This window comes from Adiantum capillus-veneris, chromosome 19 (assembly GCF_014529385.1).
Source record: "Adiantum capillus-veneris isolate H3 chromosome 19, ASM1452938v2, whole genome shotgun sequence".
Lineage (NCBI taxonomy): Eukaryota > Viridiplantae > Streptophyta > Polypodiopsida > Polypodiales > Pteridaceae > Adiantum > Adiantum capillus-veneris.
Window position 1 is genome coordinate 22394790 of NC_140949.1, and position 144179 is coordinate 22538968.

The 144179-nt window shown below is 42.9% G+C and overlaps 1 protein-coding gene and 1 pseudogene across 5 annotated transcripts; both read right to left on the reverse strand.

Annotated features, from left to right (window-relative positions):
• Window positions 1-48515: 48515 nt before the first annotated feature.
• Window positions 48516-115031, reverse strand: LOC147433687 (cytochrome P450 704C1-like). Of its 5 annotated transcripts, XM_086490324.1 has the most exons (8): window positions 114589-115031; window positions 50935-51150; window positions 50510-50800; window positions 50058-50423; window positions 49783-49983; window positions 49631-49713; window positions 49479-49517; window positions 48516-48883 (listed from the first exon to the last, which is right to left on the reverse strand). In XM_086490324.1, the coding sequence occupies exons 1-8, from the start codon at window positions 114901-114903 to the stop codon at window positions 48856-48858; spliced, it is 1539 nt and encodes a 512-aa protein (XP_086346450.1). In that variant the 5' UTR covers window positions 114904-115031; the 3' UTR covers window positions 48516-48855. The 5 variants fall into 5 exon arrangements, 1 of the variants encoding a protein (XP_086346450.1); XR_015185291.1 differs by having other exon boundaries at window positions 49479-49713; window positions 50058-50420; window positions 114589-115030; XR_015185288.1 differs by having other exon boundaries at window positions 49479-49713; window positions 114589-115029.
• On the reverse strand, window positions 62952-72366 carry LOC147433688 (uncharacterized; annotated as a pseudogene).
• Window positions 115032-144179: the final 29148 nt, after the last annotated feature.

Sequence of the window (144179 nt, forward strand, 5' to 3'; positions counted from 1 at the left end):
TTCTATCCTGTACCAAGAGTAAGGACCTGGATAGCACATGAGGCACTACTAAAGAAGCGAACAACTTGGCTGAATTATCTCAGATTGCTTGATCTAGAAAAGGGACCAGCAACTGAAGAATACATGGTGAAAACCCTAAAGGGTGCCATGTCATTCTTTAAAAGTCTACCAGATTTGTCATGTGCTATGTTATACAAAATCTTCCAAATGCTTCTCACATGCATCGAAGTGTTCAATGAGCCAGAGCAAGCAGGTGCCCCTTGGATGTCATTCCTCGAGGGTAATAAAGGTTTGGGCTATGATCTCAGTGGCCAACCTTCCGAAGAAGTCCTTTATGGCTTCTACGACAGGTGTATGTTTCTACCATCTCACAATATGCTGGCTTTTGAGGAATCGTTCTACACGGGATTCTTCACTTGGAAAATGAAGATATTTGCGCCAATGATCAGCAACCTCACATCAAGGTTTGTAGACTACTCAGCAGTGGAGCTGAAAAATAGAGTAACTATGCAGTCCTTGCAAGTGCTAGATAAGGAACGGAAAATCAGATATCAAAAGGCTCTAATAGCGCTTAAAGACCGCCTCGCCAGTCGCCAACCCAAAGACTACTTCAGCCCATAAAACTATGTCAAGGGACAACACAAGCGAGGAGGGGGGGGATGTTAACAGCAAGCTAACACGGATACCATTTTTTAGAATGCTCATTGTAAAACACTTATTATTTTGATAAATTGGGAATATTGTAACTCCTATTTTCTCGGATAAACTTTGTAATTGATGATCCGGGGCTACAAGCTTCCAGATTGTATCAACCTGTCATTACCCATCTTTGGTAGAACTCCCAGATATTAGTTTTGACCACCAAAAACCTTGGCTAAGGTATAAAAGCCAATTTTTGTAAGTTATTATTAAGTTTTTGGATAATAGAAACGCAGTGTGAGCTAACTCACTTCTCTCCTTCTCGTGCTTCCTACTCCCTCTCCGGTTGTCACATTGCAGTCGCGTTTGTTGCATTGCAACCGCAGGTAAGAGCTCCACGCATTAACGTAAGCACGTCACAATAATTCATAGCTTTTGGCATCGCTGACCCGCGGACTAATTTCATCATAACTAGGAATTTACACTTTCAAATCAAAAACTAAGCATAGGTGGGGTATTGGGGCATCATTGCTAAGCATTTTTGGGTCGAACACGAGTAGGTCAAAAATCCACTGCTGTTAATAATTGCGATTTTGGTACTTAACCTAAAGTGGGGTTTGAGACCATAAACATGTGCTTAGGTCTTATAAACATTTCCTAGAAGTTTCATTATGTTTGGATGTCATTTGATATTGTAACGGATGTGATTTGTTTGTTGATGAGCAATTGGCTTTTGGTGATTTCTGTCACTTGAGTGTAGCTTGAGTTAGATGCGAGTTTGTAGGGAGGCATTGTAGCACTTAGCTGTTTTCCAAGAGATTGACACACTCTTGTAGCCTCTATGCACTAGTCGAATCAGCTTCATCCCATGGATTGACAATTTAATCGTGGTTCTTGCTAATACTGCAATAAAATAGGATAGTGAGGTTAGACACGTGTCCCACAATTGGGTTGCTTGTAGTATTCATAGGGGGGGGATAGTGGAAATTTTGGAGCTCCTTGTAGTATGCTTCTTCTTCTTTACCTCACGAGAAGGTCATTCCTTAGCTTTCTCCCATGCATCTCCATGAAGTGCCACATGAGAGAGGGGGAGTGCTCATGCCATTCTTTCTATTCCGTTGTATCTTCCTCAAGAATAGTGTTGATGTTAGCTATCAATTCATGTAGTCTAGAAACAACACCAAGTGGATTTTCTTTTGCTATGGCATATAATCTAAGCCAAGCAGGTATGTCCAAGATGGCTACTAACATCAGCCTCACAGTGCTCATCATCTCTCTCTCTCTCTCTCTCTCTCTCTCTCTCTCTCTCTCTCTCTCTCTCTCTCTCTCTCTCTCTCTCTCTCTCTCTCTCTCTCTCTCTCTCTCTGGTGCAGTGAAGACAACACTTGCTCGTTATCCTCAACCTCATCATCATCATCATTTGAGGCCACACTTTCTCGAGAGGATCCGCTGCTCCTCATCTTCGACCAGCAGCATGGTTCGACATGACAACCACCTCCCACGAATCCCTCTCAGCTACCCGGCGGATGCTATGGTAGCCAAAAGTTTAAAAAAAATTTGTGTACAAAAATCCTTCATTCGCACACTGGATCCAACACAAATCCAAGACACTCAAGCGCAATCAAGTTATGGCATGCTTTCAAAAATACAACGTGTAGAGTTTGATTTATAGGTTCATCGTGATTCAATACAAAAAAGATCCCTATGGTACATGACAAATCTCTCAGAGTACAATAACAATGGAAGTCAATTCAGCATTTCAACAAGTCCCCATAGGGTCCTACTGTGATAACCCTACCTACCTTATCATATACTGAGACAGCAACCTTCAACCAGCTTACACCGGTCTCAGACAATATATGTTATGGTCCTTGTGTACTGTACAAATCCATTCACTCAAGCCTCACAACCACCAACACCAAAGATCACAATAAGAGGGCAGGGTGTCAACATGATGACACCTATTTGCACACAAGATTCTAGTCAAAGCAACCATCATACAAAATCCTTTAAATTGCACTTACATACTCTCTACTGCTCTCTAGATCGAGGTCTCGAGGATATACTTCAAGTTGTGGTACTCAAGCCGGGGATATACTTCAGGTGATTGATGTTGAAGTGGATAACGTGTAATGTTGGAATTTGTGGTACGTTAAGCGTCTTAACAAGATTGTAATTCAATAAACTGTGAGTGGCACCATTATCAATTAGTATACGCATGTGTGTGCCCTAAATAGTGCCATGCATGTGCACAAGCTCATGAGGTCCAATAGAAGGCTGCCACAAAATAGTAGTCAATCAACACACATGGAGATCATTCATGTGAGAAACCTCCACATGAGAGTAATTGGAAGAGGAATTTAAGGGCAGATTGCACCATGTTCAAGGCCTTGTCTTTCCCCTTCTCCTTAGCTTTGCCATTTTGGGATTTCCCTTATGGACAATCTTTCTTTTCATGCTTGCCAAGACAATTGTAGCAAAGCTTTTCTTACTTGGATCTCTCAAAGTCTTTATCGAAGAGTGCTAATTGGAAGAGGAATTTAAGGGCAACAACTACACCATGTTCAAGGCCTTGTCTTTTCCCTTCTCCTTAGCTTTGCCATCTTGGGATTTCCCTTATGGAAAGTCTTTCTTTTCATGCTTACCAAGACAATTGAAGCAAATATTTTCTTACTTGGCTCTCTCAAAGTCTTTGTCTAAGAGTAGTCCTTGAGGCTCCTTGGCTTTTGGAGGAATCTTTCATAGGAGAATGATTTTCTTTCTTCCTAGATGTAGGTGAATGTGAAAATGTTTGTGCAAATGTCTTATTCTTATCTTTTGCTAGTTTTTGTATACACAATATCATCATGGATTTTTGCATGTTGAATAGCTTACCTCAAAAGTTTAGGGTGATTAACCTTATCTTGATACTCAAGATCAAGACCATAGATAAATCTTTGTACCTTATGAAACTCATTAAGATCTTCCAGCTTCAGGATGATCCCTTGATAATTGACTATGCACTGAGTAAGTGTGAGATTATCCATCACATACTTATCCTGAACATTCCTCTTGTTAGTTATAAGAAAGGAATCCCTTGTTGAATGTAGTCTCAAAAGATTCCCAACTGGTTGGATTTTGAGGCTCCTTGAGACTCATCCACCACTTGTAAGCCTTTCCCTTTAAAGAGAGACTTGTCCCTACCCCTTTCTCCTCTTTGGGTGCATGCATGAGCCTATGAATATGTCTCCACGTATGGAGAAAGGTATTCACAGAATCCTCATTTTAATCACACTTGTCTCCCTTGTAAACTAGCGGTGTTATGTTCTTAAGCTTATTGCCAATATCTATGGAAGAAGAGAAAGGCACACCGTCAAGTGGTGTATCAACAATAGGTGCAAACGAGTACTCCTGAGGCCCAAACCTGGCGCAAAATCCTTGAACCCCCTTGTGTGGTGTACGTGATTTGCAAAAGCATTTTAGAAGCCTTTTTGCATGGATATTTACATCCACTACTATAGTCGGATGCCTTGCATGCACCACCAAAAAATACAACAACATGAAATTGACCTCCTAGATATAAGTTGCAAAGTTGTTTGCAACAACAATATTTAGATGTGCATCCAATCTTTGTTGAAAGCTTGACTTGATCACAAACATTTAAAAAGTGCCCGCTTTGATTGAATTGGTTGCTTGCTTGCAACCACACAATCCAATTGCCTTGAGTTGAGCTCTAAATTTAGAACTTGTCGAGTTATGTTGATATAATCAATCTTTTATCTTGGTTGTTCTTGATAATGTAAAAGAATTACTATTGAATTCTAGGTCTTCCATAAATCCATCTTGTAAGCAAATCCATTTAAGGTCTTTGTTTTTCTTGTCGATCAAACCGTAATGGCTCGCTAGTTCTTCGCTCTTCAAATCTTTTCAACCCTTGAGTAATTACATGGTGGTACTAGGCCCCTAAAGTGTTCTTAAGCACTTTAGGGCACCCCACTTATGTTGGGTTCAAGCCCATGAGGGAAACTACCCTTGTAGGACACATAGTCTAGATCTTCACCATTTCAATTCTACCTAATTTTGGTATTAGAGCTTTGTGATTTTTCCCTAATCCACCAATCTTTGAAAAAACAAAATTCTCTAGTTTTTTGGTGTGAGTTTCACTTAGGGAACTGCAGGACTTGCCATTGCATATAGAACCATGCACCTTGAGCATAGGAAATGCAAACATTGTATACCGAGGGTTACAGTTGTAGTGCACCTATGAGAGGGTAGTTGACTTTGTGTGCACGCTTGACCATCTCAACATAAAGAAATCCTAGCATGGATATTTGCAATCATAAGTTCTTCAATGTGATAGATTACTAGAAAGTGGAAACAAGAGTTTGAATATACATAAGTTGCATTTTTGGGTGTTCACTTCTCATTAGACAAGAGGTGAGCATTCCTTTTAAAGTTTATTAGCAAGTTTTGCATAAATTAAAAGCAAGGGGTCATTGGGAATTTTGTTCTTCTCTTCACACTCATTTGGACACTCTCAAGTGCTAAGTGTGTCCAAGCAAACTCTCCCTCTCCCTCTCTCTCCCCACTCTCATGGGAGCTCTATAAACAGACTCTATGCTTGAGAACTTGTCTATGGATGCAAATCCAAGTAAGTGAAAGATCTCCTTCTTGTTCATCATATCTATACTATTCTATTATGCTAAGCTATGCTAAGAGCTTGCTCATGGTGCAAGCAAATACAAAGTAAAAATTCTCTTGCTTGAAAACAACTTCTTTCCCCTTCATCTATCTCCTACCCCGTAGTTTTATCTCCTTGTTGGGATGTTTAAAGCTTGGAAAGGAGGGTTATACCATGGAATCATTATAATACAAAGACCTTTTGGAGGGGGGATTGGCTTCAACCAAATCCCCGATCCTCATCAAGTTGTCAAACTTAATTGTGGTATTCTCTTTGAATTTATGTGCATGGTCTTATGTTCTAATGTTTAAATGTGCAATGAAATCAACCTTTCATAACCTTTACTCTTCTGTAAAGAATTCTCTTAAGGAAAACTCTCTCCTTTCATAAGTTAAAATTTTGTTGAATCTAAAGTAATTATTAGATTCTCTGACATTGGCATCAGAGTTGAGGTTTCTCTTTTCTTGCCTAATAAGAGAGGTTTCAAGTAATCTATAGAAGGTTGGAGTTGTTCTTTTAGGTTAAGTGAGATTGGGATTTATTATCTTAGTTGGCGTGCTTGTTTACAGGGTATGGGGGACACCATCAAGAACTATGATCTTAATAATGGAGTCTTTCGGGATGTGCCTATAGTTTAAACCATTATAGCCGCTTGATAGGAACCAGTGCCAACTTAGCATTATTAAACTCACTCCACTACTCTTTGCAATTAACAATATGGGTGTAGTTACTTGAGTGCTAATTTTTTAGGGCTAAGAGGAATAGTAGCCAAAGTTTTGGAAGTGCTAAGGAAAGAGCTAGCATACACATACAATGAAATTCAATCATGGCACAATATAATCAAGATCATGTAATTATTATTGGCAACTTAGATCTGTCTCATGGTATCATTTGATGATGGTTGCAGAGTTGTCAGCTATCTTGTTTACAAGTTACAAGAAGCAATGGGAAACACTATTTTGCAAGCGGAGTTTCAAAGCCAAATTCAAGCCCTTCAAGTTCCCCCAAGTGAAAGGAGACAGTTCGTGTGAGGCCTCCTAGTGAGACCTCCAAAAGAGGAATCTCTTTAGGTAATGAAGAGGAGATATTGGCAAGGCAAACTATTTGAGAAGAATAAGTGTGTCCTAAACTTTCAAGGGAGAGGTATGAAAGCGACACCCCTCCTACCTCTGAAAGTGATGTTGTCCGGAGAAGACGACAGAAATGGAGGTCACGTAATCCTCCCAAAAAGAAGAATAAGTCATCAAGCACTCCATCCAATGCAAATTTAAATAATGGAGAAAAAAATCCAAGAAAGAGGAAGCGAAGAAAGCGGTCACCATCCTCGCCTTCTCTTCCTCTACCTCTTCATCATCATTCACCATCTTCAGACATGGAGAATAGTGACTTGCCACCCAAGAGAGAAAAGAGAAGGGGGTAATGGAGGAGTTATGCGGCATGGAAGAGGTTAATAAGTTGAAAATGTTCAAAGAAGAAAAAAAGAACATCACTTTCCTTATCTAAGAAGGAACCTTTGGAGCAACGGATAAAGTGTTGGTTTTTATCCAACAATTTGACACAGCTTTTGGAGATGAAGATTTCTCGGAATCTTCAAAGCTCCAAAATGCTTCCATGCATTTTCAAAGTCAGCCCATCAATGGTTGAAAAGCCTACATGCTCAAGGTGAAGCTCCAAAGACATGGAAAGCTTTGAGGATTGCTATTATGAAGCAATTCTTTGCAAGTGATGCCAAAGACAAAGTCCTCACAGAATGGTGAAGCTTGAAGATAGCCCTATATGAAAATTATGTGGATAAGTTTTGGGAGTTACATATCAAAGCCACAGTCTACAAGAAGATAGACTTTGTAGAACAAAAGCAGCAACTTTGTGATGGCCTATCTAAGAAGATGAGTGAGCATGTCAACTTGCAAAAACCTAAAACTATCTTGACGGTCACACATTACACTATGGTTGCCTCAGGGATCCATTTTCAACAAGGGAGTAACAAGGGCTCAAAGCCAACAGGAGCTAAGGAACTAGTTGAGCCAAAGGGAAAAAACAATGTGATGCAGACTTCCCCCATGCTATCAACAACAAGAACAACAAAGGAAAGGCAAAGGAAAGAGGTTACAAAGGTAAAAACAAACTTTCTTCTAAAGAGGTTGAGCATTATAGTAAAGATAACAAGTATTTCAAGTCTGGGGATCAAGGACATGTTTCTTGGGCATGTCCAAAGAGAAATAAACGTAATGGAAGAAGCTCTAAAAGAGGAAGGCCATTGCAAAGGATCGCCACTCTCTTATGCTTGGATAAAAGTAAGATAGCATGATGCTTTCATAATGATTGATCATGGATCTACCCACAACTTTATTTCAGTTGAGCTAGCTACTAAGGTAGGGATTTGAGATGGGGGATATAGTAAAAGCATATGGAGATTTCAAAGGGCAAGATACCTCATTTCTCCATTGATTGGGAAACTAAGGCTACATGTGTAGAGCTATGTCTACCAAGAATATTTCTTCATCTCTCCACTCAAGCATAAAGATGTTATCCTAGGGACACCATGCTTTGATCACATGGCTGCCACTATGATGTTACTTGAGAGAAAAGTCATATTTTCCTATAGAGGCAAGGATGTTGCACTTGATGTAAATAGTGTGGGAAACACTATACCACATGTACAAGCTCAAAATTTTGACAAAGTAATGAAAAGTTTGCTTTCTTGTTACATGGTTTTTGTCGAGGAATCTAAAAACTATGCATGAGTTCCTAATGAAGTTAAAAATGACACTAAAGAGGAGTTAGAATTCTCTAGTTTTTAAAATGAGTTTCAAGATGTGTTTATGGATGACATTCCCAGGGAGCTACCTCTCAAAAAGGAACAAGATTATCATTCCATACACCTTCTACCTAGTAGATCACCTCCTAATAAGCCTCCTTATCAAGTCTCATTGGCTCAACAAGAGGAGATTATGAGGCAAGTGAATGAGTCTATGGAAAAAGGGATGGACATGCCTAGTTCATCTCCATGGTGTTCACCAATTTTACTAGTATAAAAGAAAGATGATACTTATATAATATGTGTGGACTATCGGACGCTTAATAGGATAACCATAAAGAATAAATTTCATGTTCCCAGGATAGAACATATGTTCGATAAGTTACATGGGTCTACCTACTTTTATAAAATGGATCTCAAAAGTGGTTATCATCAAATATTGTGCTTGCAGATATTCATAAGACCGAGTTTTGTACAAATTTTGGCCTATATGAATTCTTGGCATTTCCTTTTGGACTTACCAATGCACCAGCTTCCTTTAATCATGGAGAGTCTCTTTAGACCTCTTGATGACATTACCATCTACTCATGAGGAATATAAGCAGAATCTTCAAGTAATATTTCAAGTTTTGAGAGACTATAAGCTTTATATTAATTAAAAGAAAAGTGAGTTTTTCTTGAAGGAGATTCAATATCTAGGTCATATTATCTCCTCACCAAGGATCCAAGCGACCCTAAAAAGTTGGAGGTAATAAAAGGATGGCCTATACCAATGAATCTACATAAATTGAGAAGCTTTATACAAATGTGTGCATACTATAGAGGCTTCATATAATTTTTTTGATTTATAGTAGAACCACTGTATGATTTGACTTTAAAAAACCTTAGAATTATGTGGACTACAAAAGAGAATGAATCTTTTGAAAATTCAAAGCGAACCTTATCTCTAAACCAATGTTAATATTACCATACCTTTAAAAGTTCAGTGGGATGCTTGTGGACAATGCCTTGGAGCTGTTTTGCTTCAAAAGGGCATGCCATAACATACAAAAGCAAGATATTGGATGACCAATAAAAGAATTCAGGTAGATATGAAAAAAAGAATAGCTAGCTATTTTACATGCTCTAGATGCGTAGAAGCATTATCTCTTGGGTACTCCATTATTTTGCGTATAGATCACCAAAGTCTTAAGTAGCTTTTGATGCAAACTAAATTAAGTGATAAACAAATGAGGTGGGAAAACTGTCATAATAACTAATGTCTAATTCTCCTAAATGATTTTCTCATGTAAAACTGATCATTCAATATGGGAAAGTACCAGGGGAGAAAAAGCTAGAATATTGGTAAGGCTAGCAGACTGGTCACAGTAGGGATCCAAAGGAGGGAAAATAGGGATCCAAAGGGGGTCCATTTGCAAAAGAGCAATGTGCATGAATGGTGCTTCAAAAACCTTCGGGTTTAGCCCATTAAGACTTCCAAAATGCTAAGGTTCCAAAATTCAAAGGTAAAGTCCAAATGGTCAAGCTTAACAGAATTGGATGCTTTTGTGAAGACCATAAAGTCTTCACATATCCCTGATGGGAGGGGGCAAACCCTAAAGGTAGGGGAAGAGAGAGAGGAGGTGAGAGAACACACACACACACACACTCAAGGCTTACCTTTACATAAAGGTGAGAGAACACACACACACACACACACACACACACACTCAAGGCTTCCCTTTACACAAAGGGCATAGTGAACACATGTCAGGTTCCTAGCCCTGTTGCCCCCAAGGTGCATTCAAACCCTATTGGATGGCCATAGAGGTGGAACAATGAGAATTAGGCTAGAGTAAATTTAGTTTAATTCATTCAAAAACACTTGACAAAAGAACCAATAGAAATTAAGCTCTCTAGAAGACTATTGGACAGTCTACCAAGGGGTCCAATGAGCATTTATCAGCCCAATGGCTTGCCTGATTCCTATTGGCCAGAAGACTAAGAGGTCCAATGAGGGGTAATTGAATTATTTAAATACCTAAATCTCTCACAAAAGGGGAAAGGGGGACACATGTCACAAGACTAGCAACTAATTTATGATTGGCTAAGCTTTACAGGGGCCAATGGGATGCCAGCATGAGCAATTAGCAAGAAGAGTCGACCAAGAGGGAGAGGGGGCTGATTTTTGCAAGGCATTATCACACACACACACACACACACACACACACACAACTCATGTGTGGAGCAAAGAACTCTCTCTCCTTCTCCAAGCCTTAATGGAAAGCTCATCATCTTCTCCAAGCTTTTGAGAAGGGAGGCCTATACCGACAACTCTTGGCTTTCTAATGCAAATCCAACCAAGAGCCAAGCTTCAATGCATGCTCATCTCCTCTACCATGCTAATTACTCAGCTATGCTAATCTATTAAGAGTGATCATGTGAGGAGAAATACTTCTTTCTTGTAAGAATACTTCTTCTTCCTCTAGATCTACTCTCATACCCTGCTAGCTCTTACCGTCTTTGAAGGTGAGTGAGGTCTTGGATCTAAGACCATGAGCGAATTGATGTTGTGCTTTTAATTGGGAAAATCTATGATACAAAGCCTTTTGGAGGGGGGACCGGCTCCATGTAAATCCGGTCCTCAACTGTTGTCAATAGCTTAATTTCTCTCTCTTCTTGAAGTATTGTTCATGCCTATCTAACTAGGTGTTATGCTATTGTTGCTCTCTCCATCCAAGCACTCTTGCTATGCTCATTAGGAATCTATTCTTAATGAAATTCTACTATGTCTATGTTATTTTCCGCTACACACAAGTTACTTGGGTGTCCATGTATCTGGGCCTTGTCACAAAATCGTCCATCATAAGCTGGAAAAGATGCTCTCTGTTGAAATCCATCTTCGTGCCCAGCTCCTGTGCTAGCTGTATCCATGTCCTCCTAGTGTCTACCTGGGTTAGGTCCTGGCCGAGAAGCCTGGTGATCTCAGACTGTGTAAGAGTCAGGGAGGGTGCATTCAGTGAGTACTTGAAGGGGGGAAATCTATCTATACTGAACCCATGTGCCTGGAACCATGATTTCATCTTTCCATACCAACATGCGGTATCTCCCTACATGGCTAACTGTCAAGAGGACTCAAGTGCAAGGCGAGTGTATCTATCTCTGGGAAGTTCCCACATGCGGTGTATGAAGGAGATAGATCTGGTGAGTGCCTCAACCACTAGTGGGGGGGGCAGCTAGCTCTACTCGGATAATGGCACGTGGTACAGAAGCCTTGGCTCTAATGGGCCGCGAGATCATAGAGACTAGGGGCTTCTCCATGTCCACCCATCCATCAGTGCGACCTGTTCTCCCGTGATGATCCAATGAAGGCCCCCAGATCTCAGCTCCATAGAGCAATGCAGAATCCACCAAAGTGTCAAAGAGCCAGAACTTTGTCTGAGGCTTTTGAAAGTGAACCTGTGAACACATCCTCTCCAATCTACCCAATACCGAATGAGCTCTGGTTAATCTAGTGTCTGCTGCTCTCCTCAATGAAAATGTTGGTCTACTAAAAACCACTCCAAGGTAAGTGTAAGCATTTGTATACTCTACCGTCTCCTAGCCGTATGTGAATGCGTGCATTGACCTCTTGATCCACTGTGGGGTGGTATTAAAGACCATGACCTTGGTTTTACCAAGGTTGACACACAAACAACTTTCATGGGCAAACGTGTGAAAAGCATCTAAGTGATGTTGCATCCCCTCCAGAGAGTCAGAGATCAACACAATATCATCATCATATAACAATAGAGGAATCCATGTCCCTACCACTGGTGCACCTCTATCCCCATATCTCTCAATGTAGTTAGAAACCTCATCCACATACATACCAAATAGAGTAGGAGAGAGCGGGCAGCCCTGCCTCTCCCCAATAGTGGAGTGAACCGGTGTAGATAGACCCTCTGAGGTGCATACATGCCCTACTATTGATCTGTATAGTGCTATGATCCCCCAAATGAGCTTTGTGGGTACTCCCATCTCTTGTAATCTTTACATCAATCTAGCTTTGGGTACTGTGTCAAATGCTTTGCGGAAGTTCACAAAGCTACAATAGACCCATCTCCTATGGGATTTTCCCTCCTTGATAATGGCCCTGAGTGCCAAGATATGGTCAAGAGTAGAAAAACCTCTCTTGAACCCTGCCTGCCTAGATGCACGCACTCCCTCTCTCTCTTTGTCCATCTACTCAGCTACTACTTCTCAAGAATGGATGCGTACAATCGTGCCAATGTGTGTCCAGTCATGATAATGCGATAATTCCCAGGGTCCATAGGGTCTCTTGACTTGAAGATAGGTACAATCATATATAGGCTCCAAGTATCAGGAAAGCCCTTACACATGGCACGGTTAAACATGATTGCTAGAAGCTCTACTAGTAGATCTCTGGCATGAAATGTTCAGCCACCAGGCCATCATGATCATATGCTCTCTGAGTCCTCATCCTGTCAATGGCCTTGTTTACCATCTCAGCGGTGGAAAAAGCACATGTGTGGGGCATGGATCGGGGGAGTGGGGAAGGGGTAGCTATCCAAAAACAGTGTACAAAGATGAAGGGGGGGGGGGGGAGACAGCTCATGAAAGAGCCACCATGCCTCATGCGAGTCCTGACTCAAAGAATAGCTGGTAGAGATCTTGCTCTAGTCAACCCAAAAATGCCCTCTTCTTCCACCGCACTAGGCATCGAAAGTCAATCTGTGACTGTATGTGAGTGATGTCCCCCAAAAGCACTTCCCTCTGAAGTCTAGCTCTAGTCTAGTGACATTCCTCATCATACTAGCTGTTCTGAGGCATGCTCCCAGAACGGCATCTATGCTCAGGCTGGGTGTCTGGGTATGCCTCTCCTGCTGCATCATGTAATTTCTATGTCAATATAGTAGTAAGCTCCTCGAGAGGTCGCCCTGGCTCCTCAGTGCATAGGAGACTGTAGATCCCATCTATGTACACAGAATATGTCTCCCATGTGTAGGTGTAGGAGTAGGGGCTGCTACCCGTGGATTGTGTGCTACACTGAACTGGAAAGAGATGGTCAACAACACAATAACATGATCCACTTCCACCCCAATAGGTCTGGCACAACTATGAGATCTTGGATACTAGAGATGAGGCTTGGTTGTGCCATGACATAATCCACTGTGCTGGCTCCATGTCTGTGTGGAAAGCATGTGAAACCTCTCGCAGCGGGAAATCTCTGTAGGGCATTCAAGATGGCCGATCCATGTGCAGTCCCCATGTCTATCAAGTGCCATCCATACTCAATATGTTATCCATCTTGTGATAGTCTAGATAGACCCGTCTCTGCAGCATCTAGCTCTCTCAACATCTCCTTTGAAGTATCATAAAGTATTATCTGATGATGGTCAATCCTAGAATTGAAGTCCCCTAGAATGATAATTTCACCATCTCTGGAGAATACCCATATGTCATCATCCAAAATAAAGAAGAAGGACTGTCCTATAGGTGGTGCATATACTAATGTACTCGGGGGAAAGTAGCAAATAGCAATGTAAAGATATCTACCAGTCTCTACTCTCAATATCACCCACATGTACCTAGCTTGCTCATCTCTGCAAGCAATATGTATCAATCGCTGCAACTCCTCCCTGAAAACACTGCTACTCCTCCTGAGCCCTGCCCTCTGTGCTCTGATCATGTCTCCTATCTACAAGCTATCTCCCATCTGTATCCACTAATGTGAGGCATAGACTACCTAGGGGCCTGATGTGTCTTAGAGTAGAAGATGATGTCTCTCCCACTAAAACTCTCTTCAAAAACACCCACATCAAGATGCATAGATCCATTACAATTCCAGGAAGCAACTTTGAGTGTGGTCCCATAGGTCTCACACCGTCATGTGGAGCGTGGTTCTAATATCACCACTCTTACATCTCGGTAAAAAGAAATCTTACCTATTCTCCTTGCCACTCTAATCTCTGGCATTACCTCTTGCATATGGGCGACTTGTGAGAGGGTAAGGTCATCCCCAAGAAAGTTACTTGTCTTCTTAAGAGTTGGTCTCTTCTTCAAAAAGTCCTTCGCTTCCATGGAGGAAAAACAAGGGATAAGTGCCCTTTCTTTCAAGGTTTCCCCCTTGCCCACTCTCCAAGCTCTTGAGTGCATCATCTCATGAACTCACATCAAAGCCATGAGTTCTTTTACCTCTTTGTCTACATTATCTTTGTCTTTAAGGCCACAAATTCTCACATGTAGAGAGCGTACAAGTCTTCTTTGCTCCTCTTCTAGTGTCAAGTTGATAATAGTGGGTGTGGATGTTGTTTCCTTACTTTTCCTTTTCTTGGCAACCTCAATCCATTTCTCAGCCTCATATGCTTTCTGTTGAGTCTTTGTGATAATGTCCGCCCAAGAGGTCGTCATTTCTTTATGTTGTTCTTCCCCCTCTTTGATAGCTTGCACTTGCTCTTTGATTGTGTTGAGTTCTTCTATTACATAGGGTTGCAATTCTCCCTCGTTAAGCATGTTTCGTGATCGTGCCTCAGCGAGCTCCTTCTTGAGTGATGCAATCTCTTCGTCTTGGGCCATTCGTCTTGGGCTATCACACGATCTCCCATTGCAGTGATCTTGCTTTCTTGGGCCAAAGAGTGATCTTTGAGAAGTTTTATTGTCCCTAATAGGTGACGGTTGATCTTGTTAATGGTCTCGACCATTTCTTCTTTGCACTTTTGGACTGCATCTTCTAAGAGGTCGGACTTGTCATTCTGCTTCCTCAAGTTTGGTCGTTGCTAACAAACGAGATGAAATTTTGCAGCGGAAGGAGACCTACACACACCCAGGCTTCCACATTATGCATAAATTTTTCCACATTAAGCATACATGGTGTACATATCTGCAATTTTTGCAAATTACAACCAAGTCCCGCTTCACTCAATTTTTGCAATTTCTCCTAGTTCAATTTTTTGAAAATTTGCAATTTTTGATTTCTGTTGTTTTTGAAATTTGCTGTTTTTTGCTATTTTTCAAAAATCTGCAATATTTGTAAATCTGCACTGAAAAAATTCTATGATTTTTTTTAAATTTTCGACTGCCTGTTGTACTTGCAGAGGGGGTAGGGACAGCACGAGGGTGGGGGCGGGATTTCAGGGCAGCGCAAGAGCGTGAGGGAGAGAGAGAGTGCAAGGGGGGGGAGTGGCGTGAGGGGAAGGCGGGATTGCAAGGGTTGTGCAAGGGGGGTGGGTTAATAAGGGGGGAGCGCGTGGGGCTGTAGGGGCGAGATTGCAGGGCAGCACGAGGGTGTGGGGCAGAGAGAGAGAGAGAGAGAGAGAGAGAGAGAGAGAGAGAGAGAGAGAGAGAGAGAGAGAGAGAGAGAGAGAGAGAGAGAGAGAGAGAGAGAGAGAGAGAGAGAGAGAGAGAGAGAGAGAGAGAGAGAGAGAGAGAGAGAGATGAAATGAAATGTAATGTTATATTAATATCTTCAAGAGGCCAAAGTGACCTATGAGACCAAAAGTTACAATCCGTGAATCTGATACGGTGTCTGAGTACAAAAAGTACAAAGAGCTGAAAAACTAAAACTGAAACAAAATAGGTGGGGAGGGGTGATAGGATGAGTGCTGATATAATGGGTTAGCTAATACAAAGCTAAAACAAAGATGGATCAAATGAGGTATAAATCATCAGATGAGATCCCTCATCGGTCATTGCCAAATCTCATAAATATCCTCCATGGTCAATACATAGACTGGTCATCTTACGTGTCGAGCTAGGATGGTCTGGACCCTCTGCTTCCCACCTCCATCGATGATGTGAGGCTCCTCGTGGTTGTGGGTAAAACAAAGATGGATCAAATGAGGTATAAATCATCAGATGAGATCCCTCATCGGTCACTGCCAAATCTCATCAATATCCTCCATGGTCAATACATAGACTGGTCATCTTACGTGTCGAGCTAGGATGGTCTGGACCCTCTGCTTCCCACCTCCATCGATGATGTGAGGCTCCTCGTGGTTGTGGGCACCTGGATCTGCCTAGCACAATGGCTCGATTGATCCGCGTACCTTTGGTGTGAGTGGGATCTAAGATCTGCCATGATGACTACTCCTCTGGCTGTCCCCTTGGTGTGAAGAAGTCCGTGATCTATCTCTGAGACTGGCTCTCCCATGATGTCCTCAATAAGATCTCTCTATGTCTATGCAACTCTAGTAGAAACAATCCAAGACATCTCTGATCATCATATATCATGACTCTAGAAAGAGGTCCAAACCCCTCTTTGAATAGACAGTCAAAGCAGCCTCGTATCTCATAGTGTAACTGACATTGACATGTGTAGTGCAACTTTGTCTCTGGCTCTAGGCAACATAAATGACATATCCTAGCCTTTGCTGGTACCCCTCAAAATTGTTTAGTCTCGATCTGAAGCTCATATGAGGATGTGCATATCTGCCCAATAACACATCGTATCCCATGAGATAAGTGTGTATCCATGTATGCAGCCTAGTCACAAAATCGTCCGTGAGTTGGAGAAGATGCTCTCTATAGAAATCCATCTTCGTGCCCAACTCATGTGCCAGCTGTATCCACGTGCTCCTGTTATCTAACTAAATTAGATCCTGGCATATGATTCTGGTGATCTCTGTCCGTGTGAAAGATAGGGAGGGTGCATCCAAGGAGTACTAGAATGGAGGCAATCTATCCATGCTGAAACCATGTGATTGAAACCATGATGGCGTCTGCCCATACTAACATGCTAGGTCACCCTGCAGTGCTAGCCGGCGGGATGACTCCAAGGCTAGCCGATCATATCTGTCTCTAGGGAGGTCCCATACAACGTGTATAAAAGATATTGATCTAGTCAATGCCTCAACCACGAGGGGTGGGGTCGCTAGCTTGGCTCAAATAATCTCATGTGGCACTGAGGCCTTAGCCCAAATCATCCAAGAAATCATAGAGACCAAAGGCCTCTCCATATATCTCCATGCATCCGTGCTTCCAAATCTACCATGTGGTTTATTGAGGGCCCCCATATCTGAACTTACACCATAACCTTGGTTTTCCCAAGGTTGACAGACAGTCCACTATCATGAGCAAATGTGTGCAAAGCATCCAAATGGGGTTTCATCCCCTATGGAGAGTCAAAAATCATCACTGTATCATCAACATATAACAAAATCATGATCCATGTCCCTGCTAATTGAGCACCTCTATCTCCCTCTTGTTCTACATAGTCTAAAAACTCATCCACATACATCCAAAAAAGTGTCGAAGATAGGGGGCATCCCTACTTGACCTCAATAGTGGAGTGGACCGTGTTAGACATACCCTCAGTAGTACGTACTGACCCTACCACTATCTTGTATAAAGCCAAGATCCCCGAAATCATCTCTGTGGGTACACCAATATCCTATAGTATGCGTATAAGTCTGGCTCTCGGCACTGTATCAAACTTTTTGTGGAAATTCACAAAGCTATAGTAGATCCTCCTACCATAGTGTCTACCCTCCTCAATTATAGCTCTGAGTGTCAAAATCTGGTCAAGAGTGGAGAAGCCTTTCCTGAATCTTGCCTGCCTTGATGCTCGTATGCCCTTTCTCTCTTCCCATTTACTCAGCTCCCTCTCAAGAATAGATGCATACAGCCTAGCCAATGTGTGACCAAACATGATAGTGCGATAATATTCAAGAGTCATAGGATCTCCTGATTTGAAAATAGGTACAAGCGTGGACATACTCCAAGTCTCAGGAAAACCCTAATACATGGCTCGATTAAACATCATAGCAAGAATCTCTACAAGCATATCTCTAGCATGGATGAAGTGCTCTGCTACTAGACCATCATGGTCATGTGCTCTCCTTGTTTTTATCCTATCACTCGCTTTCCTTACCCTCTCAACCATAAAGAAAGTACATGTCTTAGGGCATGTCTCCGGTGGGTCCAGAAAAGGTAGCTTCCTTGATGCTGTGTAGAGAGATGTGGCATATTTCCCCCATGTCTCTGTGGAGATGATGGCTAGTGATGGTGAATGCTCATGAAATAGTCTCCATGCCTTGCCTAAGTCGTGGCTCATAAAAAAATTATACAAATCCCACTCTAACTGAGATATATGAGCCCTCTTCTTTTGTCACACTAGTCGGTGAAAGACAATACATGATTGTCTATGTGTGGCGGTACCCATGATCACCTCTCTCCGCAATCTAATCCTCAGCTCTCTACAATAGCCGGTGAAAGACAATACATGATTGTCTATGTGTGGTAGTACCCATGATCACCTCTCTCCACAATCTAATCCTTGTCTCTTTACACTCCTCATCATAATAGTTGTTCTGGGGTATGCTCCCCAATCGTCTCCATGTAGGCTAACTGTCGGGATATGTCTTTGATTCCACATCATGGCGCATCTCTGTCAGTATCTAAGTGAGCTCATCCAGGGTTGCATGATTCATTATTTGACATTCGTTTTATTCGTGAATAATGGTCGATTAATATGTTTCAAAGATTTATTCGCGCGTATTATTCACTACCACATCAGCCTTATTCAAAATAACATTTTACTGCTGACATATCAATTGACATACTATCGATTGATATTGTATCGATCAAAATAGTATCGATCAATAGATATCGATCGAAACAGTATCAATCGATTCTAACATAGTATAAAAAGCCTAAATTTGTGTATTTTAGGCACAATTCCCTTCACCAAAGTGTCAGGTTACCCCCGACATAGAAAGGTTGAATTGTCAACTTAAAAAATCCTTTGATTTTTTAAGAAACTAGATTATTTTTAATGTTAAAAAAATAAAAATGGATAGATTTGAATCATCTATAATTTTAAGCAATAGAAGTCATTCTTTAACTCTATTTGTTTCAGAATACATAATAAATAATTCTAAGCATTAGAGGCTATTTTTTTAGCTATAGTGTCTTAGTGCGAATGTATAACTCTAAACATTAGAGGCTATACTCTTAGCTCTATTTGTTTTAGAATAGTACTAAAAGTGATATTTGATGGCTGAAATCTATCATAGCTATAATATGTGCATAGATGTAGTGTTAATTCATACATTTTGAAACATATCATTCACTAGGTAGATAAGACATTGATTCAAAAGATTAAAATAAACATTTCTATGTGCAATTAAAAGGTAAACAAAAGTTATTTAAATTGTAATACTTCTATACTTGGTTGTTTGAGCAGGGTCTCCTACTTCTAAGTATGGATAAGATATACACATACATGTAGGGTCTTTTGGTTGTCATGAACAAATGTTCTTACCTCCATATAGACATAGAATAGGTGCACTCAGTGCCTCTTGGTTGTTATGAGATGATTCTCTTAATTCCAAGTGAGGTTTAAGGTATGAAGTAGGATTCACTTGGTTATTATCGAGCTTATGCTCTTACCTCTAAGTGAAGATGGTGGATCACCTATAGAACTCACTAGGTTGTGATCGAGCGAAAGTTCTTACCTCCTAGTGAATATTAGTCATGCATAGTCTTAGGAGTCACATGGATGTCATCGAGCTCATGCTCTTAACTCTATGTTGATATAGAAATTAGAGACCTCAGTTATTTTAGGTCGATAACATACACCCACATATACTCCAGTGATACCAAAATGTAGCAAGATATTACTTCCATGAATCATTGTGAGTGATGTTATTCGCGTGCAAAAAGATGAAGGTTCAAAGCAATCCATTAATGATAGGCCATATATTCTGTTTGACAGCTTCAACAGTCCCCTTGACTTCTTTCAAACCCTTGCTCATGGCCACATTCTTCCCCTCCTTTTGGAGTCTCTCTAGCCAATGGTCAAGCTTTCCACCAATCCACATATTGAAGATGAGGGTCGGAGCTCATGTGGCGTGTCTTGCCAATCCCAGAGCGGCAATGATTCCACTATTAGTGATATGCATAATTGTGTCCTCATGCAACGCTATGTCATTGGCCCTCTTCTGGCCATCACCCTTGACTAGCTTGCCGGCATAAGTTTCATTTGTGAAGGTCTCATGATTGACTTTCACCTTCGGACCATGTCGTATCTACCTTCTCCAATGCTTGCAATGCCAATGCAATCCATGCGCATGATAACGAGGTTGCATGGGTCTAAACTTCCCATGTTGGGTGGCATTGGGACATTGCTAAAGATTGGTACTTCTGAAGTGGCAGGCACTTCGGATACATCCTTGGGATCTTCTACATGCGGTCTCTTTCCAGTTGCTTCATGCTTCTATAGAGGACCTCTACTTCCTTCATGTGGTCCATGAAGCCAAACTTCCCTTTGATTTGCTTGCCAAGGGTTTTTGCAACTCTACAAACTTTCCCTATGATTCGGCTCACGTCGTGGGCCAACTCACCACCTGTAAGGACTTCAATCCCACCTGAAACACTATGAAATTTTGCAACTAGTGCTACATATGTAGCACTACATAACTCGTCCAAAAATGATTTGTACAAGGACTCTTGCAAGACTTCTTGAAATGATCAGTTCGTAATCCATAAAGATGAGTGCATACAAATTCTCCGACATATTTGCGCTCAACTTTTGTTATCTTGCCTATAGTACCCATGATGTGCATAGAAGCTAAAACTAAGAAACAAAAAACCATAAATTCTCATCAGTATAAGTGACATGTAATGCAACACATTCTAGTCATTATTTGCAACCTATATATGCAACACAACCATGAAGCAATCACCCTAAACCCTAAACCACAGGTCCACATGAATGTAATTTATGATTAACATACACAAGAACGTCCACACAATTATGCACGATGTTAATTATGATTTTTCATATCATAGAAAAATATGTTATGATTTTTTTTATCAAAAACCTTGCATGTATGAGATGCTATCAATAGGAATGTGACAAAGTCATACAAATACACATTATTTTACAAATGACAAAGAACAACGTAAAGCGTGTTGTCATGTGTGTTTCCCTCTCATTGTAAGGATCTAAGCAAATCCTAAGCACTAGACGGAGGGGTTTTATTCCCATTGTAAGAGCAAAGGATAGACGTTCGATCCAGACGCCGAGAACGATCACACTTTAAAAATCAGTAGCTCATCAGATAATTGTTTTTTACCACAAATCATGTCTGAGAGAAACTCCTTCCATTGTAAGAGCCGAAGATCGTGGCGGGGGGAGTAGTTTAAAGATTACACTTTCTCATTATATAGATCTACAATGTAGATCTACGGATCATGTGGTCCATGAATACGTATATTGAAAAGTGTATAGCTTAATGACTCACTTGATAAAAAATTTATTCGCACAGATCGTGTCTAGGAGTAACTTCTTTTGTTGTAAGAACCAAAGCTCAGACGCAGGAAGAAGTATGATTTTTTGTAAGCTCACATTTCATTGGAGCTTATTTTACCTAAAGCATCGTACAAAGTAAGAGTTTCGTGAGACATATAAAACAAATGCACGTGCTATCTAATGGTCTCCTAAAACACCGTACAAAGTATGAGTGCCGACAAGCATATCAAAACAATGTACGGTGTTATCTAAATTCCTAGAACATTGACTCTAGTAAGAGTGCTGCAGAGCATATCAGAACAAGAGTCGATGTTTTCTAATTTCTTTCTAGATTACTATGGGAGTAAGATATAAAATCAAACAACCCATAGTAATTTCTATACCCTAAATTTTAAACTGTTATGTGACTAAGAGGGCTCGAAGGGGTATCAGAGACACATGCAATTATTTAATCACGTGAAAATACAATTTAAATTATTTTTTATAAAAACGCAAACGTGAAGAGAAAAGATGCTCACCAATACGTGAGGCTGACCTGCTCAAAAAACAGTTGCAACCTTTGTGAACTAAGGAGAGAGCTAGAGAGAGAGAGAGAGAGAGAGAGAGAGTGAGCTAGAGAGAGATCTCGATCAAAAACGTATCAAAGAATGGTGTATTTTTTTTGTAATGGACTATTGTATTGATCGATAGTCTTTTGATCGATAACGGTATCAACCGATATAGTGTCGATCAATATTGTTTCGATCGAAAGACTATCGATCAATACGATATCGATCAAAAGAATAGAAATTATTCAAAAATACCATGTATTATACGAGAATACATGAATAATGACATTTTATACGGTTTAAATTGCATTATTTGATCGAATAAATGCAACCCTGAGCTCATCTAGTGGCCATCCTGGCTCTTGAGTGCATAGCTGCTTGTATATCCCATCCATGTACATGAAATCCGTCTCCCTTGTGAAGGTTAACCGACTTTGTGTGGAGACCTCTCCTAGTGGAGTTGTGCTAAACTGAAACATGAGAGTGAAAGCAAGATAGCACAACCAACTGCTAGTCCAACTGGCCTAGTGCCCACCAAGAAATCTTGAAAGATGGAATGAGACATGGCTGGCCATAACATAATCTATTATGCTAGCCCCATGTCGGTGTGGAAAACATGTGAAACCTCCCAATGTCAAAAATCTCTTTAGGCCATTCAAATGACCAATCCATGTGCAATCCCCATATCTATCAAGTATCTGCCATACTCACTGTTCTGCTTATCCTGCGATAGTCTGGATAACCCCATCTCTGTAACATTAAGCTCCCTAAGCATCTCCTCTTAAGTATCATAAAATATTGTTTGATGATGGGTAGTCCTAGCATTGAAATCCCCTAGTATGATAATGTCACCATCCCTAGAAAACTCCCATATGTCATCATTCAAAATAAAAAAGGGGGATTGTCCTCTAGGTGGTGCATATGCTGATATACTAGGAGGAAAATAACAAATAGCAATGTAGAGATATCTAATGTCTCTACCTTTAGTCTCACCCACATGTACCTAGCGTGCTCATACTTGCATGTTATATGTATCAATGGTTGCAACTCCTCCATGAACAAAATTACCATGCCCCCTCAGCCCCGTCCTCGATACTCTAATCAAGTCTCCAGTCTGCAAGCTATCTCCCATCTATATCTGCTCACCTGTGGCATGGACTACCTAGAAGCCTAATGTGTCTCGGAATAGAAAATGATGTCCCTCCCAGTGAAACTATCCTCAATGGTGTTGTTGGGATTAAAGCCCAAGTGGCCTCTTATGCGGATATGGCCGGCCGCCCGCCTAACTCACTTACCTCTAACTCTTTGTATATACTAACATATTCTTTGTGAATACTAAGGATTTGGGAGATAACCCTTCTAACAGATCTCTGCGTACTGTGTACTGTGTAAGCTCACTGTGTGTGTGTGTGAGAGAGAGAGTCGACCCACGCTCCGCTCCGCGACTTCAATTGGTATCAGAGCCTTGGTTCAGTGCGGATTTGCGCAATCGCGCGCGCGCGCACTTTTCCGGCAGATTCTGGATCCGGAGTTCGAAAATTCACACTCGGCGTTCCGGGAGCGTTTCCACCAGGCGACCTGGCGTTTTACCCCCCTTTCGAAGCCGTTTATGCCCTCAGAATTTCGTTCTGAGCACTACAGCAGAAGATAGATTTCAGCCGCAAAGAAATCCGTCTTGTGTAGATTGGCAAGCAGGAGGTGGTCGACATCAATATCGACATCGACATACATCACTTATTCGTCTTCAGAGCATCATCTATAGACCAGGTACACATATATATCATCAGATATATATATTGCAGTCTGCATTGCTACTTCTTGTGCTTGCCAGGTTCCAGGGGAGGTGTGGCCATACGACGGCTTGACACCACTGGCATGTATTGCAGATTGATGTATTGTGATTGTGGTTCTGCTAGTTGTGAGTCACGCTAGCAGACAGACCGCCGCAGCGGTCATAGGACAGTGATTGGTCTATTATAGGATGTATGCTAGTTCTGGGCAGTTTGCTGAGCCATCTGAGAGGGTCGTGTGTGAGGTTTTTTGAAGCCAAGCACTGGGGGCTGGGTTACCCAGTGTGAGGTGGATTAGGTTGCTGGAGTTCCCCTCTACACGCATCCTCTTCGGTGACTTTTATCCCTTAGGATGTATGATTTTGTGTAGACACTGGATTGCATCTTATGCGTCAGGCCGTTGAGGCATTGTTCAGGGTTCAGTCTTGAGACAGATACAGGTTCTGTCATCGCCCAGAGAGGAGACAGTGTATGCTTACAGGATTTGTCACTGGTCAGCTATTTATGATTGTTTTTTGAGCTATCTTTTGGTTCCCAGAGCTCAGTTTACAAGGGAGACTCTGTCAAAAATTTTCAAAAATACTGACAGTTCCTGAGGAGAGGTGTTCAGCTTGTTGATTATAGCTTGTTTACTGTGTACAGAGGCCAGTTTACAGGGGAAACTCTGCCGGATTTTTCTCAGGAGTAAACAGTTTGGCAGATATGGCATCTTCTCACAGTGAGACTCTTTACAACATAAAGAAGCTGGATGGCACAAACTTTCCATTCTGGAAGAAGCAGATTTGGCAGGTTTTGGTGCAGAAAAAACAAGTGAAGCCATTGAAGCTCAAAGGGGAGAGACCAGAATTTATGGCTGAAGATGAGTGGGAAGAGCTTGACGAGTTAGCTTGTTCCACAATCATGCTGACACTGGCAGAAAATGTTTACTTCAACGTAGCAGAAGAGACTACAGCGTATGGCGTATGGCAAAAGCTATGTGATATGTACGAGAAACAAAGTGCTGCTTCTCAGATTTACTGGCTCAAGAAATTGGTGGATTTGAAGATGAAGGAAGGGACAGCCATGTCAAATCATCTGAATGAATTTCACTCAATTTTCAGCCAGTTAACAGCACAGGAGATAGTCTTTCCAGATTCAGTGAAGGCTATGTTTCTCTTAATCACTTTGCCAGACAGTTGGGATACTTTTCGTACAGCGTTAAGTAATTCTGTCGTGCCAGAAGGTCTTACAAGTGCCAATGTAGAAGGCAGCTTGCTCACAGAGGAAGTGAACAGGAAGAACATTGACAAAGGCAAAGGCAATAGCGCTTTGGTCGTTCGAGGGAGACAACAGTTTAAAGAGAAGAAGGGTAAGAAGGCACAAAACCGAAGTAAGTCTCGTGATTCGAAGTCAAAGGATGACATAGAATGCTACCATTGTGGCAAGAAGGGTCACATGAAGCGAGACTGTACGAAGTGGAAACAAGAAAAAGGAAAAACAAAGAGTTCTGAGCAAGATGAAAAGAAGAGTTCAGTGAAGATTGAAGAGGTGAATGTCACAGGATCTGGTTCAGACAGTGATTCTGGTATAGCAGCTGGTGACATCTTCCTTACAAGCAATCTTGATTCTGTTTTCTTGACTGCAGAGGATGGACATGCTATGAGTGATTGGATTATCGACTCAGGGGCATCTTTACATGTTTCTCCGCACAAAGAGTGGTTTACATCATATGTGGCTACTAAAGATTATGTCAGACTTGGCAATGAGCAGGTTTGTGACATACTTGGAGTGGGAGATGTGCAGTTGAAGTTTCAGAATGGCTCTTCTTTATGGCTCAAGAATGTCAGACATGTTCCAGCAATCCGAAAGAGCTTGATTAGTACAGGGAAGTTGGATGATGCGGGTTAGGTGACAACGCTTGGAAGATCTCCAAAGGTTCGATGACTGTAGCACATGGCAGCAAGTCAGGAACTCTGTACACTTTACATGTTTCAGAGGTTAAAAACCATGTAATTAATGTGATTGAGCAGCCAAGTGTGTCACTGTGGCATCGTAGGTTGGGACATATGTCAAAAAGAGGAATGGAAATACTTTCTCATTATGGCTATTTGCCTGGCTTTTCATTTCAAGATTTCGAGTTTTGTGAGCATTGTGTTTATGGTAAGCAAACACAGGAACCGCACAGATCAAAGAGGAATCGTAGGGACGAACGGTTAGCTCTTGTACACAGTGACCTATGCGGACCAATGCCTAGTTTGTCACTAGGGGGAGCAGCGTACTTTTGTACATTCATAGATGACTATTCTCGCAAAGTATGGGTTTACTTCTTGAAGCACAAGGATGAGGTGCTCAAGGTCTTTAAGACATTCTTGCAGCTGGTGGAGAATCAGAGTGGTCAGAAGCTGAAGTGCTTGAGAACTGACAATGGTGGAGAGTACGTTTCCAAAGCTTTTCAAGACTTTTGTGAAGCAAAAGGGATTAAGCGGGAACTTACTGCACCATATAATCCTTCACAGAATGGGGTTGCAGAACGTATGAATAGGACCATACAAGAGAAAGTCAGAAGCATGTTGTCAAATGCTGAGTTGCCTGATGGATTTTGGGCGGAAGCAGTGGCTACAGCAGTCCATTTGATCAACAGGTCTCCTAGTAGGGTTCTGGATAAGAGTGCAGTGGCCGAGATGCTATGGACAGGCAAGGCACCTTCGTATAAGCATCTCAGAGTCTTTGGTTGTGAAGCTTATAGCCATATTCCTAAAGAGTTCAGAAATAAGTTAGAACCAAAGAGCAAGAAGTGTATATTTCTTGGCTACGGAGAATCGGGCGAGATGGGTTACCGGCTTTGGGATCCTGAGTCCAGAAAGCTTATTCGTAGCAATGATGTGCATTTCAATGAAGCCAAGTTTCATGCTCAGCCAGAGAAGACAGAGGAGATCAGAAGAGTTGTCTTCAGGGAAGATGGACCTAGTGCTAGCACATCAAGACAGCATAGTCAAGCTCAGGAACAGCCTATAGTGGCTAGAGAGGCAGAATCAGTTGTGGTGAGACGTTCTGAGCGTGTCTCCAAACCACCTGATCGTTATGTGCCATCTCTAAATTATGTCATGCTCACAGATTGCGGAGAACCATCTTGTTACAAGGAAGCATTACAAGTGGTTGACTCGAAAAAATGGCAGTTGGCCATGCAGTCAGAGATGACAGCTCTGCATAAAAACCAGACATGGAAGTTGGTTAAATTACCACAGGGCAAAAAGGCTCTACCTTGTAAATGGGTTTACAGGTATAAGATCACCGCTCATGATAGTCAGCCAAAGTACAAAGCAAGGCTTGTTGCCAAGGGCTTTAAGCAAGAACAAGGCATTGACTTTGATGAAGTCTTCTCTCCAGTGGTTAAGATGACTACATTGAGATGCTTTCTTGCATTCGTTGCTATATTGGATTTAGTGTTGCACCAAATGGATGTCAAGACAGCGTTCTTGCATGGTGATTTAGATGTGGAAATTTACATGCAGCAGCCAGAAGGGTTTGTTGAGAAAGGCATGGAACATTTGGTATGCCAGTTGTTAAAGAGTCTTTATGGCTTAAAACAATCACCGAGGGCATGGTACCATAAGTTTCACCAGTTTATGCTTTCTCAAGGCTACAAACGTAGTGAGTTCGATCACTGTCTATATACAAAGAAGGCTAAGGATGGCAGTTGGCTGATCCTTATTTTGTATGTGGATGACATGTTGATTGCCGGCAAACACTTGGAAGAAATTTCAGCTTTGAAGTCAAAGATGGCAAAATCGTTTGACATGAAAGACATGGGTGAGGCAAGTCATATACTTGGTATGCGCATTGAGAGAGACAGATCAAAGAAGTTGATTTGGTTATCTCAAACAGAGTATATTGACAAGGTTTTGCACCGTTTCAATATGGAGAAGGGAAAGGCATTGAGTGTTCCATTGCCACCATATGTGAAACTTAGCAAACAAGATTGTCCTGTGTCTGAGGAAGAAAAGGCTGAAATGGATAAGATTCCATATGCGTCTGCAGTGGGTAGTTTGATGTATGCAATGATTGCTACACGTCCGGATATTGCATTTGCAGTGGGAGTGGTTAGCAGATATATGTCAAATCCCGGCAAGAAACATTGGGAGGCAGTGAAAGGTATCATGAGATACTTAAAACATACAAAGAGTATGCGCATATGCTATGGTAGTCAGGATTTGAGTGTCAGAGGATACACTGACTCAGATTATGCAGGAGACTTGGATAAAAGGAGATCTACATCAGGCTATGTCTTTACATTGGCTGGAGGTGCCATATCATGGCGATCTCGATTACAAGATTGTGTTACGCAGTCTACTACAGAAGCTGAGTATGTTGCAGCAAATGAGGCATGCAAAGAAGCTATTTGGCTTGGTAGATTGGTTGCAGACTTGGGAATCAATGCAGATATGCCAGAGTTATATTGTGATAGTCAAAGTGCTATACAATTGGCAAAGAATCCAGTGTTCCATTCGAAGACTAAGCATATTGATGTGAAGTATCACTTCATTAGGGAAGTACTTGAAGACAAGCAGATACAACTGCTGAAGATCCACACCAAGGACAATCCTGCTGATCTACTCACAAAGGGACTTCCAGGAGAGGGCTTTGTGCATTGTCGTGAGTTATTGGGCATTGGATAGATGGCAGCCATGTAAATCTTTGTACATTTATGTTCATAGATTTACAGTTACTTAAAGTGCCACATTGGACTTTAAGTGGGAGGTTGTTGGGATTAAAGCCCAAGTGGCCTCTTATGCGGATATGGCCGGCCGCCCGCCTAACTCACTTACCTCTAACTCTTTGTATATACTAACATATTCTTTGTGAATACTAAGGATTTGGGAGATAACCCTTCTAACAGATCTCTGCGTACTGTGTACTGTGTAAGCTCACTGTGTGTGTGTGTGAGAGAGAGAGTCGACCCACGCTCCGCTCCGCGACTTCAAATGGCACCTACATCAAGGCATAGAGATCCAATACAATTCCACAAGGCCACCTTTAATTTAGTCCCATAGGTCATGCACCATCATGTGGAGCGTCACTCCATTATCACAACCCTCCCATCTCTATAAAAATCACTCTTCCCTTTTTCCCTTTCCTCCTTAATCTCTGGCATCACCTCCTTCATATGAGAAATTTGCAAGAGTGTAAGGTAGTCCCCAAGAAAAATACCCATCTTCTTAAGAGTGGGTCTTTTCTTCAAAAATTCCTTCTTTGCTTCTCAAGAGGGGAAGCGAAGGATAAGTGCTCTTTCCTTGGAAGTTCCCCCCTTGATTTCACTTTCCTATTCATACTTGCCAAGACTTTGTATGCGCTGGTGCAGTAACCGGGCCACCATAAACATGAGTTTGTTGACCTCTTCCTCACCATTATCTTGGTCTTTGAGGCTGGTAATCCTCACATGTAAGGAACACACATGCCTCCTTTGCTCCTCTTCTAGTGTCAAGTTCATGATGATGGGTGTGTGGGTGGGGGTCAATTCTTTGCCTTTTCTTTTTTTGATGACCTCAATCCATTTCTCGGTCTCATATGCTTTCTTTTGAGTTTTGGTAATTATGTCCACCCAAGAAGTTGTCATTTCTTTATTTTTCTCCTCCCCTTCTTTGATGGCCCACACTTTCTCTTTTAAGGTGTTGAGCTCTTCCAGTACCGATGGTTGGAGTTCCCCTTATTTGAATGCACTTTGTGAGCACTCCTCTTCAAGCTCCTTCTTGAGTCATGCAATCTCCTCATCCTGGGCGATCACCCGATCCTCAAGTATCTTTATTGTGCCTAGGAGGCTGGAATTGATATTGTTGATGGTCTCTTGCATTTCCTCTTTGCATTTTTGGATGGAATCTTCGAGGGGGTTGCCCTTGTCATTTTTCTTCCTCATGTCCGCTTGTTCTATTTGTGCACTTGTTTCACAATTTGTGCAATTTCTCTGAACCACTTACTAGCTATTGCTTGAGGAGTAAAATGCACCGGGAAATAACAAGCAGGCTTCTTTCCCTCTTTGCATTTGCATGCTCTAAAAGTATTGCATGTGCTAAATCGACTGTAGAGGGATTTGACAGGTAATTGAGGACAGCCTTGCAAAGTTGCAAGTTGGGTTGTTGATGAAAAAGCCAAAACGTGCAAGAATTACAGTGGTGATGACAATGCGAGCTATTCACAAAAAGAGAGAGAGAGAGAGAGAGAGAGAGAGAGAGAGAGAGAGAGAGAGAGAGAGAGAGAGAGAGAGAGAGAGAGAGAGATTAAACATGCTTGATGGAGGGGATTATGGAGTACTCTACACTCGAGGAAGTTTTCCTCATGGGAGACTTCCAACACTTTTGAGGACCCATAAATACTACATACTATAGAAGAGAAGGAACCCATCCGAGCCTTAGTAGACACAACCCCCCTCCCCCCCCCCCCCCCCCCCCAAATTCATATGGGGACCATTAAATTAGATTGGGTTCCCAACACCATCTCCTTATATATAACGGGATGACACTTTGGCCTACGTCTGGGGTCCATGCATGTTGACACATGGAGTTGCAAGAAAAGGGGGGGGGGGGGGGGGGGATATAATTAATTATATTATGGCACCTTGGGAGCCCGGGGGATTCACCATGGAAAACGTATCGCACCACGTAAGTGCAAGGGAGGGGGTTGTTTTTACAAGTTACATAAGCGTATAAGTTAGGGGCAGGCCCCCCATAATTTATCTCCTAAGCTTAAAAATAAGGGAGGGGGTACCATATTTATTGGTTTGGGGGGGGAGTGAGTAAAGGACAAAATGAGAGGAAGTTTTTGTGTTTCAAAATCATTGCTTCCGAAGAGAGTCTTCCCTTGAACTTTTGAGTCAATAGCTACAAAGACACATGCAAGAACTAACATTGCTTTGTATCATTTGATTGTTTTGTGATTATAGTTCATTTGTTGAGGGATGAAAGCTATAAAGAGTTTGTATAAATGCAAATTTACACGAAGAACCTAACACAACTATATGACCATGTTTTTTGAGTAATTTAGATAGAATTGGATGAGTAGCTAGAGTGCAAATTGAACGGGTACATAGTTTGAAAGTCAAACTAAGACACATTGAGAGTACATCTAGTTATCAACATAAGTGATTCCTTAGTATGTTGCTAGTCACTATGCTACACGCTCTTTGACTAGTTTTACTCAGTTACATCATGTGAGACCTAAATTTTATATGTAAGATAGGGGTATGATAAATTTTCTGCATTGATTGTCGTATAAGCGTAGAAAGGGGGGTCATATTTCCTAATATGAGTCGTATATAGGGGTTTTATCAAAGTTGTCCACTCGCACGTGGCGTCTCGTTTTATATATAGAGTGAATCCCCCGGGCTTGGGAGGCTATACATCTCATTAGATCTTTCACCATCCCACCCATCCCCATTAGAGTTGACCACACCTACCTCTCTCTTTCTTTTATTGGAGCCACCATCTCCCATGCATCTGCTACACCTACACACTCTATCATCCACTCCACATGAGAACTAGCCCCTATATACTCACACAGGTTTCATGCAGGCCTTTGTTGGCTCAACCCCTATGCTACATGACAACAAGGGCTGAACAGAATCTTCCACAAACACTACATCCCGTGAAACCAGAATATGCTTTGTTTGTGGATGATACAACCCGTAACCTTTGCTTTCAGCACTATAACCAACAAAAATACATTTGACAGCCTTATCATCCAATTTTTTGCGTTGTGTTTGTGGCACCAAAGCATATGCCAAATAGCCAAAAACACGCATTTGCTCAATAGACTCAGGCTTTCTATCATGTAATGCTTCATATGGAGTAATAGAATTCAAAGCTTTTGTAGGACACATGTTAAGTACATAAGTGGCACACATGATGGCCTCAATCCAAAAAGAATGCGGCAAGGCTTGACTTTTGATCATACATCATGTCATTTCAATAAGTGACTTGTTTTTCCTTTTAGCAACACCATTTTGCGAAGGTGTATAAGGCACTATACATTGGTGTTTTATCCCATGACTAGCCAGAAATGCATTAAATTCATGAGACATATACTCCCCCCCTCGATCAGAACGGAGGGTGCCCATAGTACATTTTGATACATTTTCAGCCTTAGCTAGAAATTGTTCGAAGCACATAAAAACTTCGGACTTTCCTTTAAGCGGAAATACCCATGCATGCCTGGAGTAATCATTAGTGAAGTCACAAAGTATAGGTAATTGCCCAAGGACGGAGTTTGCATGGGCCCACAAACATCACTATGCACAAGTTGCCACCTGCATGTGGCCCTAACTGAACCATCCTTTGGAAACTTAGAATGTTGCATCTTACCCAAAATACAGCCTTCACAAACATGTTTGACAGGTGCTTCAAGAGGCGGCAAAGAAGCAACCATGTCAGATTTTTGCAAACGCAGCAAACTGGCAAAATTCAAATGACCAAAACGTGCATGCCGAAGTTTTGCATCTGAAATAGCCTTTGAACCCACAACTGCATTTGCAAAATTGTGCCCACACTTGTCATACAAAGTGAGCTTATACAGCCCACAGCATAATATGCCAGATGCAACAATTTCATCACTAAAACTGAGATCACATACTGTACATCTGTCATCCACAAACTTGACTACAAGTCCAAGTCTAGCAAGTGCAGATACAAACAAGAGATTTTTCTTGATCCCCGGTACATAAAGTGCATCAACAAGTGTGATAGAATTGCCATTTGCAGCATTAAGCATAACTTTTCCAACCCCCTGAACCGAATAAGAGGCATTGTTGGCACAAGTGACTGAATTCCCATGAGGGACAAACTCGAGAGAGGTGAACAATTCATGATGTGAGGTAATGTGCTTTGTAGTACTGCTGTCGAAATACCACACATGTGAATCTACAGCAACTGACATGCATGCATTATGAACAACAAGATTGTAAGTGCACTCTGCACTAAAAGCCCATTTTGCATCAAAATCAGCATCGCAATCTCCTTTCATAGAAGACTCAACAATGGCTGCATTTGTAGTGGAACCAGCATTTGCAATGGAACCACCCTCTTTCTTCTTAGCCTCTTTGGCCTTTAACTTAGGACACTGCTTGATCAAGTGATCATTACCTTAACAATAATGGCAATGCATCTTCTTTTTGCCTTATCACCAGAATTTCCTGACGAATTGCTGCCAGCAGAAGCACTAGGAACGAAAGTTTTGCCAATCGCAGCAAAATCATAAGAAGTGGTTGCATTGTTGTTATCACCCTTTCTTTGAGAAGCAATAAAAGCCTATTCAACTGCATGATGTCTAGTCCTGTTTATTTTGGAAAGTAACTCTTACAACAGCAATGTGCATAATGCATCAAACTTGATCACTTCAGGATTTCCTTCGGTCATCAGTCTCCAAGTACTAGGAAAAGTCTGGTATGAATATGGTAAGGCATCAAGGAACAATCTGCACAAGGGACTGTCTCAAATGACTACACATGCAAAATAAGTTGCTCATTGATATCCTTCACACCATCAAGGAAAGTGTCCTATCATCTCCCTCATGCATAATCTTCGATTCGAGCTCTTTACACAGTAAAGCTGTTTTAGCCTCATTGCGGCTTGCATAAAGACCTACTAGAATATCCCAAGTCTGTTTTGCAAATTTTGTTGAACGAATGTGAGTAATGGTGTGCTTCATAGATAATGCAATCAATGCATGAGCCTGTGCATCCTTTACATCCCAACGAGCTTGTTCTGTCGTAGGCAAAACAACTCTAATAGCAGCAATTCTTGCAGCAAGACCTGCAACATTGCCTACGTCCTCAGAACCAGGACATACATCAATGCTCTGCACAATATTCCAGACACCCTTTGACACAAGAACATGTTGCATCATGTAAGCCCACGTAGGGTAATTGTCCCCCATCCAACCTGTTCTCAGCAAAGCAAACATCTTGAACACATCTTTGTTGTTGTCAGCCATGGAAATGTATGCACCTAATGTGAAAAATGCCCAAAATGAGGAGAAACTGAGTGAGACTAGCACGTGCTATATAGCACAACCCGCAATAGACTGTGTAGGACCTGTTATGCAAAAAACGGCACTAACAAAAATTCTACACAAAATGACAAAATTGCCTGTGCAGACCTGCTTATACTGGAAACGGAGGTCAAAATGAGTCCGAATCAGAAATCAGAGCAGGCTGCGAACGCTCGCCAAAGCTCACAGGAATCAAAGAAAGTGAGCAGGTGTGTGCTGGAGCTGCTGGTGACTAAGCCCGGGAGGACGCAACTTGCTCTGATACCAATTGTTTGCATTAGGGTTGCAGAGAAACGCACAGAGCTTGGAGAAGAAGAAGGAAGCTCAACGCACACAACTGAGAGTATATTTCTTAGTGTGCAATGGAAAGATAGATAGCCCTAGAGTGATGGACGTATATACAATGCATGGGGAAAAGAACCTCCTAAAGAGGGAAAAAATGCCCCGACGGTCCAAGTGTGTTCACACACATCACTACCACATGTATATGGTAACAATATCTTTGTTGACTTTCTCTCGCATGAGGTCTTTTTTATCTCTTGAGTATTCATGTAGCTCTTTTGTAGTTGCACTTGGCCTTTGGTTGAATGGTAGCCAAACTCTCTTATGTTCTGTGTAAAATCCTTGTGTAAGAAGAAGATCCTTTGGCCCACCTTTGTTTTGCATCTTCTTGGGGATAGAGGTATGCTTTAGTAGTACTAGGTGTCGTTCGCTTGTATTGCCTCCTTTTAGGTTTTCTAGAATGTTATCAATGTTGGTATGCATTTGGCCTTCTTTCTTAGGAGGGCCTTCATTTCACTTCATATGCTATGAGCTTCAATTTTGGTACCCATACCTATCTTTTACCTTTGTAGTACTTTTGTTCTTCCAAACTATACTATGAAGCTATCGATGCCAGTGCTTTCTTTTCATGGTTTATCTTTTGTCTTCAATCCATACAAGATTACTAACTTTTATTTGACTTCTCATGACAAATAATTTTTTTATTTGATTCTGGTTTAATGAGCATGTTGAAGAATACCTGGGATGGTACTCTCTTCTTTTTTTGGGTTGCTGCATTTCAACTTGGGTCATCCAATGGCTAAGACATTGGAAAACTTGAATTTCTTGAGGAAAATGATCCACCAAAGTTCTTTAATGGAGAGGCATATATTTTGTTGATCTTCCATGAATGTCATTGGAAGGTCCAATTTAGCTTTTCCTTTGTCCATAAGTGTAACATTTGTTGGCAAATCCTATGATACTTGCAATCTTGACTCTAGAATTAATGGTACTTATATAACAACTACTTACTACCACTTGGAAAGGACAATAATAGCACTATTTCTCATGTGCAACTCTTATGCTGGTCTGACCACTGACAACCAAGGATGACATTTGAATCCATTTCCTTTGAAAGCATCACTTGAAATTTTACTCGTTATTAATGCTTCTAGATGTTGAGAGTAGCAGCCAGCATTTCCAATTGACCGATTGTAAGCTTACCCATGATTGTTTTGTTGTCCTATTTACACTGACTAATCTTTAGTATTGTTTGAATGTTGTGTAAAACTATATTTTACTTTGTTTCTTTATCTTATAGAATGATGCATCAAACATTTGCTACATTTTCACTATTGAGTACTATAGCAATCCTTATTGGTGGTACTATTGAGGATACTTGCTCTCTTTTTGTTAATATTAATCATGATCTAGCTAGGTCTCTAGAGAAGGTGTGGTTCAAGAATTTGTGCTATACTTGGAGTTGGTACCTTCTGTGTATTGACAATACTTGCTTTTAATTGATATGCTTAAAGATTATCTATAGTTCTATTGGGTGGAGTTAAAACATTTACAATACTCTTTACCTTTATATTGGCTTCCACTTGTGCTTTACTCAAGGAACTTTTGTTCCCTTTTGTCAGTGACAATTGTTGGGTGCTCTTCAATCATGGTTGTTTTTGTAACCACATTTCTTTTGAGCACTGTATTACCCCTTTACACGCTTGCCAATCTTCATGTAGATATTGAATTTACGGTGCATTTAGTGGTGTTTCTAAAGGTAACGCATTAGTATTTTTTGTGCCAAAAATAGAAGGCTATCCCTATACTTACATCGATAGCCACATCTCCAATTTTCTCCTTACATTGCTCCACAATTGATGTGTTCTTGTTGTTTGGATTCTTGGGACAATCATTTGGAAAATGTTCTCTTTCCTTCCACAATATGAACAATACACTATAATAGGTGACACATCGATATGATCATCCATAGGAATCTCTCTTGAGAAGAGTGACGAGTCAAATTGTTGATGTCATCTTTAAAGATGCTCAATATCAGGCTATATACTACTACTGTCTTTGACTTGGTTCTCTAATAAGGTTTTTTGTTATTGACTAATCTGTAGGATTTTCCATTCATGGATCTTCATTGTAGATTTGACCATTGTAGTCCATTCTGCCTTCTTTCAAATTTTTAGTGAGATAATGGAAGAGTACAATGATTCAATAAGAAGGATATAACCAAGCTACCCTAATGGCCGTACGGATACCTAGGAGGATATACTAGTGCATCTATTTCAAGACGGCCTTTCTTGTATGGTGCACACAAAAAGGATCACTCTCAAAAACACTGATGTAGCCCTTGTCACATCAACTTACAAAATGAGGGTTGACTACATCAAAACTAGAATATCCATATGTAAACTCCCTCTAAGGATTTTAATATTTTCATGTAATATCAACGGCTTGATTTCTACCATTTATCATAGTTGTACAATTGGTTGTTTAGAATTGTGAATTATTTGTAATTGTACATCTCAAGTTGTTTATTTTAAGTGATGAAGTGTGTTATTTTTTATCACGCAATCTGGGTGATTAGGGGCAAAAAAAAAATTTGTTGAAATGGGGTCACAAAGGGAGACAAGTTGAAGATCCAAGAGGTTGACGGTGTGTCAGAGTGCCTAGTATGGTGGCGAAAAAAGTTCATTTGCACCATGGTGCACAAGAGGCCATTCTAACCAATTAGATGGGGCAAAAGAAGCCCCATTTTGATGATCGCCCAGTCACCAGACTATGACCTTATGGTTGGACATTTGTGAAAGTTGTTCTAGACACGTGTTGCTTTAATCAAATCTGTACAAAGAAAATGAAAAAAATAAAAAAATACACAATACAAAACGATATAAAAAGAAAATAAAAAAGACCAATTTTATTTCTATTGTTTTTGAAATCATATCATGGTGGATTTTTTGTCTTTCTGTGAATTTTATCAGTTGGTATGAATAAATGATAGGCCTCATGCCAAGGGTTTTTACAATCTCTTCAAACTTTATTACCCCTTGACTCAAGCTTAGGGAACAATTGGATAAGACTAACCCACAGTGCTAGCTTGCAAAGGCATACAAAGTGGCCTCATGATCCCCTAGTATACATTTGTTGGAATTAAGAGTGAGGGAATCTTAAATAAGGATAGTACTCAATGCCTTGCACTTGAGTAGGGTCTGCATAGCCATGCTTCAAGAACTTTGTGTGAGAATTCAAAGAAGGGATGGTCCCAAATGTCTCAGGTAGTGCCACAAGGAGATATCCCTACCAACGCCTACGTTGTACAAGCCTCTAGTTCACACCAGTATCCTCATCCCATTTCTTCCAGAGCTTTCCTTGTAAGGTCGATGTTAGAACAATCATCTCCACCCATTGTAATTAGTGGTTTGTGTGAGTGAAGGTGCCTTCAGGTACATTCTCATAAAAGGAAGCACACGATTTTATCTCCACCAAGGTGCTTGCCACCTCTTGCAACAAATTCTACTCATTTTCATTGGGTAGATAGGAGAGTCTTACTAAGAGACTTTGGCCTTCAAAGTCGATTTCAAATTGTGTTAGCTCTTCCTTTCCACTTGGATCCTTCATGCCCACATAATTTGTGAGCATGAAGATAAAATCATCTTCTCTGAGTCCAAGTATCTTTGCAATGTCATCAAGCAAAGAAAATTGACAACCCTCCACCACCATTGCATGCAAAGTGAGTAATTGGAAGTGGAAGACTTCCTCCAACACTTCACCTCCCTCTGTCATCCAATCTTTCTCCTCGGGGAGCTGTGCTCTTTTAAGAGAACAATTTCCATCAATGCTTTCATCTTCTCATTAACTTCTTTGACATCTTCATTTACCTCCTCCACAATGGTTACAACGTCCTTCTTGCCATCCTTTTCCTTTTATTTTTTGTTGTCCATGCCCCTAAGCACAAGAAAATTCAGAACCATGTCTGAAGCTATGAATTGGGTACCTATACACCCTTTGCCCAAATCTATGTTTTCATACTTATCCTTCGTCTTGTAGTCTTGTTCGATGATCCCTTTGATGAACCTTCTGTGATTGTACACTAAAGTTTGGGTCTTTTTTTCCCTTTGTGGTATCAAGAGCTCTATTCATGAGGGTTATTGATACTCTCTCAAGTTTTCTACTCTTAATAATTTCACTTTCACCTAATTTGATTACAAAAATGGCATGCCCATTCACATCAATATGCTAAAGATCATAGAATTCTATCATTGCCCTTTGCAAAGTTCTCGAGTCAAAGAACAATTTGATGAAAAAGTTAAACTTGAGGTTTTTTCTATTACCAAGATATATGTCATTAATGTGGAAAGCCTCCCCAAGCATCTCCATGAACCTAGAATTAATTATAAGCCTCCCCTGTTTAGCTTTGGTAGTAAGGAGTCCTTCACTCTTGACTACTTCGGGTTTGTATTCATGATCTTGAACAACTTTTGATAACCTTCCCTACTAATTCCAACTTTGTCCATAGTCTCTTGAACTTCATTGTTGTCCAAGGTGAAACTATGCAAAAGTCCATTGATGCATTTCTTCCTAGCCTTCTTGAATCTTTTTCCATCCAGTAAGTTGCCAGTAAGAAGTAGTGGAATCACTTCATAAAATGATTGTGATACACCTCTCATGTTTCCTTGTGAATAGTTTGTTGAATTAAAGACTATAGCACCTAAAGATACCAACTTGAAAAACAAAGACACCAACTTGAAAAAAAAAAACACTTTTACCTCACTGCTTTGATTCTTTTGCGCAACCTTCACCTCCTCGCTTGAGACTCTCAATATTTTTCAACTTTCTTTGTCTTGGTCTTAGCCCAAGCTCTATCCTCTTTCTCTTGGTTGTATTCAACAATGATTGCAAGTTCTTTACCTTCTACCCACTTTCTTGAAGTTGATGGTTATAAGAATCCTTGAACTATTGTAGCAAATGATTCCCATCTTAAGAACGTCCCTCTGCAAGGTTTTTTTGTATAGCCTAACAGCCCTTTTATGCCATCTCCTACAAATCTTATCAATGAAGGTAAGTTGAAGAATGGTGGGGTGCATTTTGGTAATGGGTTTTGTGGGATACTGTTGGAATTAGGGTTGTACTAAAACACACACAGCTTGGAGAAGACGAAGGAAGCTCAAGGCACACAACAGAGAGTGTATTACTTAGTGTGCAATGGAAAGATAGATAGCCCTAGAATGATGGACATATATACAATGCACAAGGGGGAAAACCTCCTAAAGAGGGGAAAAATGCCCCGATGGTCCTAAGTCTGTTCACACACATCACTACCACATGTAGATGGTAACAAATCCCCCCTGGAGTGATGCGGTGAATGAGAGTTGGCACATAGAGTAAAGGGTAGTGCCATGCTCTGAGGACATGATCAGTCCACAAAGGGGAGTAATCCCAAAGCTTTGCAGAAAGTTTTGAACTTCGCACAAGACAATGCCTTTGTGAAAAGATCTACAAGGTTGTCCTGTGTTGGCCCATAAGCCAAGTTGATCTCTCGTGCTGTTGAGAACCTCTCCCTGACATAGTGGTAATGCGCCTCAATGTTTTTTGTGAGAGCATGAAAAACAAGGTTCTCGCAACTGCCAACACGCTCTAACTGTGAGTGTAGATAGTCTTGGCAGTGTCCTCTCCAACACCCAAAACAGCCATAACGCGTCTGAGAACTACACACTCAACCATAGTTGGGAACATTGCCCTGTACTCAGCCTCACAATTGGAAGTGGCCACAGTAGGTTGCTTCTTGCTCAACCATGATATGCATGAGTTGCCAAGCATGAAACAAAACCACTTGTGGACACTCGTGTGTCAAAATAACCAGCCCAATCTAAGCCTGAAAAATCATGTAAGTATGGTGGCAATGACCCCCCCCCTTGGGATAAAACAAGCCAAGATGTAAAGTGCCACTCAAGCAGTAGAAAATCCTCTTGACAGCTTGCCAAAACTTTGACCCTGGGCTATGCATAAATTTGCTAACTTGTGAGATTGAAAATTAAATATCCAGCCTCATGTTACATACATAAATGAGGCATCCAATAGCAATTTGGTAAAGAGTGACATCTACAAGATCACCAGCATCATGAAGACTCAATTTCAAACCTATTTCCATGGGAGTGGCAATAGGTTTGCAATCCTCGAGTCCAAACTTACATAGCAATGTGTCTATGTAACCTTTCTGACACAAGACATTACCACCATCACATTGCTTAAATTGTATACCCAAGTAATGATGCAACAATCCCATATCTTTCATCTTGAAAGTAGCATTCAAATTAGCCTTAAATTCATCAATATGTCTCTTAGTTGGTCCAGTGATCATCAAATCATCTACATAAAGAACCACAATGAGAAGTACATCACCCTCACGCTTTACATACAATGTGCTTTCTATTGGACTGTTACGAGAGCTTCGTTTGACCAAATGAGTGTCAGCCTTCTTATACCAAGCACGAGGAGATTGATTCAACCCATACAAAGCCTTCTTACATCTGCACACTTTTGTCCTCTTGTCCTTTCTTGACAAAACCGCGAGGTTGCATTACATAAACTTTCTCAAATATGTCACCATTCAAGAAAGCAGTAACAATGCCTAATTGATGTACATCCCAACCAAAATGAGCTGCCAATGCACATAGAAAATGTACAGTATTCATACGACAAGGGGGAGAAAAAGTCTAATCATAATCTATGCCTTTTAGCTATGCATAACCCTTTGCAACAAGTCAAGCCTTATAGCAATCAATCTCACCATCCGGCTTGCGTTTCAGCTTGTAAACCCACTTTGTACCAATGGCCTTTTTGCCAGGAGGCAAATCACATAAAGTCCATGTGTCATTTTCTATAAGTGCATCATATTCTGATTGCATGGAAGCCATCCAATTTTTTAAATTCTACTCTTCATCAAAAGATAGAGGTTCCTCAACATCATGTAAGCTTGACACAGCCAAAGCATAACAATCTGATGCATAAGATGCATGGCAAGAGCCTCAGCATGAGTGCAACTAGACAAAGGTGCATCCAATTTATTGTCATGCAATGTATGCACCAACCATTTTTGCATACCTCTAGCCTGCTCAATTTCAGCCCTTTCCTCATCAAGTACATTATGTACATCTACATCAGTAATAGACTGATCTGTAACATTTTTACAAAACCCCCATAGGTTGTACATTTGCCTCATTGGAATTTACATTCGAACTTCCACCACTAAAAAGAGGCAACAAAGTGTCATAAATGTCCTATGAGCTGACATTACTGTCTCTAGTACATGACAACAAGGACTGGACAGAATTTTCCACAAACACAACATCCTGTGAGACCAAGATACGCTTTGTTTGAAGATGATACAACATATAACCTTTTCTTTTAGCACTATAACCAACAAAAATACATTTGACAGCCTTATCATTCAATTTTCTGCCTTGTGTTTGCGGCACCAGACATATGCCAAACAGTCAAAAACACGCATCTGCTCAATAGAAGGCTTTCTATCATGCCATGATTCATATGGAGTAATAGACTAGAAAGCTTTTGTAGGACACTTGTTAAGTACATAAGTGGCACACATGATGGACTCAAGCCAAAAAAAAAATGCAGCAAAGCTTGACTTTTGACCGTACATCGTGCCAGTTTTGTAAGGAACCCGTTTTTCCTCTCAGCAACACCATTTTGCTGAGGCATATAAGGCACTATACATTGGTGTTCTATCCCACAACTAGCCAGAAATGCATTAAATACATGAGACATATACTGCCCCCCTCGATCGGAACGAAAGGTATCCATAGAACATTCAAGACATTTTTAGCCATAGCAAGAAATTGTTTGAAGCACATAAAAACTTTGGACTTTGGTTTAAGCGGATACACCCATGCATGCATGGAGTAATTGTTAATGAAATTCATAAAGTAAAGGTAATTTCCCAAGGAGGGAGCTTGCATGGGCCCACAAACATCATTATGCACAAGCTGCAACCTGCATGTGGCCCTAATTGAACCATCCTTTGGAAACTTCAAACGCTGCATCTTACCCAAAATACAACCTTCACAAACATGTTTGACAGGTGCTTCAAGAGGCAGCAAAGAAGCAACCATATCAGATTTCTACAAACGTAGCAAACTGACAAAAATTCAGATAACCAAAACGTGCATGCCAAAGTTTTGTATCTGCAATAGCCTTTGAATCCACAACTGCATTTGCAAAATTTTCTCACACTTGTCATACAAAGTGATCTTTTACAGCCCACAGCATAAAATGCCAGACGCAACAATTTTATCACCGAAACTGAGATCATGTACAGTACATCTATCATCCACAAATTTGACTACAAGACCAAGTCTAGCAAGTACAAATACAGACAAAAGATTCTTCTTGATCCCATGTACATAAAGTGCATCGACAAGTGTGAAAGAACTTCCATTTGCAGCAATAAGCACAATCTTTCCCACTCCCTGAACCGGATAACAGGCATTGTGGGCACAAGTAACTGAATTCCCATGAGGGATAGACTCAAGAGAGGTGAACAAATCACGATGCGAGGTAATGTGCTTTGTAGCACCACTATCATACTACACATGTGAATCGCAACTGACATGTATGCATCATGGACAACAAGATTATAATTACACTCTGCACTAAAAGCCCATTATGCATCAACATCAGCATCACGGTCTCCTTCCACAGAAGACTCAACAATAGCTGTATTTGTAGTGGAACTAGCATTTGCAGTGGAACCACCCTCTTTCTTCTTTGCCTCTTTGGCCTTAAACTTAGGACACTGCTTGATCAAGTAATCACATTAGCTTTTCAATAATGGCAATGCATCTTCTTTTTTCCCTTATCACCATAATTTCCAAACAAATTGCTACCAGCAGAAGCATTAGGAACAGGTGATTTTCCACTCGCAGAAGAACCATGAGAGTGGTTACATTACTTTTACCACCTTTTCTTTGAGCAGCAATATAGGCGTGTTCAACTTCACGTTGCCTAGTCCTTTTTTTTTTGGAAAACGACTCTTGCAATAGCAACGTGTATAATGCATCAAACTTGACAACTTCAGGATTTCCTTGGGTTATAAGTCTCTAAGTACTAGCAAAAGTCTGGTAAGAATCTGGCAAGGCATCAAGAATAGTCTGCACAAGGGAATTTTCTGTAATGACTTCACCTGCAGAAATAAGTTTCTCATTGATATCCTTGACACCAACAAGGAAAGTGTTCTTATCATCTTCCTCATGCATAATCTTCGATTCTAGCTCTTTACGCATCAATGCAATTTTAGCCTCATTGCGACTTGCATAAAGACCAACCAGAATATCCCAAGCTGTTTGGCAGATTTCGTTGAACGAATGTGGGGAGTGATAGTATGCTTCACAGACAACACAACCAATGCATGATCATGTGCATCTTTTACATCCCAACGAGCTTGCTCAGCTTTAGGCAAAACAACTCTAATAGCAGCAATCCTTGCAGCAAGACCTGCAACATCCTCAACATCGCCCACATCCTCAGAACCAGGACGTACATCAATGCCCTGCACAATATTCCAGACGCCCTTCGACACAAGAACATGTTGCATCATATAAGCCCACATAGGGTAATTTTCCCCATCCAATTTGTCCTCAATAGCAAACATCTGAACACATATGTGTTGTTGTCAGCCATGGTAAATGTTGCACCTAATGTGAAAACTGCCCGAAAAGAGGAGAAAGGAAGCGGGAACAACACGTGCTATATAGCACAAACCGTAGAAGACTGTAAAGGACCTGTTATGTAAAAAATAGCACTGACAAAAATTTTGCACAAAATGACGAAATAGCATGAGCAGTACTTACTGCCTGTAGTGGAAACGGAGGCTGAAATGAGCCCGAATCAAAATCTGAGCAAACTGAGCTCTTTGAGTTCTCCCAAAGTTTTATTGATGAATGCTTGCCAAAGCTCATTGAAAACGGAGAAAGTGAGCAGGCGTGTGTTGGAGTTACTGGCGACCAAGCCCGGGAGGATGCAATCTGCTCTGATACCAATTGTTGGAATTAAGGTTGTAGAAAAACACACACAGCTTGGAGAAGACGAAGGAAGCTCAAGGCACACAACAGAGAGTGTATTACTTAATGTGAAATGGAAAGATAGATATCCCTAGAATGATCGGCATATATACAATGCATGGGGGGGAAAACCTCTTAAAGAGGAAAAAAATGCCCCGGTGGTCCTAAGTGTCACACACATCACTACCACATGTATATGGTAACATATACAATCTACCATCTATAAATAAGTCAATGTGCTTTTCTTCCTCTATTCTCGCTTCAATGGAAGAAGGAAGAGTTTCGCAAACCCTTTTTTCTTTTTCAAGGGGGAGGTGGGGGATATTCATCTTCCAACTCACCATGGAGATTATGGATAACTCTCTTAGCAAGATTCATGGTTGCAATACCAAGGTCAAACCTTGGATATGGGGAAGATGATGGGTTGGATATGGTGCAAAGAAAGGTGTAGAAAAAGGACAGAATGAGCAAGGGGAAATTTGACCAAAAAAGAGAAACGGTGCTTTGGAAGGGAGAATTTTTGGGAAAGGGACACATTACCAAGAGATTTGAAAATGACACTACTTGTAGGGCCCCAAAAAGTGACATTCCCTGCACCTAGTAAGAAGGTGGAGATTCATACTTTTGGGTTTTCTAATTTCTCATTCAGATTTTCAAAAATGAAAAGCTTTTTCTCTCTCTACCATTTAGGGCAAAAAAAGACCTCAAACTTCCTCTAATGCTAGCACAAACCTTAGATTGAAATTTTATTTGTGTGTCATGTGCCAAAGTTTTTCCTCTCTTTTTGTTTTTGCTCGCCTATCGAATGGCCGCAGCCACCACAAACACAACCACCAACCACCAACGCCGCCGTAGCAGCTACGACTCGCCAAAACCAATGCCAGCCCCGCCATCAAGTCCATCACCAAACACCACGACAACACCGAAAGGCAGCATACCATAGCCCAAGCTCCACTAGAGTTCTCCTTCCGCTTGTGATGTTCAATGAGTGTTCACGGTGCAGCAAGGCATACCCTCTGGCTCCCTTGACTCCTATATGGGATAATGGCCGCCCACATTGGTGCAGCCAAAGTTGATTGACCATAGAAGATGGCACCAGCAAGAGTGTATAGCCTAGCAGATGCATGACAAGGGGTTGGAGTAGCTACAAAGGTCATGTGCAGTTAGGCAGCAGCTGGTTGTTTGGAGGATGGAGCGGACAGATGCCTAAAGAGCCGGCTATACGCCACACCTCACAATGATTGTCCAGACTAGCATTAATTTTGAATTTATTTTCAAATATATTGCATCAAAGGAATATATAAATTCTTTTGAGCAATATTTCATGTACACATTATCAAATAAGACCTACACTTTAGAATGATGGGTATGTTTTTCAATACAAGCTCAAACTTTATGTTCTTCATTGAATTCAGGATGATCCATTCATATTTTGGGTCTCCTTTCAACTCGTGTGTGAAATTGCAAGAAAACATATCAAAATTTGATTTGTGTGCCTACACACACTATACTTGTGCAAGTTATGGCTCCTTGCATGCCCACTTTGTGGACCTCGGTTGACTTTTTAAGACTTATGGCCTCTATACAAAGCCGAGTAAGCAAGACCATATTTGCCTTTGGGAATTCTTTTAAAAGAGAGATCCCTTAGAAAATATCCTTCAAGGTTACAAATTGGAAAGACGAAGTGGATGTTGGAAGCAAGAATAAAATCCATAGTGTACCTCCCTCTATGGTTAACAACCTTTCTATCATAGGCTACAAAACTCCTCATCAATCATCCCCTTTCTATTCACTTTCATGGGCTTCATTATTGTGAAATGCTAATGGTCAATCATCGCCTTGACCCCAGGCATTTCATTAAACAAGTTGATGTCACCCTATGAAGAGAAGGTAGCAAGAGGATTTAAAAGAGAAAAATTTAATGTCAGAGTTATGGAATCAAGCAAGACCAATTAATAAGCTCTTTTTTCAAAACCACCTTGAGTCTTGACCAAGAATAAGGTTTTCAAGGGTTTTGCACCCCTGTTTGAGATGCATGAATTGGCTCAAAGGAGCATAAAAAGTAGCAATCAACTCTCTCGCTTAGAGTAACACAATTTTTTTGAAGTTACCTTGGTTGCCAGGCAGTCACAAACTACCTCACCGAAAACACTTATAGATGCAATTTAAAAGATCAATGCCGTTGTACACCAGTTTCACAAACGCCTAATACCCATTGTACAAAGGAGATATCTTAGGAATTGGCCAATGTCAACTTGATCAAGCAGTGATAATTTCTTAGAGGCATCTTTGAATAGCTATGTTTACCATTCATGGAAGGCTAATCTTGACATGTTTCAACAGGCCAAATTCCAAGATGGTCTTCAATTAGAAGACCTTATGTAATGCATGCTATATCATGAGAGGAGCAAAACAAGTTAAATGATTTTCTTAGGTATCAAATGAGGGTAGCAATCGATCTTCAACAGTTACCAACATATCAATTATTAGACAAGGTGCTCAAAGTGTCGAGTCAAATCCCCGAAAGGTGCACGAGATTGTTTTTCTTCTCTTATAAATAGCAAGAGACCCTTAACAAGGCTTGCATAAGACAAGAGTAGTCAATTAAGCATGCTCTTGCCATTTGGCAGTCTCCTGAGACGCCTCATGTAGAAAAATTTTGAATGATAAACCTTGCCCCTATTCAACCATTCCTGTTATAGGTTGCTTTAGCCACAAATCCAAATTCAATGACATTTCTTCACTTAAGATTGCAGTTTCACTCTTGACATCTCTTAGGATACCCAAATTTGCAGTTTACAATCTTCAAGAAGATAAGTTTTAACATAATTGATGGGCTTTTCACCTAGACCTTCTCCTATGGAAGGCCAAATTTCATGCCTATGTTTCTTTAGCAACCTAGTTTGTCTGGTGGTCTTCAGGTGCAACTTTCAAGGGAGAAGAAGGCCTCCACACTTGCAAGGAGTGTATACTCGATGAATATTGTTTCTTGAGCACTTCAAAAAAAAGTCTTAGGGAGTTTGCAATGATAAGAGCACCTCCAAAAGGGAGCATAGAAATGGGAGGGCTAGAACCAAGTGGAGTTTTTCAAGTTGACTCTAACAAAGCATGGAAGACCAAACTAGCACCATGAACCAAGTTTTCTTGCAAAAGACAAAGTATATATGGGGAACTTCAAAGCGCGGAAATATGAAGAGCCCAAAGAAGATATGAAAATTAAGATAGTACATAGCAAAGCCCATAATCATGAAGAAATGTAATGAGTAGGGCCCCCAGTCGCTATTTATGTGGTCAATGATTTACATAAATAACCAATTGATTACTAATTACTCTTTAGCAATTTATTGAAAATTACTAATTCTATAGCTAAAGACCTTAACACGAAGCTATATTTGCAACAAACCTTCTTTAGTATACCATTCTCAACCACACTTGAATGCCTACCATACACATTCTAGGTAGGCGATGTATTTAGTTAAACTTTTATTTTGAAAGCTCATATAATCTCTCTATGGCATTTTACTGTTGTTCTCTCTCTCTCTCTCTCTCTCTCTCTCTCTCTCTCTCTCTCTCTCTCTCACACACACACACACACACACACACACACACACACACACACACACACACACATGCATGCATGCATGCATGGCATCAACAAAAATTCTTTAAAAATTGGCACAAAAATTGTAAAATCTACACTACCAAAGCTTTTATGTGGATGCTCCCACATCCAACCTTCCTTTCATCAATTAGCCTAACATTGCTCAAGAATAACATGTATGTGTGCAGAAGTGCATCCTCTTCTTAACCAAGAAGTGAAGATACAATTCCTATTTTAAAAATCGTTGTCTAGTCCTTGTTCATGTGCAAAACTGTCTTTTCATGCGTTACTTATTCTGCTTTAGTGCCCTCCAAATGCTTTTCTTGATACATTCTAACATATTGAGATTTTTGTCTTTTCTTCCATGCAGTTTAACCTTGTCCTATTGAAAGAGGACCTACACTTCATTTTGTCTACGAGAAATTTACAAAAATGCTACTGAAATAGGTGGAAAATGCCGAAATACCCTCCCATCAAAATTACCCGACGCACTTAGAAGTTCCCAAAAATACCCCTTGCTAGTCTCATTAGCATCTATTCATGGGAACACTACTTCTCCCTCAATAGAAGATGATAGAACTAGGGTTTTAGATGGCATTGTGTGATCTTGAGATAGAGAGATCATTCTCTGTAGACATTGGAGAAATACTTTTGTAACGCACACAAAGATAGATCTCTATTAAAAAAATATTAACCGACAAAAAAATTGGAGTTAAATTGGAACGAAGATATTTGTAAATTCTCACAAATTTTAGGGGTACTTTCATTGTTTTCCTTCACCACTTTTTTGATTGGCACGACTTTCTTCTCTTGGGAACTTGGGTGCCCTGGCATTTTCAAGTCAATCATAGTCATGTTTAGAAGAGGGACCCAGAGTCACAGACCATGGTGATCAAACATTGACGAATGCGCCACATCATCATGCCTCTAGAAACAAGAAACTTACATTAAGGCTGAAATGTACAAGAAATTTAAAATAAATTTCACAAATTCTGTGTTCTCTTATCATTTCAGTTGCATCTCTCACCAGTTCTCTTTGTCTATGGCATAAGCAAAAAAGCTTCTTCTTTGCAATGGTGGACAAAATTCCGAACTCCAAGTAAACACGATTTTTTCGATGAAGAATTTACAGAGCGAATGCTGCTAATATGACGCACCAGTGTAGCCATCTGGAGAATGCCAATGTCAAGGAATGCACACCAATGTAGCCAATGCCGCTAATGTGGCACACCGGTAGCCTTTTCTTGAGTTCAGCAAATGCACTATTCCACACTAAAGATGTTCACTTTTCTGCAAACCCAAGAGGATCCTAAAATAAGAAGAATATACACTAAAAATTTTCAATCTATCAAGGCATTTTTACATCACAGTTACTAATCCTCACAACTTTTTTAAAAGTTCTTACAATCCATGGTTACCAAAAACAAACGAGGCCCCCCAATTTTTATTTTTTAGAATTAAAAAATAATAAAACCTACCCAACCTCCAATCCCTGGGCACACCAACTTGCCATGCTGAATCACACAGACAATACAGCCAACTTTTTTCGGGAGCGCACACTCACCACTGTCTCCAAGGGATGTTTCTCGCCGACTATGACAACTTTATAGCTTGTTATTCTGTGTGTGTGCATGTATAAGTGCAAGCACACGTGCATTATCTGGGAGCCCATACTCACCACTGTCCCTGAGGGATGTTTCTCACCGACTATGACCACTTTACAGCTTGTTATTCTCTGTGTGCATGTGCAAGCGCGAGCGCACATGCGTGTCTGCCGGTGGAATTGCGAGATCAATATTAGGAGCTTGACGGAGCTTCAGAACGCCAAAAAAAATGTGATGTACAAGTTTGCCATGTACCAAGTGTGGTGTAAAACCTTGTATACCTGTAGGTACTTTGACCATGTCTTGAAGAGATGCCATTTCTTTGATTGGACACTATCATCTTGGAAGAACATTAACTCTTAACCCGGCCTCTGACATGTGCAAGGTGAGCATGACCTTGTACTGAACATTGTGTCCATCAACAATCTCAAACCTAAAAAAACTGAGCAGAATTGCCACTGTGACTTTCATTTGTAACATTGCAAAATCCTTGCCCAAACACATGCGTGGTCCAGCCTGCTAGAAGAGGTGTACATCAATACATTTGGTGATGAAGCTGCTGTTTTTTGCTACGACAAAACTTACCCAGAATGCAGGAAACTTGAAAGGAGATTCCTGCTCACAAATCCCATTTTTGATGAAGCGTTCAGGCTTAAACTCCTCTGCATCCTCTCCCCATAAAAAAGTCATTCGCCCCATGGCATACGTAGCTACAACAACACAATCACCCTTCGTTACGATCATCCCATCAGGATATACATCTCTTCCTTGTGCCTCTCGGAGATCCTGCAAACAGCGTGTTGCCTTCAGAACTCGTAAAGCAATCACAGAGTTTTGATAGCCTTTGGCACAATTCTTACAAGGGGTACTGGAGGGTACAATCGAAGAGTTTCTTGTAAACACGCCTGCAGATATGGCATTCTACTAAGCTTCTCATATGTTAGAAGCTTCGCAAAACGGTGTATCTGACTCTCAGATGGAAAGCTACCTCTTGGCACTCCTTCGATAAAACCCTCAGGCTCAATTTGAGACAATTCCTCCACTAGCTTCTCTTGTACACGAGGATATTTACATATACAATACAGGAACCAAGAAAGCGTAAGTGCGGTTGTGTCGCGCCCTGCGATTATGAAGTTCAGGATAATATCCCTTATTTGTTGATCTGTATACCGCTCAGAATCGACTTCACCAGCAGCCAGAAACCTTGAGAGAAGGTCATGTCTCTTCTGGACATAACATCAGCTTAAATAGCATCATGAGCTGGTAAATGCTTGTAATATCTGTAAAAACAAAGAGAATTGAAGCGCCTTACAATGTCCTCGTTTTCCTTTAAAACCTCTTTTCTTCTCTGCTCAATAAAAGAATACACAATACTGTCCAAGGTTGCAACATCTTTGGCGAACTTGACTTCTTTACCCACTTTCAGCCACCTTTTGAACTTCCAAAGAGGATCAACATATCGAACAAACATCATAGCATTGCAGTCATCAAAAGCATTAACAAATGCAAGCTGTTCAGCTGGTGGAGTCTTTTGCAAGGTTGACATGTCCAAGCCAAACCCAACTTTACAATACGAATCGAAAAGAAGCCGCAGAAAAACATCCTGCAAAACCCCATATCACAAACATAATGCAAAGCAGAGTGAACGCAGAGGATATACACCCGAATAGCCAGGAAATGAGAAATGACTGACAGAAGAACCACACAGGCTAGTTGACAGAACCTTCACAATCTTACCTGCATCTCCACCAAACTTCCACCACTGCACTCAATTATTAGGAATTTTACCAGTTTTATGGCATTTTCAAGGAAAGCCAGTTCACAAAATTCTCTAAGGTGTTTCGACGCAAACTCGTAGCTCGCAATCTTGCGCTGACGTTTCCATCTCGAACCATCAACACTGAAAATTCCATCCCCAAAAACCTCTTCTTGTATATCATGAGTAAACTTTCCCTGACATGTAGCATAGAAACTCGAATCTTCAGTAACATTGCTCAAACCCTAGAAAAACATTATACAAATCCAAAAGAAAAATTAGGTACAAACATTTCATGAGTTGTGTGCATTATTCTCCTTTTTGAATGAAAGGAGCCCCCGTCAGGAATCTTTTCAAAAGAAAAACAACTACTGAAACTTGATCCCGCACAAAGAAATACACTCTTTAATTGGCTTCTAAGTTAGGAGAGGGCTTGCACTTCAATAAGACACCAAAGCCCATGTTGGTTAATCGTTTGATGTGTCTATAATACACACATCATAAACTAACAGAGGACACAGGACAGTAAATGGATGCCAACTGATTAGTACAAATGTAAGAAGTTGTTAAGCAAGAAACTGTTCAGTGAAATGCTCACTTTTTTCCTCAGGATGGATGCTAACACCTCTAATCTTCTCACATGGAATATAGAATCAAGATTGCAAGCTTCTATGAGCACCAAATAGAGGATGCCCTTTTGAGCCTTGAAGTAACTAGATATATCAAGTTAAAAGCTTGGCTGCAAATAACTCCAACTGGGGTGAAAACGTAAATCTACAAGAGTCATGATTGTGTGATAATTCCCAAGAATCATGGGATTTCCTGACTTGAAGATAGGCACAGTCGTGGACATACTCCAAGTCTCAAGAAAACCCTCATACATGGCTCGATTAAACATCATAGCAAGAAGCTCTGCAAGCATATCTCTAGCATGGATGAAATGCTCTACTACCAAACCATCATGATCATGTGCTCTCCCTGTCTTCATCTTGTCAATGGATTTCCTTACCCTTTCAGCAGTAAAGAAAGTACACGTCTCTGGGCATGTCTCTGGTGGGTCCGGCAAAGGTGGCTGCCCTGATGCTGTGTAGAGAGATGTGGCATATTTCCCCCATGTCTCTGTGGAGGTGATGGGTGGTGGTGGTGAATGCTCCTGAAATAGCCTCTATGCCTCGCCTGAGTCCTAACTCATAAATAGCTCACACACACACACACACACAGGGGGAGGGGGGGGGGGATGAAATGAAATGTTATATTAACATCTTCAAAAGGCCAAAATGACCTATGAGACCAAAAGGTTACATCCATGTGGCCGCTAGGGCAATGTCTCGGAAACATAAAAATAAAAATAATGAGCGTACCTAGGGTGGGTAGGTATGTAAGCCTACCCCACATCATCATTATCATCATCAGCAACACATAATACATCATCTCAATCGAGCTCGGTCCCCCCAAAGAGTTGACTATGGACAACATTGAGGCAGTCCATGAGAGAGTTCATGGGATGATCGCCATTGTACTCTTCATGTCGCTCAACGATGAGAGAGAGAGAGAGAGAGAGAGAGAGAGAGAGAGAGAGAGAGAGAGAGAGAGAGAGAGAGAAGAAGAAGAAGAAGAAGAAGAAGAGAGTTTTAATGTCGTAGGAAACTATCCCAAGAGACCTTAAAGATCTAGCCAACGAGGAGAGTTGAACTCAAGACTTGTCCTCCTCATGTCGTTCAACGATGAGAGAGAGAAAATGAAATGAAATGAAATGTTATATAACGTCTTCAAAAGGCCAAAGTGACCTATGAGACCAGAAAGTTACAATGTGGTGGATCTGATACAAAGTCAGAGTAACAAGATGACAAAATGACAAAATAAAATACTATGGAATCCTAAACTGCTAGGTGTGAACTAAGCAGCTAGCTGGGATAGCTAGATCACAAGAGATCCAGCATCGGTCACTGGCGGATCTCATCGATCTCCTCCATGGTCAGTAGTCTGACCGGGCGTCGTGCATGTTGGGCCAAAGTGATCCGAATCCTCTGATGCAGCCTCCGTCGATGCTTTGTAGTCCTCCGCAGTCGTGGACGTATGGATCTCCCCAACTCGGTTGCTCGGTCGATCAATGTGCCTCTGGTGTGAGGTGACGAGCTCTGCTGTGGTAGTAGCTCCTCCGGGTGTCCAGTCGCAGCTTTGAAGAAGTCTCTGATCTGTCTCTGAGACTGGCTACCTCTCCTCTCATCAAGCTCTCTCTGTGTCTGTGCAGCTCGAGCAAAAACAAGCCCAAGCATCTCTGATCCTTGTATCGCATGACTCTGGAGAGTGGTCCAAAGCCCTCTCTGAACAAGCAATGGAAGCGGCCTCGCATCATGTAGTAGACGGGGCAGTGGCATTTGTAGTGCAAGTCTCTCTCAGGCTCGATATCGCACAGGGGGCATGTCCTGGCCTCTGCTGGTACTCCGCTGTATCTCCCAGTCTCGATCCGCAACTGGTGTGAAGATGTGCGTATCTGGCCAGTAGCACATCGTATCCCATGAGACAAGTGGGTGTCCATGTATCTGGGCCTCGTCACAAAACCGTCCTCCATAAGCTGGAGAAGATGCTCTATGTAGAAAGCCATCTTCGTGCCCAGCTCCTGTGCTGGCTGTATCCATGTCCTCCTGGTGTCTAGCTGAGTTAGGTCCTGGCGGATGAGCCTGGTGATCTTGGACTGTGTAAGAGTCAGAGAGGGTGCATCCAGTGAGTACTAGAAGAGAGAGAGAGAGAGAGAGAAATGAAATGTAATATTAACGTCTTCAAAAGGCCAAAATGACCTATGAGACCAAAAGGTTACATGTGGTGAATCTAATACCAGGTCTGGGTTCAAAAAGTACAAAGAATGAAAAGAAAATAGTAAGTAGGGGTGGGGTGAAAGCTAATACAAAGGGGGAAAAAACGGTGAGCTGATACAATGGAGCTCTCTGACAGTCGAGGCATCATATACATATACATCAGCATAGTGGTCTCGTACGGTCCCATACGTTTTGTACGCGTACGATGATGTGCGTTACTAAACGAACTAAAAAAATTATGATGTACGATGACGTTATGTACGTTCAAAATTAAAAAAACAAATAATTCTCAAGTCTAAGGCTTAGGCCTTAAAGAAACTTAACATTTGTATAGATTACAAGTTACAATACTACAATGTAAAGAGTCAAGACTCAAAGACTAAAGAGAATGAGCATTACATAAACCAAAATGATCATTGATAAGTAGAGAGTCAAGACTCAAGATGATACAAAAAAGTGGGGGGACTGTCACCAGCGTGTGACTACTATCTATCCTTTTTGTTGATTTCTTTTTTATTATTTATTCATTTTCACTTTTTGGAAACACCTCTCGGGAAATCTAACTGCCCTGCATTGCATAGCTAGTGTGGAACTGTTCAGAGGGAGTCTAGGCCTGAGGGCAAGAGAGCACTAAGGTTGGACAAAGACTATGGTTAGCCAAAGTGGGGTCATTGACTAGCCAAAGTGGAATCCTTTGCTACAGAGGCTACATTTCAGTTCTGGGTGTGGCTGCAGTGTACAAGGGGGTCAGATGACCTAGAAAGATACAATGGCAACATCTCATAAAATTTAGGGAACTGCTATTTTGGGACCTGAAAATGTGTTCGCGTCATTACCTCCCGAATGACAAAGGGAACATTTTATTACTCTGCCGTGAAGTCAACTGGGCAACCGGTCGGGAGATTTTTAGGCGGCAACCCCGAAACGGGAAATGGCTTGTAAATGTGCCAAGTGGCACATTTCTGTGCAGTTTCCTCATGCAAGAGAAGGGGGCGCTGATTTTAGAGAGGAGAAGGCTCATTTTATCTCTGTCACAGGTTGAGAGCTTCAATGGAGTGCTTGCTTACCTCTTATGTACAGTGCGGTGCCAGGAGTGATGCCCTGCACACTACACACTGCCCTCTCTCTCCCCTATGGCACTATGTTATGCCCCTCTAGTGGGCTTTTCATTTGACCAATGTACAGTTGTGTGGGTTCATGCGCGATTGCCGAGGCAAGAGCCTCTTGCACAGGTACTGGATTAGCTAGCGGCTAATCCCCCGCAGGTACAGGTGATTCGGAGAGGTTTCACGTGCGAAATCTCGTCCGATTCAAAGGGCAAGTAGCCCTACAGGTGCGGGAGCTCGAGGACTTGCTACGGATGCGACCGGCACGCAAAACGGAGCCCGAAACAGTGAATTACAGCCTGCTGTGTATTTTTGCAGGTTTAGGGTTTTGGCCCTAAACGGACCCTAACACCCCCAGGAGGTTCGGGGACGCAAGGGGACCGCTGTACAAGTGATCTGGCGCATTTTCGGGGCAGAAAACAGAGAATTCAGCGTGCTGCAGATTCTCGCCAGGTTTTGTAAAGTGTCCGAATGCGTCGGGAAAGTCAATTAATGCGTGGGAATACTGATTGTAAAGGGTCCTAGTACATTTATGCTGCCGAAACCGGGCCAGAACAATTAAAATTCAGCCAAGACTGTGCGGGGCAGCTTGTAGGGAACCACAGCTTTTATTCCCTCTGTTAAAGAATAAAGAAATACCGAAAGGGACGCCTAATTTAGGGACCAGTTTGGTGTCGGTCTTCTCGTACACGTGCAATCTAGCAGCCTGTATCCCTGTCCCCTTTGTTGTGTCTTGAAAGTACAGGTAAAGTGGGCGACAAATTAAATGGGTGAAAGAAAATAAAGTTTAAGTCTAAGGTCTACCGCCCTTTTTGGATTGAACAGGCCGGTTTCATGGTTCCATTGCCGGGATTAAATCACTTTTTCCCATAGAAGTGAGCCTTGGTCAGTTTGGGCTTGAGACACAAGGGATCATAGACCAAACACAGGGAATTGCAATTATGGCTGACAGACCAGATGATGTGACTGAAGAGGTTTCCTCTTCGCAGGGTCAACAGACACATGAAGTGGGTGAGTCCTCAAGACCACCACAGACGGATGATGATATATTCAGGACCCAGTTGGCTACTGTTGTGGCTATGTTCACACAAGTAATGCAGAACCCGAGGTTTTTAGCCTTTCTGCAACCTCCTCTTCCGTCTCAGCAAGTTGGGTCACTGGATCATATTCAAAAGCCTGTTAAGGCTCAAGCACAGATGATTCATACTGCAGAGTCAATGGAAACACTTGCACACTTGACGCAGAATATGCAGTCTCCACAACCTGTGCCTAAGGTGTAAGAAGAGGTGGCTGAGATGCCAGTCTTTCAAGCTGTACCAGTTCAGCCAGCCACTTTTCAGCAGCCTATAACTGGTTCTAATGGGCAGGGAAGCAACCCACACGCTATGCAACAAGTCTTCCCACCATCTTCAGTACACCCTGGCTATTTTGGAGGTGGATCGGTATTCCAGAGCATGGCTGGTCATGCAACTGGAAATCAGTTTTACACGCCAGGAATAGTGTTCGGGGGTGCTTAAACAATGATACCTGACCCCATGTATGGTGTCACCGGCATGCTACCACGGTTTCAAAGCAATCAGGGCCAATTTGGGATGTCACAGGCAAACTTTGGTATGGCTGGAATTACAAATCAACAACCAAATATGGCATATCCAGGTCAACTTAATAGCGGCCAAGCAACACAGATGAACCCTAACAGTGTTCCCATGTTTCAGTCACTTCCATATGACGACTTAACGCCGCTGGAGAGGCCAACTCCGTACAAAGAAGGTGGCAAAGGTGTGACATTCACGACCTTTACAGGGTTTGATGACAGGAAGAAGGCTCTCATTCCTCCAGCAATTTGACAAGGCCTATGCAAGGGGAAACTTTACAGAGGCTTCAAAGGTCCGCAAGGCAACCACTTTCTTGACAGGGAATGCGGGACAATGGTGGACAACTTTATTGCTTCAAGGGCAAGCTCCGGCCACATGGATTTACTTCAAGCAGATTTTTGCAACAGCATGGTTATCTGATGACTTTGAAGCCGATGTCATGACAGAATGGCACCAGCTTAATGCTGCCACTTGCAAGAATCTGGATGACTACAATCGGAAGTTTTGAAAAGCTCTACTTCCAGTAACTTCCTATAGGTTTGTGCCATTGATAGAACAGATTGAAAAATATTGTTGTGGCCTACCCAAAGGATTGAGAAAGTACTGCACGAAGACCAAAGTCACTACTTTGACGCAGCTCATCGAGGTAGCAAACACTGGCAATGGTTTGCTCAAGGGAGAAGATTGTGAATTTAATACTCGCGTCAGGGAAGGATCAGCCAAGAAAAATTCAGCGAAGAAGTACGTTCCCAATGAGGTTCCTAAAGGGACTCAGGAGCCAGCCAACGCAGGGAAAGGCAAAGCTACGGCTGAATCAAAAAAGAGACCAACAAAGAAATGGAAAAAACGCAGTGCTTATCTTCTTTGATCCAGGTGCCAAAGCCAACTTCATTTCCCCAGAATTGGCTTCAAAGTTGGGAATCAGACCTGAAGAGATGGGGTATACAGCAAAGGCAGGTTTGGCATGTCCTGACCATAGAGGTTGTGACACCCATCATCGGAAAGTTGCGCCTACATATCCAGTCCTATGTAGATGCTGAAGAATTTTACATCATGCCACTGGACGGATGTGATGTGTTGCTAGGTATTCCTTGGTTGTTTCGTGTACAGGGAATCATGGATGCCTACAACAAAAAGATCATTGTACAGAGTAGGGGAAAGACTCACATTCTGGATATAAAGCTTAAAGGGGAGTCTATTCCCACTGTATCAGCTTTTGCTATTCCTTCTGTAATGAAAAAGCATCTTTCTGTGTACTTGGTTTTTGCACGTGAAGTGTCAGATTGTGATGAATCAAATTTATTTGTGCTAGATAAAGAAAGGTCAATGTTTTTACAACAGTATAGTGACTGTTTTTCCGATTCATTACCGTCTCAATTACCGCCAGAGAGACCCGAGGACCATGCGATAGATTTGGTGTCAGGCAATAGCCCACCAAATAAGCCTCCGTACAGGGTTAGTGCGGCTCAGCAGAAAGAGATAATGAGCCAAGTACAGGAGATGTTAGAAAAGGGGCTGATTCAGCCCAGTTCATCTCCATTCTGTTCTCCAGTGTTGTTGGTGCAGAAAAAGGATGACTCATGGCGTATGTGCATCGACTACCGTGCACTGAACAATAATACCATCAATAATAGGTTCCCTATACCTAGAATTGATGATATTCTGGACAAATTAGAAGGAGCAGCTATGTTTAGCAGGATAGATCTAAAGAGTGGGTACCATCAGATCCGCATTAGATCAGAGGATGTGCACAAGACTGCTTTTAGAACAACGTTTGGCCTTTACGAATTTTTAGTGATGCCCTTTGGTCTCACAAATGCTCCTACTACGTTCAATAGGATGATGGACAGAATTTTCCGTCCACACCAGTAGTTTGTTGGTACATTCTTTGACGACATGATAGTCTACTCAAAGAATGAAGAGGAGCATAGGCATCACTTGGCCATTGTATTCAAAGAGCTACGCAGCCATAGGTTGCTCATCAATGCAAAGAAAAGTGAATTTTTTCTGGAAGAGATTCATTTTCTGGGACACATTGTCTCAAAGGATGGTGTTAGAATGGATCCTGCTAAAGTTGAAGCGATCAAGTCATGGCCAGATTTGAAGACGGTGCACGATGTCCGAAGCTTCCTGGGACTATGCTCCTATTACAGAAGGTTTATCCGAAATTTCGCTGAAATTGCTTCACCTTTACATGCTCTTCAAAAGAAGGCAGTCACCTTTAGATGGACACAGAAAGAGATTTCAGCTTTTAATCTCTTAAAGGATAAGATGACTTCAGATCCAATCATTGTGTTGCAAAATCTTAGGAAGTCATTTGTGGTCCAGTGCGACGCCTGCGGTAGTAGCATTGGTGCAGTGCTAATGCAAGATGGCAGGGTAGTAGCCTATGAGAGTAGAATCTTGCAAGGGCCAGAAAAGACTATGCATGTCTATGAAAAAGAATTGCAGGCCATCATTCATGCGCTCTTAAGTTGGAAACACTACCTACTAGGTGCAGATTTCGTTGTCCAAACGGATCACCAGACCTTGCGATACTTCTTAACACAGGTAAAGTTATCTAAGAAGCATATGCGATGGGCAAATATCTTGTCCATGTTCCATTTTCAGATTGTGCATGTGGAAGGCAAGAAGAACGTTGTGGCTGATGCCTTGTCAAGGAAGCCACAAATTTCAGCTGTGTCAATTTATCATCATGAACTTGATGATATGAGGGAACAGTATGCAAATGATGAAGATTTTGCAAGGGTCTTCAAGCAGCTAATGGATGGACAATGTCATGAACACTATCTTCTCAAAGATGGGTTCATGATGATGCATGGCAGATTGTGTGTCACAAAGCCATTGCGACGCAAAGTTAAGGAAGAGAGTCATGTCCCACCGTATGCAAGGCATCTTGGCATCGATGCTACAGTTAAAGCGGTTGAGACATTCTTCTACTAGCCTACATTGTGAAGAGATGTGGATGCCTTTGTGCGAGAATGCCTAATATGCCAGAAGGTCAAGTTTGACAGGCAAAAGGCACCAGGGTTATTGCAACCACTACCTATTCCGGATAAACCATGGGAAAGTATTGCTATGGATTTTATCTTTGATCTTCCGAGAACGCAGACAGGAAACGATGGTATTTGGACCATCATTTGCAGATTCAGCAAGCAAGCTCATTTTATTCCTGTCAAGAAAAAGATAAAGCCAGATCAGATGGCACGCTTGTTTATGAGCAATATTTTCAAGTATCATGGCATGCCACAGTCGATTGTTAATCGTGATCCACGCATGACAAGTTTGTTCTGGAGAGGCTTGTTTGAGAATATGGGCACCACGCTCAAATTCTCTTCGTCATTTCATCCTCAAACAGATGGGTAGTCAGAAGAGGCAAATTCTACTGTCCTAGATCTGCTGAAGTGCTATGTGTTAGAGCATAAAGGAAAGTGGAAGCAGTATTTGCCATTGGTGGAGTATACATACAATAATACAGTGCACTCATCATCTGGCAAGGCACCTTTTGAGATAGTTGAAGGTGGCAAGAAAGTTCCTCCCATACTCCATACAAAGGACAAGATATTTGAAGTAGATAAGTATGTTCAGGACATGGATGAAATATACAAGAAGGTCAAAGTGGCCTTAGAAAAGACTCAGGTAAAGCAAAAGAAGGCAGCTGATCGTCACCGTCGTGAAGTGGTATTTTCACTTAGTGATTGGGTGCTACTACGCTTTGAAAAGGCAAGGTTAAAGAAGATGAAGGGCAAGGAAAGACTATTTCCAAAGCTCAGCATGTGTTACTATGGGCCTTTTCAAGTATGCGACATAATTAGTGATGTTGCATATAGGCTGAATTGCCTGAGAGTTGGAAGATTCACAATGCGTTTCATGTGAATCTTCTCAGACCCTATGTGGGTGATGTGCCAAAAGATATGCCAGCTGAAGATCACCTAGAAGTCGAGAAACTTGACGAGATCTTGGTCCCAGAACAAATTTTGGCACATAAAGAAAGAAAAGTGAAAGGCAAGGTTGCTAGACGTTACTTGGTGAAGTTCAGAAACTATCCACCAATGGATGCTAAGTGGATGGAAGAAGGTGAACTTGCAGAGTCACCAACTGTGTTATCACTTTACCTTGAAGCCTTCGATTTGCAACCTACCTTGACCCCTTGACTTTCAAAGCTACATAGATTGTCAGTGTGACAATGGCTTCTAAAAGAAATGATGTACATGGTATTTAAAGTGAGCTCAAATCAAGTACATGTTACATGAATGTTAGAGCTGTACAGATTGTCAGTTTGGCAATTGCTCTTACGGAATGTCCAAAAGTGTGGTTAGTGCTATAGAAGTAAGTATTTCTTGTCAGTTTGTCAAGGATACAGTAATTGCTTCTATTAAAGGGTACATGTGTAACTGCATTCTTAAACTGTCGGTTTGGGTATGCTTGAAAGTGTTACTGGATCCAACGTGTACTAAAAGACAGTGGCAAAATGCGTAGCTACCATTTTGTCATTGGAAAGTTAATGACTCAAAGCAATGGCAGAGAGCGAAGCTACCACTATGTCATTGGGACAGGGTTCACACGCAGGCAATACATGTGTCGACGAGGTGTTGAATACACCAGGGTTGACAATGAGCATGTATGTGTCGTACATGTGTCGACAAGTGTTGAATACACCACTGTTGACTGTCAGCATATACGACATAGATGCAAACGAGGACGTTTGAGATTTCAAGAGGGGGGTATGTCACCAACGTGTGACTACTATCTATCCTTTTTGTTGATTTCTTTCTTATTATTTATTCATTTTCACTTTTTGGAAACACCTCTCGGGAAATCTAACTGCCCTGCATTGCATAGCTAGTGTGGAACTGTTCAGAGGGAGTCTAGGCCTGAGGGCAAGAGAGCACTAAGGTTGGACAAGGACTATGGTTAGCCAAAGTGGGGTCATTGACTAGCCAAAGTGGAATCCTTTGCTACAGAGGGTACATTTCAGTTCTGGGTGTGGCTGCAGTGTACAAAGGGGGTCAGATGACCTAGAAAGATACAATGGCAGCATCTCCTAAAATTTAGGGAACTGCTATTTTGGGACCTGAAAATGTGTTCACGTCATTACCTCCCGAATGACAAAGGGAACATTTTATTACTCTGCCGTGAAGTCAACTGGGCTTAGGCGGCAACCCCGAAACGGAAATTGGCTTGTAAATGTGCCAAGTGGCACATTTCTGTGCAGTTTCCTCATGCAAGAGAAGGGGGCGCTGATTTTAGAGAGGAGAAGGCTCATTTTCTCTCTGTCACAGGTTGAGAGCTTCAATGGAGTGCTTGCTTACCTCTTATGTACAGTGCGGTGCCAGGAGTGATGCCCTGCACGCTACGCACTGCCCTCTCTCTCCCCTATGGCAGTATGTTATGCCCCTCTAGTGGGCTTTTCATTTGACCAATGTACAGTTGTGTGGGTTCATGCGCGATTGCCGAGGCAAGAGCCTCTTGCACAAGTACTGGATTAGCTAGCGGCTAATCCCCCGCAAGTACAGGTGATTCGGAGAGGTTTCACGTGCGAAATCTCGTCCGATTCAAAGGGCAAGTAGCCCTACAAGTGCGGGAGCTTGAGGACTTGCTACGGATGCGACCGGCACGCAAAACGGAGCCCGAAACAGTGAATTACAGCCTGCTGTGTATTTTTGCAGGTTTAGGGTTTTGGCCCTAAACAGACCCTTATACCCCCCGGAGGTTCGGGGACGCAAGGGGACCGCTGTACAGGTGATCTGGCGCATTTTCGGGGCAGAACACAGAGAATTCAGCGTGCTGCAGATTCTCGCCAGGTTTTGTAAAGTGTCCGAATGCGTCAGGAAAGTCAATTAATGCGTGAGAATACCGACTGTAAAGGGTCCTAGTACAGTTATGCTGCCAAAATCGGGCCAGAACAATTGAAATTCAGCCAAGACTGTGCGGGGCAGCTTGTAGGGAACCACAGCTTTTATTCCCTCTGTTAAAGAATAAAGAAATACCGAAAGGGGCGCCTAATTTAGGGGCCAGTCTGGTGTCGGTCTTCTCATACAGCTGCAATCTAGCAGCCTGTATCCCTTTCCCCTTTGTTGTGTCTTGAAAGTACAGGTAAAGTGGGCAACATTTAAATGGGTACCGCCCTTTTTGGATTGAACAGGCCGGTTTCAGGGACCAAGGGCTACAAAGTACTCAAAAAGTGGAGCACCTCTTGGAGAAATGCTCCAATGTCCTCTTCTTTTAGCACCTTAAAGAGGTAATTGTTGCGCTCCTCAATAAGCTCTTGATTTGCAAAGAGTTCCGGCTTCTTATAAGCCGGATGCAAGAGAGCCGCAAAGTAATGGATAGGTCTCTTCATCCAATCCCACCGCTTTTTGATTAGGATGAGAATGTCGTCTCTCTTGGGAGAGTCCTCGAGGTAATCACTACAAGAAGAGAGAGGAAAGGTACTAAGTAGAGAAACAAGCATGTAGAATATCGATATATAGATAATGTATTATGTAATAATAAATATGTAGTTATACCATGTTCCATCGGGCGCCCCATCTAGGATTGTAGACTTCTCAATCTCCTTGTAAGCTTCCTCCATGAAGTGCCATAGAAGCCCAATAGTTGCCCCCTCCATGTCGGTCATGCGGAGAGCCTTGTACAAGGGCAAGATCGCAATGACAAGACCCTTAATTTCTTGCCAAAACTCCTCCCGGAAGCAAAGCCGTTGGATGGCTTTTGCATCTTGTTGTGAAGCGGCGGACTCTCCATTCATCCATTCCTTGAACTCATCGGAGACCATGGTCTTTTGTATTTTGTTTTGCACATCATAGAGCCGCTCTAGAAGTAGCCACATAGCGGCACAGCGAGTGGCCAATGGCTTCTTCAACTCAAGGTCGGAGTAGGTGCAGTAAATTGTAAGCACCCTCACTTTGCCATTGATGAAATTGATGATGAAGAGTGCTTGGTTGAGGATATCTTTCACCCAACCTAGCTCCCCTATGTCTTCAAAGAGAAGGTCAAGGCAATGAGAGGCACATGGAGTCCATACTATGGATGGAAATTCCTTCTCTAGCCTCTTACTCATTGCCTTGCAATTTGAAGCATTGTCGGTAATCACTTGCACGACATGCTCCGCACCAACCTACACAAGAAGCATTTGTGACAAAGAGAGTTAAAACTTAAAAGTTAAACATAGGACTCATTGGCAATTGCTCAAGACATAAAGGTTCGATTTACGGTTTTACCTCAAGAATGGCTTAAAGGATGTGCTTCCAAATGAATGCCCCGGTCACTTTCTTCCCTCTCGAACCCGCATCCACCGCCCGCAAGAAGTACGTGCCAAGAGGACAAGAAACAAGAATGTTGATGAAGCCCCTCTTCTTGCGGTCGCTCCATCCATCGGAGAGAATAGAGCATCCATACTTTGCCCAACCAGCACGTACGGGCTCAAGTGACTTGTCAATCCTTGCCCTCTCTTCTCTAGCTTCTTTGTTCTCATATCGTGGTATGACACACCCGTCCACCCTTCGCATGGACCAACCGCCGCAATCGCTATGATCATCCTCTTCCATCGCTCCAACCGAAGAATGTTGAAGGAGAGATTGCATTCAATCACCGTGCGGGCAATCTCTATTTCCGCGATTCTTTGTCTCTCCTTGAGGAAAGACAAGGGGCCAGAGCATCCATGATGAGCGCGCGGCGGTGTGTGCAAGTGAAAGAGCACGCGAAGAAGTGCAGGGTGTGTACCTTGCAGAGGAGCGAGTGCAGAAGGGAAGGAGGGCGCTAGCAGAACGATAGGAGAGACAGAGAGAGCGCACGATATTGGAAGGGGGAATAAGTGAGTGAGTTGTAAAACTCACATTCCCTTTATTAATTTGTATAGGACCAATTTAAAGTTAGTGGCCAAGTTCAATGTGAACTTGGCCAAAGGTTAGTAACCTTTAAAATATACATTAAAGGGGGCCATTTGGGCCTTTAACCCAACAACCTCCCACTTAAAGGCATAAATGGCGCCTTTAAGCTACGTGACTCCCACCATCTCTATACATAGATGATGTTGTGCTTTGGATAAGCACTTAGTGAGAGCATCTGCTGGATTTTGTGATGTATGGACCTTAACCAATGTAATAAGGCCATCCTCAAGCACTTCTCGTATGAAGTGATACCGCACATCAATATGCTTTGTGCGTGCATGAAACATGGCATTCTTTGCCAGACATATGGCACTTTGGCTATCACAACCAAGCATAGGTGCCTTGGCAAGCAAACCAAACTCACTGCATAGGCGTGCTAACCAAATAGCTTCTTTAGAAGCCTCAGTGGGCTGAAATATATTCAGCCTCTGTAGTAGACAATGCAACGATATTTTGCAATCTAGAACACCATGAAACAGCACCTCCCGCAAGAATAAATACATAGCCACTTGTGGATTTCCGTGTATCCACATCACCAACCATGTTAGAGTCACAAAATCCCTTCAACTCCATTGGTCCTTTACCATAGCAGAGGCATTTGTTTTTAGTCCCTTTCAAGTACCTCATAATGGACTTCATTGCATCCCAATGCAACCTGCCTGGATTAGCCATAAATCAGCTCACAACTCCCACTGCATGAGCTATGTCAGGCCTAGTAGCAACCATAGCATATATAAGTGAACCACAAGCTGAAGCATAAGGCACACTATGCATGTCATTGGCTTCTTCCTTTGACTTGGGACAATCATCCTTGGAGATTTTGACATATGGCTATAATGGCACACCAAGAGGCTTTGCTTCAGCCATGTTAAATCTTTCCAACACCTTTTCAATGTACTTTTCTTGCGACAAATACAATAGGCGCTTGTCTCTTTGCCTTGTAACACACACTCCACGTATATGTTCAGCTGCCCCAAGGTCTTTCATTGAAAATGCAGATTTCAGCTGCCCTTTAAGAGCACAACAGTGCTTCTTTTCTTTGCAGCTATCAACATATCATCAACATAGAGCACAAGAATGATAGGGCTGCCATCCTCATCACGTTTGGTATACAAACAATGGTCTGCATGGCTTCTTTTGTAACCATGTTTAAGCATGAAGCGATCAAACTTCTTGTACCATTGTCTACATGATTGTTTCAGCCCATACAAGCTTCTAATGAGCATATATATACCATATGTTCTTTGCCAGGAATAACAAAACCCTCGGGTTGCTTCATGTAAAGCTCTTCTTCCACATCACCATGCAAGAAAGCGGTATGTACATCCATTTGGTCCATTTCCAAATCAAGAGCAGCCACTATAGCAAACAATACACGCAAAGTGGTCATCTTCACAACAAGAGAGAACACTTCCTGAAAGTCTATGCCCTTGGTTTGAACATATCCCTTTGCCACAAGCCTTGCCTTATACTTTGGTTTTGCATCAACAGTCTTGATTTTATACACCCATTTGTTAGGAATAGCCTTCCTTCCTTTGGGCAATTCAACCAAATCCCAAGTATGATTAGCATGCAAAGCTTTAATCTCTTCCTGCATAGCAAGCTCCCACTTGTCGCTGTGCTCACATGTCTTTGCCTCTTTATACGTAAGAGGCTCTCCCTCATCTGTCAACATAATGTAATGCAAAGAGGGATCATGTCTACTCACAGGCCGTCTTTGACGAGTAGACCGCCTCACCCAATGATCCACATTATCCGGCAATGGGTTTACATCAGGTGGCATGATAAAATCATCAACAATGGACTGATGTACATCATTTTCAGCACCATTTTCAACATTGTTTCTTGGCTGCAAATGCCCTTCAGGAGCCTCAATTTGCTGTCCAACATCATCTGGCTCAAACACCACTGGATCATCTACATTTTCAGCCATATGTGGTGCATCCTAAGGGTCAAAAATAGGCCTAACAGGTGGCTGGTCATGCTGAAATTTGACCCTTTTATGGTCATGCTTTGAGGCACAATTGTTTTGAAGCAGCTTTGCCTCATTAAAAACAACATCCCGGCTGCGTACAACCCTTTTGAGCTGAGGTAACCAAATCCTGTAACCCATTTCGCCTTCTTCACCATATCCCATAAAGAGGCCTTTAATGGACTTGGCATCTAGTTTACTCCTCAACTCAAGTCTAGCATGCACAAAAGCCTCGCAACCAAAAATGCGAAAGTGATCATATGAAGCAGACTTGCCAGACCAAACCTCTTCAGGGATGTCACCTTTCAAAGACATGTGAGGGGATCGATTGCATATATGCACTGCAGTTTTCAAAGCTTCTCCCCAAAATCCATGAGAGAGATTAGTTGTGGACAGCATGCATCTCACCCTCTCACAAAGTGTCCTATTGAATCTTTCTGCCACACCATTAGAAGAGGAGCTATATGGCACAATAAGCTCCCTCTTAATGCCAAAATTTTCACAAAATTTGTTAAATTCAGCACTTGTGAACTCCCCCCCATTGTCCGTACGCAAGCATTTTAGCTTTCTACGTGTTTGGGTAGTCACAAATGCATGATATTTCTTAAACGCAGCAAAGGCTTCATCCTTAGATTTAAGCAAATAAACCCAAATTTTCCTAGAATGATCAACAAAGGAGATAAAATAGCATGCACCTCCCATAGACTTAGTAGGCATGCTACACTACATACATCAAAATGTACAAGATCAAGCACACAAGATTTACGAGAGACACCAGAGTAATAAGAACGCTTTACTTACTCGCCATATTGACATTCATTACAAAAATCAAGCTTTGTGCCTTTAGCATCAAGCTTGTTCAAAGTACAAAGTTTAGAAAGGCCCTTTTGGCTCATATGGCCAAGCCTCTTATGCCACAACTCCATGTGAGAGTTAATTTCAGCCAATGCAATAAACTTGCCCAACAAGGCCTTTCCATGCATGCAGTAAAGTGTCCCTTTCTTTGTGCCCTTTACAATCAGCCTTGAGCCTTTAGTCATTTTCCATGATCCTCTCTCAAACAAGATGCTGTAACCATACATATCCATCTGACCAACAGAAAGCAGACTCTTCTTGATTCCCGGCACATATCTAACATCATGCAAGACAAGTTCATTTGTGCCATCTATGGAGAGATGTACAGTGCCAATACCCTCAATGGAACATGCATGATTGTTTCCAAGGTATACATGGCCACGCTTGCCTACATCAAAAGTAGAGAAACACTCCTTGATAGGAGTCGCATGAAATGAAGCACCGAAATCAACAATCCGAGTCTGGGATAATGCATCATTGACAGTCAACAAAGCATCAATAAGATCACTCTTGGTGATTTGCATGTCTTGTGAATGAACATTAAGAGAGGCATCAATGTCATAAGCATCATCATCTGACAAAGTGGCACACAAGATGTCCTCTACATCTGACAGCTCCTCAATCACAACACTAGAAGCCACATTGGCCTTCTCTTTGTCCTTTGAGCTATCTTGTGCATCTGTCTTGACTTCCTTCTTCTCTTTCTTTTTGTCTCCGCCATCCTTTTTCCGTTCTAACTCGACTTTGTAGTACCTGCAATCGGGTTTCTTGTGACCTTTCCTGTTACACTGTTAGCAAGTCACATCACCCTTGCCTTTGCTGGCATTTCCCCTTTCCTTACTCTTACTTTTACTCCTTTGTGCATAAGCATTCTTCTTTCTATCCTGCCTCTAACCATGTTGGCAGAGCTGCCTCCCTCTCCACTTGCTTTCCTCCTGATTTCCTCATTCAAGATAGAACCCCTAACACCATCAAAGGTAAAATTGGGGTTATTGGATAATGAAACCACCAATGTTTCCCATGACTCAGGTAAGGTCATAAGCAAGAAGATAGCTTTCAGCTTATCATCAAAAGGGGACAAGCCTGAATCCTGTAACTGCGACAAAGCACCTGCGAACAACGACAAGTGCTCTGCAGCACTCTTGGACTCATCTAGTTGCATGCCAACAAGTTTTCGCATCAAATGCACTTGGTTGAGAGGCGTTGTATTCTCATACATTCCCTTTAACTTCTCCCACACATCAAAAGCAGTTGTGAGACCTTTCACATCAATGACTGTCTCATCAGTCATGGCCATTTTAATGTATGTAACAGCCTTCCTGTTCAGGCTAACCCATGCTTCATCCGTCATATTCTGTGGCTTTACCTGTTCAAGTGCCCCTTCACAATCCTTAAGAAATAGGATTCCCTGAATCCTATCTTTCCAAAGGTCAAAGCCCGTTCCATCGAACCTCCTAATCTCGAAGAGATTCTTCACATCCGAAGAAGATGAGGCCATAGTTGCACGAATAAGAGGGCTAATACGCTGAATTTTTGGGCAAAATGCACAAAAACCGGATTATAGCCTCACAGAGATGTGTACTACAGCTTATGCGCAGGAAATTTCAGCGAGCGAATTTGTGCTCAGAAACAACAATTTTAGTTGTTTTTAGCCTCACAAAACATACATAAGGCTAATACACAGCCTTTAGAAACATGTATCAACAAAAGCCCCAATTTGTAGCATCAAATTGCATGAAATTGAGCCACAAATTGTCATACATAGCCAAAATTTGTCAAACATGCGTAGATTGCATCAATTTGCACTTTCCCCAATGTAGTCGCATCATAAAAACACTTGCAAAAACCTGCGTAAATCTGAAATTTGCTGAAAACACCTGTTTTAGGACCTGTTTTTCGGCAATTTGTGTGTTTTCGGGTAGCGGGGACTAAGCAAAAGTGTTCCCACACCTTAATACATCATTTGCAAAACCTGTATTTTGCTGTCATAACCTGTAATTTGCTGATTTTGACCTAATTTCAGCCTGTTTTAGGTCAATTTGACTTGCCGGGAGCTCTTCAGTGTCCAAGGACGAGTCCTTTGGCCATGAAATTGCAAAATCTCGCGTGAAAGTTGACCTCCTTGGCTGAAAATCAGCGTTTGCAAGTTTGGGAGAAAACCCTAATTGGGCTCTGATACCAGTTGATGAGCGCGCGGCGGTGTGTGCAAGTGAAAGAGCACGCGAAGAAGTGTAGGGTGTGTACCTTGCAGAGGAGCGAGTGCAAAAGGGAAGGAGGGCGCTAGCAGAACGATAGGAGAGAGAGAGAGAGAGAGAGAGAGAGAGAGAGAGAGAGCACGATATTGAAAGGGCGAATAAGTGAGTGAGTTGTAAAACTCACATTCCCTTTATTAATTTGTATAGGACCAATTTAAAGTTAGTGGCCAAGTTCAATGTGAACTTGGCCAAAGGTTAGTAACCTTTTAAATATACATTAAAGGGGGCCATTTGGGCCTTCAACCCAACAACCAACCCACCAATTTAGCAAGAGAAGCTTGCTACTTTCTCTCGCATTCCGCAAGGATATCTTCGGGATATTAGGACATGGGCCCGCTTGTCCTCCCATCTTTGTTAAGTGGATGATGAGACAGGTGACGGAAGAGGTCATACCTTTTGGACACCACCACTTGCAAGCGTTTTGCTTGCCCCCCACCCGCTCAAAATATCGGCAATGCTTCTCAAAGGCTTCATGAAGAGGAGGCAGCATTATGTAGTATGTAGTACGTAGCTACTAGTATGATGTATCAATAGATCAGAGAGAGAGAGAGAGAGAGAGAGAGAGAGAGAGAGAGAGAGAGAGAGAGAGAGAGAGAGAGAGGGCACTTGGAAGGATGGGGTGGGGGTGGGAGAAGGAGAGACCGAAGGGAGCTTGAGGGGGAGAGACCCAAGGGAGAGAAGATGGAGAGCTTGAGCCTTGTCACTTGAGAGCTTCAATGGGAGCACATGGTATGATGAGAGCATTGAGAGGCTAGAGCTTGTACAATGTAACTTGTAAGTTGTGTTGGAGAACAAGGGGGAGGAGTTGCTTAAATAGGAAGAGGAAGAGCATGGGAGAGGGAGAGCATGAGGCCTTATGCATGTGAGAGGGAGAGCATGGCAATGACCCATGGGCATTGGCACATGGTTGCAAAACAACTCCAAAACGGCTCCCTAGACGCTCACTATAAACGTTCAAAAACTACCGCCAACGTCATAAACGGCTAGAAATTTCGGCCGAACGAAACGTACTAAACGGACTGCACGGGACGGAACCGGACGAATGGAATGAAACGTTATGTACGACGTACGAAAACTACCCTATACATCAGTATCCAAAAGGCTATAGAGATTCAATGTCCTCCAAGGTAGGCACTCTGTCAGGACGGCTCCTATGTCGCGCCAGTATGGTATGGATCCTCTGTCACAATCTACGTCGATGTCAAGAGGGCCCCCTCATCCATGGGTGACGGGACCGCCCCAACTCGATCGCCCTATCAAGCAGTATGCCTCTGGTGTTGTTATGTTGTGGGAGTTGCTCGAAATCCTCTGTCTGTGACTGAAAGAAATCTGTAATCTTCCGCTGTCGCTGGATCTCTCTCATTGTGCCCCCCTTCAAGAGGTCCTCTCTGTGTTTGTGAATCTCCAATAAGTATAATCCGAGGCATCTCTGATCCTGGTATCTCATGACTCTAGAAAGTGACCCAAAACCCTCTCTGAATAGACAGTGAAAGTGGCCTCGTATCTCATGATCTCCCGGAGAGTGGGCTGCCCTCTGAATAAGGCCTCATACCTACCTCTGATCTCAGTATATGCGCTGCATCGACACACAAAATGCTCCTCGCTCTCCACCTCCTCTTTGAATGCTTTGCAAACTCGGTCCTCTCTGGGGACGCCAGTATGTCTCCCGATCTCAATCTCTAACCTATGTGATGCCACTCTCAACTGACCAATCGCCACCAGTGAGCTATGTGGCATGTATGTGTCCATGTAGTGTGGTCTCTGTATGAAGTTCTAGTGTAACAAGGAACAGGCGGAACACAGCCAAAAAGTTCCGAAATGGCGTTCTGGACGAGTCCCGTTCCCAAAACGGAGTCGGGAACGGAACAGGGTTTAACCGGAACGGGAGGGGGGACAAGGCGAAACGTGAGACGGAATGGCGGAATGGGAAAAAGTAGGCATTTAGGGGCAGATTTGGGGCTGTTTGGGGGACATATTTGGGGCAGTCTGAGGGCAAGTTTGGGGGCAGCTTTGGGGTTGTTTAGGAGTTGATTTGGGACTAAGCTGGCAGGAGGTAATTCAAGCCTTACTCTAGGCGACCGTTCCGGGCCCCCCTCCTCCCCGATCCCGTCCTGTTCGGGACCCTCCCGTTCCGATCCCCGTTCCCGTTCCGAGTAATTATTGAACCCATAGTATAGTAAGGAACTAGTCTCTGTAGTCGAACGCCTTCGTCCCCAAGCCCGGTGACTCCCAAACTCTCCTGATGTATAGCTGCCAAAGGTCCTGTCTCAACACCAGGTTCCTCTAACTGCGAGAGAGGTGAACATAGGGTGAGTCAAGGTCGTACTGGAAGGGTGGTAGACTCTCCATATCAAGACCGTGTGCCTCAAACCATGCTCTGACCTCTGAGTACCATGCTCTCATGCCCACTCTCTGATAGCTGTATAGCTGCCTCAAAAGCCCTGCGAGTAAGTCTGTCGGGAGGTATCTCTCTCATCCTCTGAATGAAACAGATTGTTTGGAATAGTGCCTCTACTACCATAGGTGGTGTGGCAAGCTCTACTCTGATAATGTCATGTGGCACTGTGTGCTTGCTACAGAGCAAGCGTGAAATCATACATATTTGTGGCCTCTCAATCTGTGCCCACTGGTCATCTGTTTGGTGCCCATTTGAGTACATCAAGGCCGGGGTGACTAAGGTGCCGAAAAGCCACCCCTTCGTGCGGGGCTCCTGAAAGTGTGCCTGGTGGCATCTCCGCTCTAGCATGGCCAGGGATGCATACCCTCAAGTGAGCCTGTCGGTAGCTACCTGCCTCATAGTGAATGGTCCTGGTAGGCTGGTGAATGTAACTCCCAGGTGGACATATGAGGTGACCACATCAAGCCGTCCTCCTCTGCAGTGAAGGTGGCAGCGCTCCTCACTGCACTGGATGTGTGAAAGATCATAACCTTGGTTTTGCCAAGGTTCACAGTCAACCCCCTATGTGTGCAGAAATCAGCCAAGGCCCCAAGATGGCGCTGTAAGCCCTCGGGTGACTCTGAAATCAACACAATATCATCAGCATATAACATGATGTGGATTGGAGTACCTCCCAAGTCGCTCCCTCTCCTCCTGCTCGTAGTATGTAGTCGGAGATCTCGTCGATGTAGAGCCCAAATAGTGTCGGGGAGAGTGGGCATCCTTCCTTAACATCAATGGTGCTAGCAATGGTCTCTGATAAGCCTCTTGGGCATCGAACGCGACCAATCACCCGCTCGTAGAGAGCGTATATGGCCCAAATCATCTCTGTTGGTATCCAGAGACTCTGGAGGCCCTGGAAGAGCCTCTCGCGTGGAACTGTATCAAAGGCCTTGGGAAATCTACAAAGCAACAGTAAAGTCTCTTCTTCCACGCCTGCCCCATCAATGCGGCAGCGCAGGACGAAGATGTGATCGATGGTGGAGAAAGCTCGTCTGAAACCTGCCTAGCCTGGGGCTCGTAGACCCTCGAGCTGAACTCTGCCTCAAGTACTGCGCCATACAGCTTGGCCATCGTGTGGCCAATCATGATGGTCTTGTAGTTCCCTGGGTCCAAGGTGTCGCCAAATTTGTGGATAGGCACTATGGTCTGCTTATCGAGATCTTTCAGACTGTCACGTGCACATCTAACCCTATGTGTAACGTGGACAAGCTACTTCATGACAAGGGTTCAGTTCAGCTCAGTTAGTCTAGAATAGGAAGTGATCTGGCACTTTTGTGAGTCTGTTCACAGACCGTGCATGTCCAGAGACTTAGATTAGATACATATCCTCTGGTTGCACACAGCATGATCATCAGATTTCAATCAGAACCCATTAGGAGCATTTTTACAGTGTATAGACCTATTTTCCCTATTTTTGACATTTTTCACTTATTATTTTTAAGTGACTTTTGTTGGAAACTCGGTAGGGCAAATTCACTAAGCAAGTATATAAGCAAACTAGCGCTAGCACTCTCTAGCAGAAGAGGCAGCAGGAACCCGGTGTTCATCAGGCAACTTCTCAGCAAGACCTCCCAAGACAAAAGACCTAGCGTTTTTGTAGATGTAGAGCTAGCAATTTTTCAGCAAGACAGAAGACCTGGCGTTTTTGCACAGCAGAACAGCCCCGGCGACAACACGACACAACAAATCAGTCCTAGCATTAGCAGAGTCCATAGCAGACAACAAATTTCCCTAGCATTAACGAATTTCCACCGCAAGATCAGTTTTCAGCCTTGCGTTTTTGCATCAACATGGCATTTCAGTGTTTTTGCAGATCTTCGCGACAGAACCACAAGAGGAACCAGCGTTATCAATTTGTAGCAGTCAGACAACGCAGAAGAAGTCCCGAACCCTGCAGATCTCACCTTCCCGCAACAAATCCTCGCCGCACAGTCAGATCCAGCGTAGTTTGCAGTTTCAGCCCAGAAAACGCAGATTTCAGCATCTGCGTTTTCAGCGCGTCGTTGTCGCATTGTCGCCGTCGACATCATCACCGACATAGAGTCAGAATTCAGCAGATAAAGATTTGCAGATTTCAGCCATTAGCGTTTTCAGATTTCAGCCGTCTCGTCGTCATCCTCATCGTCGTCGACATCGTCGGCAAGTCCAAGCATTGTAGAGATTTGTGCAATCAATAGTAGACCGCTCTCACCATAGAGAGTGGGGCCTTCGGAGGAGGTTTTGACAACATTCTGGTGTCGTATTCTTCTCTCTCTATCTCTCAATCTCATGCACCTTCATTCACAGTTTTCACCACTTTGTATGTGTCCATTGCACTCTCTCACTTAAGGAACGGAAGGCTCTCCCTTCCGTAAGTAAAAGGAACCCTTGAGCACAATTCGGAGCACTCATCTTGAGCAACGTTCAACATTCGCTTCCGCTGCACCTTACATTGGTGTCAGAGCTTTGGCAATGTTCTATATCACTCAAGGAAAGAACCACATAGTTTTTTTTGCTTGTTGCGGTCGCACGTAACCCAAGACCTCTTGGGCGTGTCGATACCTAATCGTGTTTTTGAAGAGTGACAGGAAACCCAAGAAAGAAGGGCTTTGTCCAGTCTCCCCTTATGCCTGTTAGGTGCAGCGGAATGAATGTTTTATTTTCTCAAGATTAGTGATCTTTATTGCTCAAGGTTCCTTTTAGTTCTTAGGGAAAGAGAGAGCTTTTCGTCATATGGAGAGTGCTATGATCACGAACAAAGTGAGTGGATTGTGCGTGCAAGTGAATGAGACTGAGAGAAGGAGAGAGAAGAGATACGACACCGAGAGGTTGTAAAACCCTCCTCCGAAGGCCCCACTCTCGTCGGCGAGAGTGGTCTATTCTTTGATTGCACAAAGGTGTACAATGCGTATGCAATGGACTATGCAACTTGGTCTATGTCGATGACGACGATGGCTGAAATCTGAGATCTTCTAATCGCTGAATTTCAGGACTGTTTCGGTGGCTGAAAATGACTGTTTTGGCTGCGTTTTCTTGGCTGAAAAATGAGGTTTCTTAGGGCTGAAAACTGATGGTCTTTACGGGCTGAATCTGCTACACTTTAGGTGAATAATGCCGGTCTTAATTTGCTGCTGAAATCCAAAAACGCCAGGGCTGAAATTGGTCCTTCTGTCGCCGGGGTTCTGCAAATGCAAAAACGCTAGGCTGATCTGCTGTGTCGTGATGACGTCGGGGCTGATCTGCTGTGCACAAATCGCCAAGGCTGATCTGATGCAAAAACGCTAGGTCTACTGTGGAGAAAACGCCAGAGTAGTCGCGGGGGTTGGTCTTGCTGAGAAGTTGCCTGTTGAGCAAGGTGCTCCTGCTGCCTCTTCTGCCAGAAAGTGTGAACTTTGGTTTGCTTATATATTAACTTAGCAAATTTGCCCTACCTACTTTTGTTGGAAAGTCACTTAAAAATAATAAGTGAAAATCCCAATAAATAGGAAAATAGGCTAAATGCACTGGAAAATTCCCCTAACTGATACTAATGGATTCTGATGGGAAATCCGATGATCATGCTGTGTGCAACCGGAGGATATGCATCTATGCTAAGTGGCCGGGCATGCATGGTCTACGAATAGACTCACAAAAGTGCCAGATCACTACTAATCTAGACTTGACTAAACTGACTGAACCCTGTTGTGGTGTAGCTTGTCCACGGACACACAGGGTTGGGATGTGTCACGTGACATCCCCTCCTTTTCAAAGTGAGGTACTGGTACCAAACTGTATGGCGTCGAGGGAGATTGCCAACAGCATCCGGAATCCTGGAAGGGACTCTTCGCCGGCCCACTCTGCTGTGTGGGTCGAGCGGTACTTGAACTTCATAAAGGTCTGCAACGCTTGCTTCTTTGGGCCGCGCCGAAAGCGACACAAAGTCTTATGAATCTCCTTCGTTGCTTCAAGTTCGTCTAGAGTCCTGCTTCTTCCATCTTCAAGAATCTCCATGGCTGAAAATTCCTAAAACCATCTCCAACACAAAACCATGAACATACCCATTCCATGTAAAGTGAAGGAAAAAAATCTTGTCTTCGCTAAAGACTGTGTATGCAATGTCGATGAACATAGAGACGGAGTGACAAACCGTTCATCAAACACATGCAAACAATGAGATCGAATCTTTTCTGTTTGATCGAAATCAATCAACTGTGGCCATTCACAATGGAAATGCCCATGCTTGGTGCTCACACTATCATGTGATCTTTCAGAAACTGTGTCATGCCAAAGAAGAGACATGGAATGTGACTTCCTTACATACAAATTTTTCAGCTTTTCATGAACAATCCGCATACATTCGTGCTCATCCATGAGAGAAACGTGCTTAACATACAATATGTCATGCCTAGGAAAAGGGATCACATAATGATGCTGACTAAAATACAGGAAACCTTCACGAATGAAACACTCAAACAATGCGTGCGTATCAATCATGAGAACACATAATACTTCCTATGATGGTTCTTTGGACCAAGGCTCGAGAGCCAAGATCGCTTCTTCGGGATCTATCGAATCGTCTTGTGGGGGATCTGTGGACCTCGACTCGAAAGCCAAGATCGATTCTTGGTGATTGATCGAATCTACAACGAGGTTAGCTTTGCTAGAAAAAGCATCAACTAACACATCATCCTTGTGAACAATCACATCTTCTTCATGAAACTCATCATGCTTGTGAGAAATCACATCTTGATCATGCAAATCATCATGCTTGTCTTTGTCATCCAAATCATTATGCAAATCATGGTCAATCAAATCATCATGCTTAGCAATATCATTCATATCATCATGCTTCTCATAATCATGCAATTCCTGTGTGTCATGCTGTGGAGAAAAAGAGACGGAGAGAGTCTCCTTTTCGTGATTCTGTGCAAAGTACGCCTGTACTTGAGAAAAAAGTCGCAACATCTCTTTGTTTTGTCGGTCGCTTTGTTCTTGTATTGCTTTTCTTTCTGCTTCTCTTTCTGCTTTGTCTTTTGCGTGCCTGCGATGCCTGCGATCCATTTCTGCTTCTCTTGCTTTGTTTGCTGCTTGTCTTTCTGCTTCGGCTTCTGCGTGTCTGCGTTCCATTTCTTTGAATTCACGATCCAATTTGGCTTGTCGTTCTTTGGCTTCCAAGCGTGCTTGCTCACGCTCACGCGCTATGGCTGCCATTCTTACTGCATTTCTTGCTCTGCGTTGTAAATTTTGTTCCATAAACAACAGCTTCAACTCCTCCTTTGGAGTTAATGCAATCGGTGTCGTAGATGGGGAAGGGTCGGAAAAACCTCCTGGTGTGGAAAATTCTTCTTCGCCTCTCTCATGCTCATCACTTCCAAGCGAAATATCCATTCCGCTTCGAGTGATGACCATTCTGAAGTCGTGGGTTCTTGTGGGTTCTTGGGGGTCTTGGGTTCTTAAGTTCACGAGGACCTTGGGTCGTGAGGGTCTTGGTTCTTGGGTTCTTGAGGTTTTCTTTCGCTTGCAAATCGCGTTGGAGAAGGATCTTCTCTTTACCCGAGTTCTACCCTTTTCTGCGGGCGCACCCCTTGGCGGCCTTGCGCTCACACCAAGGTTGCTTTTTCCCACCTCACGTCGATTGGTCGGCCGCTAAGTGCACGGTCCGCTCTCAATGAGTGAAAAGAGACACAAGGGGAGGCTGGACAAGCCCTTCTTTCTTGGGATTCCTATCACTCTTCAACAAAACACGATTAGGAATCGCCACGCCCAAGTAAACTTGGGTTCGTGCGAACGCAACAAGCAAAAAAATTCTTGTGGTTCTTCCCTTGAGTAATGCAGAACACTTCCAAAGCTCTGATACCAATGTTAGGTGCAGCGGAATGAATGTTGTATTTTCTCAAGATTAGTGATCTTTATATCTCAAGGTTCCTTTTAGTTCTTAGGGAAAGAGAGAGCTTTCCGTCATATGGAGAGTGCTATGATCACGAACAAAGTGAGTGGATTGTGCGTGCAAGTGAATGAGACTGAGAGAAGGAGAGAGAAGAGATACGACACCGAGAGGTTGTAAAACCCTCCTCCGAAGGCCCCACTCTCGTCGACGAGAGTGGTCTATTCTTTGATTGCACAAAGGTGTACAATGCGTATGCAATGGACTATGCAACTTGGTCTATGTCGATGACGACGATGACGACGATGGCTGAAATCTGAGATCTTCTAATCGCTGAATTTCGGTGGCTGAAAATGACTGTTTTGGCTGCGTTTTCTTGGCTGAAAAATGAGGTTTCTTAGGGCTGAAAACTGATGGTCTTTACGGGCTGAATCTGCTACACTTTAGGTGAATAATGCCGGTCTTAATTTGCTACAGAAATCCAAAAACGCCAGGGCTGAAATTGGTCCTTCTGTCGCCGGGGTTCTGCAAATGCAAAAACGCTAGGCTGATCTGCTGTGTCGTGATGACGTCGGGGCTGATCTGCTGTGCACAAATCGCGCTAGGTCTTCTGTGGAGAAAACGCCAGAGTAGTCGCGGGGGTTAGTCTTGCTGAGAAGTTGCCTGTTGAGCAAGGTGCTCCTGTTGCCTCTTCTGCCAAAAAGTGTGAACTTTGGTTTGCTTATATATTAACTTAGCAAATTTGCCCTACCTACTTTTGTTGGAAAGTCACTTAAAAATAATAAGTGAAAATCCCAATAAATAGGAAAATAGGCTAAATGCACTGGAAAATTCCCCTAACTGATGCTAATGGATTCTGATGGGAAATCCGATGATCATGCTGTGTGCAACCGGAGGATATGCATCTATGCTAAGTGACTGGGCATGCACGGTCTACGAATAGACTCACAAAAGTGCCAGATCACTGCTAATCTAGACTTGACTGAACCCTGTTGTGGTGTAGCTTGTCCACGGACACACAGGGTTGGGATGTGTCACGTGACAGTGCCTCTTTTCACTCATTGCGAGCGGACCGTGCACTTAGCCACCAGCCAATCGACGTGAGGTGGGAAAAAGCAACCTTGGTGTGAGCGCAAGGCCGCCAAGGGATGCGCCCGCGGAAAGAGTAGAGCTCGGGTAATGAGAAGATCCTTCTCTAACACAGATTGCAAGCGAAAGAAGAACCTTAAGAACCTTAAGAACTCAAGAACCCAAGAACCACAAGAACCCAAGTTCCTTGTGAACTTAAGAACCCAAGACTTCAGTGGATGGTCATCACCGGAAGCGGAATGGATACTTCGCATGGAGGTGGTGAGCATGGGAGTGGCAAAGAAGAGTTTTCCCCACCAGGAGGTTTTTCCGACCCTCCCCTTCCCCATCTACGCCAGGGATTGCACTAACTCCTATGGAAGCTTTCGACAAGATGATGATGGACAGGAAGTTAGAACGCAAAGTAAGAACAGCAGAAAGAAGGGCAACCATAGAGCGTGCATATGAAGAAAGAATGGCAGCCATAGCACGTGAACACGAAGAAAGAAAAGCAGAAATGGATCGCGAGAACAAAGCAAGGAAAGCGATGAACGACCAACACATGCAAGAGTTGTTCCGACTCTTTTCTAATGTGCAGGCACAGATTGCAAAGGATCAGGAGAAGGAGACTCTCTCAGTCTCTTCTTTTCCAAAGCATGACACACATGATTTGCATGATAATGATAAGCATGATGATTTGCATGATCAAGATGTGATTTCTCACAAGCATGATGATTTGCAGGAAGAAACTGTGATTGTTCACAAGAATGATGGTTTAGTGGATACTTTTTCTAGTGAAGCTAACCTCAATTCGATCAATCATGAAGAACCGATCTTGGCTCTCGAGTCGAGGTCCAAAGAACCCCCACAGGAAGATTCGATCAATCACGAAGAACCGATCTTGGCTCTCGAGTTGGGGTCCAAAGAACTTCCACAGGAAGTATTGTGTATGCGCATGATTAGCCAGTACGCATTGTTCGAGTGTTTCATTCGTGATGCTTTCATGTATTTTAGTCACCGTTCTTATGTGATCCCTTTTCATAGGCATGACATATTGTGCGATGAACACGATTCACTCATGAATGAGCACGGATGTATGCGAATTACTCATGAAAAGATGAAATGTTTGCATTCAAGGAATTCACATTCCGTGTCTCTTCCTTGGCATGACACAGTATCCGAAAGAGCACAAGAAGGACTGAGCATCAAGCATAGGCATTTTCATTGTGACTTGCCACAATTGATTGATTTAGATCAGAAAGACAAGTTTCGACCTCATTGTTTGCTTGTTTTTTATGAACGGTTTGGCTCTCCGTCACTTTGTTCATCTCAGATCATTGCATGCACAATTTGTTCGAAAGACTAGAATTTTTCCAATCACTTTACATGGAATAGGTATGTTCATGTTTTTGTGTTGGAAGTGATTTCAGGGATTTTCAGCCTCGGAGATTTTAAAGAAGGTAGACGCACGACTATAGACGAAGTTGAAGCATTGAAGGAGCCACAGATGACTGTGTCGCTTTCGGCACGGCCCAAAGAAGCAAGCGTTGCAGACCTTTATGAAGTTCAAGTATCGCATGACCCACGCATCAGAGTGGGCCGGCGAAGAGTCCTTTCCAGGATGACGTTGTCGACGCCATACAGTTAGGTACTAGTACCTCACTTTGAAAAGGAGGGGATGTCACGTGCACATCTAACCCTATGTGTACGTGGACAAGCTACTTCATGACAAGGGTTCAGTTAAGCTCAGTCAGTCTAGAATAGGAAGTGATCTAGCACTTTTGTGAGTCTGTTCGCAGACCGTGCATGTCCAGACACTTAGATTAGATGCATATCCTTTGGTTGCACACAGCATGATCATCAGATTTCAGTCAGAACCCATCAGGAGCATTTTTACAGTGCATAGACCTATTTTTCCTATTTTTCACATTTTTCACTTATTATTTTTAAGTGACTTTTGTTGGAAACTCGGTGGGGCAAATTCACTAAGCAAGTATATAGGCAAACTAGAGCTAGCACTTTCTGGCAGAAGAGGCAGCAGGAACCCGGTGTTCATCAGGCAACTTCTCAGCAAGACCTCCCAAGACAGAAGACCTAGCGTTTTTGCAAATGTAGAGCTAGCGTTTTTCAGCAAGACAGAAGCCCTGGAGTTTGTGCACAGCAGGACAGCCCCGGCGACAACACGACACAACAGATCAGCCCTAGCGTTAGCAGAGTCCACAGCAGACAGCAGATTTCCCTAGCATTAGCAGATTTCCATTGCAAGCTCAGATTTCAGCCTAGCGTTTTTGCATCAACCTGGCATTTCAGCGTTTTTGCAAATCTTCGCGACAGAACCACAAGAGGAACCAGCGTTTTCAGTTTGTAGCAATCAGACATCGCAGAAGAAGTCCCGAACCTTGCAGATCTCACCTTTCCGCAACAAATCCTCGCCGCACAGTCAGATCCAGCGTAGTTTGCAGTTTCAGCCCGGAAAACACAGATTTCAGCATCTGCGTTTTCAGCACGTCGTCGTCGCATTGTCGCCATCGACATCATCACCGACATAGAGTCAGAATTCAGCAAATAAAGATTTGCAGATTTCAGCCATTAGCGTTTTCAGATTTTAGCCCGTCTCGTCGTCCTCCTCATCGTCGTCGACATCGTCCGCCAGTCCAAGCATTGTAGAGATTTGTGCAATCAATAGTAGACCGCTCTCGCCATAGAGAGTGGGGCCTTTGGAGGAGGGTTTGACAACATTCTGGTGTCGTATCCTTCTCTCTCTATCTCTCAGTCTCATGCACCTTCATTCATAGTGTTCACCACTTTGTTTGTGTCCATTGCACTCTCTCACTAAAGGAACGGAAGGCTCTCCCTTCCGTAAGTAAAAGGAACCCTTGAGCACAATTCGGCGCACTCATCTTGAGCAAAGTTCAACATTCACTTCCGTTGCACCTTACACAGACCGAAATGTTGCAGTCATTTCGTCTATCAGTTCCTGCACTTAGACAAGTCAAGAACAAATCAGTATCATATTATTGGGAATTCCAGTTCATAAAGTCATACGGCAGAATACTTTCAGCTCACAGTATCCCTAAAACCCAAAAGAGACATCAGTGACTTTAGTATCAAAAATCGGGGAAATCTGTTGACATAGGAGTGGAGCGACTCCCCTCTTGTGCATAACCACTATAACCGGCCCGTACAACGTAGAGGGCGGTACTATTTCAATTACCTGTTAACTTTACACAGAGCACTGAGAAGGGAAGAGAACACAGTTGCGTCCAGCGACTAGAATGTCACTGCGCACACGAGACCGACACCCTGTAGGCCCCAAAGACTGGTGCCCCTTTCGGTATTTCTTTATTCAAATTAAGGTAGACGATCCGACCACTTAGCACAAGCTTTCACAAAGCTGTCCAAACCTGGCGAGGGCTGAAAACGCAGGTTTTCGACCGGATTTCGACAACATAACGGCGCAAAAACCCCTGTAGGTCAAAAACACCTGTCTAGGATGGATTCCCTCGTTATCTGGAAGCTTTCTAGTGAGCTGTCACAGAAATTCAGCGGGCTGTAATTCTCTGTTTTTCACTGCCGGGAGCCCAAAAGCCTGTACACGCATCCCAAGGCTCTCACGAGGCTCCCCCGATGTTCCCTTGCAGTTTAGGTGCGAAACCCTAAACCTGCAGAAAAACACAACAGGCTGTAATTCCCTGTTTCGGATCGTTTTTAGCGGAGCGAACACGCCTACGCGTGTCCCAAGGGCTCCCTCACGCAATGGGACAGTTCCCCTGTGAATTGGACGAGTTTTCACGCAAGAAAACTCTCCAAACTCGTAATCTTTCGTGATGGAACTGTGCGTACTTGTGGGGGATTAGCAATTAGCTAATCCGGTTCCTGTTCAGAAGGCTCTTGCCTTGGCAAACGCGCATAAACCCCCAGAACTGTACATGTTCAACTGAGTAGCCCATCTAGTGGGGCATTACCATATGTGCCAAAGGGGAGAGAGAGATGCACGAGAGCAAATCATCGCGCTACATGAGACAGAGGAGAAGGCAAGATTTCCATTAAAGCTGTAGATCTGCACCCACTACTCACACACACACTGTAGGTCACTTATGATCAAAAATCAGCCTCCTCTCTCAAATTGGGCGCCCCCTCTTGCTGAGGTGTCCTGCAGGCAGCTCTCCTCCTGCCCAGTGTCCAGTTTGCCCCTTTGAGTTAATTCTCTAGTTCCCACTAACTTATAAAGTTATAAGTGACTTTCCAAGTGGCCCAGACTTCATTTGGCGCACACAGGCTTCCATAATCATCAGAATTCAGTGCTAACTGGCCCGACCAGTCCCAAACTGACCGACCCAGACTCCTGCTGTGAGAAACCTATCCGGCCACAGCCGTTTCACACTGGCCATGCAATGTCCACTTGCACCTTTTCAAGGGTTCCGAGGAAAACAAGTAAAAATAAAAATAAATAAAAATATCTAGTACTTAATTACGGAAGGCAACAGGAAAAATACACCTCCTGGTGACACATCCCACCCTTGAAATACTGCAAGCGACCTCGCTTGCATGCCAATAATACATGCAGTATCTCCTGATATCACATATATTCTATGATGGGAATCCAAGATATACATGCTTCCGGAAATGTAGCGTTGGACGATTAAACAATCCCACCAACCTGTCTATGACACATATATCAAGCATAGAAGCCTTCTAGTGTACTCTGAAGCACAAACTTCTCTAGCTAAATTCTGTATGGAAAGAGTAGATACAATTGCTTAGCTACTCTCTTGTGCATCATGAACCATGCTCTTGCCTTGCTCCAAAAAGTCTACATCAAGTCACTGTGGGTTCCATCTGAAAGGCTTCAAGATACAATTGCAATAGCTGAGGTGAATCAAGCAATTCAAACTCTTCCATCCATTTGGCATCCAATGATGGATAGTTCTTGAACTTCACCAAATAGCGTCTTGCAACCTTTCCTCTAACCTTTCTTTCTTTATGTGTCAATATCTGTTCAGGAACAAGGATTTCATCCAATTCTTCCACTTCGGGTTGTTCCTCATCAAGCATATTCTATTGCACATCACCAACAAAGGGTCTTAGAAGGCTGACATGAAAAGCATTATGTATTTTCCAGCCTTCTGGTAGCTTTAACCTGTAAGCTACATCGCTGATCTTTTCTGAAATCTGAAAAGGACCATAATATCGCATACAGAGCTTAGGAAACAAGCGTTCCTTGCCTTTCCTTTTCCTTAACCTAGCCTTTTCAAAGCGCAAAAGCACCCAATCACCAAGTGAAAATACAAGTTCACGACGGTGACGATCAGCAGCTTTCTTTTGCTTAGCCTGAGTCTTCTCAAGAGCAATCTTTATCTTCCTGTATGTTTCATCCATATCTTGCACATACTTGTCTGCCTCAAAAATCTTGTCCTTAGTCTGCAACATGGGTGGGACTTTCTTTCCTCCTTCCACTATCTCAAATGGTGCCTTACCTGTTGATGTATGCACAGTGTTATTGTAAGCATATTCAACCAATGGGAGATGGTGTTCCCAAGTTGCCTTGTGCTCTGAGACATAACATTTGAGTAGGTCCAAGACAGTAGAATTTGCCTCTTCTGACTGTCCATCAGTTTGCGGATGAAACGAAGAAGAGAACTTGAGCGTAGTGCCCATGTTCTCAAACAATGCCTTCCAGAAAAGACTCGTCATACGTGGATCCCTCTCACTGACAATTGACTGAGGCATCCCGTGATATTTAAAGATATTGCTCATGAATATCTTGACCATGTGTTCTGGCTTTATCTTCTTCCTCACAGGAATGAAATGGGCCTGCTTATTGAACCTACAAATGATAGTCCAAATCCCATCGTTTCCTGTTTGCGTCCTTGGAAGATCAAAGATAAAGTCCATTGCTATGCTTTCCCATGGCCTATCTGGGATCGGCAATGGCTGCAACAATCCCGGTTGCTTTTGTCTGTCAAATTTGACTTTTTGGCATACTAACTTCTAAGCATGATCTTACAAATATGTCAACATCTTGACGCAAAGCTGGCCAATAGAAGAATGCCTCAACCCCTTTCACTGTCGCATCAATTCCACGATGCCCAGCATAAGGTGGAGCATGACTTTCCATCAAAATCTTTGGCCGTAACTGTTTAGTAACGCATAACTTTCCATGCATCATGAGAAAGTCATTCTTAAGCATATAGTGCTCATGATGTTGCCCATCAACAAGCTGGTCATAGATCCTTGCAAAATCTGAATCTTCAGCATATTGTGTCTTCATTTCGTCTAGTTCACAATGGTACGGAATTGACACTGCTGAAATTTGGGGCTTTCGTGACAACGCATCAGCCACCACGTTCTTTTTCCCTTGCACATGCACAATCTGAAAATGGAACATTGACAAGATGTTTGCCCATTGCATGTGCTTCTCAGACAACTTCGTCTGGGTGAGAAAATATCGCAAGGTTTGATGATCCGTTTGGACAACAAAATCAGCCCCTAGCAGATAGTGTTTCCAACTAGTGAGAGCATGAATTACTGCCAGCAATTCTTTCTCATAGACTTGCAAGTTCCTTTCAGTCTTCAAAAGAATTCTGCTCTCATATGCGACATTTTGCATTAGAACTGCACCAAGACTATGGCCACACGCATCACATTGAACCACAAAAGGTTTTGAAAGACCTGGCAAAATGATTACCAGATCTGAAGTCAGCTTCTCTTTCAAGTGTTTGAACGCTAAAATTTCCTTTGCTGTCCACTTGAAAGTAACTCCTTTTCCTTGTAGTGCATGGAGTGGAGAAGCAATCTCAGCAAAATTTCGGATGAACCTCCTGTAGTAGGAACATAAGCCTAGAAAGCTTCGAATGTCATGTACGGACTTCAAGTCTGGCCATGACCTAATTGCTTCCACTTTAGCAGGATCCATGCGTACCCCATCCTTTGAAACAATGTGCCCAAGGAAGTGAATCTCTTGCAAAAAGAACTCACTTTTCTTCGCATTAATGAGTAGCCTATTCTTGCCTAGCTCATTGAAAACTGCGGTCAAGTGATCCCTATGCTCCTCTTCAGACTTTGAGTAGACAATCATGTCATCAAAGAAGGTACCCACGAAGTTTCTATGTGGTCTAAAAATTCTGTCCATCATTCTATTAAATGTGGCAGGAGCATTTGTGAGACCAAATGGCATGACAAGAAACTCATAGAGACCAAATGTTGTCCTGAACGCAATCTTATGGACATCTTCTGGTCTAATGCGTATCTGATGATACCCGCTCTTTAGGTCTATTCTTGTAAACAATGACGCTCCCTCAAGCCGATCAAGAATGTCATCTATCCTCGGTATGGGGAACCTGTTCTTGATGGTATTCTTATTCAAGGCACGATAGTCAATGCACATGCGCCATGAACCATCCTTCTTCTGCACTAAGAGTACAGGCGAACAAAAAGGGGATGAACTGGGCTGAATCAGCCCCTTCTCTAAAAGCTCGTTGACCTGACTCATAATCTCTTTCTGTTGGGCTGCACTAACCCTGTATGGTGGTCTATTCGGTGGACTAGAACCTGGCACAAGATCTATAGTATGATCCTCAGGTCTCTCAGGAGGTAACTCCCCTGGCAAAGAGTCCGAAAAACAATCACTGAAACCACTCAAAAAAGTTGACCTATCTTTATCTAAGGTAGACAAATTAGATACAACTTGAGGTACTTCTTTTGCAAAGATCAAGTATGCAGAAAGATGATTCTTTATTACAGATGAAATAGCAGAAGCAGAAACAACTAGAACAGACTCGCCTTTAAGCTTTACATCAAGGACATGATTCTTACCTCTATGTACAAGGGTAATCTTTTTGTTGTAAGTATCCACCATAGCATGCAACCTATAACACCATGGAATACCCAGTAACACATCACAGCCCTCAAGCGGCATAATATGAAATTCTTCCGCATCCACATAACTCTGAATGTGCAGACGAAGCTTCCCCTTGTGGCTATTAAATCCATCGGAATCTCCTTTCGACAGATTGCTGGCCACTCTTGCATTCTCTATCAACTGAAACATATTCATGACAGTAGTCTTTGTGCAATAGTCCCTGATTTTCTTGGGCAATCCGCAACAGTACTTCTCAATCTGTTCTGACAATGGCACAAACCTGTAAGAGGTGACTGGCAACAGTGCGGCCCAAAACTGTTTATTGTACTCTTCCAAGTTCACACACTGTTTAGCATTCAACTCGTGCCATTCTGTCATCACATCCACTTCAAAAGTGTTTGTCAACCATGCAGGCGCAAAAAGTTGTTTGAATTGGACCCACGTTGTTGGGGCTTGACCTTGGTTCAACCATGCGGTCCACCATTGAAGCGCATTCCCTTTCAAGAAAGTGGCAGCCTTGCGTATCTTTGAAGATTCCGTGAAGTTGCCTCCAGCATAAGCTGCATCGAACTGCTGTATGAAGGTCAAAGCCTTTAATTGGTCCTCAGTTCCTCTGAAAGTTTCAAACTTCACTCCCTGCCCACCTTCCTTGTAATCCTTAGGCTGACTCAAAGGAGCCACATTATCATAAACAGGTGCCTGTAACAGTGGTGCTCCATGAGTGTTCATTCCCGCACTCGCATCAACTGTTTTCCTTGTCATATCTGCATTTTGTACGTATGGCTGCGAAAAACCAGCCATACCAAATTGTGTTCCAGGCACTCGAAACTGGCCGTAGGCACCCTGAAAACCTGGTTGGACACCCATGTTCGCGTACATAGGGTTACCCATGCCTGTTTGCATTGTCCCGAACACATTCCCTGGCATATAACCTGTGGAAGGTCCAGCCATAGCTTGAAACACTGAACCACCTCCAAAATAACCAGGATAAGTATTAGGGAATGGAAGGGTCTGACGCACAGCGTGTTCATTACTCCCTTGACCATTCACAAACGGTTCCTGTCCAGCTAAAGCAAGCTGCTTTGGATCATTGGACACCGCTAGTTGCTCAACCACATGGGCTTTCCCTCGAGCATCATGAGTCCTCTGCGCATTGGAAATCTCCTTTTCCTGCAACGGCTCAGTCGTGCCCTGTGTAGGAGGCTCAAAACCCTATGTCGGAGCCTGTAAGAATTTCTGCATCCTTGGGTTGTTAGCCAACTGCTGAAACATGTCCATGCAACAACACAGTTGAGTTCTAAACAACCTGTCCTCTTCTTGAAGAGTTGAAGGAATTTTCTCTGTGCCGAAGGAATTTTCTCTGTGCCATGTGAGGAAGATCCCTCTTCAGGTACTTGGTCTCTCTTCTCTGCCATATCGACAAGCTCTGTGTTGCTTTCACCCACAACAATCCACGCTGCACTTTTTGAAGAAAAAGTGACTATCCCGTCGATGGAGCAATATAACCAGCCCGTACAACGTAGAGGGCGGTACTATTTCAATTACCTGTTAACTTTACACAGAGCACTGAGAAGGGAAGAGAACACAATTGCGTCTAGCGACTAGAATGTCACTGCGCACACGAGACCGACACCCTGTAGGCCCCAAAGACTGGCGCCCCTTTCGGTATTTCTTTATTCAAATTAAGGTAGACGATCCGACCACTTAGCACAAGCTTTCACAAAGCTGTCCAAACCTGGCGAGGGCTGAAAACGCAGGTTTTCGACCGGATTTCGACAGCATAACGGCGCAAAAACCCCTGTAGGTCAAAAACACCTATCTAGGATGGATTCCCTCGATATCTGGAAGCTTTCTAGTGAGCTGTCACAGAAATTCAGCGGGCTGTAATTCTCTGTTTTTCACTGCCGGGAGCCCAAAAGCCTGTACACGCATCCCAAGGCTCTCACGAGGCTCCCCCGATGTTCCCTTGCAGTTTAGGTGCGAAACCCTAAACCTGCAGAAAAACACAGCAGGCTGTAATTCCCTGTTTCGGATCGTTTTTAGCGGAGCGAACACGCCTACGCGTGTCCCAAGGGCTCCCTCACGCAATGGGACAGTTCCCCTGTGAATTGGACGAGTTTTCACGCAGGAAAACTCTCCAAACTCGCAATCTTTCGTGATGGAACTGTGCGTACCTGTGGGGGATTAGCAATTAGCTAATCCGGTTCCTGTTCAGAAGGCTCTTGGCTTGGAAAACGCGCATAAACCCCAGAACTGTACATGTTCAACTAAGTAGCCCATCTAGTGGGGCATTACCATATGTGCCAAAGGGGAGAGAGAGATGCACGAGAGCAAATCATCGCGCTACATGAGACAGAGGAGAAGGCAAGCTTTCCATTAAAGCTGTAGACCTGCACCCACTACTCACACACACACTGTAGGTCACTTATGATCAAAAATCAGCCTCCTCTCTCAAATTGGGCGCCCCCTCTTGCTGAGGTGTCCTGCAGGCAGCTCTCCTCCTGCCAAGTGTCGAGTTTGCCCCTTTGAGTTAATTCTCTAGTTCCCACTGACTTATAAAGTTATAAGTGACTTTCCGAGTGGCCCAGACTTCATTTGGCGCACACAGGCTTCCATAATCATCAGAATTCAGTGCTAACTGGCCCGACCAGGCCCAGACTGACCGACCCAGACTCCCGCTGTGAGAAACCTATCCGGCCGCAGCCGTTTCACACTGGCCATGCAATGTCCACTTGCACCTTTTCAAGGGTTCCGGGGAAAACAAGTAAAAATAAAAATAAATAAAAATATCTAGTACTTATTTACGGAAGGCAGCAGGAAAAATACACCTCCTGGTGACAACCACTGCACCAAATTCCGCCCAGCTAAGTTCAGGATTCTATTTGGAATAGACTATGCTAAACCAAAAGCTTCAAGGTAAAGGTTCACAATTTGAGGCGTATCTGCCACGATCTCTTGCTCCATCCACTTCGCATCCAATGCAGGATAGTTCTTGAATTTAACCAAGAACCGCCTTATCATTTTTCCTTTTATCTTTCTATCTTTATGTGCTAAAATCTATTCTAGAACAAGTATCTCCTCGTTTTCGTCCACTTCGGTTTGCTCATCTGGCTCCCCATCATCGGGCACATCGCCTTTAAAAGGCTTCAAGAGACACATGAAAAGCATTGTGAATCCTCCAAAGATCGGGCTTCAATCGAAAGGAGACATCATTTATCTATTCGGAAATTTGGAAAGGTCCATAGTATCTCATGCTAAGCTTTGGAAAGAGCAGCTCCTTTCCCTTTTTCTTTCTCAGGCATGCCTTCTCAAAACGTAAGAGCACCAAATCGTTCTCCTTTAATTTTAGGTCGCGACGATGTCAATCTGCTGCCTTTTTGTGTCTTTCTTGAGATTTCCGTAAAGCCTCCCGGACCTTGGCAAAAGCCGTGTCCAAGTCCCGTGTATACTCGTCGGCTTCAAAAATCTTATCTTTCTTGCTTTGGAAGGGGGGAACCTTGGTAGCACCTTCAATAATCTCAAATGGCGCCTTCCCCGTCCAAGAGTGAATCGTGTTATTGTAGGCAAATTTCACGAAGGGCAAATACTTTTCCCATTGAGTCTTCTGCTCATGAATCTGGGGTCTCTGTCGCAGACAATTGTCTCAGGCATGCCATGTAATCTGAGATCTGGGCCACAAACAGTCTCGCTAAGTGATCCGGCTTGACTGTTTTCTTCCCTGGAATGAAATGAGCTTGCTTGCTAAACCTGTCAATAACAGTCCAGATACCATCATGCCCACTCTGTGTTCTCGCGAGATCAAAAAAGAAATCCATTGCAATACTTTCCCAGGGACGGTGGGTATGGGTAAAGGCTGTAACAATCCCTGTGCTTTATGCTTGTCAAACTTGACCTTCTGGCATACCAAGCAACTGCGTACAAAATCGTCACTCCTTAAGTCTCGGCCAAAAGAAGTATCTCTCCACGCCTTTCAAGGTGGTAGCAACGCCGCGGGTGACCCATAAATGTTGGATAGTGGCATTCAGTTAAAACCTTTTCCCTCAACGGTTGTGTAACGCACATCATTTTCTTCATCAAGTAGCCATCCCGAATGGAATATCCCGCTACTACCTCCCCATTCCGTATCCGAGTGAAAATATCTGCAAAATCTCTAAATGTGGCATACTGATCGACCATATCCTCGAAGCTCCTATGATGTATCGCAGAAATAGCCAGAACCAACGGCTTCCGGGACAAAGCATCTGCCACCAAGTTCTTCTCTCCCTGCACATGGACAATCTAGAAGTGAAACTATGACAAGATATTCGCCCACCGCATCTGCTTTTCCGATAGCTGCTTCTATGACAAGAAGTAGAGTAAACTCTGGTGATCTGTGAAGACCATAAAATCGGCTCCGAGTAGGTAATGCGGCCACTGAGTAAGAGCATGGATAACCGTCAAAAGCTCTCTCTCATAAATCTGTGCTGTCAATTCTCGCCTTCAGAACAATCGACTCTTGTAGGCAATGACATGGCCTTCTTGCATTAAGACCGCACCCAGACTACGACCACAAGCATCACAAATGACTTCTGCAAATCCGACAAAGTCAAAATTGGTCCCGTAATCAATTTCTCTTTCAATGTCCAAAAGGCAGTCACCTCTGTGGGTCCCCACAAGAAAGGGACTCCTTTCTGTGTCAAAATATGCAAAGGGGAAGCAACCTCTGCAAACTTTCTAATGAACCGCCGGTAGTAAGAACATAAGCCCAAGAAGCTTCTAATTCATGGACATTCTTCAAATCGGGCCAATCACGGATAGTCTCTATCTTGGCCGGGTCCCTGCACTCCTACTGCTGAGACAATGTGTCCCAAAAAGTGTATCTCGGGTAGGAAAAATTCACTTTTCTTTGCATTAATCACTAACTTGTGATCTCATAATGCCTAAAAGACATGTACCAGATGTTCTCTATGTTCTGCCTCATCCTTGGAGAAGACAATAATGTCATCAAAGAAAGTGCCAACAAATAGTCTGTACTCTCGAAAAATCATGTCCATCATTCGGTTAAATGTCGCTGGAGCATTGGTAAGGCCAAAAGGCATCACCAAAAACTCAAATAAACCAAAGGTCGTCCGAAAAGCTGTCTTGTAGACATCTCCCGACGTGATTCGGATCTGATGATATCTGCTCTTCAAATCGTTCCTGCTGAAACAAGAGGATCCCTGTAGTCGGTCTAGAATATCATCGATCCTAGGAATCGAAAATCTGTTCTTGATAGTAATTTTGTTGAGAGCTCTGTAATCAATGCACATTCTCCAAGATCCGTCTTTCTTCAAAACCAACAACGGAGAGCAGTAAGGTGAAGTACTCGGCTGGATAAGGCCCTTTTCCAAGAGGTCTTTCACTTGGTTCATAATCTCTTCATTCTGGGCTCGGCTCACACGGTAAGGTGGCCAGTTCGGTGGTGTGTTTCCAGGTATCAAATCAATGGTATGATCCTCAAGACGAGCTGGTGGCAACTCGCCTAGCAGGCCCTAAGAAAAGCAATCAACATGAGTGTGGAGAAAATCTTGGCGTTCTTTTTCTAGATCAGACATATTTGTCCTATGATCATCATTCAACTCTTTCAAAAAGATCGAGTAAACAAACAGACTGGATTTCATTAAGTTTGAAACGGCCGAAGCCGATACAATAGGCACATCAAGTACAATGGTTCGGCCCTTTTCTATAGTCAAAGTCACTTTTCTCGCCCGATAGTCGACCACGGTGTTGTTCTTATGGTACTAGGGAATTCCCAGGAGGACACTACAACCTTCCAAAGGCATTATGTAGAAGTCTTCGTGCCCCAAACACCACTGACAATGCAGCCGAAGTTTGCTAATGACGGGTGTAATGGCTACGTCCCTGCAGGGTGCCGCTAGAACTGCCTCTGCTAGTGTCGCATTCGATCGGGTGTACTCTCGAGCCACGCCGCCAATTCAGGTGAAATGAAGTTGGCCTTGGCTCCTCCATCAAAGAAAATCAGGGCTTCTTGATCTTTCACTTTGCCCCAAGCTCGGCAAAGTTCTGTACTCTCATCAATCGTGCTTGGGTCACTACCCATGCAGTTTGGAACCAGTCCTGCTTTCATCTTGCCTTTCCGTCCACGTTCCTCAGCTGCTTTTGAACTCACTGGCCTTTCTTCATCTTGTTCTTTCTGTGCCTTTTTAGGGCACTTCGCGGAAATGTGTCCTTGTTCCCTGCATCCAAAACACTTCCCCTCTTTAATGTAGTTGGCTCTCTCCCGAGGAGTGAACCGGGGCTGTGCATCCTTGTCTCCCTCTTTCTACTTTCATTTTTAGAAGTCTATTCTGTTTTCTGCGTCATGATCTCATCTGTGGGGTAAGTCAAACTGCCTGAGTGAATGGCAAAGCCCCGTTTCGCATGACTCATCAGTTCTTGAATGGAATCTGACTTTCGCTCTAAGCAATGATTTGGATCTCCGTAGGAAGTCGGAAGTCCCAAGGTAAACCGCTCAATCTGTTCTTTAAATGAGATCTTCTTAAATGAAGAAGCGGGTAGAAAAGAGCTCCAAAATCTCTCACAATATGCGTCCAAGGTATCTTTCTTGGTCATCCGGAGATGGTTCCAAGCAATTCGTACATCTCGTTCGTACTCCCAAGTCAACCAAGAAGAAATAAAAAGCCTTTTAAATTTCAGCCATTTAACTGGCGCTTTCTTGTTCAATAGAAGAGTGGACCACCATGTTCGAGCATTTCCCTTGAAGTAAGAGGTAGCCCTCCGAATCTTGGAGTGCTCTGAGTAATGTCCTCCAGAAAAAGCTATATCAAACTGCTGTATGAAGGCCAAAGCCCTTGAAGCATCTCGGAATCCATAAAAAGTGTCAAATTTAATTGACTGTCCACCTTCTTTAATTCTCGAACTTTCTTGCTTTTATCCTCCAGAAAGTCATGCTGGTTGGCTTTATAGAAATTCTTCTTCTTTGCATAAAATCTGTGATCATCGGAGTCCGAACTATCTAAAGACAAGTCCTCTGTAGAACTATCAGAAATTCGGCGAAACTTAGGCTTCTTTGCCTTTGTCTTGCCCTTTCCAAAGCTTTGCTTTTTGCTTCGCTTTTTCCCTTTCCTGTCTTCTTCGCTCGAGTCAGAAGAGCTAGAAGAACTGTCAAAAGAAGAAGAGGAAGAAGAAGAACTAGATACTCCTTCAAATTTGACATGCTTTTTCTGCTTTCTTGCCAAGGCAAAAGTAGATTGACGACCCAAATAACCCTTTCTTCTACTTTTTGTCATGCTTTTTGCGTTGGTTGGTTGCGTCAAAAAGCTGGGTAATCTGTATATCAACCACCTCTTTTAATTCTTGCTCTGTAAACATCCTTGGAGTAGGAGGTTTCTTGAGTGCCGGTTTGAGAGGTGGTTTTGTGGCCTTCCGCCACTGAGAGTGCACTTCGTCGAAGGATGTCTGCATCAAAAATTTTGCAAATTTGGGATCCTTCGCGAGATTGATCATCATCTTTGTCGTATCGTCAACCAATTGTCGACGCTCCATCTCTTCAATCTCCGCCTGAGTAGGCCAAGGCGGGCCACACTCCTTGTGAGAATCTTCTTCGTGATCTCTTCTCGCATCCCCAGATGCAGAGGAAGTCGACTGATCTCTGTTTGAATCCATAAGTGTCACGAGAAAAGGATCGGATTTCCTGGTAGAAGAGAAATCGGCCGCACTTTGATACCACTGTGACAAACTTGGACATTCCGAGTCAAAAGATATTGGCCCCAAAGACTGGCGCCCCTTTCGGTATTTCTTTTTGTATTAATCTGCAACTCAAAGTACAAGGAGTGGGAGGGGTCTCACTCTCAGACTCTGCGTCCAGATGCTCTGCAGAGTAGGAGCCCTGCCCATCTATTTATTGATTACAAGGGATGCCAAAAGCTGCCCTTTTAAAAGCATTAAAATAAAGCAAGTTTCCCCCAAAAGCTTCTCAGCCATTGCGTAGGATGTTCAGCTGCTTTTTCCAGCGCAAAAGACGGAATTTTGTACAGCTACCGTACGCACTGCCTTGTCAGCCTGCTTTTTCCGCATTCTGCGCCGCAAATTTCTGGTCCATACGTTGCTACCACGTCAGCACTGTAGCGCGTTTTCCGAGTTTCTGCAGCCAGCCAGCACGCCAGGGTGTGTGTGTTTCTGTTGGTAATTGGACTATTTTCTTATTTTTAATGATTAATCTCTTTTTTAGGATATTTTATTGTGTGCACTAAGAACTGTTAAAAGATTGTAGCTACAGGAACTGCCATCAAGAACGGACAACTCTGATGTGTCATTTGATGGGTGACGGTAAACATCGCGAAGGAGTTTCCGTAAGTTCGGTGGAAAGGGCCGGGTTACGAGTGCCCCTGATGCGTCACATGATGGGTGACAGGTGCATCAGTAAGGGGGCATCCCATAGGCTAAGGAGGAAATCCGAACTGAGTAAGAAAATACGCGTAAGAACGCAAGCACAAGAATAAAGATGGGCTCAATGAAGCTTTTTATGAAAAGCAGGAACAATCGCAGGAAGGCAGACGCTTTCCCGCGAGGAATCTATGTTTGCATTACATTCGTGCATGTGGTTGCATCCAGGGACGCCTGGGAAGTGTTGTTAAATGCATTGGTAAAACTTATAAGGTTTTATTGAGTTTTTGGGCAGGTTCAGACCAATTTTAAAATATGCCGGCCGCCCACTTGATAAGTGGGCAGCCACTTAGAAGATAAAGCAACAAAACCAGCCAGCGAATTCTCTCTCCCTAGTTCGGGTAGAACAGCGCAAAAAAAAAAAAAAAAAAAAACGGCCGCGATCTCTACGCGAGCAGTTATTCGTGCCGTGGCCAAGGAGCTATAAAAGCACCACATGCCCTCACTCACGGGAGGTACCAACATCAGCAAGAGAAGACTCTGTCGCAAGAGATCGCGAGACTACGAAGCACGGAAGTCGCTTTTCTCGCGCAAGAGCGACATGTATCTATTGTGGATTCGCCATACGAATTGTTGTCGTGTGTTTGTGTGGTTTGTTTTGCAGGAATCTCCCGTCTTACGGGAAGGCCCTTCACGGGAAGTACGGCTTCACGCCTAAGTCCCTTACGGGAAAGTACGGCTTCGCGCCTAAGTCCCTTACGGGAAGGAACGGCTTTGTGCCCAAGCCCTTTACGGGAAAGCACGACCTTCGGGTCTAAGATTACAGAACGGAGGGGTTTCCTCGGGTTCTCGTGCTTGTATACGAATTCTCCCTGAATAAAAGAATAATCTTAACGGGGGGGGGGACCAGCCCATCTTCTGGTCCCCAATACTGTGTCGATCTTCTCCCTTCTCTCACATTTGCAAAGTATTTTAATTTTCAGATTTTCAAGTGCTCGTGTACGCTCCCGTTTTGTGACAGTGGTATAAGAGCTCGGACTCCTCTCTTTCTCTGCAAAGAAGGACGATTCCGGGAAGAACGGGAAGAACCATGTCGAGCCAAGGGAGAAGCGTTGAAGAGGAGCTTCAACAAGTGCAAGCTCAGCTTGCGGAGTTGCAACAAAGTTTACTGTTGCCAGACGTCCAAAAGCTTTTGGGAGGAATGAAGAAAACGAATGGTATTGATGCAGCCAAGCATCCAGACAACACTGTTGGCGTGAGACCACAGGAGGCAAGAGAAGAAGCACGTGCCGAGGTGCACAAAGGATCTTCAGATCGGAATGAAAGGCCTACTTCAAGGAAAGGCCAGGAAAAAGCGCTCTCTCTGCTAGACGAGAGCAAGGACATCTCTATCTCATCTCCATCTTACTCTCTTGATTATACTTCTACTTCTCGATCATCTCGTTAGAAGAAGGAAGCAGCTACTACCGCCACTACCATACATCAACCTAAAGATAAGCCTCGATTCAAGAAGCAAGGTCGCAAGTCTCAACATCGCATGAGAGTCTTCAAATCAGGCGACAAGGACATCAAGTTCGAAACCTACAGCAGACGGAGAGACATCTCCAAAGCACTGTCCTTCATCAGACAGTTTGAAGTCGCCTTTACCAATGGGCACTTCACAAAAAAATCCTAATTACGCCATGTGGGGATGCACCTCAAGGAAACGGCAAGTAATTGGTGGTTAGCCAAGATTCTGGAAGGTTCTCAGGCCAGAACTTGGGAGAGCTTCAAATCTGAATTTTATGAACAATTTCTTCCGCCTGACTTCGAGCAGGACATACGGAAGGAATGGGACTGGCTTGCCCAGAAGGAACATGAAAGAGTAACAACCTATGTGGACAAGTATTGGTCGGTTCTTCTAAAGGTCACTCCCTTCATGAAGATTGCAGACGAGGAAAAGAAACGAAAGTTCGAAGCGGGTCTCCAACCGCAGCTTTGAAAGAGTATGAAGGTGTATCCGCATGATACTCTTCAGAGGATGATGGAGTCAGCAATCATTGCTGAGGATTTGCACTCAACTGGGACGCCCAGAAAGATGGAGCATAGCACTTACCGTGCAAGACAAAGAGGGGTCTACGATGACCAAGGGGGCCAAGGAAGAAAACGTCCTCCATCGAGGGACGATGATCATTCTAAGAAGCCAGAGGGCACTGGCAAGCGAACTAAGTATCTTTCTCCTACTCAACTTCAAACTTTCAGAGAGGAAGGAAGATGCTTCTACTGTGGCGAGAAAAGACATATGAAACCGGACTGCCCGCTAAAGCAGCAACGGCAAGAGCAAGCCTCTACGAGGCAAGAGAAAGCAAGGAAGGAACCCGCACCACCAAGCTCGAACTCCATTCCAGATGTTCAAGGAAACACAGAAATGGAGAAAGGGAAGCGTCAACTTCTGAAGGGCTGGGGGTCTTTGAACAACCAGCGAGTACTGATTCTTTATGATCCAGGATCCACGGATAACTTCATCTCCCTGGATACTACAGAACGTTTGTGCCTTACACCAGCTCAGCTTGGCACACCGGTTACATCCGGATCGGCATTCGAGGGGTTGACAACCAATGCAACTCCCGTGCAAGGATAGCTCAATCTTCGGATTGGCGAGTACAAGGACCGCGAATCATTTTTGATGGCACCCATTGAGGGATGTGATATCATCTTGGGTATGCCATGGCACTTTCACATGACACCTATTCCCGATTATGTGGAAAAGACCCTCACTTTTGATCATGGGGGTAAGAAAATAAAGATTCAAGCTGATGCAGAAGATTGGCAGTTCCCAATTGTAAGCCATATCTCCATTAAGAAAGAAATGAAGAAGTGTGTTTCTGCTTACTTGATTTTTGCAAAGGATAAAACTAGTAGGGACTCTCTCTCTAGTTTGGAAATTAAGCGTCTTCAATTTATTGAAAAGTACAAGGATTGTTTCACGGAAACACTTCCTAATGAACTCCCTCCGGTACGCCCGGAAGATCACCGCATAGATCTCATACCGGATAGCTCGCCTCCCAATCAACCCCCTTATCGGGTGAGTCTTGCTCAGCAAGAGGAAATTTTGAAGCAAGTCAACGAGCTTCTAGAGAAAGGGTTAGTACGACCAAGTGCTTCACCCTATTGCTCTCCAGTTCTACTGGTGCAGAAGAAAGATGGCACGTTTCGAATGTGCATAGACTATCGGTCTTTAAACAAGATCACAATCAAGAATCGCTTTCCGATCCCTCGGATTGATGATATACTTGATAAGTTGCAGGGTGCAAGTGTCTGTAGTCGCATAGACTTAAAGAGTGGGTATCATCAGATACGGATCGCCCCTGAGGATGTCCACAAGACTGCTTTCCGCACAACCTTTGGACTATATGAATTTTTGGTAATGCCTTTCGGCTTGACAAATGCTCCTGCGACGTTCAATCGCATGAAGGACCGCATTTTCAGCCAGTATCGAGCTTTTACGGGAGTATTCTTTGATGACATACTCATCTTCTCTAAGTCAGAAGAGGAACATCGGAAGCACTTGGACTTAGTGTTTCAAGAATTGCGAAAGCATGAGTTGCATGTGAATGCAAAGAAGAGCGAATTCTTTCTCTCAGAGATACACTATCTCGGCCATATAGTCTCTCACAATCAAGTGAGTATGGATCCTGCCAAGATCCGAGTGGTAGAAGATTGGCCTATTCCCACTACGGTACATGATGTACGTAGTTTCCTGGGATTATGTTCGTATTATCGAAGGTTTGTTCGAGGATTTGCTCATGTAGCAGGACCACTTTATGACTTGACAAAGAAGAAGATTCCTTTCAAATGGGGATCGAGACAACAAGGAGCTTTTGATCGGCTCAAGTACTTGCTAAGCCATGGACCTATTTTGATAGTGCCTGACTTAAGAAAACCATTTGAGGTTCACTGCGATGCTTCAGGCGATTGCATCGGAGCAGTGTTAAACCAAGAAGGCCATGCAGTGGCCTACGAAAGCAGACGGCTTAAGGATGCAGAGTTGCATGCATCAATCTACGAAAAGGAACTCACGGTTGTGATTCACGCCTTATCCAACTGGAAGCACTATCTTCTAGGAGCGGATTTTGTGATCAAGACTGATCACCAGAGTTTGCGGTATTTTCTTACGCAAAGGAAACTATCTGAGAAGCAGATGAGATGGGCAAACTTTTTGTCTATGTTTCACTTCCAGATCCTTCACACGGTTGGGAGTAAGAATGTGGTCGCGGACGCATTGTCTAGGCGGCCAAGGGTGAACGCTATCACTTCGGTGTATCATCAAGAATTAGAAGCACTACCGGATTTGTATCCGAATGATCCAGACTTCTCCACCGTTTGGGGAAAGCTACATCGTGGAGAGAATGAGTTTCCCTATTCCATTCGGGACGGTTATCTCTACCACCATCAGGCCATATGTGTGGCGGAACCATTAAGAAAGAAGATCATGGATGAAGCACACGCTTCGCCTTATGCGGGTCATTGGGGTATTCTCCCTACGACCTTAGCAATGGAAAGATATTTCTTTTGGCCTAGCCTTAAAGCAGACATTGATAAGTATGTCAGGGAATGTTTGGTTTGCCAAAAAGTGAAGTATGATCGGCATAAGACGCCTGGGTTGCTACAACCTTTGCCTGTGCCTAATGAACCTTGGGAAAGTATTGCCATGGACTTCATCATGGACCTCCCTAGAACTCAGACTGGAAATGACGCGATCTGGACCATTGTGGACAGGTTTAGCAAGCAAGCACACTTTATACCAGTCAAGAAAACGATAAAAGCAGATCATATGGCTAGGGTCTTTCTGGCACAGATCTTTAAGCATCATGGAATGCCTAAGTCTATTGTGAGTGATCGAGATCCTCGCATGACAGGAAATTTTTGGCGTGCCTTGATGGATAATCTTGGTACGAAGCTGAATTTTTCATCTACCTACCATCCTCAAACGGACGGGCAAAGTGAGATAGCCAATTCCACAGTATTGGATATGTTAGAAGCTTATGTGTCAGACCGGCAATCTGACGGGGAGAAATATTTGCCTCTTGTCGAGTATGCGTATAACAATACCATACACTCATCGACAGGGAAAGCACCTTTTGAGATTCTATATGGTAAGCCTTTGCTTCCACCCATCCTTTTAACTAAGGATAAGATCTTTGCAGCAGATGAATTTGTCCGGGACTTGGACACAGTCTACGGGCAAGTTAGGAGAGCTATTCTACGCTCTCAGGAAAAGCATAAGAAAGCTGCAGACAAGCACAGAAGGAATCTAGACTTAACAGTCGGACAGTTAGTCTTACTCAAGTTTGAGAAGGCAAGATTTAAGAAACAAGCGTCTCATAAGGGGAAGGTGGTAAAACTTTCTACCCGTTATTATGGGCCGTTTAAGATCACTGAGCGAGTAAATGATGTCACGTTCCGATTAGCGCTACCGCCTAATTGGAAGATCCATAATGCTTTCCATGTCAGTTTATTCCGGCCGTATGTGGGACCGCCTCCAAGCCAGCCTAGTGCTGAGGAACCTCCTGAGGTTGAGGAAACGGAAGAAATACTCCAACCGGAGCAGATAGTAAGTCATCAGGAGCAGTCTCTTAAATCCGGAAAGATAACACGGAAGTATTTGGTTAAGTTAAAGAACTATTCGAATCTAGATGCTCAGTGGGACGCAGGAGGAATTAGCAGCTTATCCCGAGATACTGGAGGTATATGTCCAAGCACTACAGTTGAGGTCAACTGTTTAGAAGCCAGAGGGATGTTGCTAATTGGACTATTTTCTTATTTTTAATGATTAATCTCTTTTTTAGGATATTTTATTGTGTGCACTAAGAACTGTTAAAAGATTGTAGCTACAGGAACTGCCATCAAGAACGGACAACTCTGATGTGTCATTTGATGGGTGACGGTAAACATCGCGAAGGAATTTCCGTAAGTTCGGTGGAAAGGGCCGGGTTACGAATGCCCCTGATACGTCACATGATGGGTGACGGGTGCATCAGTAAGGGGGCATCCCGTAGGCTAAGGAGGAAATCCGAACTGAGTATGAAAATACACGTAAGAACGCAAGCACAAGAATAAAGATGGGTTCAATGAATCTTTTTACAAAAAGCAGGAACAATCACGGGAAGGCAGACGCTTTCCCGCGAGGAATCTATGTTTGCATTGCATTCGTGCATGTGGTTGCATCCATGGACGCCTGGGAAGTGTTGTTAAATGCATTGGTTTTAACTTATAAGGTTTTATTGAGTTTTTGGGCAGGTTCAGACCAATTTTAAAATATATCGGCCGCCCACTTAATAAGTGGGTAGCCACTTAGAAGATAAAGCAACAAAACCAGCCAGCGAATTCTCTCTCCCTATTTCGGGTAGAACAGCGCAAAAAAAAAAAAAAAAAAACGGCCGCGATCTCTACGCGAGCAGTTATTCGTGCCGTGGCCAAGGAGCTATAAAAGCACCACATGCCCTCACTCACGGGAGGTACCAACATCAGCAAGAGAAGACTCTGCCGCAAGAGATCGCGAGACTACGAAGCACGGAAGTCGCTTTTCAAGTCGCTTTTCCCGCGCAAGAGCGACATGTATCTATTGTGGATTCGCCATACGAATTGTTGTCGCGTGTTTGTGTGGTTTGTTTTGCAGCAATCTCCCGTCTTACGGGAAGGCCCTTCACGGGAAGTACGACTTCACGCCTAAGTCCCTTACGGGAAAGTACGGCTTCGCGCCTAAGTCCCTTACGGGAAGGAACAGCCTTGTGCCCAAGCCCTTTACGAGAAAGCACGACCTTCGGGTCTAAGATTACAAAACGGAGGGGTTTCCTCGGGTTCTCGTGCTTGTATACGAATTCTCCCTGAATAAAAGAATAATCTTAACGGCGGGGGACCAGCCCATCTTCTGGTCCCCAATACTGTGTCGATCTTCTCCCTTCTCTCACATTTGCAAAGTATTTTAATTTTCAGATTTTCAAGTGCTCGTGTACGCTTCCGTTTTGTGACAGTTTCTGCTGCCCAAATGGCCACACCACGTCACCGGTTTGTGACAACAATACGGAGCGAACATGTAATGTCCATGTGAACAGTTTTTAGTATTGCAATTTGACATTCAAGCGCTGTATAACCCGATCCACTTGCTTAGTATTGGTAACCTTCCAGCCAATAGGATACCCCAAGTATCTGACAATCACATGCGGTTCAAGAATATCTCTTGGCCACAAAAGATGATATCAGTCACGTGCATTCAGAGGCAAGAGTTTCCATTTTCTGAAATTGACCTTAAGGCCTGCCTTGAGCCCAAATGTATCCAGTGTCTGCATAATCTCTCGCATGTCATCCTGGTTATTACGAGACATGAAACCCGAGTTATCGACAAGCTTGCCCAATGAAGTCATCTCCAGAGGGTAATTGCAACCCATGAAGATAACCAAGCGCGTGCACACACACGCGCACACATTTGAGCACAGATTGTTTCCTTTGTTTCAATTCAAGGCTAATCGATGGCAGAAATATGGGCTTATATATGCTTTTCAAAGTTTCCAGATCGACCAAGCTTTACATCATCACACAAACATTCCCAAAACACCAAATCTAAGACATTGGAAACATTGAACTTCATGGATGGATGGATGGATTTATGTGTGTGTGTGTGTGTGTGTGTGTGTGTGTGTGTGTGTGTGTGTGAGAGAGAGAGAGAGAGAGAGAGAGAGAGAGATCTACTTTCTTTGTTTACTTTTTTCTGTTTTGCTTGTTTTGTTTTCTTTGAGTTTGCAATTCTTGCTCTGCTATATGTGTCTTTGTGTCAATATGCATATGTGAGTTTGGTGTGTTTGTAGAGTTCGTTTTGCATGCTTTGTTTTTTTGATACTCTATCAACCAACTTTGGGTGAGTAAGTGCGTGTGGATGTGTGTGTTTGGGTGGGTGCGCAGGTGTAAGTGAAGTTTGTTTTTAGAGAGTGATTTTTTCATTTGATTTCTTTGGTTTCTTATTTCAGTTATCTTCCTCTATGTTCTTGCCATCTTTGATTCCTTATGTTCTTTGTATTGAGTCTCTTTGCGTTCACGTTTTTTGGCTTGCCGCTCTGCTCTCGACTTCAGTGCATGGTCATCACCCGAAGCGGAATGGATACTTCGCATAATGGTGGTGAGCATGGGAGTGGCGAAGAAGAGTTTTCCTCACCAGGAGTTTTTTCCGACCCTCCCCCTTCCCCATCTACGCCAAGGATTGCACTAACTCCTATGGAGGCTTTCGACATGATGATGATGGACATGAAGTTAGAATGTGAAGCAAGACAAGCAGAAAGAAAGGCTGACTTTGAGCGTGAGCGTGAGCAAGCGCGCTTGGCGGCCGAACAGAGAGCCCAACAGATGCAAGAGTTGTTCCGACTCTTTTCTAGTGTGCAGGCACATATTGCAAAGGATCAGGAAAAGGAGACTCTCTCAGTCTCTTCTTTTCCAAGACACACACGAATTACATGATTTGCATAATGATTTGAATGATAAGGACAAGCATGATGATCAAGATGTGATTTCTCACAAGCATGATGATTTGCAGGAAAATGATGTGATTGTTCACGAGGATGATGGGTTAGTTGATACTTTCTCTAGTGAAGCTAACCTCATTGCAGATTCGATCAATCACGAAGAACTGATCTTGGCTCTCAAGTCGGGGTCCACAGAACCCCCACAGGAAGATTCGATCAAACACGAAGAACGGATCTTGGCTCTCGAGCCTAGGTCCAAAGAACCCCCACAGGAAGTATTATGTGTTCGAATGATTAGTCAGCACGCATTGTTCGAGTGTTTCATTCGTGATCCTTTCCTGTATTTTAGTCAGCGTCTTTATGTGATCCCTTTTCATAGGCATGCCATATTGTACGTTGAGCACAATTCACTCATGAATGAGCACAGATGTATGCGGATTTCTCATGAAAAGTTGAAAAGTATGCATTCAAGGAAGTCACATTCCATGTCTCTTCCTTGGCACGACACAATCGTAGAAAGAGCACAAGAAAGATTGAGCATCAAGCATCGGCATTTCCATTGTGTTTTGCCACAGTTGATTGATTTAGATCAGAAAGTCAAGATTCGACCCCATTGTTTGCGTGTGTTTGATGAACGGTTTGGCACTCCGTTTATTTGTTCATCTACATTGCATACACAGTCTTTCAAGAAGACGAGATTTTTTCCTTTACATGGACTGGGTATGTTCATGTTTTTGTGTTGGAGGCGGTTTCAGGAATTTTCATCCTTGTAGGTTCTTGAAGAAGGTAGATGCATGACTATAGACGAAGAGGAAGCATTGAAGATGACCGTGTCGCTTTCGGCGTGGCCCAAAGAAGAAGACTTTGCAGACCTTTATGAAGTTCAAGTATCGCACGACCCACGCATCAGAGTGGGCCGGCGAAGAGTCCTTTCCAGGATTCCGGATGCTATTGGCGATCTCCCTTGACGCCATACAGTTCGGTACCAGTACCTCACTTTGAAAAGGAGGGAATGTCACATGACACATCCAACCCTATGTGTCCGTGGACAAGCTACGGCATGACCAGGGTTCAGCCAGTCAAATCAGTCTAGAATAGGAAGTGATCAGACACTTTTGTGCGTCTGTTCGCAGACCGTGCATGTCCAGACACTTAAATCAGATGCATATCCTCCGGTTGCACATAGCATGATCATCAGCATTACCATCAGAATCCATCAGGAGCAGTTTCCAGTGCATGAAACCTATTTTCCCTATTTTTGACATTTTTCACTTATTATTTTAAAGTGACTTTTGTTGGGAACTAGGTAGGTCAATTTTGCTAAGATAATATATAAGCGAAACAGAGCTAGCACTTTCTGGCAGAAGAGGCAGCAGGAGCACCTTGCTCAACAGGCAACTTCTTAGTAGCAAGACCGACCCCCACGACAACTCTGGCGTTTTCTCTCACCAGAAGGCCTAACGTTTTTGCACCAATCAGCCATCGTTTTTGCACTTGCAGATTCCCGGCGACAGTAGACAGCAGATCAGCCCTAGCGTTAGCAGATTCCCCCGAAACAGCAGATCAGCCCTAGTGTTAGCAGTTCCATCAGCAAGGACAGATTTCAGCCCCTAGCGTTTTTGGTTTGCAGATCAACCGCAGCGTTTTTACAGACCTTCGCGACAAGGACATCAAGAACACCAGCGTTTTCAATTTTCAGCAGTCAGTACCCGCAAAAGAAGTCCCCAACCTCGTAGATCTTACTTCCCGTAGTAGCAGATCCTCGCCGCACGGTCAGATCCCGCGAAGTTTATAGTTTCAGCCCAAAAAATGCAGATTTCAGCATCTGCGTTTTCAAGGCGTCGTCGTCGCATCGTCATCATCGACATCATCATCGCCATAGAGTCAAAATTCAGCAGATAAAGATTTGCAGATTTCAGCTCTTAGCATTCTCAAATTTCAGTCCGTCTCGTCGTCGTCCTCATCGTCGTCGACATCGTCGGCAAGTCCAAGCATTGTAGAGATTTGTGCAATCATAAGTAGACCGCTCTCGCCATAGAGAGTGGGGCCTTCGGAGGAGGGTTTGACAACATTCTGGTGTCGTATTCTTCTCTCTCTATCTCTCAATCTCAGCACCTTCATTCACAGTGATTATACACTTTGTTTGTGTCCATTGCACTCTCTCACTAAAGGAATGGAGGGCTCTCCCTTCCGTAAGTAAAAGGAACCCTTGAGCACAGTTCGGAGCACTCATCTTGAGCAAAGCTCAACATTCATTCCGCTGCACCTTACACTACTGCTAGGGTTTAGGACAACCTAGGAAGTGTTCTGGCACCCTCGTGAGCCTGTACGCAGGAGGTGCATGCCAAGGCAAGGCATTTTAAGTCAGTTGCTTACCCTTTGATTGCACATGAGCACATTGAGTGCCTACTAGGTGTAGGCACTGGGAAGTGTTCCCAGACAGTTGCATTAGTACCCAACCTAGCTATTTATCTGCATGTGAAGCACCTCTTATAAGTGAGTTTATTAAAGAAATCGTGGGTTTTAATTGGCATTGCCCCCTTAATTCCATATATAAGTGACCCTAGGGGTCACTTCTAAGGCATAAGTCAATACCCTCAGAATGTTAAGTGCAGCGGAATGATTGTTTGCGCTTTGCTCAAGATGAGTGCTCCGAACTGTGCTCAAGGTTCCTTTTAGTTCTTATGGAAGGGAGAGCCTTCCGTTCTTAGTGGAAAGTGCTATGATCACGAACAAAGTGAATGGACAATGTGCGTGCAAGTGTATGAGACTGAGAGATAGAGAGAGAAGAGAGATACGACACCAGAGACGTTGTAAAACCCTCCTCCGAAGGCCCCACTCTCGTCGGCGAGAGTGGTCTACTTTTGATTGCACAAGTGGTACAATGCGTATGCAATGGACTAATGCAACTTGGGACTATGCCGATGATGACGATGGTGATGACGACGACGACTTTAGGGCTGAAATCTGTGGTCTTCTAACTGCTGAAAATCTGCAAGTCTTGGGCTGTTTTGGGTGGCTGAAAATGACTATTTTGGCTGCGTTTTTATGGCTGAAAATGGAGGTTCTTCTGCATCCAATTAGGGCTGAATGGTCTGCTGTCCACGAAGGCTGAAAACGTTGTTGTTCTGCTGCGGAATGGGCTGAAAACCAAAAATGCTGCTACTTCTCTAGCGTTAGTAGAAAACGCTGCCCTGCCTGGTACTGCTGGCGATCATGGAAAAACGGCAGGGCTGAGTATGCGATGCCAAGCAGGAAACGCTAGGCTTCACTGTGGATGGCAAGGATGCAAGGGCTGAAAAACGCCAGGGATCTGGGAGTACTGTTGGGGAGGTCCAAAAACGCTAGGTTGATGGGTTCTTGCTGAGAAGGTGCCTGTTGAGCATGTGCTCCTGCTGCCTCTTCTGCCAGAAAGTGCTAACTTGGGTTTGCTTATATATTAACTTAGCAAAATTGCCCTACCTACTTTTGTTGGAAAGTCACTTAAAAATAATAAGTGAAAAATACCAAAAATAGGGAAAGTAGGCTAAATGCACTGGAAAATTCCCCTGATGGAATCTGATGGATTTTGATGGGAATATTGATGATCATGCTGTGTGTAACCAGAGGATATGCATCTACACTAAGTGACTGGGCATGTACGGTCTACGAATAGACTCACAAAAGTGCCAGATCACTTCTAATCTAGACTTCACTGGACTGACTGAACCCTGATCATGTTGTAGCTTGTCCACGGACACATAGGGTTGGATGTGTCACGTGACATCCCCTCCTTTTCAAAGTGAGGTACTGGTACCGAACTGTATAGCGTCGAGGGAGATCGCCGATAGCATCCGGAATCCTGGAAGGGACTCTTCGCCGGCCCACTCTGATGTGTGGGTCGTGCGGTACTTGAACTTCATAAAGGTCTGCAACGCTTGCTTCTTTGGGCCGCACCAAAAGCGACCGTCTTCTGTGGCTCTTTCAATGCTTCAACTTCGTCTACAGTCATGCTTCCTTCTTCTTCAAGAATCTCCATGGCTGAAAATTCCTGAAACCGTTTCCAACACAAAAACATGAACAAACCCATTCCATGTAAAGTGAATGGAGAAAATCTTGTCTTCCTCAAAGACTGTGCATGCAATGTGGATGAACAAAGAGACTGAGTTCCAAACCGTTCACCACACACATGCAAACAATGAGATCAAATCTTGTGTTTCTGATCTAAAACAATCAACTGTGGCAATTCACAACGGAAATGCCCATGCTAGGTGCTCATACTTTTATGTGCTCTGTCTACAACTGTGTCATGCCAAGGAAGAGACATGGAATGTGACTTCCTGACATACATACTTTTCAGCTTTTCATGAAAAATCCGCATACAATCATGCTCATCCATGAGAGAAACGTGCTCAATATACAATATGTCATGCCTAGGAAAAGGGATCACATAACGATGCTGACTAAAATACTGGAAACGATCACGAATGAAACACTCGAACAATGCGTGCGTATCAATCGTGCAAACACATAATACTTCCTGTGAGGGTTCTTTAGACCTAGGCTCGAGAGCCAAGATCGATCCTTCGTGATTGATCAAATCTGCAACGAGGTTAGCATCCACTAACACATCATCCTAGTGAACAATCACATCTTCTTCATGCAACTCATCATGCTTGTGAGAAATCACATCTTGATCATGCAAATCATCATACTTGGCATTGTCATCCAAATCATCATGCAAATCCTGTGTGTCATGTTGTGGAGAAAAAGAGACTGAGAGAGTCTCCTTTTCCTGAATCCTTTCAATCTTGTCCTGCATATTAGCAATGAGAGATGGAGAATGAGCAATGTCCTCTCCATGAATGACAATAGGAGAACTTGTGGCATTGAGAGTTATAGTGTTAGTCATAAAATCCATGAGAGCGTCATTATCACGAAACCATTGAATGCCCAAAATCATATCACATCCTGAGAGAGGAGAAACAACAAATCTTCTAGTGAAGGCAGTCTGTTGAATTGCAAACAACACATCAAGGCACTCCTCCGTGATAAGAGCGTCCATACCAGGACGAAAGCCAGAGACCTCGATAGGAGATCTCGGACTAACTTTGAGGCGGGCTCTCTCAACAAGAGAGGAACTGATCACATCATGCATACTACCTGGGTCAAACAATATGACAAAACGGTGCCTCGACGTACGACCATAACATTTAATGAGAGAATCATCAATGGGAAGGTCATGAGAAACTTAGGGCACACTCGTGTTATCATTAACTACATTGACAGAGGAAGTGGGTTCTTTAGATCCATTCGATTCAAGCTTAGGACATGTTCTTTTTATGTGACCCTTAATGTGACAATGAAAACAACGACCTTCCTTAGAATAAGTGCTTTGTTCTTCCGACGTGATGTGTCCTCCTACAATTCCTTGTGCTACCTTTTCATTTGGAGTAAGCTTAGGTTTAGCAATTGTGTTAGCCTTATCCTTAGATTCATTGGAAGAATTCTTTTCTAAGACTGTTGGAAGATTGGTTAGAAGAATTACCATTCTTACCGTTCTTACCGTTCTGAGGGTTCTGAGAAGTCTGCGAGGTACTTGTGGAAGTCTTGTTCTCCTTAGGCTTTCCCTTGTTGTGCTTCCTCTCTTGTGCGAGAGCAATCGCTACCGCCTTGTTGAGATCGATTGGATCGAGTACCTCGACATCGTACTTGATATACTCGTCCAATCCAAAGAGAAAAGCCTCTTTGCGCTCATCATCCGATTTTCGTAATTGAGTACCGAGCTGCAAAACACGATTAGAAAAAGACATGACTGGCATATCATTTTGCTTGAGAGAGCGCCAATCGTCCTTCAATCGTGCGAGGTACTGAGGTGGCATAAACCGCGCCTTGAGCTTGTCTTGGAAATCAGCCCAATTGAAGAAAAGGGGCGTGAATCCGTCAGCTTCCTCTAGGTGCGCGGCTAGCTGTGCCTCTTGCCATGCGTGGCACCAATTGATGGCATCACCGACAAGGTACATAGCTGCCGTCAAAACTTTGCTATTTCCTGTCTTCTTAGTTGTCGCAAAATAAGCATTAAATTGATGCAACCGAGAATGAATAACCGTAGCATCCATCTTACCATCATACTTACTGAAGGTAAACTTCTCTATCACTGGATGGTTGGAATCCGCGTCGTGGCTTGCGCCACTTGATGAACTCCCACGATCCTTGGGTGGTTTGGTCTTCGAGGCAAGTACCTATCGAACCAATTTTTAAGTTCACAGTTCTCTTTGAGCCTCTCGCTCGATCTCCAAGGCCGCGCTTCGTGCTGCCGCTTCCTCCTTTCTTAGTTCTTTTCTTTCTTTTCTTGCGTCGCGTTCGCGTGCTAAAGCAAGGCGATTGTCTTCTTGTTGTGCGGCAAGTCTTGTGTTTCTTTCGTCGCGCTCGCGGTCCTTAGCTGCTTGTTCTACAGCAAGTCTTGCAATTCTTTCGTCGCGCTCACGGTCCTTAGCTTCTTGTTGTTCTGCTTTGCTTGCGAATTGTACCAACGCAACTCAATTCGTTTCTTGTTGTTGTGCCATCATGTCCAACATCGACTTGACCATCATCTCCATAGGAGTTAGTACAACTCGTGGCGTAGATGGCGAAGGGGGAGGGTCGAAAAAATCTCCTGGTGGGGAAAAATCTTCGCCACCTCTCTCATGCTCATCACCTGTATGCGAAGTATCCATTCCGCTTCGAGTGACGACCATACACTATGATCTTTGGTTCTTAAGTTCAAGAGGAACTTGGGTTCTTGAGGGTCTTGGGTTCTTGGGTTCTTGAGGTTTTCCTGTTGCTTGCAAATCGCGTTTGAGAAGGATCTTCTCTTCACCCCAGTTCTACTCTTTTCCGCGGGCGCACCCCTTGGCGGCCTTGCGCTGACACCAAGGTTTCTTTTTCCCACCTCACGTCGATTGGCCAGCCGCTAAGTGCACGATCCGCTCTCAATGAGTGAAAAGAGACACAAGGGGAGGCTGGACAAGCCCTTCTTTCTTGGGATTCCTGTCACTCTTCAACAAAACACAATTAGGAATCGACACGCCCAAGCGAACTTGGGTTCGTGCGACCTCAACAAGCAAAAAAAAATCTTGTGGTTCTTGTGGTTCTTTCCTTGAGTGATACAGAACACTGCCAAAGCTCTGATACCAATGTTAGATGCAGCGAAATGATTGTTTGCGCTTTGCTCAAGATGAGTGCTCAGAATTGTGCTCTCTGAGACTAAGAGATAGAGAGAGAAGAGAGATACGACACCAGAGACGTAAAACCCTCCTCCGAAGGCTGCACTCTCGTCAAGGAGAGTGGTCTACTTTTGATTGCACAAATGGTACAATGCGTACGCAATGGACTGATGCAACTTGGGACTATGCCGATGACGACGACGGTGATGACGACGACGACTTTAGGGCTGAAATCTGTGGTCTTCTAACTGCTGAAAATCTGCAAATCTTGGGCTGTTTTGGGTGGCTGAAAATGACTGTTTTGGTTGCGTTTTTATGGCTGAAAATGGGGGTTCTTCTGCATCCAATTGGGGCTGAATGGTCTGCTGTCCACGAAGACTGAAAACGCTGCTGTTCTGCTGCGGAATGGGCTGAAAACCAAAAACACTACTGCTTCTCTAGCGTTAGTAGAAAACGCTGCCCTGTCTGGTACTGCTGGCGATCATGGGAAAAACGCCAGGGCTGCGTATGCGATGCCAAGCAGGAAACGCTAGGCTTGATTGTGGATGGCGAGGATGCAAGGGCTGAAAAACGTCAGGGATCTGGGGGTACTGCTGGGGAGGTCCAAAAACGCTAGGTTGATGGGTTCTTGCTGAGAAGGTGCCTGTTGAGCATGTGCTCCTGCTGCCTCTTCTGCCAGAAAGTGCTAACTTGGGTTTGCTTATATATTAACTTAGCAAAATTGCCCTACCTACTTTTGTTGGAAAGTCACTCAAAAATAATAAGCGAAAAATACCAAAAATAGGGAAAAGAGGCTAAATGCACTGAAAAATTCCCCTGATGGAATCTGATGGATTCTGATGGGAATACTGATGATCATGATGTGTGCAACCAGAGGATATGCATCTACACTAAGTGATTGGGCATGCACGGTCTACGAATAGACTCACAAAAGTGCCAGATCACTTCTAATCTAGACTTCATTGGACTGACTGAACCCTGATCATGCTGTAGCTTGTGTCCACGGACACATAGGGTTGGATGTGTCGCGTGACACTCAGTACCAGCACCAAGTACCTGCAGTACCTTAGCAGCTCTAGCATTTTTGCACCAAATCAGCCTACAACACCCCATCAACATCTACGTTTTCAGTTTTCAGCCAGGCATCGTTTTTCAGATTCAGCCCTCAGACTAGCGAGCGTTTTTCAGTTTTCAGCCCATCCTTGATGTTAGCCATAGCAAATTAGCCCATCAACACCTACGTTTTCAGTTTTCATCCAACCATCGTTTTTCAGAATCAGCCCTCAGACTAGCGAGCGTTTTTCAGTTTTCAGCCCATCCTTGATGTTAGCCATAGCAAATTCAGCCAACCATCATTTTTCAGATTCGGCCCTCAGACTAGCGAGCGTTTTTCAGTTTTCAGCCCATCCTTGATGTTAGCCATAGCAAATTAGCCCATATGCTCGTTGAGCATGCAAGTCTCACTCAACATCCCTACTTAGCCTTGTAGATCCAAGCATTGGCATCTCAACATCTAGAACCATTGTATCAACATTTGTGCAATCTAAAGCAAATACCTCTCTAGCGAATCGTGATAGAGAGGGGGATCCTTGGAGCGGGGTTTGGGACCCTATCTAGTGTAGTCTTCTCTCTCTCTCCTTCACTCACTAAACCTTCACTCACAATATCATTCACTCCTCTCTCTAGTCTTTGCACATGTCCCATGAAGTAAAAGGAACCTTGGGTACACATTCAACACTCATCCTTAGCATCCACCATAAATAATTTCTACTGCACATTACATTGGTATCAGATCTCTATGGCAGTGTTTGGTATCACTTAAGAAAAGAACCTAAAGAACCTCTCTCAAATTTATTTCCCAAAGAATCTTTGTGTCCCTGGCCCGCACTTATTAGCCACTCCCTCCCTTAGTCTATCGCGCATCGGGTGCGCTCTTGTCTTCATTGCTCTGTCTTAAGGGCCATTAAGCCGTAAAGAACCACAATTTTTTTTGCTTGTTTGAGATTGCATGTAACCCAATACTACTTGGGCATGTCGATCTCTCTAATCTGTGTTTTTGAAGAGTGACAGGTAACCCAGAAAAGAAGGGCTTAACCAGGTAGCTATGGAGCTAGAGAGAGGAGGCACGCTAAGCTCAACGCATAGCGACTGAAGAAAAGAGGGCAACTATGGAACTAGAGCGTGAGGCATAGCCTGACTAACGCATGCAAGACTTGGTCTTGCAAGTGCTATCCTCGAAGAGCGAGCCATTCAATGAGGCTGGCAAGTCAGCATGTAAACCAGGTAGAGACGACAACAATCTAGTGAATGAAAAGTTGACTTTCAGGAAGTAAGATGGTAAGATGATGCTACTATGATTTATTCTTGGTTGCATCGATTTAACACTTATTTTGCTACTAACAAGAAAAATAGTAACAGTAAAGTTTTGATTGTTGCCATATATTTGTTGGGTGATGCCATTAATTGGTATCAAGCCTGGCAAGAGGCACAGATAGCCGAGCACCTTGAGCGTGCAACGGATGATGGACCACTGTCTTTGAGTTGGGTCGACTTTCAAGACAAGCTCAAGGCTCATTTTATGCTACCTTGATCCGTTGAAAGAGGATTGCCGAGGTCTCAAGCAAAATGGGACTCTTGTTATGTCTTTTCCTAACCGTATTTTGCAGGAAGATGAGGATTGCAAGTAGGCTTTCCTCTTTGGTTTGGACGAGTATATCAAATACGCTGTCCAAGTTTTCAGCGCTAAGGACTACGATGACGCCGTTTGAATCGCTCTCGCGCAAGAAATGAAGCACAACAAAGGCAATGTTGCTAAATGGACTATTTTCTTATTTTTTGAGTAATTTCTATTTAATGAAATTAGGATATTTAAATGTGTACACTTGAAGAGTTAAAGTTAGGAATTGTAGATCTACTAGAACCAATGAAAGCCATTAGGAATGGACAACTCTGATGTGTCATATGATGGGTGACATTAAGCATCATAAAGGAGTTGTTTTGTAAGTTCGGTAGGAGAGACCAAGAAATGAGTATTCCTCATGCGTCATGGGAGTATCGGATAGGGAGTATCGGATAGGGAATATTTCTTTGGTCTTGGAGGAAATCCAAACTGGGTAAAGGAGTACGCGTAAGGATGCATGCACAAGAATAAAGAGGGATTTTGAGAAGCTTTTTCTAAAACATAGCGTATTTTATTAAGTGTTTTCCACGAAAGCAGATGCTTTCCTGTGAGGAAATCTATGTCTGCATTGTTACAATTTTGGCATCTCACGTGAACTGCCCAATGTGATCCCATTATTTAGTTTGGCTTTTAGGTATTTATTTTACTTATTTGTTAAAGTCTGGGTAGCGCAATTTACTGAGGTTGCTATATAAGGAACCCCTTGCCTCCATTGTATACACATTCACTTACCATCTTCCCTTCGACAATTTGCAGTCTTCTTCAGATGGATCAAATTTTGGACTCTATGGTCTCGGACTCTATGGTCTCTATGGTGTCAACGCAATTTTCGAATGTTCCATGAGCATGATGTGGATCTCTTTCCTTCGTTCAAGATTTCACTTAGGCAATCCTTACATTTTTCCCTTGATGTTGGGACATATCCTTAGATATCATACAGCTCTTCTATGTTTGCTTTTAGAGCCTTCACTTTACGGAACACTTCTTTGTTCTGCTCTTTGTATCTGACCTTTCTAATGGGTTTTCCTCACTTTGAGGTTTCCCATCTGTAAATTAATCAAGAGAGATTCAAAAAAAAGAAAAAAGTGTAGAAGAAGTGTTCTGCCCTTTGTATCTGACCTTTATAATGGGTTTTTTTCACTTTGAGGTTTCCCATCTGTAAATTAATCAAGAGAGATTCAAAAAAAAAAAGAGAAAAGTGTAGATCTGAAAGTACCTTGCCATAGTTGTCGAAGTTAGTTTTGAGCATGTGCTCCACATTGGCAGGGTCTGTGGTGTACAAGTAGTTGAAGGAAGGGTAGGAGACCCGGAATGTGCCAAAGCGGCGGCTGTAGTCAGTGATATAATCGTGGAAGCGATGGAAATTGAGGATGTGGTGGAGCACGGCACCAATAAAGGGCCAGGAAGGCGGCCCCCTCAGCCGTTTTCGCTCTTTGCACCACCAATGGAGGAGGGAAGCAAGGCAGAGGATACTGCAAACCAGTATGAGAAGGGCGCCCACGCTCACCACTTGAGAAGCTTCGTCTGCCATGGAATGGAAACCTTCGCAGCACTTGGCGTCAACTCTCTCTCGCTCTTCCTAGTCTCAAGTGAAGCTCTGAGAGGCGGAGTTTACAAAAACGGCGGAGGTTGACTGGTTGGAGCATACACAGGATACTCATTACAAAGGAGACTTTTCATTGGTTAAATGAGATAATAATTACTCCAATTCACTCATAAGAGAGAAAAACCTATAAAAGTATTAAGAAAATTTGATCATGAATTAGATATTGAAATTTACACCATTATTCAAATGTATACTTTTGTAGTTAAAAATATCAAATACTGATAAGACAAGTGATGAAATCACGACGCTTGCTCAATGAAATTTGATAGAAGCTTGGAAGAGACGCGGGAAGAAAATTGAGGACAAGATGCGCAAACAACTTTACATTATGAAATGCAGAAGAGAGGTACAATTGTTTGCAAGTAGAGCATTTGAGTCTATACCTCCTTTTTCTTGTACATCGTGACATGGATTGGGATAATGAGAGCTGGGATAGAAGATAAGTGTGTCGATGCTCTCCAAGGGGGGGGGGGGGGGGGGGCAAGGGGAGGGGGAGATTGAGGGACCAAGGCCCCTTTTAGAAGGTTCTTATTTTGGGAGTAGTATGAATGTTGATGAGTGATCAAACCAAAAGCAAAATCTTGTGGCACTCATGAAATGTAGTTTGACAAGGAGACTTTTAATTGTTTTTCTTATTGTGGAATTGCGTGTTGTCACGTAGGATGTGCAGTATGTTGCAACTTCACAAGCATTGAAATAAATTGAATGTCAATATTGCCATCCCACAAGGTGCACGATGATTTATTGAAATTATTTGTGAATGTCCTTTGGATGTCGCTTCAATAAAAGTGTTGGCTCTATTAGCGTTGATGAAAGCGCATCGAGATATGATCTCTCATCCAAAATAAGTGGAACCATTCATCAAAGCTTATTTTTGTCTCATGGCCCATTCTTACAAGTGCTTCTCTCTTCTTTTTGTTTGCAAGAAGTGTATTGTTTCTTGACTCACTCATCTCAATTGGGTATAGTATAGTAGTTTGTTTGATAGGTGGACAAGGAAAGCAAAAAAGACAAGGTTTTCTATGTTTCTTGCATGTCTTCCGGTGTGAATGGGTTTGAACATTTTTTAGTTCATCTGGCAATCTATCTTTGTCAATGGAGATGTATCTATCAACGAAGATGATGACATCTTGATCTTCAAACACGCAAAATTGTGGTGCATTCTTGACCCAAAGTGATCCATGGTTATGACGGCTACCTCTATGTTGGAATTCAATCACAAAGAAGTAGTCAATAACTTGACCAAGTATTCTAGGGTTGCGCTTAAGCTCTTCTCTAAAGCTTTGAACTTGTGGACATAGTAGCGATCAGTCGTAAGAGGATCGGATCTCACCAATGTACAAATGAAAGTGGCACTAGTTTGAAAGTCATTCCTCTCGATGAGTCGATTAAGCAGTGTGAGGCAATCATGAAGAGGTTTCTACCTTTGTTCTGCATAGGGTATGGTGACGAAGAAGGTGGGTTGTCCTACTTGTCAAATCATTGCAAAGACATTGCATTCAAGCTTAGCCTTGTAATCATCTGATGTGTGCAAAGTTTCAAAATCATGGTAGCCAAGTTGTGACTAGAACATTTGCTCCATATTGGTCCTCCCCTGGACATCACTTGCGTGCAACTCTTTCCCTTGCAATTTGCCTTTTTGAAGAAGAACCCATATGGAACTCAAGACTTTGCCTATGATAATTTTCATAACCTTGAAGAAAAGGTTCTCAATGTCAAATGCAGAGCATTTATCTGTGTTTTCAGCTCCCACTAAGCAATTTTTTTATATTTAGCCTTCGCAAGAGAAGTATAGCTTCTTTTGTTTCCAAAAAACAAACCTGGGAATGATAACTCTTCACATGCTTTATCATCAAACAAGCTAAGTGGGCTAGACCCTTCACATAGTGCAACACTATTTGATGCACACTATGATCAACAACTTGTTGTGAAGAATAGATTCCATGCACAAGCATATCAGATCCATCAATTATGGCCTCTTCAATCGCCTCTTATGCCTGTAAAACAACATCGGGCACTATATTGGAAACTGGAAGCCCAAGAGCCATTTATAGAGGCATTGTGCTCAACATATAGTGGAGTTTGAATCATGTGCAACACTATGTGTATGCACACTATGATCAACAACTTGTTGTGAAGAATAGATTCCATGCACAAGCGTATCAAATCCATCAATTGTGGCCTCTTCAGTCTCCTGTTATGCCTGTAAGACAACATTATGCACTATTTGGAAAGTGGAATCCCAAGAGCCATTTATAGATATATTGTGCTCAACGTACAGCGGAGTTTGAATCAAGGATGTCAAAGCCCGCAGCACAATTGTTGGAGGAACTGCTCCCATAAGGTATGCATGGTTGAACTCTAGTTTTCTTTTCACCTCAACAAGGATGCTTGCATGCTCATCAGCAAACTGCAGTAAAATCTTTTGAACCCTAGTTAAATCCTCCATAACAATCACAACACTTCCACGCAAACCATATTGGCCTTCATAGCTAAGCTCTCGTATTTGTACGAAAGGGATACAAAGAGATACAAAGTGTTTCTCAATCGGATTCAATGTTGTGACTGGGGGAATATTTTTATTAAATTTTAAGGCACCATGCATGCAAAAGAGTGGACCTTATTGGGCATGTAAGCTTTGCTTGCAATACACACACACACTCTTGTACCACTCCTTGAGTTTACCAAAGCTTGACCTAAAATGCTTTCAAGCCTAGACATTTCCAATGGAGTTAAGTGATACAAATTTCTCCCAAAGACAAGGGATCTAGAACAAATACAAGCAAAAGAAGGTGTACCAAGAATTTTCTCTATATATTTTTGTTTTTTATGTCGTTGAGGAGTAGAGCCATGTTCATTACACAACAACTTCCACAGTGAATAACTTCTTGTATGAATTTGTTTCAAGGTATAAGGCAAGCCACCTCCAACTGAAACATGGATGAGAGCATTGGAATGTGGGAGGGAATGAATAAAGTCAACCAACCCCGTCGTAAGCTCTTTTGACCATGCACAATGCTTTTGTTTGGAGAACACTTGTTTTTTAGTGAACATAAACATGCCACAACCGGTATTGAAGACAAGCAATGCATGTTTTTTTGAGACCATATCTCCAAAAGGGTGAATGACTAATGATTTCTTTAAAGAATTCTCATCAAATATATGAAAAGTGCACTCTTCTCTCAACACTTGACACACAAGATAAACCAAGCGCATTGACAAAAGTGAAGATGTATTTCTTGTACGCGATCAAAGAAGCAAACACTTTAGGTCAACATGGTTGCTCTCATATAGTTACAAGAAACTATGTGGGAGTTGAAGCACTTGATCAACAACTTTACCATGCAACACAACAAGAATTGCCTTTCCCTCTGGATCAGTTACTCACGTTTGGAGTGCAAGAACTCAAACAATTTGGGCCACTTTGTCACAAGAAAAATAATATGGATTGGATATTTGGCGGCTAACTTGATTTCCCTTGCATAAACTACATACATAGTTGAGTCCAAGGCTATTCACATTCACCACTTCAAGAGTACCAAAGACCTACACGTTTATGCAACACAATCATAAACTGTTCATAACATATTAGCGCATAGAATCTATGAAGATGTGTTCACCTTGTTTCCAAATCCTAAGAGTGCAAGCTGTTGCGCATGTATATCTTGAAAGAGTGGCTTCAACTTCCTTTGCAAGGGGGTGCAAATAGTGTAATCTACAATTGATATCATGTTGGAGAATTGCTTGAAAACATTTGTATTGCGAACAATGCATGCATAGAAGTCATGTTCTTTAACTTCATTGACCATGTGATGACAATCAACCCTCCTAGATGGGACAAACACAAGCTACACACACAACATGCAAATCAGAGAATCCATTGAGAAATTAAAATCATATGCTAAAATGATACTTACACTTGCTCTATGAGAAAAGGAGGGACCATCAGTAATGACCAAGAGTGAAGAGCTCAATCCATCACTCTTCGTTGTGAGGCTCTCAACTTGCACAATAGTGAATGCAATGGTCTGAAGAACATCACCTATGGAGGAATCGGGACTCACTAATTCTCTGATTTTATGCTCTAGAAAGAGGGGCAACACACAATTAAACTTCTTGGCTTTTACAATCGAGGTGGTACAATCAGCATAAAGGATAAGTTCCACCATCATTAGCATTCTTTTGCCTAATACAAGCACCCTCTATGCGCAGGAAATCATTGGCTTCGAAGCATTCAACAAATTGAGAAATATATCTCTCAATGAAGACAAAGGTGACAGCATGATAGGACAACCTATCAATTAAGTATGCCTTTAGGGATCTATTGGATGAGGCATTCTTGACCTTGTAAGTCCCATACTTAATGAAAACCTTGCCTTCAAAGGCAAAGCCTGAATGGATGACATCAAAGAGTTCACAAAATAAGAAAAGAAGGCAAGGCTTTTGTCAACGCAAGCTGAGAAACAAAAGGTTCCATATTTAAAGAAAATCTATCTGGTCTGCTATCTAAATCCAATTCTTCCTTCAGATTTTCTATTGCCTTGGTAACAACACCAATTGCTAATTGACCTACATATGGGAAACTAATGAAAGCCAACCAAGAAACATAATTCCTATAAGGCAAGAAACAACTACCTTAGCTAAAGGCCTAATGATTGCACTTGAAGAATTCAAAACAATGTGCTCGTTCGGTTTATCGTTAGTTTTGCACACATCTGCAAGGAACTTGCACTCACCAAAACCTCTTGATCATCTAGTAAAGTTTTCAAAGTAAGACTCAAGTACGTCAATAAGCAACATTTCAAAATGCAAGAGAGTGCTAACCAGCCATTACGGAGTCCATCACTCAGAGTATCGCACAAGGGAACCAGAGATTGCTATGACAACCTCTCACTCTCACTTTCTTCGAACGGAAGGGATTAGCAGAGAGCGTGAGGGAAGAGCAGAGATTGTGAGATTGCTTGATGGGCACTACCTACAACCCATCAATGTGCTACAGAAGCACAAAATGCCAGTAATGGAATATGCAATAAGCTAACTCCAGGCAAAGCAATAGAAATCCGAGTGGTTTGAGCTAAGGAAGGTCATTTAAGTACAAGCTTTTGTCTTAGTGATGATAGGTATAATCTATTCAAAGGATAAATAATCTAGATTTTAAGCATAAGTGCTTTTGGCAAATATGTAAGGAAGTTAAGGTTAGTGGTTATGAAGAGAGTAGTAGTGGTTAATAAAATAGGGGTGAAATACCACCATGAGGAGGAGGAGGATAGTGGAAGGGAAGTTGCTTTTTCTAGAGAGAGGTTTGAATATATCATAATAGTAAAAATTATAGCTACTTTATTACTGCCTAACATATATATATTATCCTAAAGAAAAAAATACTAAAAATACCCCTCTAATTTGTGGAGATTTCTATAATACCCCTCAAATTTCATCAACTCCCAAAATACCCCCAATATTTTGTAATAAATTCCCAAAAATTCCCTTCAAATTTTTCAAATTTCCAAAAATACCCCTGGTTGTGAGATTAAATTTCTCCAAAGATAGAAAAATCGTAGCTTATTCATAAGAAGACCGATTGTCTATCAGTACAAGATGCTAGAACTAGAATTTGAGTTGATAATGTAGGCTTTGGAGATGAATCGCTTCATTATTTTTAGACATAATTGACTTTTTTGTGAAGTAATTTGCGACAAATTACATGCTGGGCACTCAAAAATGACCTCAATTGTAAAAAAAAATGAAGATTAGAAAATTTTGAACAATCCTTCTAAAATAGATACAAGGGTATTTTGGGAATTTTCCCTATTTTAAAATACAAAACACAAGAAAATCAAGTCTTGCCGGCCCATCCAAATGCAAGGGATTTTCTAGAAATCAAAGAGCCTTACTTCCATTTATACTCAAATGTAGTACATTACATGCCAACTTTTCTTGGGCATCAAAAATATGAAATTCATTTTCAGCACAATCATTGCTCCTAGACGTCAATCGACAGTGTAAAGCACTGCATGCTAAGTTAAATTGGAGCAAGTCAAATATTGAACTTAAAATCACCCATCACTACAAGCCTAATGTATGGGATTAAGGGCCTTTGTTACTCTCAACAAAACATCGTAAAAAATAAATCCCAAAATCATTGCTTCCGAGAGAAGCATATCATGCCAATAAAGGATTGATAGGTGGATATAATTACGAGTGTTGACGGGGCTTACATTCATTGGCAATGATTGGAAAACATTCCGTGCGCTGGCTTGTTAAGCAGCCCGCAGGTTTCTGTGAGCTAAGTTGGCAGAACTTGATTGAATGCATAGCAAGGACTTACTGTATGCTGACCTGGCAGCAATCGGGCGGCTGCTGGAGTCAATTCCGCTGAGGAAACACCAGGGGATGGAGGGCTGTGATCTTCTACCCCGCGACCAGCGACCTTGACGGACCGATCTATGATATATCTCCTATGTTTCATATTTTCCTCAGTGCTCGCTACGTTGGGTTGTTTCCATTGTAACGCCTGCTTCAAGATCGGATGGGGTTGCACGGTACGAGGAGAATGCTGCCAGCAAGGGGCCGTTGGGATTGTTTGATGCATCATGGTTCTCTATGTGCTTTCTACCGAGCTCTCACAGGCTAGGTGCCTCATGGTTGGAAGGAGAGATGACGGTAGATTAGGTGCTTGCTTCACTTGAGTAGTTGGTGGGCATAAGGCTACCAATGGGGGGGTGGGGAGCGTGGGTATTCTGCAAAAAGCAGCGTTTTCTATTTTCCTGGCGTTGATGTGCTTGCATAATGACGGGGGAGTAAAGCAGGATATTAGTACAACATGCAAAAAAGGGAGAACAAGAGTTGGAGGGAGGGAGAGATGGAGATGGTTGCAGAAGGAAATTGGACAGGAAGAAGACAAGGCTAAGCACGAGGAACTAGTCTTGCTTGGTGGGCCTTGTTATATAACATCTATAGAATATAACATGACACATGTAAATTGACATTTAGCATCTAGCACTGAAGGGAACAAGAGAATGACTAATTTGGCAAGCGTGGCACTGAGTGAAAGGGATATAAAATTGAAAAATGCTACAAAGTTTATGCAACGAGACAAAGTTAGGTGCATCAACTATTAGTGATTATAAGGATGGTTACAATTGAGATTATATCCAAGCGAGGTTGTACTACTATGTCTACTAATGAATGTTTTTTCTAGTATATGTGATTCATGTAAATTCTTGCATACCAAAGTATTTCAAAAAAAAAATCATCGAATGGTTGGTAGCACAGAATGTTGGCTCGCATTTTGAAGGTGGATGTGGAGTGTGTTGTTTTTTTCTTCTTTTGTAGTTATTTGTCTTTTTTCTTTTTCCTTCTCTTGTTATTCTCGATGCAATGAATGAGAACAATGATACAGCCCAACAAGAATGCAAAATTGAGAGCAGCAGCAGCGTCTATTTCATTTTTCTATCAATCTTGTTCATCGCTATATATGTGACGGATGCCGTCGTGCATGAGGGACATATTTTTAGATTGTGAGCAAAGATGTCACATTGCATGCTCCAATCTTTATACAATGCAATAATTTCAAACCATGATCTAGCATATGGATGATAAGCTAGTTTCAAGTTGGTTGCAGTTTGCTCCCTAGCTTATTGACGCTTGGACTATAATCTTCTAGGTCTTGAGAACTTCATATTGATACCTAGTACGGGAGAAACGAGGTCATATATAGTACGGTATCAATTATTTAGACACCTAGTATGGTATCAATTATTTAGAGAGAAAGTAAAGATGCACGTGGTGAATTCGTTATTGCGATACACCACATGCATTCACGACTTGTGTATTCACTATTGTAATACATCACATGCATTGGCTAGCAATCTATGCAAAGAGTTGCATGTGTAACTAACATGTGCAGATGTTGATCGACATCAAATGTATAGTTCTAAAAACGAGATCCAAATAAATCGAAGCAAAGGAAGTAATACAAAAAATTATATAACAAGCAAAGAGACAAAGATGGATGAAATGCAACAATAAATGAGGTGCTTATTGACCTGCAATGTTGTATTGATGCTTTTTGATTGTCCAACCAATAGGCCGATATTTGAGTCAAGTTTCAAAAAACGAATTTGAATAGTTAAACATATCATCTTGCAATGAAACCACAGACTGAAAGTGCAAAGTATATAGTGCACGTTATACAGAGGTGCCATACAAAAGTATGGTGGAGAGCTGGCACTGTGGTCTCTCCAAAAAGTTATAAGAAACGAAAGCCGTGCCCTGCCCCGTAGCATTTATGTGTTGCGCCAAGCAAACACATGCGCATGGAAAATTGGATGCAGATAACGGACCTTGTAATGTTGTTGAGTTGGAGTCACGCTTGTGCAATTGGAACGTGCAGTGTTGTGAATATATGTTCTCCATGCCATACACAAAACACGCAGATGTAACTTCATGCTCTATATTGGCCTCACATCAGTATCACCTTCTCTCTCTCTCTTCTCTCTCTCTCTCTCTCTCTCTCTCTGTGCGTGTGTGTATCTCTTTGTATCTGTGAGTGTGTGTGTGTGTGTGTGTGTGTGTTGTAAGCTACTTCGGTCATCAATTATGTCTTCTTGTCTCCTTGCTGACTAACCGAAGTTATGTCTGGTGCTTCCTAACTACACATGATAATGGGCATCTTGAAGTCGGTATCCCCATAGCGGAAGGCAATATATTTAATCTGTCCATCAATAATCCGCATCTGGAAAACTACTATTACGTGAGGCTCATGGACCTTGTTACGGGTGGCACTCCACTCAATATCATTCACCTTCAAAATAGAGCCAAAAGGTGGCAGGGATGTTGTCATTTTTAGCAGTTATGAAGCCCATACTACCTTGCATTTAGCTGCCTACTAGGCATTGTGGCAAGCTATGACCAAGTAGAACTTGTAAATGCCCCTCGTTATACTTCTCAACACATCAACCTGCGGTTTAAGGCAACACGACATCGAATTTGTCAGTCCGTTTGACAAACGTTATTTCCAAGGGGTTTTAATCAAGGTCTCAATCCAGTAGCAATTCTCTTCATCACCACCCAAAGGTGAAGGTGTAATGAGTGTGTTTTTGTGGCCATGGAGACGGTATACTCAAGCTCATCAGCACCAAATGTAAAATATCTGTTGATGCCTTTTTTTTTCACCATCAGCACGGGGAAGGTAGTAGGGAGAGACTATACTGTAAAGTTTCTGCTATCCTACCCAATTGTTGAATGGCCAGCACTGAAGTGCTGCTGAAAGCTAATAGGTACTAACATATTGGTAGGCATGTCTTCAAAAATTCCATTACTCCGCAGTCAGTGTTCTTCGGCTTCTCCAATATCAAATCTTTGTGTGGAAAAGAATTAGCTTCCACTTCTCCTCTTTGACTATTCTTTTGATCCTGGTTGGCAGTGTGGGTACTGCATAATTGACTACTTGACTTTCACTGCAAAGCTGATGCATTTGCTTGGCTCAAGCTTATGATGGTTAGTTGCTTGGGCTTTTTGCAGAGAGTGTGAGGGGATTAGTAGCAAACACCTCAATGTTGAGAGAAAGGCATGGGGGAATATCGCCACTAGTGCAAGTCGTGGTTTGATGAGCCGTTGGCTTCAGTCGCACTACTCATCTAGCTCTATTGATAGCCAACCCAAAAATTTGATGAGGCAAGCATTTCAAAATGATATGCAGACAAATAGAAACATTTCTCATGACCAATTCAACGCAGAATATGGTGTCCGCAAGGGTTGGTTAATGTGTAGCTCCAACTCACATACGTATGTCATTTGTGGCACCGTTGAGTGATACTCCTGCTAGAGCGGTTTGGCTCTGTGTATGACTTTGTGAGTTGATTCCGGATGAGTACATTCCCGGATTGGCCATTTGGGCATTTGTTCTCGTCTCCATTGCGATTTACTGTTGAGTTTTTTGCTCCAGAGGATAACAATCATAAGATTTGGTGTGATCGATCTTGCTAAGCTTTTATGCCCTCATGTCCACTTCGACGTTTACTCTTTCCTCTGCCGTCTCCATCGCCAACAGCCTGATAGCATCAGTAGAAAAATGTGTTGAACGGGCCTGCGAAGGCAATGAGTTTTGGCGATTTGACTCTAGATTAGGCCAACTAATCATCGATTGAAATCTGATATCTTCTATTTCAGTAGCACTAGAATAGACCTCTACCATGGGTTGATCACACGAAATATGTGATCTTTGAGAGTGCTCATCACGTCGGCAAGCATCCGAAGTACCCTCTAGCTTGATGATTTACGAAATATAACTAGGATTTGAAAGCTCTCTAGTACTCCTTTTTGGTTCTTCTTGGCTTGCTTCTGCACGAATAAACAACACGGAAAAGAATTGGTATGAATCTTGAGAATTAGGCATGGATCATGGGGACCTGCAGCAATATATTATTTCCATGAACATTGAAGGATGGCCGAGGGCACACGGTTGATGAATCCACATGAGCTATACTTGGAGAGACATAATGCTAGCCATAACTAGTTGCGCCTGCAGAAACGAGTATTTGAAGCTGGACATACTGTGTAGCTGGCCACTGGGTCTTATTGCACACAAAGTTGTTATGATTGCTAGGCGGGGAAGGCGCAGGTAGGCTTATAGTTGGGTATTAAGGCTTCACTGCAAAAGAAGGCCGATTCCAATATGTCTACACTCTCTCTCACTCTCTCTCTCTCTCTTGCTTGCAAAGAGTGTACAGAGACAAACCTGTAGTCAAAGCTCCGAGCTGCTTCTCTGCGAACTGCTGATCGAACCGCTTCTGAGGGAAATTGAGCAACGCAGAGCTTTTTTTATTTTACTCACTTGGTAGCTTTTCACACGGCTGTTTATTTAGAGCTTTCATGTTTTAAAAAACAAATAAATATAATGCCACATGGTGGGTTCTGCATTCAGATACTAGAAAAAGAGCCTTTGGCTCACCAAGTAAAGAAATTTATAGAGGAGAGTCTAAAGTAGGGGAGGAGATAGAGAGGCATAATTGTTATCGTGCAACACGTGCTCCCTGTCCGAAAGGTGATTAGATTCATATTGGTACGGTTTTCCTACATTGAGATGTGGGTGTGGTGTACAAGTGGCTAGCCTATCCGAGTCGGAGGGAGATAGTTTTGTTGGCACTGCCTACTTGCAAGTAGTGATATAGGCATGGTTCCTGCACACATTTTTTAGGAATTCTTTTACGCTTTTTAGGATATTTTTTAGGCTTACTAATGAAAACAACGTATCTTTCTATCTCTCTCTCTCTCTCTCTCTCTCTCTCTCTCTCTCTCTCTCTCTCTCTCTCTCTCTCTCTCTCTCTCTCTCTCTCTCTCTCTAACAACAAGTAGTGCCGTCGTTCGCGCGTTAGAGTCGGCTTGTTTCTCCTTCTATGCAACATTAGCATGGACACATCCACAGATTATTGCTCTTTTGATGAGGAAAGCGCAGGTCTTTATACAATTTTGACTTGAGGGACACAACTCATCATTTTTCTTGCTTGTGTAATGGATTACTCTGGCTCTTTGGTGAAGGTAGCTCACTGATGAGTGTGATATGGTGATATATATGTTACTAGGAAGCTTTCAATTCTACTTGCTCTATTCTTCTTTAGCAATTTTTTTTTTTGTAAGCCTTCCCCAAAAAGAAAGGGGGGGGGGGAGAGAGAGAGAGAGAGAGAGAGAGAGAGGATTGTTCTATGGTATGTCATTGAGCATGAGAGTGACTTGCAGCTTGAAGAATGGTTATTGATGATGTCTATTTTTTTAGCTAAATGAGTTTTTTTTTTAGAAAAGTGGAATTTGATTAACTAAAAGATGAAAACGGTCACTTTTTAGACAGTGTATGATATCACGTGAGTTAACCGGAGAGGATTATTAATAGACCAAAATGTATAAAAATGTATACATACAGAGGGGGGTGGGGGTTTTTTAAATAGGCTCACAGTGTAAGTATAGTATGTATATTGGGGTATTATTAATTACCTCTTGAACGCACGTGATATAGGGGTCTTTTGATAAGTGACTGCCTCGGGAGTACAAAAGATCCTCACGAAGGGGTGTCACAAATTGTTGACGTGTCAAACCACTGAAGAACGGAGCCAACTTGCAGATCCTGACCAAGAGGCCTAAACCCTACAAGCAACAGAAGAAGCAGAAGCGGCATAAGAAGTTTTACCAACTTGCAAAGTCTTGCCGAGTGGCTTATCTTTAAAGAAGAGTTCCCACCAACTTATGGGACCGCGTCCAATGGGGCCCAAGTGACCTAAAGAGATTAAATAAAGCAGGATCAGCGCGCGCGCGCGCACACACACACACACACAGGCTCTTTTGTCTAGCAATTGATGACGTGGTAGGAATACGGACGCGTCGGATTTTACATTGATATGCAGACATGGTAGTTGTACGGACACCCACAATTCACGTTTGTGACGTGGCAGCTGTATGGATTTTTGCAAAACGTGCTGACTGCTTTTGGGGAAAATTATTTTGAGTTTGAAGCTTTTCATGTAACTGCTTTTGAGGCCAAGGGCCTTTAAATATGTGCCATGAGCTCATTCTTTGGCACACTTCAGTGTATCAGAGCTTCAGGCGCCTGCTTTTCTGAAAGCCTATCGATCCTACCAAAGAGCACACAGAGCAAGATGGCACTTTCATGTTTTTCAAGGAATTTTATTTGAAGTATCTTTGTGTCTAGACCTCGGACTTATTTGCCACTCCCACCCTTATTTCATCGTACATCGAGCGTGCTCCCATCTTCATTGCTCTGTCTTACAAAGCACAAGCCATAAAGATTACTTGCAAGAGAAGGATCACGGATTTTTCAAGCTATTTTTTTTCTCAGAGATAGTGCCATGCAGTGGTGGATGTCTATAGCTACCAAGCCGCACACTCCAAGGACTTGGCAAGATTTCAAGTAAATTTTTGCTCGACGTTACATGTCTTCAAATATCTTTCTTTGGAGTGCAGCTTTTGGCAGAGTGGGATACCTTAAAATGTTTGCCACAAAAACCCTAGCAGATTACAAGTTGAAATTTTTGGACATTGTTACTATATACATGTGGTAGTGATGTTTGTGAACACACTTAGGACCGCCGGGGCATTTTTTCCCTCACTAGGAGGTTTTTCCTGCCGTGCATTGTATATACTCCCATCACTCTAGGGCTATCTTATCTTTCCATTGGACACTAAGTAATACACTCTCTGTTGTGTGCCTTGAGCTTCCTTCATCTTCTCCAAGCCATGTGTGTTTTCTTGCAACCCTAATTCCAACAATTGGTATCAGAGCAGGTTGGATCCTCTCGGGCTTAGTTGCTAGCAGCTCCAACACATGCTTGCTCACTTTCTCTGATTTTTGTGAGCTTTAGCAAGCGTTAGCAAGTTTTTGATTTTTGATGCGGGTTCATTTCAGCCTTGATTTCCACTACAGGCAGTACTCCACATGCTATTTTGTCATTTTGTGCAAAAATTTTGTCAGTGCCGCTCTCTACATAACAGGTCCCTTACAATCTTCTACGGGTTGTGCTATATAGCACGTGTTGTTCCCGCTTCGGTTCTCCTCTTTTTGAGAAGTTTTCACATCAAGTGCAGCAATTGCCATGGTTGACAGCAACACAGATGTGTTCAAGATGTATGCTGCTGAGGATAGATTGGATGGGGACAATTACTCTATGTGGGCTTATATGATGCAACATGTCCTTGTGTCAAAGGGTGTCTGGAATATTGTGCAGGGCATTGCTGTACATCCTCGTTCTGAGGATATAGGCGATGTTGATGATGTGCAGGTTTTGGTGGAAGGATTGCTGTTGCCAGAACTGTTTTGCCTACGATTGAACAAGCTCATTGTGTTAAGTATGGAGCCTGATTTACCCATTGTAATCTTCTGTGGTAAAAGCGCACATTTGTAAGCCCCCCATTATGAGGAGAAGCCATCGTGCGTGAAGGAAAATCACTCGCCGGGAACCAAAATTTTCACGGCCAAAAATCAGGGGCAACTTTAGGGGCCTGGGGGGCGGAAGCCCCCGAGACTTTTTTTTCCATCGCCGGAATATTATGGCCGGACGGCGGCCTGAAAGTGGTCGGAAAACAACCGTCGGTTGGCCGGTGGTCGGAAGTCAATGGCCGGTGGCCGAATTCAAAAGCGGACTTGTCTTCTCAAGGGCGGCTACACATGGCTGCCTCTCATAAGAGAGGACAGCCCTTTTGGCCTATAAAATAAGGCCATTTCTACACATTTCATAGTGTGAAGTTGATGCAACAAGGTGAGTATGAGGTGGTGAGAGTGAAGCAAGGCGGGAGCTCCATTAAGGGTATAATCCCTTTGTAAACTACTTCTTGTTTTGAAGTACTAAAGCCATTGAGTGGCTGCTTTCCCATGGACGTAGCCCACATTGGGTGAACCACGTATATCGTGTGTACTCTCTCTCTCTCTCTCTCTCTACTCTATAATCTCGTGTATGTAAATCTGTCTCTCTCCATTAAGTAATCTACTAAATTATCTATTTAGCTACGTCTTATTTCCTAACAACTGGTATCAGAGCAAGGTTTGCTCGTAGCTAAATTATCTCAAGGAAAGGATTCCTTGAATTGAGTGGGAGTTATGGCGGAGGAAGGGAAGATCAAGATTGAGAAGTTCAACGGCAAAAACTACCAACATTGGAAGATGCAGATTGAAGACTATCTCTACCAGAAGGACCTCTATTTGCCACTAGGCGGTCTTACGAAGAAGCCCACAACAATGGCAGATGAAGTATGGATTGTCCTTGATCGAAAGGCATTGGGAACAATCTGGTTAATCTTGGCGTCAACGGTGGCCTTCAATGTTTCGGAGATGAAGACCACGGAGGACTTGATGAAGTCACTTGACGACTTCTACGAGAAACCATTGGCATCCAATAAGGTATTTCCTTATGAAGCGCTTGTTCAATATAAAGATGCAGAGAATGGTTCATTGCAGAACACCTAAATGACTTTAACACAAACATAAGTCAACTTCGATCGGTGAAAATCAATTTCGATGACGAAGTGCAGCTCTCCTTATACTATCATCTCTACCGGATAGTTGGGACAACCTGTGATGGCTATAAGTAATTCTATTTCTGGCACAAATACTCTTAAGTTTGATGATGTTGTGGGTGTTTTTCTCCTAAGCGAGAAATACGAAGGAGAAGCACAGGAGAATCATCAAGTGTTGCACTGTCAGTGGAAACAAGAAAGGCCTAAGGAAAGGTTCAAAAACCAAAAGGGTCGTGATCGCTCAAGCGGAGCAAGTCACGCACAAAGTCAGTTCTTGAATGTTGGAACTGTGGCAAGAAGGGCCACGTCAAGAAGGATTGCTGGTCCAAGAAGAAGAAGGAGACAGAGTCTCAAGACAACAAGCCAACATCGGAGGCCAATGTGGCAGGTGAAGTAGAGCAAGATGCTCTAATTCTCTCATTAGACAATGTGTCTAATTCCTGGATAGTAGATTCCGGGGCTTCATTCCATGCGACACCACACAAGCAACATTTCCAAGACTACACCAAAGGTAATTTTGGGTATGTATACTTGGGAGATGATGAAGCTTGTGAGAAAAGGTACAGTTTTCTGTCAAAACTGCCAACGAAAATGAATGGAAGCTTAAAGAGTTAGGGCATGTTCCTTCTTCATCGCAAAAAATTAAATCTCTACAAGACAATTGGACGATGAAGGTCACAACATTGCATTCAGAAACAAACGGTGGAAGATCTCAAAGGGATCTTTGGTTTGGTTTGTTGCCAAGGGAGAAAAAGTCGGTACACTTTACTTGTGTACTATTAGCACGCAACCTTCAGCTTGTGCAGCAACTATAGAAGTTGACAGTGCGGTGTGGCACTACCGACTGGGCATATGAGTGCCAAAGGAATGCAAATCCTTCAAACAAAGAAGCTTCTACCAGGTTTGAAAGAAGTGGACTTAGAGTTCTGTGAAGATCGTGTTTATGGTAAACAAAAGAGGGTAAATTTTCAAAAATCAGGAATGAAAGAAAAAATAAAAAATTGAGTTGGTTCATTCTGATGTTTGGGGTCCTGCAAGTACACCATCACTTGGTGGCTCATTGTACTATGTAACATTCATAGACGATGCGACTAGAAAAACATGGGTTTATGTCATGAAGAATAAATCCGATGTATTTTCCATATTTCAAAGGTGGAAAGCCTTTGTGGAGAATGAAACAGGTACCAAGGTTAAATGCCTTAGATCCGACAATGGAGGCGAATATTGTAGCCAAGCTTTTGAAAGCTTTTGTGCTAGCAATGGCATTCGGAGGCAAAGGACAACCCCAAGGACACCTCAACAAAATGGGATTTTGGAAAGGATGAACAGGACAATCATGGAGCGAGCACGAAGCATGCGGCTACATGTAGGCCTACCGCTTGAGCTTTGGGCGGAAGCTGTAAGTACGTCTGTGTACTTAATCAATCGGTCACCCTCAACGGCATTGGATGGGGGAGTTCCAGGAGAGGCATGGACAGGTAAACCGGTGAATTATGCATTTCTCAAAGTGTTTGGGTGTGAGGCTTTCATGCACATAGATAGAAGCCTAAGATCAAAGCTAGATGCAAAGTCTAAAAAGTGTTTCTTCATTGGCTATGGAGAAGGTGACTTTGGGTATCGCCTATGGAATCCTGAAGATGGTAAAATCTAAGGAGTAGGGATGTAATTTTTAACGAACAAAATATGTACAAAGATTACTTGGAAAGAAAACAAACAAAAGAAACAGGTGATGAGTACATGGAGCTTGAGGACGGGGAAGACTCAAGGACTGCAAACGGTGACAATGTGCAACAATGTCAACCAAATGAAGAGCCTCAACCTATTCCCCGAAGATCTACAAGAGCAAGTAGACCTCCATAAAGGTTTGTTCCTTCCTTCAACCATCTCTTGATCTCAGATTTTGGAGAGCCGGAATCATACGAAGAAGCTATGCAACATGAATCCAAAGAAGAATGGACGAAGAGCATGCAAGTGGAGATGGACTCACTACATCGCAACCAAATATGGGAATTGGTTGAGTTGCCTAAAGGTAAGCAGGCACTTCAAAACAAATGGGTGTACAGGGTGAAGGAAGAAGAAGGTGGGAAGAAAAGGTACAAGTCTAGGCTTGTGGTAAAAGGTTTTTCTCAAAAGAAAGGTATTGACTTCAATGAAATATTTTCTCCTGTTGTAAAAATGAACTCAATTAGGCTTGTCTTAAGCCTTGTGGCTGCACATGATCTAAATCTCGAGCAAATGGATGTAAATACGGCATTCCCTCACGGTGACTTAGAGGAGGAAATCTACATGCTTCAACCAAAGGGGTATGAAGTAAAAGGTAAGGAGAAAATGGTTTGCAGATTAAAGAAGAGCTTGTATGGTTTAAAGCAAGCATCAAGACAATGGTACTTGAAGTTTGATCGATGGATGTTGGATCATGGATTCACAAGATGCAACTCGGATCACTGCGTCTACACGAAGAATTTGGGAGATGGGAAATTCATCATCCTAATGTTATATGTTGATGACATGTTGATTGCAAGTTCTAACATGCAGGACATCAAAGACCTAAAAGAGGAGCTGTCTAAATCTTTTTCAATGAAAGATTTAGGTGCTGCAAAGAGGATACTTGGTATGAAAATATCAAGGGACAGGACGAAGAAGACAATAAAGCTATCTCAAGAAGATTACATCAAGAAGGTACTAGAAAGGTTTGCAATGTAAAATGCAAAACCAGTTTCTACACCTTTGGCTGGTCATTTTAAACTAACGAAGGATATGTGTCCAAAGACACAAGAGGAGATAGCCTATATGTCTAAAGTTCCATATGCTGCAACGGTAGGTTCTCTAATGTATGCTATGGTTTGGACAAGGCCAGACATTGCACATGCAGTGGGAGTTGTGAGTAGGTTCATGGACAACCCAGGTAAAGAGCATTGGCAAGCTGTGAAGTGGATACTTAGGTATCTAAAAGGGACAACAACAAATGCTTTGTATTTTGGAGGAACTGATATTTTTCTAGAAGGGTATGCTGATGCAGATATGGCAGGTGACAAAGATACTCGAAGGAGCAGTACTGGCTATGTGTTCACAATTGGAGGCACAACAGTAAGCTGGGCTTCAAAGCTGCAGAAAGTGGTTTCACTTTCTACCATGGAAGCAGAGTATGTAGCAATGACGGAGGCAAGCAAAGAAATTCTATGGCTTCACAGATTCTTAGAAGAGCTTGGATTCAAACAAGACAATTGTGTCTTGTATAGTGATAGCCAAAGCGCTATCCATTTTGCGAGGAACTCAGCCTTTCATTCAAGGACAAAGCACATTGAGGTGAGATATCACTTCATACGCACTCTTTTGGAAGACGGACAGCTAAAGCTATGAAAGGTGCATACAAGTGAAAATCCTGCAGACATGTTTACAAAGGTAGTCAACAAGGAGATGTTGACCCATCTTCAATCGGCATTCAAGGATAAGAAGCCAAAATGGAAAGCAGTCATAGGTTTGGTTTGGAGATCAGTCTCCAAGTGGGAGATTGTTAAGTATGGAGCCTGATTTACCCCTTGTAATCTTCTGTGGTAAAAGCACACATTTGTAAGGCCCCCATTATGAGGAGAAGCCATCGTGCGTGAAGGAAAATCACTCGCCGGAAACCAAAATTTTCACGGCCAAAAATCAGGGGCAACTTTAGGGGCCTCGGGGGTGGAAGCCCCCGAGACTTTTTTCCCTCGCCGGAATATTCCTTTTCGTCGGAATATTATAGCCGGACGGGGTCCGAAAAGTGGTCGGAAAACAACCGTCGGTTGGCCGGTGGCCGGTGGTCGGAAGTCAATGGCCGGTGGCCGAATTCAAAAGCGGACTTGTCTTCTCAAGGGCGGCCACACATGGGCGGATTGGAGGGTCCGATTTGGACTTATTCACACAAGGGCGGCTACACATGGTTGCCTCTCATAAGAGACGGCAGCCTTTTAGGCCTATAAAAGAAGGCCATTTCTACACACATTTCATAGTGTGAAGTTGATGCAACAAGGTGAGTGTGAGGTGGTGAGAGTGAAGCAAGGCGTTGCAATAAAAAGAAATCAAAGCGAGCGAAACTTGCGAGAGAAGATAGAGACCAAAGATGTGGTTGGGGGGGGGGGGGGTGGGTGGGTAGAAACAAAAGCAAGTATTACACCAAACGCGTTTCGCTTAATAAGCTCTTCAGTGGTGTAAACAATAGGAGGTTATGGAGGGGGTATAAATAGTGAGGTGTGGTTCAAAAAAAAAAACTGCAATCAGGTACTGTAATAGAGAGGGGTAGTACCCATTGAATGACAGATAATGACCACTCTTTAAGAGGGTACCTTACAAAAAAAGGGAGGGAAAGGAAGAGGGTTGGTAGGGTAATAAATTTTGTGCATGGGATGCTAAAAGGAGTGGCCAAAAATGTACAAAAGGGAAAAAAATTCCAAGTGTGTTGACTCCTTCTAGGGAATGGGTGTAGTTATTTTAGAGGGGTTGCACAAAATCAAGAGGTCAAAGATTATCGAATTAAGCTGAAGTAGGGTTTAGTCAAAAATGGAGGGTGGAAATCCCATTACCTTGGGGGGGGGGGGGGGGGGAGGAAGGTTTAGAGAGCAAAGTGCCGAGATTGGGCGCATTTGTCCAACATATCAAGGGTTTAGGTAAATGTACGAGGTTGGTGTTGGATTTAAGAAGCTTAGTGAGGGGTTTGATAATGGAATGGGACAAATTGAGATGACGTATTAGAGGTGAGAAAGGAATCTTGATGATGGTTGGAGCGGGTTTAGTTTTAGACACAGATTGGAGGAGAGAGGGTCTCACAAGTTATAGGAAAGGTATAGGAAGCAGGCTTTCAAAAGGGGAGAGGGATACCCCTTCGCTCTTAGTCTAGCAAAGAAAAGGTTACGAATGGAGATAAAGCGTGAAAGAGAGCTTTCTCTAATAACGTATCTCCGAAGCTCTGAGAGAATAAAAGCGATCTTTTGGTGCATAGGGTGCCAAGATTGCCAAGGGATGTAATTATAAGAATTAAGGCTTTTTTGATAGCATTGGGTATCTAAGAATCCATGAGCGCCAAAAGAGGGTCCCTTGAAGAAGTGAATATCCAGAATAAAAGCTTCTTGTGAGGATGTCGCAATGGAGATTTTGATATGTTCTTGGAGAGGGTGTCCATACTTTTGGAGGAGCTTGTTTAGGCTAGAGAGAGGACCGTCCCATATTCCAAAGGCATCATCCACAAATCTCTTGAAATAGAGAAGGGAAGGGGAAGAAAGGAGATTCAAGCCCTCTTCTAAAAAGCAAAGAAAAAGGCAAGCATAAACCACCGCAAAGTTTGACCCCATAGCGGTGCCCTTTATTTGGTGCCAAAACTGTCCATTGAAAGAGAGATAATGGTGGTTGAGGATAAGAGAGGCTAAGGACAATATAAAGTGGATCTTAGGGGAAGGGAAGAACCCCTTGATGGAATGCTTAAGGGCAAAGAGGCCATCCTGTATGGGGATACTAGGATACAGAGACTCCACATCAAAGGTGAAGAGGATAATGTTGGGAGAAAAAGAAATAGAAGCTAGGTCTAAAATCAGAGAGTGAGAGTCCTTCAAGTGTTGTCTTTTGGACAAAAGAATGGGGTAAAGCTGTGCATGGAGCCATTTAGAGGCATTCTCCAAAATGTAGCCTTTGTACGAACAAATGGGGCGGCCAACAAGGATGGGTTTGTGGATTTTAGGTAAAAGAAAGAAGGGGCAAGGCCTTGGGTTTTCATGCAAGGAGGAGAGGATGAAAGCTCTTTCGTTGCCAGGAAGAAGAGGGTAATTGGTGACAATTGATGAAAGGAGGGAGAGTACAAAAGGTTAAGGGGGGTGTGGAGATTTTGGAGTAGGTGAAAGGGTCCATGAGATGACGCAGGGCTTCAGAACAATACCAAGACCTAGAGAGGACTACGGGACCTAAATTCTTATCTGCAGGTTTGATAATGATGCTACTATCCTTTCTTAATGATGAGATGGAGTTCATTAAAAGAGGTTTAGAGTGAAAAGGAGGAAGAGAGAAGAGAAGATTCTTAAAGAGAGAAGAGGTAAACTCAAAGGTTTGGCTAAGAGAAGTGGAGGGAGAGGGAGGATTCCAAAGAGGATTAGAGATAGAGAAAGGGGAGGGCGGAAGAGAGGGTTTATTTTTAAAGAACATTTTGAGTTGTAAACCTCTTTCTAAATTGGAGTAAGCTTGAAGAAAAGAGGAGAGGGGGGGAGGGGGAGAGGGAGGAATGTAATTGAGACCCAGGCCTACAAGCCTTCCTTCGGAGTGGGAGAGAGGACGATTGGAGAGATTATGGTAGGAGAGGTTGGTAACCCTGTGTTCAAGTGAAAACGTAGTAATTTTGCTAAGAGACAAAATCTTAAAAAGGTGGGGGTTAGTGAGGGGAGCCAAAATTTACAACGCTTCCTACCCGAGTAGGGGGAGTGGGAAAGGAGAGGAAATATACACGGAGGAGGGGTCCAAATATGGAGAAAGAGAGGGGCTTGAGAGAAGATCAAATGGACCCAAGTGGTAGGGTGCTCCTTCCCTACTGCACTATCCTCCATTGCAAGTTTTTTGAAGTTCTAGGCAAACTGTGCTTAGGGTGGAGTGGCTTGGATTGTGGTGTGAGAGAGTTGAGGGGATAATTGGGGGTTTTGAGTAGAGAGGGTAGGGGCACGGTGTTGGATGAGGATGAAGATGGAAAGGAGTTCTTTGGAGTGTTTAAAATGGGAGGATTGTAAGAGGGAGAAGTAGAGCACGGGTGGCCTAAAGGAGGCGAGGTCTTAGGCTTTTTCAAAGGTTGATGGGCAAAGCTCTCATGGGGGGTTTCAATCAAAGAGGAGGGCTTCTTGAAGTTTTGGCGAGTCAATGGCCGGTGGCCGAATTCAAAAGCGGACTTGTCTTCTCAAGGGCGGCCACACATGGGCGGATTGGAGGGTCCGATTTGGACTTATTCACACAAGGGCGGCTACACATGGCTGCCTCTCATAAGAGAGGGCAGCCCTTTTGGCCTAAAAATAAGGCCATTTCTACACACATTTCATAGTGTGAAGTTGATACAACAAGGTGAGTGTGAGGTGGTGAGAGTGAAGCAAGGCGGGAGCTCCATTAATGGTATAATCCCTTTGTAAACTACTTCTTGTTTTGAAGTACTAAAGCCATTGAGTGGATGCTTTCCTGTGGACGTAGCCCACATTGGGTGAACCACGTATATCGTGTGTACTCTCTCTCTCTCTCTCTCTCTCTCTCTACTCTATAATCTCGTGTATGTAAATTTGTCTCTCTCCATTAAGTAATCTACTAAATTATCTATTTAGCTACGTCGTATTTCCTAACACATTGGCATGTAATAGATGTGCAAGCTCATGCATTGATTGATGCTGCCAGAGCTGTTTTGCCTAAGGTTGAGCAAGCTCGTTGTGATATAAAAGATGCGCATGCTCATGCATTGATTGCGTTGTCTGTGAAGCGCACTATTACTCCTCACATTCATTTAGCGAAATCTGCAAAACAAGCTTGGGATATTCTAACTGGTCTTTATGCAACTTGTAATGAGGCAAAAATTGCATTGCTGTGTAAAGAGCTCGAGTCAAAGACTATGCATGAGGAAGATGATATGGACACTGTCCTTGATGGTGTCAAGGATATCAATGAGCAATTTATTTCTGCAGACAAAGTCAATTCTGACAGTTTCCTTGTGCAAATTGTTCTTGATGCTTTGCCAGATTCTTACCAAACTTTTGCTAGCACTTGGAGACTTATGACCCAAGAAATGGACACCCTCCATTCAATTGGTTATAGTGCCAAAAGCAAAGGCTACAAGTTGTATCATCCACAAACAAAGCGTATCTTGGTGCTCACAGGATGTTGTGCTTGTGGAAGATTCTGTTCAGCCCTTGCTGTCATGTACTAGAGACATAAATGCAATCTCACACGACATTTATGACACTTTGTTGCCTCTTTTCAGTGGTGGAAGCTTGAATGTAAATTCCAATGAGGCAAATGTACAGCCTATGGGGGTTTTTGAAAATGTTACAGATCAGCCTATTACTAATGTGGATGTACATGATGTACTTGATGAGGAAAGGGCTGAGAATGAGCATGCTAGAGGTATGCCTAAATGGTTGGTGCATACTTTGTGTGATAGTAAATTGGATGCACCTTTGTCTAGTTGTACTCGTTCAAGTTCTTGCTATGCATCTTATGCATCATATTGTTATGCTTTGGTTGTGTCTAGCTTATGTGATGTTGAGGAACCTTTGTCTTTTGATGAAGCACAAAATTCAAAAAACTGGATGACTGCCATGCAATCAAAATATGATGCACTTAGAGAAAATGACACGACGACTTTATGTGATTTGCCTCCTGGGAAAAAGGCAGTGGGTTTACAAGTTGAAATGCAAGCCGGATGGTGAGATTGATCGCTTTAAGGCTCAACTTGTTGCAAAGGGTTACGCACAACAAAAAGGCATAGATTAAAAAGAGACTTTTGCTCCCACTTGTCATAGATTTGTATGACTACTATGCGTTTTCTATGTGCATTGGCAACTCATTTTGTTTGGGATGTACATCAGTCAGACATTGTTACTGCTTTCTTGAATGGTGAAATATTTGAGGAAGTTTATGTAACACAGCCTCGCGGTTTTGTCAAGAAAGGAAAGAGGATAAAGTGTGTAGATGTAAGAAATCTTTGTATGGGTTGAAGCAATATACTCTTGCTTGGCATGAGAAAGCTAATACTCATTTGGTCAAACGAGGATTTTGTAACATTCCAACAGAAAGCACATTGTATGTAAAGTGTGAGGGTGATGTATTTCTCATTGTGGTTCTCTATGTGGATGATTTGTTGATCACTAGACCAAATGAGAGACATATTGCTGAATTTAAGGCTGATTTAAATGCTACTTTAAAGATGAAAGATTTGGAGCTGTTGCATCATTACTTTGGCATACAGTTTAAGCAATGTGATGGTGGTATTGCCTTGTGTCAAACAAGTTACATAGACACATTGCTATGTAAGTTTGCACTTGAGGATTGCAAACCTATTTCCCCTCTCATGGAAATAAGATTTAAATTGATTCTTCATGATGTTGGTGATCTTGTCAATGTCACTCTTTACCAAACTATTGTTGGTTTCCCTATTTATGTATGCAACACGAGGCTGGATATTCAGTTTGCAGTCTTACAGGTTAGCAGATTTATGCATATCCTAGGATCTAAGCATTGGCAAGCGCTCAAGAGGATTTTTTTCTACTTGAGTGGCACTTTACATCTTGGCTTATTTTATCCCAAGGGGGAATCATTGCCACCAGATTTACTTGCTTTTTCGGACTCAGATTGGGCTGGTTGTTTTGACACGCGAGTGTCCACAAGTGGTTTTTGTTTCATCCTTGGCAGTTCATGTATATCATGGTTGAGAAAGAAGCAACCTACTATGGCAACTTCTAGTTGTGAGGCTAAGTACAAGGTAGTGTTCACAACTACGATTGAGTGTGTATGGCTCAAATGCCTTATGGCTGATTTGGGTGTTGGACAGGACACTGCCAACACTATCTACACTAGCAACGAGAGTGCATTGGCAGTTGCGAGGAACCCAGTTTTTCATGCTTGCACAAAGCACATTGAGGTGCATTACCACTATGTCAGGGAGAGGCTCTCAGCAGGAGAGATCAACTTGGCTTTTGTGCCAACACAGGACAACCTTGCATACCTTTTCACAAAGGCATTGTCTTGTGAGAAGTTCAAAGATTTTCGCAAAGCTTTGGGCTTACTCCCCTTTGTGGATTGATCATGTTCTCACAGGGCATGTCACTTCCCTCTACTCTAGGTGCTAGCTCTCGTTCACCGCATCACTCCCATGGGGGATTTGTTACCATATACATGTGGTAGTGATGTGTGTGAACACACTTAGGATCGTTGGGGCATTTTTTCCCTCACTAGGAGTTATGCTCGCCTGTTCTCTGCAGCCTGCGAGGCCGCATAGTGGGGAGGTTGAAGGCGGTCCTGCGACGGGGGGCTTTCAAGCCTTGGTGGAGAGGGTTGGGGCACAATAGCGAGGCTTGGAAGCATGACTCCTCTGGGGTGAGAATTTGGGAAAGTCCTCCTAAGTTTTTGCTTCTTTCCCTTGCTGCCACCCTATGATTCCCTTCTTTTTGGACTCTGGGAGCGGTCGCCCCTCCCACCTCCTCCCCGGGAGGAGAATGGATGGTTGATATGTTTGGTGCTCCCCTCGCGAGTTTCTCTAGAGTGTGGCAGGCGAAGGATGGCTCTATGGTAGTGGGCAGGACTCCATAGCTGGGGCATGGCTCCTCTTTGTTAGCCTACTCGGTCTTTGGAAGTGGTGGTTCTCTCGATGGCGGTTTCACCCTGGAGGCTCATGTTCCCTGTGATGTGCCCTTTGGGGCTTGGATCTAGGTTGTGGAAGGCTCATTTTGCTCCCGACATCATCTCAATTTTGGCCTTATCTAGTCAGCTTTATGTGAAGACTCTCGAAGGGCATGTGGTGGTCGGTGGCAGTGGCACTGTCATGGTGGATCCCTGCGAGGCATCCTCTAGTGATAAGGACATTGGGCCCTGCCCTCTTGGCATGCTATGGTATGTGTTTCCTGATATCGGTCTTCTATGGTCGTGGTTGGACTCCCCCTGTTCGGGCTAGTTATAAAGACTCAAGACGATAATTGCCAAAATTGGCACCACGTGAGTGTACCAGGAAATATCACAAACTTTGTATATAAAGCAGGAAAGATAGATCAAAACTTGTTGAAAGTAGTTTTCATGCACATAAACAAGCACCAAATCAACCAAGTAGCTTAAGAAATTCTAATCTCCCATAAACAAAAACTGCCTTTGTCACACATGAGAGGCATCACAATCATGATAGTCAAAGACTGTCAAAAGAGTGCACAAATCTACCATGAACTGATCAATGCAAAAAAAAAAATCATCAAGAATGCCATAAAGAAAACTCATTAAAATCGATGCTCACAATCAAACATTCAATATCATAAGCTAGCAAGATAACCATAATTTTATGTTGGCAAAGTATGAGAGCTCAAAGAGGAGCATAAATAGTGCCCAAATCAAACCAAAGGTCTCTAGGAGTATGCATAAATGTGGATCACAAGACCATAAGCATCTATTATAAATTGCCCTCAAGAGAGCAGCGCTTCAAATCAACATCAAACTTTCCATAAAATAGCCATAAATTGGCCATAAAGTCCATATCTGCACAAGTGAAATGACTCTCTTAGCTATGTGAAACGGTGGCACGCACAAGACCATCAACTCACATAAATTGACTAAGATTTGCATCTAATATGCAATTTCATCGACAAGTTCCAGTTCAAAAAACACAAGGGTATACATATTTACGAGAGCATCAACTGCAACACTGAGTTTTTTGGATAAGACCATCTCAAATCCCAACACCACAATGAGTACATATGAGGGAATAGCATCTTAATGCTCCCTTCAATCTTCACAATGTTGCTTATTTATATTTATGTAGAATTCTTTGCTTGGAGTCCCAGTGCTTGCACTATGCAAATTTTCAACAGTGCTTCCTTTTGAAGCTAGCAATTGGCCAATCCTTGTTGACCCCAGCATAGTCCATACATTTTCTCAATATTGAACTTCAGAACTCATGTTGATACATCCTAGCCTATAAGTTTCTCAGAACCCCTCTGAACAAAGCTTCCACAAGCTCCTAGATATCGCAACCTCGAGGCTAAGCTCAGAGCTCACAATCTCTTTGTACACATTCGCAAAGACCAAGCTCACAAAAGGTCTGATACCACTTGAAGGATGGTTGCATGCACGTAGAGTGAGAGGGAGAGAGAACACAGTGTGGGGTGGAGATTATGTAGCAAAAAATGTGCAACTCCTAATTTTCTATCGCATTGAGATAAGAGAAAAATAATTAGTACTATGGGCTAGTGGGTGGCGCGACATGATTGTCGTGTCATGAAGCAAGAAGTGCAAGGAAGAGAGAGAATCAGACAGAAAACCATTAAGGGTTTTTAAGCCCGACTTCAAGTTTAAAGTGTAAAGCCATTGAGTGGCTGCTTTCCCATGAATTAGCCCACACTTGGGCAAACTATGTATATCTTGTGTGTGCTAGGTGTGCTGGTAGGTTGTGGGTAAATGTCTAGCTAGAGTGGTCTTTACTCCAATAACCTCCCACTTAAGGCCAATGTGGCCCTAAAAGTGACCAAAACAAAGCAATATGTACAAAAACTATACAAAAGTGAAGCATGGCATTGGCTTCACTCCACACCCATCAAGTCTATACAATGCACAAACCGCTCCAAAGTAAGCTCTTCGTAAGAGAATTTTCATGGTTGTCATCGATGTGAACCTTGACAAGCTCTATCTACTTATCTGCCAATACTTCCCAATTGAAGTGATATCTTGCATCAATGAGTTTTGTTTTGGAATGAAACTCATGATTTCTTGCTAAGGCAATGACACTTCATTTATGAAAAAGAGCTATTAGCTATCCTACATGCCCTAGAAACATGGAAGTATTATCTCTTGGGGACTCCATTTATTTTACATACGGATCATAAAAGCCTCAAATACTTCATGACCCAAACCAAGATTTTTGACAAACAAATGAGGTGGACAAATTTTCTTTCGCAATTCAATTCTCATATTGCTCACATTGCAGGCAAGCACAACCAAGTCGCCATACACTTTCACAATGGTCAAAGGTAAATGTTGTGACAATAGCAACTCACAATGATCTATCCTCTATGATAGATGAGTATGATATTGATCCAAATTTTACAGATGTGCTTTCTTCCCTTGCATAAGGGAAGAAAGCAGAACCATTTACCTTGCAAGATGGTTATCTTCTCTACGGCAATAGGTTATGCGTCACTCACTCACTTCATGAGAAAGAAATTTATGAATCCCATGCTCCTCCTTATGCGGGGCATAGAGGGATTCAATCTACTCTATGAGGAGTAGAAACATACTTCTTTATCTCTCAGCAAAAATAGAAGGCTGCTACTAATAAGCACATAAGAGTCTTGACCTTCAAGAAAGATGATTGGGTCTTGCTAAAGTTTCCCAAAGCTCGTCTAAGGCATACCTAGGGCAAGAATCCTACGGGACACCAACAATATTACGCTAAACTAGCAAAATGATATCATGGTCCCTTTCAAATCCTTAAGCCAATCAATGAGATGGCTTATCAATTGAAGCTGCCCAACCCATTGGCTCATACACAATGCCTTCCATGTGAGCTTACTTAAGCCTTACAAAGGAGAGCCAACTCAAGAAGCCATCATTGAAGATCCTCCAGAATTTGAAGGTCAAGAAGAGGTACTCCAACCTCAGTCCATCCTACGACATGAAGACAAGCTAGGTCTAGGGAGATGGTAAGATTATTGGATGATATCTTGTCAAATTCAAGAATTATCCTTTTGAAGATGGTAGATGGATGCAAGGAATCCAACGTAAGGATAGTATGCACCTTGTTAAGGCTTACAATGACTCACTTGAGTAAGCACATGTAAATGTATATAATGTACAAAGTTTTTGTCTTATATGACTCCATTTCTTTTATTGTGCACAGATTTTAAAGTATGCATGCTTATGATCATATTTGTGGCAACTATGTCTCCCAAGCACCAAGTAGAACTTGTTAATCTACTTCGGAGTATTGATATGGACTATATAGTAGACACGCTTGCAACAGCTAAGTGTCCCAAGCACCAATTGGACTAGTCATCCATTTTGGAAAGATGTTGTCGGGTAAAAAGGAATCCTCTAGCCACTAGGAAACCATGGACTAATGACTGCTTTATCTTTTCTACCTACCTCAATGAAGTTCATTTGCACAACGTGAAGACTCCTTCTCAAGACTAAGAGAAGTGGAGAAGCCAACACCAACAATACTTGACCATGGAATGCAAATCCAAGCAAGTGTCAAGCTTACAAGCATGCTTATCTTCTTCTCCATCTCCATTACTATGCTATGCTATACTTTATGAGTGAACTAATGTGAGAAGAATACTTCTTCCTTGTAAGATTACTTCTCCCTCTTCTTCTCTTTCCTCACTCCCCACTAGCTCTCTCCACCTTTAAAGGTGTTTGAGGTCTTGGGATTGAGGCCCTACCAAGTGTAATTTTGGTGCTTGAATCTTTGCATCTTCATGGTATCAATTGGATTTTGAAGAGCACAA

Coding starts and splice junctions, on each gene's coding strand:
- LOC147433687 (XM_086490324.1), bottom strand. CDS start 114,903: ATGGCAGACGAAGCTTCTCAAGTGGTGAGCGTGGGCGCCCTTCTCATA. Junction 51,151..114,588: donor ACTTCGACAACTATGGCAAG/GTACTTTCAGAT, acceptor GCTACATGTCAG/GGAAAGTTTACTCATGATAT. Junction 50,424..50,509: donor TAAAGGAAAACGAGGACATT/GTAAGGCGCTTC, acceptor TGTTATGTCCAG/AAGAGACATGACCTTCTCTC.